Consider the following 144,179-nt stretch of genomic DNA (forward strand, 5'->3'; position numbering starts at 1 on the left):
GCAATCGATGCCCGGGGCGCAGCTGATCGTGCGCCTTCGGAAGCCTTCAGAAGTCTTCGGGAGCCTTCGGGAGCGCACGGTCAGCTGCTGTGGAGACGCGTTGCGTTTGTTATTGGTTCCTAATGAAACACCATCAAATGAAATATGTTTTCTAGCTTCCACCTCAGTAACAAACACTTCAATTTCACACTCTGTGAAATTCTTCTTTTTTGTGCCTTTTCCAGCGTGATTTGCCGTTGTTATTTGGACAATAGGTGACAAAATGCCGCGTGTTTATAGTCATTTGCATAGTTATTAATGGGAGGAGACAAGGCGGACCAAGTGGCACGTGCAGCTGCGCTCAATTTCACGTCAATTGGGATGTATAAAGGAAAGGTGCGCAGGAACAGGCGTACGCACGGTTTTATACATGTGAAAATTTCTGTGCGTACGTACTTTTCCAATTTTGTGAGTACGCCATCTTCCAGTGTGAAAGCTGCGCAGTCTTTTATACATGAGGCCCCTGGTCTCCTGGTTGAAAGTCTTGTGTTTATTTGACCCATCCACCACCTCTCCCGTCCGCCCTGAGCGGACACTCATGCAATTACTCCGACCGTCGAATAACGCCACAGGTTGGATTATATTGGAGTTAGTTGAAAACCTGGTTCGTCACATGCTGTCGCTAAAGGGTTTTTAGGGTAAATTGACTATTTTTTAACAAGCAACTCCATGATGGAAGATATTTCTGACCCCAACAATCAGCTTCATAATGTGCAAAAAAAGAAACTAAAACCCACCCAAGATGGTGATTCAACACATCTTTACTTAAAGATAAAAGAATTTGATTCATATTTCAGGAAAGAATGGACATTTCCTCAGTGACACAATCAAACACCACAATTGCTTCAAAACATAGCAATCGCCACAACTCTGACAGCTTGGTTGAAAGTCAATAAAATAAAAAAAAACATTACACAGTCAACTACCACACAGACACCCACATGGCACAATCATGTCACAAACCCAGTCTAAGTCAAAAGGCCTGGGGCAAATTTTAATCATATTTTCTCAGAGGTTGGTTTATGATCCAGAGAAATAATGACATCACATAATATATTTATATTATAAATATTTTGTAGCTTTTTGGAGCTGATTTTACCAGCAATGTGACCTGATGGTGGCAGTAGAGCAAAAGTCACAGAATCACCCGAAACATTTCATTCGCTGGTGATCATAAATATTTGCACCAATGTGCAAAGGTACACACAGTACGTGCTCATCATTCTGGATTTCATTTGTGTGTGTGTGTGTGTGTGTGTGTGTGTGTGTATGTATTGTGAATAGCTCCTCTGATTGTCCAAGTCTTAGGGCAAAGGTGAATCTATTTATACCAGAGACACAACCCAGAAATAGACCACACGACTTAGCCATTAACAAGGGAGGTGTGTTTGTGTGCATGTGTGTGTGTTCAGCAGGAAGGATCTACACTTTTTGACCTAGGCACAAGCCAGGGTCAAAGGTCACAAACTTTCTGTCTGCCTGTTTTAACACTTTGACCCCAAATGGCCTCTGTGCGCTCTAAACACACGCGCGCACACACACACACACACACACACACACGCACACACACACACACAACACACACACACACACACACACACACACACACACACGCTCACTCATATTTGCAGTTAGGTGTGTTTTTTCTTATACTGGACAAAGTTTTAAAAAAATCACCAAGCTTTTAACCTATTTAAGGAACCTGCATGGCTTGGCAGGAACAGTGGGGCAGGCTGTGAAGAAAGGCAGCATGGTTCTGGGCATTTAAAGACCAGTTAAATACTCAGGAAATCAGTTAAGTTTCAGTTAACTCGTAGGCCTGAAAGTATGAGACACACTGCTCTGCCTTGAGGCCTGGACAGGCAGAAGAGTTGACAACTGCAGCACTACTGTGCTCTCCTCATCTTCCCTATAACCGTCTTGTAAAAGAGATCTTTGATATCAATAGTGACAAATCTGGTTAAATTAAAAGCTAAATAAATTAAAAAAAAGCCCTCCACCTGTCTTTACAACCTGTCCCGTCTGGAACGGGAATCCTTGGAGAACTATAGTCAAGACTTACTAGCCGCTGACTCATCAGACAGACAAAGCAGCAAAAGAGCCAGATTTCTCTCAGAAGTTGGTGGGAACCAAAATGGAGTTAAATGTACAGTGAATATTGGACTCAGGTTCAAAATAATGCTAATGTTGCTCTGTGTCTGGTGGATGTGGGAATAAGCAACTTCTTGCTACCATGTTCACCATATCAACTTTCTAAAATGAGAATATGTCAACATCGTGTTTACAGCTTTTTCCCGCTGTGCCCAAGTGGCAATAAAAAATCTGTTAATCCTGCTTTGAATAATTGTTCATTCATGACCTTTACGTCATGCACTGTGATCAGACCATGCTGTGTGACCCGATATTCATGTGACTCACCAACTACTTCTCTTAAAGTGACAAAACCCACTGACAGCAGGTACACCCAAATATATCGAATACATAAACAATTACCATTGTATATATATACAAATACATGGAAATGTTCTATTCTATGTATAGTATATAATGTAAAATATGCTATTTCCCTTACTTGGTTTACTTAGTTTAGTTCTTTGCATACTATCTCAACAGTTACTGGTCAAGTGACTATGCAACATGCTGTGGCTACCTGCTGGTCCTTGGAGGATGAGACCAGCAGTGTTTTTGTTGACCCCCTGACCTTTGCTGCCAATATCAGGCCCAAAAAATTTCACTTATACAGGAGAAACACCAAAATGTCATTTCATTTATAGATTGCTATAGAATTATTTTTCACACAATCTTTCTTACTGATGTCTTCATGGGTTCAAGAGCTCTAAGAGAATTATATTTATATCTTCTGTCATAGTCTGCTTATTTTCTAAAAAAGATTTTATGCATAATGTGCAACCAAAGTTCACAAGGCAGGAGAGCCAGAGCAAGAGCCTGATTCCAGACTCCTGCTTAGCACATTTTGCACCACTAACCCAGAGTAAACAAGTTTAGCGCCAGGGACAACAAGTACAACAAAGTCTGCCAGCTAACTTACAAGCAACAGGAACAAAGCAAGTTAGCGCGAACATAAAAATTATAAGTACATTTATTTGTCTTATTTTTATTCTAAAATATATTTCAATAATAAGTACAAGTTTATTGCTCAGTAAGGAGAGAAATAGGACTCCATCCATCCACCATCATCATTTACCTTCATGCGTTTTGAAAGTAAATGTTTTCTTTTATACTTTTCATGCATACATTGGTTTGTACATACATAAGTCATGTGGCCCATACTGTAATTTAGTAGAATTTGAATAAATCAACCCGTTATTCTTGTCTCTGCATATTCAGATGGATAGACAAAAAGATAGAGACACAGGTAATTCCAGGCAGTTTGGGGTCCCCGGCTATTTAAAGTGAAGAGGACTTAGCTGTAGACAGATTACTGCTGAGAGGCCTATTACAGCTAAACACTGCTGTGTGTGTGTGTGTGTGTGTGTAACATGTGGTTTCTGATGACAGCCATTTAAAGGTGTCAGACTGGAGCCACAGCAAATTATAAAAGGCGCGCACACACACACACACACACACACACACACACACACACACACGCACACACACACACACACACTCCATTCCTCCCTCTCTTTCTGTCTCTTTGTCTCTGTAGTCTAAACAAGCCTCTTATCTTGCCCGTTATTAGATAATGGATGACAACAGGTCACATGACCCGCCCTAACGAGGTGGTTGCTAAGAGCAACATCTTAATGGCACTTTAAAACACTGACCATAGACTTCACATTAGAACTAAAGGCTTATATACCATGTTAATGCTCTTTAACAAGCGATACCGAGCAAGAAAATGTCTCTTCTATCTGTTTATTGTTCAGGTGATTTAAGAGCAAAGTCTCATTGAAGTTTGACTTCCATTGAACAAAAATCTTTAGCAATGAAAATATTATTATTATTATTTATTTTACTTCATTTTATTTTATTTTATTTCATTTCATTTCATTTCATTTCATTTCATTTCATTTTATTTTATTTTATCTTTTTATTTAAAAATATTTCAGAAAGACAGGAATTTGAATATTTGAGCAACTCATACTCATAAACCTAAGGAAATCCAGTATTTCTTCAAATACTGTAGTAAATAAATTAATTCTGCTTAGATTTAAGGACTACCTCTGAAATAAATGTGTTGTTTACATAATGGCAAGTCATCTAATTGAGCATCACGAAGGCAGGATATCTAAAAGAAGAAAAAACTAAATAAATGCTTTCGTGAGACAGATTTGTATCGCTATATTTTGTTTGTTTGCTAACTGGAGGTTCCACACACACTCAAAGACACAGACGCATGCCCTCTGTGCCACGGCTGGCGCCAGTGATTACGCTGTTAAGCCAAATCAGTTTCCTGTGTTTGGTTTGATGGATGCCATCATCTTCATGGATCTAAAACAGGTAAATGTGCCTCCACCACCTCCACCTCCACCCCAGCCGGACACACACATGCACACACTTAACAAAGTGTGGTCCCGAAACCCCCCTGAGAAGATTATGATATTCTCAATTTGACTAAATAGACATTGTAAATGTGCTAAAAGTGGTTTTGATTCGTTGAATTTGATTACAATTTTCTTATTTGGAGAATTTTCCACTACATTTTAAACATACATGGATGCTATTTAATTTTGTTAGTAATTGTATCATACCTATACTTATAGTAGGTCCTTTAAAGAAAGATATTTGTTGATGGTTGTCTGAGTTGATGATGGCATGCATAGCCTACACTGATTATGCTATATAAATGCAAGTCCATTACTGTAAATATAAATGAGTTTACACCACTAGTAGGCAGACAGAAACTTTTAAGGAAAACATTTTAAGTACATATTTCTGCTTGGCATGTTAGCCATCTTGGTATAGGTTTAACTGTTTCAGTTACCTGGGTACAAATACCACATATTCCCTTTAAAACTAAAAACATTTCCATACTTACAGGAAATATAAATAATAACAATGTCAAACAAAACAGTCTCAGATGTTTTCAGGTGTATCTTGCATAATAAAATACTCAAAGTACTCCTAAAAGACTTTTGGTTGCTGTAATCAATCTCCATATGAGCCATGAAGAGATCCCTTCCAAATGTGATTCAAATGTAATAAGAGAAGGGGGACAAAACCCATAATTCTCGTTCCATGCAGCTTCAGCAGTCTGAGCCAATTTGAGTGGGTATCATGGGCACACGGGTATAGTGGATTAGGTCTCCCATCTCAATGACGTCACATTAGGAAGGGATCACTTCACAGCCAGTATGGACGGGAGGTACAAGTACAGCAACCAATCATGCTTTCAACATACATACACTATGGCATGTGAGTATTAGTGTAAGATAGACAAACAAGGATATACTGTATTGCTGCAATATGTAAAAAGATGCGCTGTTTGCCCAAATACAACAACCCCGCAACAACAGACGCTTTGTGTAGACAGTTATGTTGAGTTTTCCTTCAGACTGCGTCAGAAAGATGTTGATTTAACTCTGTGACATGGAGGCAGTTGTTTGTGGTGTTCCTGGTGATAATACTGTACCTTTGCTAGTGACAGTATTTAAAGATTATTTATTTCACATTTATCCTTTGTTTGATAGTTAAGACAGACAGGAAATGTGGGGAGAAACAGTTCCCCAGAATCAAACTATGGACATCTGTTTACATTGTATGTCTTACCACAAATGGCCATGAGGATGCCCAAAAAGTGTGCAAAGGTATACTGAATTTTGCCTTTACATGACAGAATTTTTTTAAAAAGCTGTTATAAATAAACTTCTAGGTTAATAAAATGGGTTATAAAAACGACTGTGAAATTCATGAAAGGTTAAAAATGTTTAAAAGATTTAAGTGTTAAAAACAAAGTTTTTCAAAAGATTTTGTTTTGTTTACATGTTTTTCTGGTAAACCTCTTTACATTTAAGGATATCTTCCTGTCTGTAGTTTATCTGTGACCTACCTGTTGAGTCTTTTGTGATTGATTAGTCATCACTACTGAGGCCAGAAGGGGAAGCTCTGGACCTCTATGCCTCATTCTCTATGAAGCTGCCGGAGAGGAAGCTTCGTGTCAGAGTTTCATTACTGATTATTCCCCTTTTTCAGGTAAAAGAAAAGTGTTTTATACTCTTGAACTTTGACATATGTTTGCAAAGTTGTTCTGCTATGTTTCATTAATATGCTGACTGAATTTGGAGTGTTTTGTAAGTTTTATTTACATTTTATGACTGCACTGCTTAAGCTAGTTTATCTTTTGGTCTGGCGCTGTCATGGCGCCATGGCCTTACCCAGATCAGTAGCATGCTATCTGAGGTGGCTAGGGGCACCTACTTCTCTGCTGCGGCGGCCTATAGGTTATATAGAAGGTGGGTCTCTCACAACTGCAACTGTGTTTATTGCATTTAGCGCACTTTCCCAGAGCGTTTACTGTTGCTGCGGATAGGTCAATATTGTAGTTAATGGAAAGCCCGGTGCGTCTCTGAAGGGTTCCTTGTATATAATGCAGACAGCCGTGACAAAGCATCGGTATTTGACTCTGATAACACACATGGTGGGTATAGATGCATAATCTTTGATGTTGTAGCCAAATTGTCTTGACGGATCATGAGATTAGACCAACAACACCACCAAAGCACCACCTAAATGCACAAAAATGAGTCCACGCTATTGTCTAAGATGGATTATTGCAATTGAGAAAATGATTGCAACACGTGTACTAACAAGAAATAGAAAAAGAGTTCTCTTCTGTGGAATCTGCTGTCTTTAATAACGTCTATAGTTAGGGCTGGCCCAGGTTTGCTTTGGACCAGCCTCTAGTTATACTGCTGTAGGCTTAGACTGCCGGGGGACTTCTCTCTCCTCCTCTCCCTGTCCGTCTGTATGCATTCATGTCTCATAAATGCATGTTATTAATCTGGCATTTGGGGCTTTGTCAACAGAGTTTTTGTGCTTTCTCATCTTGCAGGTTGCCATAGATCATGGTTGCGCCTGGATCGTGGCTGTGCTTGTTGCCATGGTTCGGCTTGATGCCCTCTTCTACTATTATTATTATTATTAGACATATTTATTTATTATTTTCTATTATTTTTTAAATATATATTGTTATTGTTATTATCATTGTTGCTGTGCATCTCTCTCTCTCTCTATCTTTCTCTCTTTCTCTCAACCCATCCGGTTGAGGCATATCGCCCACTGCCCACCCTGAACCAGGTTCTGCTCTGCGTTTCTTCCTATTAAAGGGAGGTTTGTCTTGCCGCCGTGGCACTGCTGGCTCATGGGGAATGTTGGGTCTCTGTAAATTAGAGAGTATACGGTCTAGACCTGCTCTGTATGAAAAGTGTTATGAATTGGTGCTATATAAATAAAAACTGACTTGACTTGACTGAGTGATTCACGTATAGCTGAGACACATTTATACTGATCTTTTTGCTCTTCTTATAAATACAAAACAAACGTTCATAAGGAGGAGATACGACACTGAATTCAACACTGAATTAATTCAAGAAAAGCAGGTGAACTCCAAATGACCATTTTAGGGTTACTTATGAATAAGTAATTTGTGTTTGCGTGTGTGTGTGTGTGTGTGTGTGTGTGTGTGTGTGCGCGCGAATGTGAAGAGAGAGAGAGAGAGAGAGACAGCTGGACTGTGTCAGGACTGATGAGAGACATTCCTGTTAGTGTAGCATAACCTTCCTACTGCTCTGCTGATAATACTGGCACCTCTCTCTGACACACACTCTCACAAACACACACTCATGCACGCACGCACACACACAAACATACACACACTCACTCACACACACACACACACACACACTCATATCTCCTCCACTGCTACTACTACCATGGGAACCAGACTGTGGGCCCAACAGTGTGTTAAATTATTCCAGCACACACTAACACACACAAATACGCAGAGCTTGTGTGTTTCAGTGACCTCATTGTGGAAAGAGTTAGTTAAGATAGCATTTCTTATCCATTGTGCACACACACAAACATACTTGTGCATGCACAAAAGCACACACACAAACACACACACACAAACACACACACACCAATAAATTAGTGATATAACTTAAAGAGTAAATTCAGAGCTGCTCTGTTAGAGCACTAATAACTAATTGTGTGCGTTGTGTGTATGTGTGCGTAAGCCAACACACAATATTTTTTTTGTTTATTAATTGTGTATTACTTTGTTACAAGAGTGTAATCTCCATAATATTGAAAGGCTATTGCTGAAAAAAATGAAGACTATAAACAGTAGCAAAAATGGAGTTTGATATAATGAAAACTTAAAATATGATATATTACAACTTGGGTTTTGTTTTCCATTGGTTCTATCAGTAACTAGAATGGCACTCGGAGAGCGCAGACCTCCGCCAAGGTGTAATATAGGCCACCTACCTGTGAGCTAAAGTCAGATTGAGTAAGTAAGGCAATCTGTTCATTTTGAGAAGAAAGTGTTTGTATATTTTGTTAAATTGTATTAACTTATGTTTGTTATAATTAGGTTCCGGATGGAGAATGTTAAAGTGTTTCACCCTTAAGAAGCTGATGCATTAATAACGTAAGATGACTACGTACCTCTTTTTTTTTATTATTAATTGTGTTAAGCATGGTAATATATTGATTTCATTTGTTTATTGTGCAGAAAAATCATCAACATCCATACCTTCATTCATTATCCATCCTTCAACCTCCACCCATTATCCCCCCTGAATAAATGGTTAACTGGCTCTTGGATCCTGGTGTTTAATGTGCATCCCAGCTAGAAGTTCAATGGTCCAACATTAATACTCTCAAACAAGGCAACAATAATATAATTTAGGCGTAGATTATTAAGTCTTTTTTTCACCAGGAAAAGGTCAAATCAGTTAGTATATATTAAAAGATAATGCTGGCAATATTCTCTATTTTATTATGTTACTGTTAACAAATTCCAGATCAACAGCCCAAAATCCCCACCCGCCCAAATTCAGACTACTGTCTGAAAACAAACACACTCTTAGTTCAGCCTTTGCTGAAATTGTATCCAATGTGGATATGCTAGTGTCCTTGTGCATTTAACCCCAAATTGGTATCACTCTCGACAATGGGTAGAATACTCTGTAAAACTAATTGCATGCTTTTGCGTCCTCTGTTGAAGAATTTGGCGTCACCAATGAAGGTGTTGTATTTACAAATGACGATTTACCATTTGGAAAAGCGCATCAATAAAGAACATCCAACGAGCATGCATTTAACCACTGCAACTGAGAGAAGCAACTGGTGAAACTGTAGCCCACCTGCTACTTCCCTAGCCTATATGTTCCACAGTAATCACTAAATAGGGATTGTGTGAATACACATATATCAATATTTTCATTTACATACAATACATTACACCAGCATCAATCTGCATGACAAGCACAGTCAGATAGACGTTGTGCAGAGGACCTGGCAGAGCACTGGCGTTGCACCTGTGGGGCTCCCAGAGACTGGATGGGATTAGGAAGAATTATCACCAATTACATCAGCTGCTGCAGCTCCATTATCAGTTGGGTAATGGAGTAGAGAACTAATATTCAGGTCCAGCAGCTGCAGAAGAAAGTCATTTGTCCTCTTTTTTAACTGTTCTTTATATTGGAAATTTTATGATTTTTACATCTACCTGTGAGCATATGACTATGAACGATTCACAACATCTGAAATTGTCCAAACTGTGAAGTTATTTAGTGAATGCATATTAATGTTTTGAAAAAAATGTCTTATAATCCCATGAGCAATGGGCATGAATGCATTATCTTAAATCACAAGAAATGAGATCACAGAATATTATTCCCAGGGTACATGTTTTTTTGGCAAACCAAACCAAAAACAGCATTCAACAATATTTGTGAAAGGTCCAGACAAAAATACTTTTTTTCTGATTTAATATAGACCTTTTCATTGCCATTCTGTTGCTAGGGCAACATCTTTGGTCCCAGTTTACTTCCTGTCAGCTAATGCATTAACAAACATTACAACAGGAAATACAAAGAGGCCCATTTAGAAAACCCGTTCTCAATCTCAACTCGTCAAGTACCGCCACTTGTTAAGTGCCCCTTGGCATCGGATACCAACGCATGGAAGCACCCATTTAGCATGTTAAACAACTAGGTAGATGGAACTTTCAATTAGGAGACCGCTGTTCATGGCCTGTGTGCAAAGTAATATTGATTTTATTGTGTCACGTCAGTTAGTATCGTCAGTCCCACGAGTCAAGTGAATTGCTAATCATGTGGGTCGTTAGTCAGTGAAGCTAACGTCAACCGGGACCATTTCCTAAACCTAAATAAGTGGTTGTGTTGCCTAAGCCTACATTCCTGTGAAAACACTGAAGTTTATTTTGAGAGGACACTATACATGTAATGAGCGTATATGGACACGCCGTCCCTGGTCCGTCCAAAAGTAAGAGGGGTACCACGTTCGTCAGCACGGACCAAGCGGCGGTACGTGTTGATTTAGAATGTTTATGCTGTCAAGTTTGAAAATGTCTATAGAAGAAAATAAATTGTGATACGTCATATGATGGTGCATGGTGTGATTGAATGCGCTAGCATAATCAAAAACTATGTGGTTATGTTTAGGCAACAAAAGTACTTGCTTATGTGACCCACACAAAATATGTGGTCACATTTTCTGTTTAATTTGATATTTCATTTTGTATAATTAACATTGAGAAAATAGTCAATAAGTCAATAGACAATAGTTAAACAAGTCCTCCAAGGTTTTTGTGTGATGTAGTGTTGTTTAGATTATGTAGACCACTATAGACAGCAGAGGGCAGTGAAGGACAGCAGAGCGCAAAGGGACTGTTTAGCTCAGTGTTTGCCGTAAAAGGAGTTTTTTGGATGAAGGAGCTGTCGTAAGATTGACATTATGGCAAGACCGGCCAGACGAACGGCAGCAAGCTTTCTCTGCTTCATTATTTCCCCTGTTTAAAAGGTACATTATCTGTCTACATGCCCTGTACTGTGTGGCCTGTTACACTTAGGTTTAGGAAAAGATATAGGTATGTTTGTTATGTAAGTGCCGTTAGTTAAGTACGGAAATTACCTAACAAAACTACAGTAAAATAAGTCAATGTTGACTTGGTTTCACACGGGACGTACAGAAACGGCAGTCTCCTGGGTGAAAGGCCTGTTGTTTGTCTTTGTATTCACAACGTTATGTTTCACTTTCACTTTGCAAACGTAATAATTTTAGCCCAAACCCAACTAAGTGGTTTTGTTGCCTGAACTTAAGCAAGTGTTTTTGTTTGAATTCACACCGTCAACCACATGTTTACTGCGACCGTGGTGGAGCGTCATAGTTTGACGCGCTGGGCTACCCAGTGACTCCATGGGGTGCTGACCAAGCATCAGTATGTGACGAGTCGGGATGAGCACAGGTTGCTCAGTCAGGTCGCCTAATGATGTTATCTTTAAAGCAACTGACACGAAATAATTTTGGCATATGCAGGGAAATTCAATGTGCCATTATTCTGTAATTGCCACTTATGACCTCAGTGGCCGCTGCTAGTGATGGTGACGTAGCTTTACATCTGTGTCAAAGCAATAAAAAGTGATCCACAGTTTAGTCCACATTGACTTCTCAAGGTTCAAGGTCAAGGTTATACTATTTATTATCCCATTAGGGGAAATTTGTTCTCTTTCTGTTGTGCTGCCTGTGTGAAGAGTGAAACCTACTGTTGCATGTTACAAATTGTAAAAAGTAAGTAATTTATTCTAGTTAGCAGAGAAATGGACCATGAACACAACTAATAACTCACAAACACACCACATGATTTATGATCGTGTAATGTGTCTGAGGGTAGCACACAGAATGTAGTTATTAAGATAATTATAAGATGCATACATGAGTTATCAGATCATAAACCAAAACACATGTTTGAAACAAATACACCTAAATACCTGCTACTCCGTCAAGCCCACACTGCCACTATGTGCACTCCACAGGTTTTTACGTCAAAAAGTAACGTTTTAGAAATGTATATCTCTTTCTAAGCTCTCCGGGTAACAAGTATCACTATCACACGTGCCCCAGGCACAAATTTAACCATGATTAGCTCCAAATCCACCAAACCAGCCTGAAAAATGAATAAAATCTGAAACGACAGCAGGAAACCGGTGGATTGCCTACTGCGGGTAGGGAATGAGTCCTTACCCCAAGTGAAGGAGTTTAAGTATCTCGGGGTCTTGTTCGCGAGTGAGGGGACGATGGAACGTGAGATTGGTCGGAGAATCGGAGCAGCAGGGGCGGTATTGCATTCGCTTTACCGCACCGTTGTGACGAAAAGAGAGCTGAGCCAGAAGGCAAAGCTCTCGATCTACCGTTCAATCTTCGTTCCTACTCTCACCTATGGTCATGAGGGTTGGGTCATGACCGAAAGAACGAGGTCGCGGGTGCAAGCGGCCGAAATGGGTTTCCTCAGGAGGGTGGCTGGCGTCTCCCTTAGAGATAGGGTAAGAAGCTCAGTCATCCGTGAGGGACTCGGAGTAGAGTCCTTGCTCCTTTGCGTCGAAAGGAGCCAGTTGAGGTGGTTCGGGCATCTAGCACGGATGCCTCCTGGGCGCCTTCCTTGGGAGGTGTTCCAGGCACGACCAGCTGGGAGGAGACCACGGGGAAGACCCAGGACTAGGTGGAGAGATTATATCTCTACTCTGGCCTGGGAACGCCTCGGGATCCCCCAGTCAGAGCTGGTTAATGTGGCCCGGGAAAGGGAAGTTTGGGGTCCCCTGCTGGAGCTGTTGCCCCCGCGACCCGATCCCGGATAAGCGGTTGAAGATGGATGGATGGATGGATGGACGATTGCTGGGTCAGTCTATGGAGCAGAGCCATATAGTTGTGGTCGATGCTACGCTATGATTGGCCAGTCTGCGTTCTACAGACGGGACTTAGTGAAGGGTCAACTCCTACTGTTTTTTTGGGGGGGCTCATCATCAACAGCTGAATCATTGTTTTTAGCATTCTACAGGTTATTTGGGGCTCTGGGTGAGAGTGTTGTGCTATGATACAGGTTATATGGGGTTATGGTTGAGTGTTGGACCATGCCACATGTTTCAAAAGGCTCTGGATGACTGTGTTTACCATGCTGCAGGTTATATGAGGCTTTTCATGCCAACTGCTTTGTCTCTCTAATGGAAGGAAACTGGCACTGAGACAAATACACACTTAAACACTTTTAGCTGCCACTGGCACTGTGTTAGTGTGTGAGTGTTAGTGTGTGTGTGTGTGTGTGTGTGTGTGTGAGAGAGAAAGAGAGAGAGAGAGCAAGAAACATAAACTTGCTTACTACCTTAGCTTTTTTACTTTGGCACCAACACTTGGCACAAAGTCTTTCTACGTATTGACCCCAAATACACACACAGACACACACACAAAGACACACACACAGACACACACACACACAGTGTTCCTCCATATTAAGCCTTATTGTTAACGTGTAAATATTACGGTTGGCTGGAGGCCTCAGATTATACCATGTCCATATTTAGCTCTATCATGTTCATAACTCATACACTAACTATCAAACATTTAGCTAGGCATCAATGGAAACACTGTCTTATTAAAAAACTATTTTCCGGCTATAGGCTGGTGCCTCGGTGGGCCGCAGCATATTCATGCTATACAGTATGTCATCTAACCATCCTGTCGGTGCACCCAAGTTGCTTGCTGCTTCGTGGTGACCGCAGCAGGGCTACCCTCAGTCCAAAGTCCTCCTTTGTTCCCAAGAACTTAAGGAGTTCTCTCAGGTTGAGGGTCACACAACTGGATGCTTTTTGTGCTCCACACCATGCGGTATACAGGGAGGCAAAGTCACATCTGCTACGCCCAGTTTGTGCGTTGGCATGTTATGTTGAACGCACGGCCCCCATCAGGCGCACTGAACAGCTCTTTGTGTGCTCCGGGGATGGCGTGGCTGGATACGCCCATTCTAAGGAATGCCACAGAGTGACTGTGGCCCACGCGCTGGCATCATGGTCGACGCCGTGTCCGTTCATATGGTTCAATCTCTTGGATATGTCGGACTCATTTTCAGGGTGGCTGGAATGACGTAGGACTGGTGAAAAGGCTGGGGTGTGTGTTAGTTGTGTTGCACCTGACTCCCCTCTGAGGTTGGTGATACACCTACATGTCCCTGTGCTCCTCGGTGACCTGTGGAATGTGGCATGCAGGGTGTCTACTGTTTGTCTTTTTTGACCCCCGCAGGGTTAGACCATGGCACTGCCCAGATCAGTTGCGTACTATCAGGGTTGGCTAGGGCCCCCTACTTCTACAATATGTCGGCCTAGGTTTTAAGGAGGGCTCCAGTGACCAATCCTTAGCCGGTCTGGATCGGTGTGGTTGGGTCGATGTGGTGTCGCGGCAGGGTGTGCATCCATTGAGCTCCACCCACTGTACCCATAAAGTCCAGTACAGGGCGGAGCCTGTGGGAGTTAGAACAAAGGTTATGTAACCCTGGTTGGCCGGCTACGTTTATTCAAAGTTCAGTGGGCGAATACGTGCGTGTGATTGGAGGAGAGTATTACCCATAGAGTCCAGTAGAGGGCTCCACCTATACTTATAGAACTAGGGTTACAATAACCTTTGTTACTGGCTGTAAAACCAAAACAATAGTTGTATCCATTATTATGGTTTATTTACTTAGATAATCTTTTTGCTTATGTTGTACATGTTTAAAGGATACAAAGCATTTGAAGGTACTCCATAAATGGTAAATGGACTTGCATTTATACATTCCAACCTCAAAGCTGGCTCAAAGCGCTTTACACTACATGTCAGCATTCACCCATTCACGCATGGCAGAGGCTGCCATGCAAGGTGCCAACTTTGCCCATCAGGATCTAATCTAAATACTCATTTACACAATGATGGCTCAGCCTTCAGGAGCTGCTTTGGGATTAAGTATCTTGCTCAAGGACACTTCGACGTGTGACCGGAGGAGCCGGGGATCGCACCACCAACCTTCCGATTGGTGGACGACCTGCTCTACCCTCTGAGCCACAGCAGCCACAAAAAGGACATCACAATAAGCAAAAATACCAATGTAGGCACTGGCGGACCATTTCTGTTGCAGAGTACAAAGGGTTAACTTGATTCTACTTGATTTTCTGTTTTATTTACAATAGTTGCTCTTTACGTTATGTGGGTCTTTATTTTGTTCAAGTCTTTGTCGTCCCTTAATGTGTCGATTTTTTTTATGAGATCACAGCATATTTAACATTTTTGGCGTTAACGTTTTTGTTTGTAGAAGAATGAGACAATCTCTGTTACAATATGATACTACCCTAGAACAATTCCAAACAAATAATCACCACAATAAATAATGAGTAAAACATGTTTTTCACCTGTTTGAATATATATTATGTAACTTGTTGGCAATACTGTTAGACGCCCACACACTGGGCCATTCAGCCCCTATAGTGTAGCAGCAGGTTGTTGCAGAGTATAGCCAGGTGGTCATGCTTGGTGAGCACCACTCAAGTCCTAAGAGATATGCTATTTACATATATATGTTATTTCATGCAAAGACAGCAATATATAATTTTTTTCTATATTTGCCGACAAAATTGGCCTATGTGAATTTACCCATAGAGATCAGTGAAGTTTTGTCTCAGTACCAAGACATTTCATACTTGTAGTATACTGCTCACTCTCTCCTGCAATAATAATAATAATAATAATAATAATAATAATAATAATGCAATAATATAAACACAAATATTATTGACACATACCTAGTTCCACAGCCCTTCAGTTTGAGAGATATAGCATTCATTACCATGAGATAAAGTTGTTATCTGGAGAATGTAGCCCTGGGTAAACAAGAGACAAATAAGAGAGAGACATCAGCAGAGAGAGGCAGTGCTGACCAGATGCCTCAGTGACGATATCCAGACCTGGTTCTGGACCTTCGTTAATTCATTTACTGTGTACCACAGGCCTGTGTGTGTGTGTGTGTGTGTGTGTGTGTGTGTGTGTGTGTGTGTGTGTGTGTTGTGTCCTGGTGGGCCCCTGGCTCTGGCCCTGTGTCTCTGGCTCAAGAAACAAAAGGTTAACTGAATTTGGTGAAGATGTAACTGATATATCCCCCTTTGTCTGTATGTGTTTGTGTATGAGTGTATGTGCAGTGGTTCATAAAGCAGATCTACGAGCCATAGGTGTACTGATGACAGATGTTTAAGGTCTGACTGACTGTCTCTATGTGTCTTTGTCTGTCATGTAGCATGAAAACCAAATGAGTGTTATCACGGAAAATAGCTTCTTTTAAGGTGCATGTCAAAGGACTTCATCAGATAATTTATTTAAGAAGACAAGGACAAGGTAAATATAGAAAGAAAAGGAACTTTCTGCAGCTGATGATCATCTTCTGTACTAAGAATTAAAAAGAATGTACTAAAATAATCATTTGTCAGTTCTGGATATACAAGTGTCTCATGTTTCAAAGTGTTTGTGAAACTTTATCCTCTTTGTTCATTGACATGACTACTACAATCACATTGTGATTTGGAAAACAACACACAAGAAAAACTGTAATTGCAAGTGAGAATTTCTGTTAATCTTGCACTTAAAGGGCGGGTCCATCATCATTATTATTATTATTTTTTTTTTGAGTTGGTTATTCTGTAGCTTCCCAGTGGTGTTCCTTATATATTCAAATTTGAACATTCACATTTTGGTCAAAGGATGTATGTTTTAGCGTCAAAATACTATTTTCCCAAGCCCTTCTAAGACTTTCTCCCATGTGCCCTGACGTAGGTTTCTGCATGATGACGCTGCTACATGTACAGTATATATGCATCCTAATAGTCAGTGAATTACACACAGCAACTTAGATGGTGGTCGGCATGCCTCAGTTTGGAGAAGAAGAGTACTGGCATGGACGCTAAGCAATGTACTGCTGTGGACGCCACGTTGGGTTGTATCCGAAAGTCACACAATAACACAAACAAACTAACCGATCGAGGCAGCGGTAGACCAGCAACTCCCCTGTTCTGCAAGGTAAAATTACTATCTTGTTAATGGAATCTGGTGGCTTTGAACATAGCATAGATAACGCCTTCAGTTCCCTGTCAAAAAGGGCTGTCTGATATTCTAAATATCACTTAATCACTTAAACTGATACCTGAACTATTTGCATTTTTACTACAAGAGCACTGTGCTTTTCTCCCCTATATTATTGACTGATGGTCAATTCTGGCATCTTTTATGGGAATGTTAACTGTTAATAAAAATATGGATTAAATGATTCTTTCACCTGAAGAACATAGTTGCTGCTACCTTATTCAGCCCCGAGTAGTGTCTGCAGGTATTCCTTTCAAGCTGCGTACTGTCCCAACAACCTTTGCCAGTAAGGTAGGGCAGCCTGTTGCCCAAGAGGCAAAACTATAAAAGTTTCATGTTGAGTTTAGTTTTCAGTTAGTTAGCAATGATCAAGGTGCATTTAATTTTCTGACCCATATATGGCTGCCAGATTTGTCTGGGATTTATCCCATCCATCCATCTTCAACCGCTTATCCGGGATCGGGTCGCGGGGGCAACAGCTCCAGCAGGGGACCCCAAACTTCCCTTTCCCGGGCCACATTAACCAGCTCTGACTGGGGGATCCCGAGGCGTTCCCAAGCCAGAGTAGAGATATAATCTCTCCACCTAGTCCTGGGTCTTCCCCGTGGTCTCCTCCCAGCTGATCGTGCCTGGAACACCTCCCAAGGGAGGCGCCCAGGAGGCATCCGTGCTAGATGCCCGAACCACCTCAACTGGCTCCTTTCGACGCAAAGGAGCAAGGACTCTACTCCGAGTCCCTCACGGATGACTGAGCTTCTTACCCTATCTCTAAGGGAGACGCCAGCCACCCTCCTGAGGAAACCCATTTCGGCCGCTTGCACCCGCGACCTCGTTCTTTCAGTCATGACCCAACCCTCATGACCATAGGTGAGAGTAGGAACGAAGATTGAACGGTAGATCGAGAGCTTTGCCTTCCGGCTCAGCTCTCTTTTCGTCACAACGGTGCGGTAAAGCGAATGCAATACCGCCCCTGCTGCTCTGATTCTCCGACCAATCTCACGTTCCATCGTCCCCTCACTCGCGAACAAGACCCCGAGATACTTAAACTCCTTCACTTGGGGTAAGGACTCATTCCCTACCTGGAGTAGGCAATCCACCGGTTTCCTGCTGAGAACCATGGCCTCAGATTTAGAGGTGCTGATTCTCATCCCGACTGCGTCACACTCGGCTGCGAACCGATCCAGTGAGTGCTGGAGGTCGCAGACCGATGATGCCAACAGGACCACATCATCTGCAAAAAGCAGCGATGAGATCCTCAGCACACCGATCTGCAAACCCTCCTCCACCCGACTGCGCCTCGATATCCTGTCCATGAATATCACGAACAGGATTGGTGACAAAGCGCAGCCCTGGCGGAGGCCAACCCCCACCGGAAACGAGTCCGACTTACTGCCGAGGATCCGAACACAGCTCTCGCTTTGGGCGTACAGGGATTGGATGGCCCTGAGAAGTGCCCCCCTCACCTCATACTCCCGCAGCACCCCCCACAGTATCTCCCGGGGGACCCGGTCATATGCCTTCTCCAAGTCCACAAAACACATGTAGACTGGATGGGCATACTCCCAGGCCCCCTCCAGGATCCTTGCGAGAGTGAAGAGCTGGTCCGTTGTTCCACGGCCAGGACGGAATCCGCATTGTTCCTCTTCGATCTGAGGTTCGACTATCGGCCGAACCCTCCTTTCCAGCACCTTGGAGTAGACTTTACCAGGGAGGCTGAGCAGTGTGATACCCCTGTAATTGGCACACACTCTCTGGTCCCCCTTTTTGAAAAGGGGAACCACCACCCCGGTCTGCCACTCCTTAGGCACTGTCACCGACTTCCACGCGGTGTTGAAGAGACGTGTCATCCAAGACAGCCCCTCCCCACCCAGAGCCTTCAGCATTTCTGGGCGGATCTCATCAACCCCCGGGGCTTTGCCACTGTGGAGTTGTTTGACTACCTCAGTGACTTCCACCAGGGTAATTGATGATGGTCCCCCATCAGCTTCCAGCTCTGCCTCTACCATAGAGGGCGTATTGGTCGGATTCAGAAGTTCCTCAAAGTGCTCCTTCCACCGCCCGATTACCTCCTCAGTTGAGGTCAACAGTGTCCCATCCTTACTGTACACAGCTTGGATGGTTCCCCGTTTCCCCCTCCTAAGGTGCCGGAGGTGTGAGTTGAAGATCTCTCGGACAGGGGCCTCCTCCAGACGTTCCCAGTTCACCCTCACTACGCGTTTGGGCTTACCAGGTCTGTCCAGAGTCTTCCCCCACCCTCTGACCCAACTCACCACCAGATGGTGATCAGTTGACAGCTCCGCCCCTCTCTTCACCCGAGTGTCCAAAACATGCGGCCTCAGATCAGATGATACGATTACAAAATCGATCATCGACCTTCGGCCTAGGGTGCTCTGGTACCACGTACACTTATGAGCATCCTTATGTTCGAACATGGTGTTCGTTATGGACAATCCATGACTAGCACAGAAGTCCAACAACAAACGACCACTCGGGTTTAGATCAGGGAGGCCGTTCCTCCCAATCACGCCACTCCAGGTGTCTCCATCGTTGCCCACGTGCGCGTTGAAGTCTCCCAGGAGAACTATGGAGTCCCCTACTGGAGCCCCATACAGGACTCCATTCAGGGTCTCCAAGAAGGCCGAATACTCCGAACTGCTGTTTGGTGCATATGCACAAACAACAGTCAGAGTTTTCCCCCCCATAACCCGAAGGCGTAGGGAGGCGACCCTCTCGTCCACCGGGGTAAACTCCAACGTAGCGGCACTCAGCCGGGGATTTGTGAGTATCCCCACACCCGCCCGGCGCCTCACACCATGGGCAACTCCAGAGAAGAATAGAGTCCAACCCCTATCCAAGAGTACGGTTCCAGAACCGAGGCTGTGCGTAGAGGTAAGCCCTACCAGATCCAACTGATAGCGCTCCACCTCCCGCACAAGCTCCGGCTCCTTCCCCCACAGAGAGGTGACGTTCCACGTCCCCAGAGCCAGCCTCTGCCGCCCGGGTCCAGTCCGTCGAGGTCCCTGGCCTTCACTGCCACCCGTGTGGCAGCGCACCCGACCCAAGCAGTTCTTCCCGCAGGTGGTGAGCCCACAGGATGGAGAGGAGGGGGGTGCCACGTTCCTTTTTCGGGGTATCCCCGGCCGGGCTCCGTGGCAAGCCCGGCCACCAGACGCTCGTTGACGGGCCCTCCGTCTGGGCCTGGCTCCAGACGTGGGCCCCGGGCTTCCTCCGGGCCGGGTAACTCCTCCTCTGCCTCGTGTCGTCATTGGGTTTTTTGTGAACCATTCTTAGTCCGGCCCCTCACCTAAGACCAATTTGCCATGGGAGACCCTACCAGGAGCACGAGGCTCCAGACAACACAGCCCTCAGGGTCATAGGGACACACAAACCTCTCCACCACGTTAAGGTGATGGTTCCCGGAGAGGGAACCATCACCTAGCAATGATCAGTTAGCAATGATCAAGGTGCATTTAATTTTCTGACCCATATATGGCTGCCAGATTTGTCTGGGATTTATTGGAATATAACTTTAACCACCAATCCATTTACCTTTGACTTTGTACCTTTTGATGTGAAAAAGCCCATTGCTTGAGAGAGAGAGAGAGAGAGAGCGAGAGAGAAAATGCTATTGGATCTAATGAGAAGACATATATTTGTCCACTGAGCTTATTCAAATTGTAAACGTTAATGCGGGATGAACCGGGGTGATTTTCATACATATGTCCATGAAGTTATGCTGCATTTAGTGTCTCAAGCTGAAAATGAAAAATCTTTTGTACCACAGGATTTATTGTGTGACCGGTTCAGGTAAGTACCCCATTAAACCAGAACACTGCTGCTAACCTGCCTCCTAAACATGCTGTGTGTGTGTGTGTGTGTGTGTGTGTGTGTGTGTGTGTGTGTGTGTGTGTGTGTGTGTGTGTGTGCGTGCGTGTGCGTGTGTGTGTGCGTGTATATGTCTCAAGTTATAAAACCACTGTGGTGGCCTCAGTCATGTGTTTTTGCTTGTATGTATACTTTGTGTGTCAGGCGACTTCAAACAGAAACATAATCCTGGTATTTTCAAATCTCTCTCTGTTTCTTTAAGATGTATTTAAACTTAAGTTTTGTAGTCAGCTGTTTCATTAACACAGAATGTTTTCGAGTCAGAGGCCCCTACATAAAAACCCCTGTTTGATCAGACTTAGTTGAAGAACCCACAATAAAAAGATTCTAGTGTAGACATGTGTTTAGTGTGGAACCGTTGGTATGTTGAGGGTAGAGACACAACTCAGACTAACATTACATTTAGCTTGTTTGTTTTTTGTTGAGCTTGTTGGTTGAAGCGGGCTGGGATAACTACTAGTGGGGTAGCAACAGACTTAGTACAATATGTGAAAGGGGGGGGGTAATTGTTGCACCCTTAAACAGACACGACTCCGTCTTCCTTTTGGCAACTTTATTCTTCCCAGTTCTGTTGAAGTTATCTTTAAACGAACAATCAGAACCGCTCGCACACATCAGTAAACTAACACGTTCGCTCATCTCTACTGCGCTGACTGATGACATCATAATCTCTGTAATAACATAAATCAGATAATATATATAACATTTGCAAAATCGAAATACAATGAGGTTAGAATGTATTTCTCTTAGAGCACTTAAATCTATTCCAAGTCAATAAAATGTAAATTATAAAATATTTCTAGGTCGCAACATAATCATCCACCTCCACCAACACCCCCGCTGAAGCTCCATTTCTTTCCCTGATGTCTCAGAACTGCTAAGAGGTAAAGAGGTTTACAGGACCTGCATGGAGCCTCTGTTATGCTCCGGATATTGCCTTGTGAACTGCGTTGTGGAGATGAGAAGAGGCGCTTCAGGTTAACTGTTGTGAACCTTTTCAAAAGTAGAAGAGTTATTTGATTCCTCTACTGAAAGTTAAGATGCAAACTGTGTTTTTCTCATTCCATTTCAGATGTCCGAGTGCCTGAGATGACATAACAGGCTGTATTTCTTAAGAAAAACTTAAGAAAACAAAATTCCCATGCCAAGTGCTTGTTAACTTTTTACAGAGGAGCAATAGAAAGTATCCTGACTGGAAACAATACAAACTGGCACGGGATGTGCCCACAGCCAAGGATAGGAGGGCTCTGCAGAGGGTGATTAAAACCGCCTAGAGCATCATTGGTACCCATCTACTGAGCATCATTGATATCGATGAGGAGAGGTGCCTGCGCTGAGCCAAAAGGGTACTAAAAGACAAAACCCACCCCAACAACAGCCTGTTCACCCTGCTGCTGTCTGGCAAGAGATACAGAAGTATCTGCTGCAGGACCACCTGACTACAGAACAGCTTCTTTCCTCAGGCTGTGAGACTCCTCAACTCATCCTCCATACTCCATCATAAAAACATAGTTTATTTGTTGTTTTTTTGTGACAATTAATTAACCTTTAGACTTGGACCTCATTTCCCAGGCAGTTAAAAAATGCTCAGCCTCACAGCGTGCCTGAAGCCTGGTTGCCAGACTCATTACAGACTTGTGATGAATGATGTTATCAGGATCAGCCCAAATATACATACTGATTCCAATTGCTAACACTCACCCAACTCTATAGCAGCCATTTATGGGCCAGATATAGCCTATAGGTCACATTTGGATCTCAGGTGCCGCAACACAGCCATGTAAGTGTTCCCATAGCCAACCACAATCAGACTGAGTGGATCACATCTCTGCAGCACTATGGAGCTCCTGGTCTGTACATACACTCTATGGTTGCCTCTCATTGACTCTCACAAACCCATCAATATGAAACCATTGGCAGCCGTTTTCATTTTTAGTGAACTAACAATGGCAGAAGAGACTTAACCCTGAATTAAACTGACTACAAAATAAACATTGCGATTTCATCCCAGCTTTTTTTCTTCTTTTTTTTTGACCGTGGTAAATGGCCATGTGACAATATACATTGAGGTGTCCTGATATATAAAAAACTGGGTTTACATGTTAGGCATCTTTGACCATATATGCAGCTATACATAGATGTACCGATGTGTTACTCACCGTGAAAGTTAAAATCTTTAGGTTGTCTTACCATCTGAAACTACTGTACATCTTGTGTTAATGTTGGTAGTTGTGTTGAATTATCCTCAATGTGTCACAATTTGTTATCTTTACTTACTTTAAACTGTTTTAATAAGACCAAATTTATCCTCTTAAAATACTTAGACTAGGTTTAATCATAGTCTGGTGGATTGAAAGCCTGTGCCATACTATTTTTGTGTCACGCTTAAAGGAACAGTGTGTAGGACCTGGCGATATCTAGCAGTGAAGTTGCAGATTACAACTTGTTTAACAGCTTGAAGGATTGCTATGATGGTTGACACAAAAATGCAAATGGCCCTCTCTAGAGCCAGCTGTTGTAAGAGTAGAGTGCTTAGAGTGTGTTCGTATGTTGGATGTGAGTGCCGAAGCAAGAGAGAGTGAGCGGCGGCGTCGACTGGAGTGAGTAATGTTATTGTCGGAGATTTAACAGTGTTTGGTTTGTCTGTTCTGGGCTACTGTATTTTTAACATGGTGGTGCAACATGGAGGACTCCATGAAGACGACCCGCTCCCTATGTAGATAAACAGCTCATTCTAAGGTAACGAAAACACAATGATTCTTATTTTCAGGTGATTGTACCCTAAAGAAAACATACTTATTATTGTATTGTATTCCATTTCTGTCAATAGATCCCCCTAATTGTTACATACTGGTCCTTTAAGGGAAAAAAAAAACATTTTCTCAAACCAGTGGAGAATTAGATGTGTTATTGTCACAGTGAACAGTACACACTGGTTGTAACTGAGTATGCTATTCAGGAAGTCATTCATTTTGCTTTTGCTATGAGTCAAGTTTATTGAAGGGTTGCACTCAGGAAGATATATCCATTAAATGTTTGTTTTCTTGACCTCTTTTCCTTGATAACACATCTGCGGGATGGTCAACCCACATCATTTCATTGGAGAGTTTAGACCTACTGTAGGTGGGACACTGAAATCAGGAGTTGCATCAGGGCAGTAGTAGTAGTAATATATGCAACTGCTATCCTTTTACCAGTAGAAGTAATGGCAGTAGTTGTTGCTGTAAGAGTAGTAACTGCAGTAGTAAGAAAGGGTGGTAATGACAGCAGCAGCAGCAGCATCAGTATTCTTGCACTCAGTTGTCGAAAATCATCCGGTGGCCTTGAGGAGTTTACTCTGCCCCCTGCTGCTCAGAAAGGATACTGCACAATGACCCAACATTGTTTCTCAATTTCCCCACTGAACAGCATCTGAAGGCCTCATCGCATAAAACCAGCAGTACTTCCTTCATCTCATTACCTCCTTGAACTCTGCATGAGCCAAGTCTAAATGCCCTTTAATATTCTACCAGCACATGTAATCACATTAGTTTTACATATTCCGCATTTGGGATGCAATCAAATAAAGAACACAATGGGTTTGCAAAAGAAAAAAAAATAGTAACAAGATCATGTGGTTCTGTCTGAAACAGCTTTAATTATGCAGTGCTGGAGTGGTAAATAGTCAGTAATTAATTACCATAGCGGCAAATAAATAATACAGTATATAGAGTTGTACTATGAATAATAGTAGTATTTCTTTCCAGCTAAAAATACTGTATTACTATTTGAGCTTACTTTTAACATTTTCACTCTGTACCTAACAACATCTGATTTTAAAGAAACTCTCCTTGACTCAGGTCTGTGGGCTCGCAGCTAAAACTGCTTTTGTGTGTGTGTGTGTGTGTGTGTGTGTGTGTGTGTGTGTGTAAATGTGATCAGGAATTCATTAGTTGAGAGGAAGCTCTATGCCACAGTCTGTTTTCTGTCAGTCTGTCGCACGCAGATTTTTTCCCAAGGCCAAGAGGATATCCCTTACACACACACACACATACGCACGCACACACACGCACACACACATACACACAAACGTGAATGCTGATACAACCACACATGGAAACAGAGAACGTGAGGGAAAGAGTCAGCACACATGCAGCATAAAGTCTAACAGATAACAAAAGTGTATAGAGAGGCTTACATTTTATTACACACAAACAAGATTAGAATTCAATAAATGAGAGATACGTAATTCCAAATTATTGTAATATGGGTCTACTATAAATGACAATACTCCATGTTATTCCCAACAAAGGATGAAGAGACTATACTAGCAGATTATAACCCGGTACCAATCTAATGCGATCCAATACAACAGCTCTGCCTAACATTCTACCTTCGTGAAGGCCGCAATGGTCGGTGTTGAACTAACTCATTCAACTATGACCGAGGTTTTGTAGTTAGCGGTGGTGTACTGGACTGCATTATTACCTAATAAAGTGGCCACTGAGTGTATATTTTATAATAGATATTTGAGCTACTAATACTGCTTTTGTGAAAGTTTTGTATCTAAAAATGTCAACTCCTCAGTCCTGTTTTAAATTTGACAGTGATGCATTTACACCGTCTAATGGCTTCTGAAAGGGATTATGACCGTAAGAGGTCAGAGACATCTGAAGTCTCCATCCTTCCAATACAATTTATGTTTTACAGTTGAAATGTTGTACAAATAAAAAATTAAATAAACATGGTGTGGAATCCCATTTTTTAGTTGGACAACTATGACTAAAACTTTCAATCTAAGATTGTCCAAAAATAATTTTGACTAAACTAGCGCCAGAACACTGAACTAAAACTTGAAATTTTATTAAATTAATTACAGTACACCCCCCCAATTTTTTTTAAAATAATAATAATAATAATAATAATAATAATAATAATAATAATGATAATAATAATAATAATAATATATGGTTTCACATTAATGGCCATGAACACCGTACACCTTATACTAAATATATATATTTTCACAAATTTCAACCAGCAGCAACATGTCTACAGTGTATTTGCAAGTAGAGGGAAAGTTATGCAACCCCCTCTCCCAAAGGTGATTTACTTCTGTATACATACTGTCAATTCCTAATAATTTAACTTCGAAAATGTCATCACAATAAAGCAATAATAATGAAGAATGAAATTAAAAACACTGAGGTGCCTGTATAGGCTCATATAGACTGGGGAATAAATATAGTCACCCATGTATCACCACTGTCAGGTGTGTAACTAGCCTTGTTTTCGCTGGATGATGTTATTATCTAAAGAGGTTTTAAGTGTTTTATGTGTATGTGTGTGTGTGAGTGTGTGTGTGTGGGTGGGGGGGTGTCCTGTATGTTACATGCATACACTCACTCCTTCATTTATCTGTGTGAGGGAAAATGTCCTGGTGCCTGTGTTTTTGTGGTTGAAATGTTGAGTGTGTGTCCGTGGTCTGTCAGTCTTCCAGGCCGCTCTGCAACAGTCCTCAGCAGCTCTGCACTGGCTCCAGTCTGACACACTAGGACTGGACTGAAGGTAGGTCTCAAACCAACCAAACAGCCTGCAAACTCCAACACATGCAAGGATACGCTGTGATTATTTCTGTGGGACGAATGGACAGAAACACTATACCGCAATTTAAAAATACATAGGGATAAATGAAGAATTCAAAGTAAGAAGAGTTCCTATCATTCATTATTATAAACTATTGATGCTGTTGGGCAATTTAAACTGTTACATATTATTTTGACATCTTAATCTGCAAAGGAATTAAGATGTCTGCAGATTCCAGACAAATACACAGTAGTAGAATAAATATATTGACAATATATGTAAAAAGAAAATACAGTAAAATATACCTTGTCATTATTATCAACCTTTGCTTTTATTTCCAGCCTGTTTACTTGAAAATAAGCATTGTTAGAGTAGGAATAAAATGAAGTAGTGCTGAATATGATGTTGATATTTTGAGCTCCTGTCAGTAGCAGCAGACTGCATGCTGCGCTAATGTTCTCTAATGACTGAAACACACTATTAAGCCTCTTGATTCCTACTTCTCACCTCCAGTGGAGCATTTGGACGGAGAAGACGGAGACTTTAAGAAAGAGAGAGGAAGTGCGCGTGACGAATAACAGCTAAAAGTGGCTTAATAACTAAATAGCTCCGATTAACGTTTTAAATGGGGGCTCGTGAACGCGCTCTGGTATTGAGAATGCCGCGCCTTACGGGAGCGCGCGGATCCGTTCTATCTGTCTGAGGAGAGTCAGCGGGCGCACTGACACAGACAGTGTAGGAGACAGTGTGTGGTGAGGAGAGGATTGTTTTAATGATTGTGTATGAGGGCCACAAGCCCACGCGCTTATAACACAGGACCAGCAGACAAAAATAGGCCCAAGTTATGCGCGTGAAGGCCTTTGTAATTATAGGCTATTAAATATTATTAAGCCCCTCTAAGCTAACTATGCTTTGAAAAAAAAAAAAAAAAAAAGATTTTTAGACTATCTTTGTTTAGTTGAAGAAAATTAAACGGCGTCTGTCAACGTTAATGACAGGAGCGTCTCATCTCAAGCCAACAAGTGTTGCTGCTTATGGTGGTTGTAAAAGGATGTTGCCGATTTTATAATATAAACCATTTAATGCCTATATTTATACACAAAACACTGAAAATATACTTGAACCACAATCTGCATAATAAGGGATTTTGATGAGTAAGCAACTTAAGTTTGACTTGATAACATTTTTACCTAAATTATTTATTGTGCTGTAGGATATATATACTGTATATATCCTACAACACAATAAATAATTATATATATATATATATATATATACATATATATATATATATATGTATATATATCATATTATATTATTATATATATAATATATATATCATTTAATATATATATATATTAAATTATTTATTGTGTTGAAGGACATATACAGTATATATATCCTACAGCACAATAAATAATTTAGGTAAAAACACACAAACACACACACACACACATATATATATATATATATATATATATATATATATAGTGTGTGTGTGTGTGTGTGAGTTTTATGTGGTATCCTATAATACATAAAGGTATTATTATTATTATTATTATAACACACACACACACACACACACACATATACAAGATAGATATGAGATACAAGATCTCTTCTTCCAGGGGGAGTCCTGGTCAAGTTTTACATATAAAAATAAAAATTGTTAGATTACAATTATAGAGGAAGCTGCTTTACAAAAAACATCCATGATTATATATAATGCTCTAAAAACACAAACAAAATAAATACGATCGGTTTCTGTTTGAAAGGTATAATACGGCTATCGTTGACACTGTTCTTCTTATGATAGCCTATTTTTCTAAAACATATTAAGGCTATATAATATTCTGGCCACTTCTTTGATAATACCTTTGTTTTGTGTTTTTTTTACGCATTATGTGTGATAATTTCTTAATAATTAAACTAAAAAGGTCAATAATCATGTTTCAACCGCCGTTTGAGGACATTAAAAAACGGCATAAACAATAACCGGTAAACTGCCCAAAATGAAAAAGAAAAAGAAAGAAGTAAGGGACGAAGAGATAGAAGAAGTCAAAGAGAAAGATACATAAAGCCAATCTAGTAATTGAATGTTTTCAGTGATGAGAGATGATCATAAAGCCTTTAAATGCGCGCTGATAACTAATAATGATAATTAGAGCATTTTCGTTTGAAATATGAAAGTGACAGCAAGTTTATGTCTCGGTGTTGATTTCCACATAATTCCGTGTTGATGTTAATGGCGCCTGTGATTAAAGCGGGTTAAGTGGTTGACCTTTAGTGTGTGTGTGTGTGTGTGTGTGTGTGTGTGTGTGTGCGAGGTTTACCTTGATGATGATTGTAAAGATGATAAATGGTCGCCTGTAGTTGAAGTCCATTACGAATGGAAAAAAAAAAAATACATATCAAAGACACGTGCACGCAAGCGCGCGCAGTCATGCAGGTGAAGAACGGACGGTCTCGCGCTCACTGAGAGCAAATTAGTCGCGAGAGCAGATCACCTATAGAGCGGAAACACGCGATCCATCATCGTTGGAGTGTGTGTGTGTGTGTGTGTGTGTGTGTGTGCGCGCGCTGCAGGTTCTATTCAGCTTATTTTTTACACTTCTTCGTCTGTTCTTGAAAAGAGTTCAAGATGTCGCTGATGTAAATGAGTCGCCTATTTTGTGATTTAAGGAACTGTTTTGAAGAGACACTGAAAAGAGAACCTGTAGGAGTAAACTAGGGCTTCCCAAACTGTCAAGGGCCTCATAAATCTACATTAGACCCCAAACACCCGAGGAATGCCATCTGACAATAGTTTAGTTGTTACATAGCTAATACAGAACTACTGATTCCACTATACATCGATGTTGACCAGCAGAATGGGTTCAGAATCACAATCAGGTTAATTAACACATTTTTCAAATGTAAATTTTCACATGCAAGGAATTTGCTATGGTGTTTTTGGTGCATAACGTAGAAAAGAGAAAATTAAATAAAATATAAAATAAAAGTATTGCAAAAGTCAAGAAACATAAATATACATAGAAAATTACAATAAAAAAAATGAAAAAAAAACTTTGAAAATATGTAAAATATATCTGAATTAAAATGAATGAGTTGTGCAGTTAACTGGTATAGTTTTGTACAGAAAAGGTTCACAGTATAAAGTATATAAAATGATATAGTCCCAAAGATGTGAGTTAAGGTAACACATGTAGGTTGCAGAAGACTTTAATCATTAAAGTCTTCTGCAGCCTAAAGAAAATAAGGACAAGTAAAATAAGTAACAACATTGTTTTGTTTTCTATGAAATTAATCTGATGTGAATTTAATAGTGTGAGCTTGACACATTGGAAATATAAAGAAATGCATATAGAAAAAAACATGCACATGCTGCTGAATTTAAGATGTTGATGATGTCAAAATGTGAGTGTTGGATATCAACATTTTCTAAATGTTCACACAAAAGAAGTTTATTCAGCTGGTTTGGGTGGAGCTGAGTAATGTGAATAAATGTTACTAATAATATAAAATATGAGTAGCTCTCGGCCACTTTCATTTTGTCAAAGTAGCTCTCAGAGGAATAAAGGTTGGAGACCCCTCCGTTAATGTAACATGTAGTGTTCTGCTGGTTTACTGAATCAGAGTGTGAAATTGCACTCAACAGAACTCAACTCAGAAATAGCTCTTATTTGCCAACAACAGCTTAAAAAAGAACCTGTAAGAATTAAAGTGCAACGTGTTAAAGAGCTTTTTTGTATTTATTGCATGTTGCTCTTTTGCACTAAGATCTACCATTAAAGTTCAGCAGCTTGATGGAGTCTGGAACAAACGATAGTTTCAAGCAGTTTGATTTGCTTAGCAAACTGATACAAATATTACAGCCAATATGGCAAAATGTTGCACAAAATCTTTTCAAATTCAAACATACAGTGCACTTTAATAGACTGAGCTACCTTTTTAATTCTGCACACCACAAATAGCTCTACTCTGCACCTTTATAGACTTGTTTTACTGTATTCTACAAACAATGTGCAGCTTTATTCTGCTCTTAAGTCTATTTAAAAAAAAATATATTCCATATATTGACATTTCTTAATCCCCTGGTCTCTACTGTATATCTTCTAAATCTTATTATCCAGCACTATATCACTTTTTACACTACATTCCCATTTTTAATAGTCCCGTATCTCAGTTGTTACCCTGCACTATATTTATTTTTAACAGTTTTCTTCATCTCCTGGTATTTTTATATCTGGTATATTTTTTATACTTTGTACTTTGTACTAACTTGTGCCTTTTTACTAATATGTTTGCACTATGGAACTGTGATGCTGGAAACTTGAATTTCCCTTGGGATCACCATAAAGTTTCTATCTATCTATCTATCTATCTATCTATCTATCTATCTACTGTAAGGTGAATTTAGGTATTATAGGGGACACAGACTACAATCTGCAAACTCCACATACAGTTGGTTAATAAGATCACTGCAATAAAATTAAATAGATTTTTGTTTTAATTAGTCTTATATTAGACTGTATGCAGTCAGCTAGTGTTAATGTGTTTTATACAAACAAGACCTTGTTCTGTTTTATATAAGCGTCACACTATTACTGCACTCCCGCACTGGAGCAAAAGTGAACATAATTTTGCAGTTGAAAATTAGTTGAATGTGATCCATAAGAGAAGTATATAAAAATATGGATAACAACTGTTATCAAAGAGAGAAACATACCCAGCTGCTGATAAGAGGAAGGACTGTAGACAGGCTGCTGTGTTAATGAGTCTGATCTACAGTCGAGCTTTGGCTCCATTCTTCCTGCTGCTTTGTAACTATTTCATTTTACTAGCTACTGTAAGTAATTATTCACCCACTGTTCCGTTGTTGATTTTGAGTCATTGCTTTGACAACTCATTATGTGTGAACAATATACAGTAGCTCAACTCAATGACACAAGCCCTGACAACAATGAAAATACATCTTGACACTCAACTGGGTCATGTCGTATAGAAGGACAGGTGTGTGTTGGGTTGCCAGGTTAGTGTGCATATTATGTAATAATTAAATTCAAATATGGCCGCCATGCAGCTAACGGAGACTAGAGTAACATCTTATCTCCAGTCTAGCTCCGGTTGTGCCTGAAGTGATTGTTTCTGCATTATCATATTTGCTATGAGCTATAATTTCCAGTTGCTGTCTTAGTTTAGGCCATCAAACTGTTTTCAGCACATTAAATTATGAGTGGCTTTATTGGTATACTGTATCATCTGTCTTACAGATACACATGTTCAACCTGTGTATATGTAAGACAGATGATATTAAATGTAATACTCTGCTTCAGGAAGGATGAAATACAGTTGGGTGTATTCACTATTTTTTCCAGCAGAATGCAGGTTATTAACTTTTCAGTAGTTCACAAGTAAGAAGGCACTGTTGCATTTAGTTTTAAGCAGTATGTATATATACATTATGGTTTTATGTTATTGATTTCCTTATTTTTATAATGCCTATGTATTTATTTCATTTCACAAGGCATGTGCAATATTTTATATATCTTTTTTACTGTGTCTTTGGTGTACCACTGTACTGCGTTGTTGGCTATGTATAGTTTTACGTTGATTGCAGCTGTGTGTAGCAGTATAGAGAGGCAAAGTCCTGCCCCTTCTGGTTTACCATTATTTCAGAAAGAATATGTAATGGCGAGAGACAAATCATTTTTTTATACTGTTTGTTGCTATGAATTACACATGTAATGTTTGTCAATTTAACAGATCATTTTACAAGTCAAGAAAATTGCATTTTGTCATAAAACTGTTATCAGACTGTGAAAATATGTAATTTGAAAGACGACACACCCAAAAGTCGAATAAGTGACGTCTCTCTCGCTGAAGCTACGATGCCTGTTTTTTGCAATTGTTTCCGATGATAAAAAGAGCCGCTGGATAAAATGAATCAAAGCTATAGTTTAATTTGTACATGGTCATAGCTAAGTTACCTGGCTAACTGTAGTGTTGGTGATGTACATTGTGCAAGATGATAGATTCACACAAAACTAAACAATACCGCGACAAATCTACGACAAATGACAAACAAAATCTTATACTTCAACAGTTTCATGATAAAATGGGACTTTCTTAACTTGCAAAATTATCTTTTAAATTGGCAAACATCATATCTGTGATTCATGACACAATTCAAACAGGATCAAAACAATATTTATCTCTCGCTGTTGACTACTGTACATATTTATCCGAAATAAGGTCCCATGGGGGGACACTGGAAGGGGAGGGACTTTGTCTTTCCATTGCCCAAGCAAAATTTTACCTTTGGGACAATAAAGTATATATCATATCTTATCTTTGTCTCAGCGTATCTTGTCTCATCTTATCTTATCATAATATCAACCTCAACAGAACTGAACACAGGACTATAAATGTCTATATTACACGTTTTGTTATAATATATTCTTTACTACAGTTAGAAGTTATTGACAAACTGCAGCAAATAATTATATCTACTAACAACCTTGTATTTCATCATCAGAAATCTAATGCAAATCTCAAAAGGTACTGCAAGTCAAAACTTATTTTATGCACTTCTATATGCAAGAACTCTAGAGATCTTGTGCCTCAGTGATTGGGTTTTGAATGAACTGAACAGCACCAAAGAACAAACTACCATTGAATTAAAATAGCCTGTTCCCTGAGTTTAGTCATAAGGACCAGTGTGTAACAATTAGGGGGATGTATTGGCAGAAATAGAATATCATATTAATAAGTATGTTTTCTTTAGTGTATAATCACCTGATAAAAGAATAATAATAATTCGCCATGTTGCACCGCCATGCTTCTACAGTAGCCCAGAACGGACAAACCAAACACTGTTAACTTTTCTCGAGTCGATAATGTTACCCGCTCCGTTCGCCGCTGCTCTCTCTCTCTCTTTCTTCACCACTCATTTCCCACATACTCACTCTAGAAGCACTGGCTCGGTTCCAAATGGCTCTAGAGAGGGCCATTTGTGTTTTCGCGTCGGCCACCATAGTTCTACAACACGCTTGGCTCACGGGAGAGGCTTCAGTTGGTTGCAATCTCCTCACTTCACCGCTAGATACCCGGCAGATTCTACACACTGGACCTTTAACTCCATGACTCATACAACCTCCTACTTTACAGTAGATTCCTGTTGCTATTGGTAAATGGTAAATGGATTTGCACTTATATAGCGTTTTTCTAGTCTTCCGACCACTCAAAGCGCTTTACACCACTTCGGACCCCAGGAAGACTAGCTGGTGCCATTGGTATCAGCTAATGGGGATTCTTTTTAAATAAATAAATAAACTACATGTCAGCATTCACGCATTCACACATACATTCTGAGTAGCAGCTGCAGTAGAATTAAACTTGTGTGATGATCATTATTGTTCACCAAGTCTTGTTTCTTTTCCTCTTTGACCCAGAGGACAAACATTGCCGTGTAGAAAACTTGCTTTTGCATACTTATTGTAAAAGCAAAAGACAAAACTGGATATAGGAAAGTCTTCTGACCAGCAGATACCCGTGGTGTTACTTCATTTTCGAAACACAATTAGGTGAGGAGTCAGCGTAATGAAAATTTCTATTTTAAAAGTGTGAATGATATGCAATGAATGGCTTCATTGTGATCATGGTGACAGGCCTGTTTAAGTGAGAACATTACTGATGGTAGCCCTAGACACGTCATTGGAATTAAATTAAAATCCAAGAAATGAATACGATAATCTACCCATTGGCACCCCGTAAATATTCCAAATAATATAATAGTTTTGGAGTGATTTGATAGTCTCTAAGGGATAAAAACAATGAGGTGCACAGAAACATCCATCTGAAACAAGAAGTCAGTTTGAATCATTACTTGGTTAGGTCAAAGGCTGCCGGGTTGCACACACATGCACACAAAGACACATATATCTCTTCAGCGGTTACACAAGGATCAAACAATATACCCTAGGAAATGACGCATAGGTGGAAAGAGGAGGGTGCAGTGGAAAAACTGAAGCCGGGGTTAGGTAAGGTTGTTTCATGACAATCGCTCGTCTTTGTATCTTTGCGTACCGACTTATCAGTACTGGTGTTTTTCCTCAGCTTTCTGCAAAGTAAGATTGGATGGTAAAATACCCCGTGTCAGTTGTCAGTGTAAATCAGCCACACCAGTCTGGTGGACATGTAACAGTGAGGTCACTACTAAATTCTGAATCAAGTATTTATCAAGAACTTTCTGCTCAATGTTTATCATTCCATCATAGCACTATTATAGTCAGAGTGGAGCTTAATAACTATATTGAGAGACACTCAAATGCAAGTCAGTGCAAAAAATGCATTTACTTGCTGCTAATGTACTAATATGTACTGTGTCCCCTAGATTTTTATCACATTCATCACAATACAAAATTAGAATGCTGTCACGATGGCGTAATGACCCGTCCTTCTTTTATATGTTCCTTGGTGTCCACAAAAGTACTTGGCTAGCTGAATTGTGATGCCATTGCGCCAACTTTGGAATTACTTTTCTGTGACCCTGACATCTATTTTTTTGTAATATTTGATGGAAATGCCTTTCACATATCTTGCTATTTTCCAGCAGTTTTTACATTACATTTACATTAAACCTGCAATAACTGATTTTTTCAGGGCAGTAGAAAAAAGGTGTGACACAACATTAACATCATTACCTTTTAAGTTGAAATGGCGAACTTGCTAGCAAACAGTTGCCTAATTAGACATCCAGCAGACACAGATTAACATTATCTCTTGGAGTATTTGAGGAGAATAAGTTCAATATTCACTCTAGGAGGTCGCGTTGCTCTGGCTCTATCTATCTGGCGTGGAGAGGAGGTCGTGTTGCTCTGGCTCTATCTATCTGGCGTGGAGAGGAGGTCGTTTTGCTCTGGCTCTACTTATCTGGCATGGAGGGGAGGTCGTGTTGCTCTGGCTCTATCTCTCTGCCGTGGAGAGGAGGTCGTGTTGCTCTGGCTCTATCTATCTGGCGTGGAGAGGAGGTCGTGTTGCTCTGGCTCTACTTATCTGGCGTGGAGGGGAGGTTGTGTTACTCTGGCTCTATCTCTCTGCCGTGGAGAGGAGGTCGTGTTGCTCTGACTCTACCTATCTGGTGGGGAGAGGAGGTCATGTTGCTCTGGCTCTATCTATCTGGCGTGGAGAGGAGGTTGTGTTGCTCTGGCTCTACCTATCTGGCATGGAGAGGTGGTCGTGTTGCTCTGGCTCTATCTGTTTGGCGATGCCGGGATGTCATATGGATTGTCTATGCTGTATTTTCATTATGTTGTTACTCTGTACACACGACATCTATTGCACGTCTGTCCATCCAGGAAGGGGGATCCCTCCTCTGTTGCTCTTCCTGAGGTTTCTTCTATTTTTTTCCCTGTTAAAAGGGATTTTTTTTGTTTAAGTTTTTCCTTATCCGATGAGAGGGTCGTACTGTAAAGGACAGAGGATGTCGTATCCTGTACAGATTGTAAAGCCCCCTGAGGAAAATTTATGATTTGGGATTTTGGGCTATACAAATAAATAAAAATTGAAAAAAATTTACTTTCCTTATAGCTCTGTTTCGGTCTTCACTAACTCATGAAGAAAATGTCTCTCTCTTTAGCTGCAAAATGCCTTCGTGAACACAGTGGCATGTCTGTCTGTTGGTGTCGAGCATGTTGACAGCAAGTTTTAATGTTATTTTTACTGAAAACAGCTGCCTGCTGCGGTTGAAAATGATGCTGATGAGAGTGGTGAAATTGAATAAAAACAGAAAAGTTGTGTTCCACAAAACCAGAACAATGAGCTGGCACTATAAAGCTCTGTAGAGCTCGGGGGGGGGAACTGCAGAGTATAGGGTAATAATTATTTATAGGCTCATCACTACCAGCAAGTGGTCATGTGTTCCATTGTTAACGTAGAAATATGGATTATAGAAGCTTTAAAGTTCAGTCATGACAACGGTGTTACCAACCAGCTATAGCAACAATATCCACTCCAGAGCAACACGACCACCTCTCCACACCGAATAGATAGAGCCAGAGCCAGAGCAACATGACCACCTCTCCACGCCAGACGGTAGAGACAGAGCAACACGACCACCTCTCCACACCAAATAGATAGAGCCAGAGCCAGAGCAACACAACCACCTCTCCACGCCGAACAGATAGAGCCAGAGCCAGAGCAACACGACCACCTCTCCACGCCAGATAGGTAGAGACAAAGCAACATGACCACCTCCTTACGCCGAATGGCTAGAGTCAGAGCAACACGACCACCTCTTCACGCCGAATGGATATAGCCAGAGCCAGGGCAACATGACCTCCTCTCCACACCAAATAGATAGAGCCAGAGCAACACGACCTCCTCTCCACCATGGAACCTAGAGAGAGGACCATATTTTTGTTTTTTAATTCCCAGTTGCTTAGTAATGTCAACGTATGTTACCCATGCCAATAAGCCCCCTTGGACTGAAGTAAGTTGTAAGAGAGACTAAATCTCCTGGAGGACGGATGACCAGGTCTGTCATGGGGAATGAGGCACCACCAGCTGGAGAGGCAGAGAGACGTCACAAAACGGCTGATGGATGATTATAGACGTTTTAAAGTTCAGTCATGACGACGGTGTTACCAACAAGCTAGCAACAATATCCCCTCTCCACGGTCATAGTTGCTGATAGCTTTCCCCTGGGGTTTGTAGCTGTCAAAATTTGTTTTACATAAAAGAACCCACCCACCCCCCGCATAAAATTGAAATGTGATTGGTTATTTCTACTATCTACTAATAATAGAGGGAGTGACTGAGCTCCCTGACAGCTCGCAAGTAACTCACCAAGATAAAATCCTGGTAGGACGGGACACATGGCTAGAGTGTCCGTTGTGCTTGATTTAATGAACATAGAAAATAATGTAGTGCTGTTGGGAAGGTTCATATTGACTTTAAAATTATGTACAATGAGACATAATGCTTCACAAATTTGATTGTGATTTATCTAAAGTTGTTTCTAAAGGCCCTGACAGTTCCCCTCTGGCAATAGTAATTAGTACCTACTAGATATAACTGAAAACCAAGCATCAGTTAGTGCACTGATGGCAGTATTACAATGTAGAGCAGCCTTTGGAAATGTACACAGTAAATACTATTACGAATGTATTGCTACCGAGCACAACGCATCAGTCTAGCCCTAGCATGTGTGTGTGTGTGTGTCTGTGTCTGAAGTGAAGTTAATAAATTGTCAGTGAGCTAAGCCCCTCAGAGAGTTTTTTTTTTTTACCCATAAAGCATCTCTGCACCACTTAGCTCAGCTCACCTCTCCCTCCACCAGGGGAGGGATCAGAGAGAGAGTGAGAGAGCAACAGAGAGACAGAGTGAGAGGTACAATGTGAGACATCATTCCACAGCTGGTTAACAGATGGCTGGAGCTGACACACACATGCATGACCTTTTCTCATCTATGCGGTGTATCTAGCTATAGCAGACTACAGCTAAGACACCAGCTAACTACAAAAAAGGTTTGGTTAGAAACATGTCGGCTTACCACCGATAATCGTATCAATGTGGTCAGTTGATCAATACACTTCATCAGTACACTTTTACAACCGAGCTTATAGTTCAACTGGCTACCAGAAAAGAAAAAAAAACGCCAAATATGCGGCACTCAGCACAGAATAGACGCCTCGTCACGCTGCTGGCGTTTGTAGCACAACGCTCCCATTGCAACGGATTTTAAAAATACACCGGCCTCAGGGAACAAATGCTTTGGTGGATACAGCCCCTCACAGAAATATGTGAAATAACCACAAGCTTTTAACAGCGCATTAAGTGGTTTCCTGTGATGGTGGCGCGTAATTTAACACATTAAATGCCACCATCACAGGAAACACTTTAAGGTAGGCAACAAAACTACCTGGTTAGGTTTAGTAAAGAAAAGATCATGGTTAGGGCTAAAGCAACGTAGCCTACGTAATTTAAAATATCTCAACGCTGACAACAGCAGTCTCCTGGGTGAAAGGCCTATGTGGACTTTGATTAAAACATATTTCTGTTGGACCTGGGAAAGTGTGTGTCCACCACGACAAAGGATCCTAATTGACTTTCCATTGGCATTGTTTCCATGGTGCCATTTATGGTGGCAGCACATAATTTGAACATGCCACCACCACGTTATATGCTGTTAAAGCTACAGGTTTGGTAATCTTGAGAAACTAGCAAGAATATGCTAGATTATAAAAATGATCCAACCTATAAACCCAGTCCAGTGTTGCCAACTCTTTTCCAATGAAAGCAGCTAGCTCCAAGTTGCAATCAAGTTGGTTGTTTTTTGCACTTCCAGTTCCCTTGTCTTGAAGTCAATCAGTTTTTGTTTGTTTGTTAGATCCCTTATCACAGTCCCAAGTAGTACCAAATTAGGCAGATTTCCATGAAGCTTACTGAGCACACTCGTGCTCCCCAGAAGAGGGACCCTTTCCATTTTGGACAATCCCTGATTTTCCTTTTAGGAAGGCCAAAATGTTAAATTTTGCACATAAGATATTTGTACATTCATGTTCAGGTGTTAATCCCTTTTTTTATTTTTAGATCCCAAGTGTCCTTTTATTGAGTGCCACCCTCTGGACAAACTTTACATTTTTAAAGACTCTAAATAAAAAGATCGGTATGTTGTATTGTGTGGTGTGATGAATATTGTGGCCTTCAGTCTTGATTTCTTTTGGTGTGCTCATCTATTCCACACCATCTGAGGTACTCAGTCTATCTATTTTCTGTCAGTAGCATACAATGCAAAATACACTCCAAGGCTCAGATAAGTGCACAAAGTGTGGTGAACATGTTTTTCTGACTTCATAGCCGTGCAGTTGTAACAGTGGAAGCAGTGCAGGATTAGGAGGAATACTGTATTTCAGTTGGCTAGCTTCAGCCACGAGCAGTCCCGTCAGCTCTTTAAGTGAACCGATGCCACAACTCAATATTTCTGTGATGGAAAAGAACAATCTGGAGTGGGTCTGCAGGAAAGACATCTCCCAAGTGGAAACTAGGATTTATTCAGCTTATCCCACTTAGCACTCCTTCTGGCCTTGAGTCCTTGTGTTGTGTCAAAGTGCAGTGCTTTTCTGCTGCAGTCATTTTTAGTGTTTTCATGTATTATCATTTCTTTCACACACTTTCTCTGCTGTCCTGAAGTGTGATTTTTCTTTTGCAGTATGCTTCCATAGTGGTATTTGATTTACATTTTTGAATTTGCATTGTTTATGAAGTTGAGGCATGAAAAGATGGAAAGATATTTATTTTTTTCAAAAAGAATCCTTCATTAGACAGCATCAGCTGCTGTCTCCCTTCTTTAGTGTATTTCTACATCTCAGCCTCATCACAGGACTTTTTTTTTTCATTCACATAATGCTCAGAGCTCACCTCGTTCAATTTCCTCCTTCCTTCCTGTGTCTGTGATGAAAACATAAGCTAGCAGCTCTCTGCTGTCCTGGAGCTGCACTAGCAGCAGTAAATCTACCGGTAGACGGACACGGGGAGACAGAGAGAAAACGTGATCTAACAGCGTTCATGTCCTCGTGTGTCTTCTGAACTAATAAATCATCATTTAGAGAGTCTCCGCTCGAGCTGCGTGGCTCTGCCAGCTGCTGCTGAGTGTTGCACAACATCTGACAAGAGCTGAGACACGGGCAGCGTTGTCTTCAAGCCTGGACAACAATGTGGATAACAGCTGTCTAGAGGGGTCTGAAACAAAACACTCATTCAGTTTCTGTAATCCATTCCCTGATCTTTTTTTTTTTTTTTTTAATTAAAATTAGCAATTTATAGCAATGCTTATTTCAAGGTCAGGAAGCAAGGAAAAGGCTCGGTTGCATGTTTGATGATAGTGCCTTGCTATATGTGCATGGTCCAGATCAATGTCTGTTGTCATTAGATACACTTATTCCTGGTGCATTAAGTTTAATAACTATATACGTTGATTCATGTCGTGCTTGAATGAAATATCATCCATCTCGGCAAAGCTCCCGTCACTTTCATGTGTCTGGATAAGGCAACTCATTTGTGGAGATTCATTACATTTGTATGCTTACGTACATTTTGTCTGCCGTTATTAATACTTTTACTTAAACCTGTAGTAGGCGGTATATTTTTGGCTTCATTGGGCAAAAATTCCATAATAACCTTTCAGCATATTGTAATTCAAGTTTTCTGAGAGAAAACTAGAATTCTGCACCTCCTCATGGCTCTGTTTTCAGGCTTTAAAAAAATCTAAGAAAACTTTGACCAATCACAGGTCATTTCAGAGAGTGAGCATTCCTATTGGCTGTGCTCCGGTCATGTGAAATAGGTATTACAGTAACAGAATATTGATTCATATTTGATTGGCGCTGCCTAGTTTGACCGTTTGGTCAGAGTTTGTGAGTGATTGACAGCCGGCTCTCATAGACGGAAGCTGGATAGCAGATCCCAGATCAGCTCTTACTGCTTGTTTTCCTGCGGTCTTTGAAATCTTGCAGATGCCGCTGGGAGCACCGGAGGACACAGAGGCACATGATTTTTTTCAGATTACCTGTTTTAGGTACTACTGTCAGGATATAGCGACTATTATCATAATAACTTTTTTTAATCATATTTGCTCCAATCTCGCCTACTTCAGCTTTATGTGCATGGTGTTAATGCTTAATACTGGTGTGCTCCCAAGATTCTAGTTTGTTTTTTTGTTGTACCCAAAGCTGACAAAATAAATAAATAAATACATAATTTATGTTCTCTGCTGTCCTCTTTGGAAAGTGTTGCAAAAAAAGACTTAACAAGTCTTCCCTCAGGTCTGACTGCATCGGAAGCTGTCAAAGCTTTTATACTCTCTCTTCTCTTTGATGTTCTTTGTCTCTCTTTCACTCACTGCTTCTGTCTCTCATTTCTCCCTCTCTCTCCTTCTTCATGTAATTGAATTTCAGCAAAATTAGGAATCTCAGTGTACTCGAGTAAAATATTTTGCGTGACAAATGTGAAATTATTTGGAAAAGTGGGAAACAAAAGTTGAAAACAAAACAAAAGAAATGTCATGGTCTGGCTGTGCCAGAGGTCATTGGTCTTTTTCTTTTTGTTGTATAGTTAAGACTGTCTTATGTTCCTCCTCTGGGTTTATTAGTTCTGTTAATGTGGATTTTGGTTTGTTTTGGATTTGGGTTCTTATATATTCATACAGTCCAGTGTTTCCTGGTTTATTTTGAAATTCACTCCTCCTGTGTCTTGTCAGGTTTTACTTCCTACCTTTGTTAGTTTTTCCCGCCTTTGTTGATTGTCTGCCCCGCCCTGATTTGTTCCACCTGTGTCTAATCACCCTCTTGTATTAAAGCCTGTGTGTTCCCCTCTGTCGTTGTCTGTTCGTTTGTCGCTCCTGCCTGGTCCTCCTCAAGGCCTATGGAAAAGAGGCTGTGTCACGCGTCATCAACGCATCATATCTTCGGGGGTATAACACATGCGCAGTAAAATCTGGTCTGCCTTTGCAGAAAGTGAGCCAATCGCAATGCACGACCACAGCTTCAGTTACACTGTGCATGTGTTGTACCCCATACCCCAAGACCCGTGTCCGCCCGTGATCCAGCCTCCTTTCCATAGGCCTTGGTCTGCCTTGTCTCCCGTTTCACTCGTGCCATGTTCCTAGTGTTCCCCCTGCTCGTGTTTCTCGTGTCTTCTGGTTAGTAGTTTGTTTGTTCTCAGTTTGGTTTTTGGTGTGTTTCATTTGTACTTTGTTGTTTCCTCGGATCTGGACTCTGGTTGTGTTTTTTGTCGACTTTGTTTTGTAGCATCAGCTTTGGATATTAAAAGATCGTATTTTGTTTAATTCCCCTGCCTGCATGGTCTCTCTGCGTTTGGGTCCACCTTTAAAGCCATGACCTTGAGAAGAAAAAAAGTAAACATAGGCCAAACAAAAAACAGTCATATCAAGGTGGTGGTAGACGATGCTAATACAGTTTGGTCTCCACATTACATTCATTTGACTGATGCGTTTGTCCAAACAGACTTGCATTTCCATTTTTTTCCTCTCTACAGGAGATATATGTGCATGCATATCTACGTGAAATATGTAAATGATTCTTTAGGAAGATGTAGCATTGTCGAGGACATTTGATCTTTTCTTGGGAACTCAGGCTGACAAAGTACTTCCATAGTTTGCTGTCATTTCAGCTTATGAAGAATTAAGACACATGTTCATTACATTAGGACTGAAGCATGGCCTAGCAAAAGCAGAGGGGAAAAAAATAATAATATTTAGAATAAGGGTGATAATAATTTACAGCTTAAAATCAAGGGGTGACACGGATGGTCCTTAGAAGTAAAAATGTACACAATGGACAGATATGTACCAAATTATACATACCACTAACAGTATGGCAGTGCTGAGCCTTATTATAGTGCCTCATATCTGTCTGTGTGCTAAAGTACTAAGTGACTTGTTAAGTAGCTAAATGCCAGACAGTAACGCAAACCAACACAAGGCAGAGTTGGTGGAAGCTACATGTGCAGTATGTATCTGCACATAATGTCTCAACATCAGCAACGGTTCATTGTACCTGGATTGAGCACTTTGGCATTATTTTAGTCTTTTTTTTTTGCAAATACAGAAAGCTTATATGATTTCCAGGATAGTCTGTACTGAGCTTTTCACAGAGTACAGTATGAGTCACCTTTGTTATGTTTTGCCACATAGAAATAGATTAAAAGTTACCATTGTAGTTCCTGGAGAAAATGCAAAATTAAAAACAGCAATAAGGCACAGGAATCCTTTGGAAAGGCCTGCCAATGGTAGTAACATAATTATATTTACTGGAGGAGGGCGGTGCGGATATGTGGCGGAGAAACTAGACACATATTGCAGAAAAGGCAGAACATTACCTTTTCATCTTCAAAGGTTGGAGCGATTTGAAATAGACTTACAGAAAACAATTCAGATTTCATCGTGAATGAGATATGAACTGGGGGACAACAGGGAGAGCAGAGGCAGCAACAAGTGGGAGAAATAGGATGAAATCTTGAGAAGACGGTTTTGGCAATCAGAAAAGTGACTTTCTGGATCATCAAATGAACTTTGAGCTGAAAGTAGTTAAGATAAAAGTTCTGATAACCCATCACAACCGTTTCATCAAACTTCTCCCAAGCAATTTATGAGAGACAATATTTTCCATCTGTTAATTACATTAGTGGCCTCCATGCAGAAAACAATGAAGTGATGAAGTGCAGCTCTGACGGTGTGTTCAAAGACAATTCGCCAACAATTCACCGCTTATAGTCAGTCAAGAATGAAAGTAGGTATTTTTGATTATTTTGATCAGCATTTAAAGAATTAATTTTCATTCTTTCTCTGAATGCTTACTGTCGTACTGTACAGCAATCGTCACACACACACACACACACACACACACACACACTAATACGTCAGAGAGTGAATAGAAAATGTAATGATAGAAAATAATTAGATCAAAATCTAGCATACAATGTTAAAAATGGACAGTTTTAAGGCCATCTCACACATAGAAAGACGCACACAGTATAGCTACAGCCTATACAGTATGCATGCATTTATGCATTTACAAGTTGTTGAATTATTTTGGGAGAAACTGGGCTTCTTGTTGAATTTGAGTGAATTTGGAATGAGCTTCTGTCTTTAACTTTCTTCCTATCTTTTTCTTAATATCAAAAAACAAAAAGTTTTTGTCATAATTTCTTGCTTTTCTAAGAAATGTATATATATGGTATGCCAGGGTTTCCAACACGCACTCAGAATGTGGATCCAGCTAATGATGAGAGGATGAATACATACAGTAACATGTGATAGTTAATAAGTCCGGACAAAATCTTTTAATGTCCTCGCAAAGAGAAAAGCAATGGAAAAATGATAACAATAATCAATATTTGTTTTTTAAACAGACCCCACTGTTTTTTTGTTTTTTTTAAAATAGGCCTCTATGAAACGGTTGAGATATTACGTCATGATAAAAGTAAAATACAAACCATGTTCTATCATAATGCTAGTCATAGTTTTATATACTAACATATGTCAATTTGTTATCATGGAATTAGTAGTATTACCAGTACTAGTGTTATTTCCATGTATTTATTTTAGATATTAACCATATTTACAGTAGGCTACTTTGAAAACATCTCAGAAATGGTGAAACATCATACAGATTTTTTCATCAAATATATAATGGAATAAAATTCAATTTATGATATTAACAACAGTGAATGTTCATTATGTTAGCATCACTACTTTTACCACCAAATGACAATTCAACTGTTTCAAATTATGTCAGCGCATATATATAGATTTTTTAAAGCCTGAAAACAGAGCCATGAGGAGGAGCAGAAGTCTATTGAATTACAATATGCTGAAAGGTTATTATGGAATTTTTGACCAATGATGCAAAAAATATTCTGACTACTGCCACTTTAATGTGTAGAAGTGTTATTCAGTATGGGATCCTGCATATGCTTTTATCACTATTTATAAGTATATTGTATGCATTGCTGCACGCACTGTTTATCCATTATTGGACCTGTGTCCTTTAAGAAGAATCAAACGAACGGTCATGTACCGAGCTATGAACGAATAGAAATTGCAGACATATTGCAGTAAAAGAAAACAGTAAAATTAAATTCAAAATTGTAGTTAAACAACATATCTTTTAATTAAGGACAGTGAAAAATAGAGACATTAGTTTGGCTGAGTTTTTAACAAATTGTGTGTATATGATATACTGTGAGTTGGATTTTGTTGACTGGTCTGGTGGATGTGGAGGGGCGGTCTGAGTCAGTGGACCGGAAAGTCTGGGGTGAAAAGAGCTATTTTTCATGTCGGCTACTTACTTCTTGTAGGATGTATGATATGATTTGCAATAACTGCGGAACAATGGAGTGTAACAGACTATTTCAAATGTTTTTTTTCTGATTGTCAGGAGCTTGTCTTGTCTGAGTCTATGTTTCAGTCTTGTGCTGTTTTATTCTGTAACATTATGTTATATTATTCTGTATTTTTGTCTTTTCCTGTTTATTCTCACACTGCCATTGTCAGTGTGTTTGTGGACCCCGGGAAGAATAGCTGCTGCAAGGCTGTAGCTAACGGGGATCTTAATAAACTAAGTGGGTTACTAAGTGTGATAACTTTTGTTATCTGTATTTTAAACATATGCACAAAGAAGCATCTTCAAGTGTCTCTGTATATTGTTCTATACAGGCTGTTGTGTTTTAAGGCTTTTTTCATCATAACTTACCTTAACTACAAATCAAATGGTCAGAAACATATTTCACATCTTTACTAACACTGTTACTACTCATAATGACAATATAACATGAGAAAATGATCTTGTAATGAGAGTGCATTTATTAGAAAGCGTATGCAGTCGAAGCCGTGCCCTGCAGGAGGCTGACAGCAGGGCTGTGTAATGAGTGAGAGAGAAACAAGAGCAGCAGGCAGAGAGACAGAAAGCAGAAATGGTGTAAATCCTCCCGTGTTTGGAGGACGTGGTTTCTGTGGTTTTGATGGCTCTGTTTCAAGGGTTTTAGCTTTGATTTAGCTCACAGTGACAGAAACAGCAGTTACGATGCCAAAGGTGGGTTTAAAGCCTGTGAGAAATGGCTTTTAACCTAACCTGGAATTTTATACTAGAATATGTAATATTATTACACTACTGAGTTTGGCTTGAAAATACACAAAAGGTCAGTTTTACTAAATCTAAATCTGTGAGATGTTTTGTTCCAACTAGGACAAATAGCTGCGGTGTTTCCCACAAATCACCTGCCGGTTAGACTACATGAGAGATACTGTGACATCTTTATTCAGACGTTCTGTTGATACAGTTTGAGTTTCTGTAGCTCTCTGTTCTGCATCTGCATAGCATGTTTTCAGTCACTCGTCATGCTAACTGCCCACATTACAGACACATTATGTGACTTTTGCTGAACTGCACCAACTGTGGCCACAATTAATTGTCAATAATACATGGGACATGCTAAAACATAGAGTATCACAAATAGAGGATAGTCATCAGGTCCATTATACATCTAAATAAAGCTGAAGCCGGCTGACATTAGACACCCTATAAGCTACTGGTCAAGTAAGGCAAAACCATTGAATGTATTGAATAAAGCAAGTTTGCATTTTATTGCTTATGAATTTAACTTTTCATTTATAGGAAGAAGAAAGTGACATAGTCTTGCTTTAAACTGTGAACTAGAAACTGGACTTTTAGGTGATCTATAAGCCATATCAGGTTCATTCGCTCCCATTCATTTTCAATTGAGGAAGTTGATTCTCATTTACATATTTTTTAAATTGCTCTTGTTTCTCTTTTAACTTACCTTGCCTTTATCATCACCGAGTGTTCCCATTACCGAATGGGATTACATGGTATTTTGTGGCCTAGTACAGTAAATGTTCTATTCATGCTATAGATCTTTTTACATTTACATCATTTGACGTTTTAGCTACATTAATGTCTTGCTCTTGCCGTGTTTGATGTATCTATGCTGTGAACTTGCGTCACCTTGCTGTCTTGCCATACCCAGTCTGTCCTAATGCACTTGCGTTCATCTTACTCATTGTAGCCTTATTGCTTTTATTGTGCCAGACTGATTTGTGTTTTTTATGCATGTGTTACTTTTAATATCTGTGTACAGTAATCTTCTGAGATGTATGTTTCCGTTCCAAGTGTATATTAACATTGATGCTGTGTATGTGTGCGTCTGTGTCCATGTTTCAATTAATACCTGACAATGTAGCAGAAGGATATCCGGTATGATAACTTGATATGACTATATATATACATAATATGATATAATATAATATAAGCATTCACTGCAGTGTTTATTAATGTGAAGTGCAAGGTCCCTGTAAAATAAATACATTATTTTTTAATTTCTTAACTTTCATTTACGAAGTCAAAATATCAAATTCAATTTCAATGCTAAGACCCCTCGTCCACTTAAGAATTTATTTAGTGATTTTTTCCCCTTCATAAATACGGGCTCACGTTCACATTATTCTAGTGTATGAAATATAAAAATGGATGATCACTTGAACAGTTTTGGCTTATGCATTCCTCTGCCATGAATATGTGAAAATATCCTCTCTGTCATAGTTTAGTTCTGTGATGTTTAATGTAATCAAGAGTTGACGTTGAGCTTTGAACTTTGAAATCCACCATACTGTATTTGATCACAACACACACACACACACACACACACTGACCATCTGTTGACACACACGCTGAAGCGTTCTGTAGTATGAGGTATTCATATAAAATGGCCACCAGTCATTCCCGGCTCACGGCAGCAGGCAGCAATGTGACATCAGTTAATTCTGTTTTTTCTTTTTTCCACTCCCTCTGTAAATCCTCTGTTTTCTCTTTTTTTTATGTCTTTAATTGTGTCTATCTGTCATGTCAGTGGATATGGGTTAATATCCTCTCTGTCTTAATCCTTTCTTTTTCATTTGAGTTTTTATTGATTCTCCATCTCTGCTTCATGTGGCCGTGCTTTTCATTTGAAGTTGCATTTTTACTAGACTGCCTTCAGCGGCTGCTGGATGCTAAAAGGCTTGTGGAGTGACCTTCAATAACAACATCCATTTACTGTACCAATACATGAGATCTGATGTGAAAAAGAAGAGAACAATAAAAATGCATTTATTTCTCTTTAAGTGTGTTTAAATTATTCATTTGAAGTGAAATATTCAAACCCAAGATGTTTGTGGTAGCACCATTCCATCAAATAAAAACAATTGGTCTTGAATTGTACAGTACAGCCTATGCATGTCCAGGTGCTGAGTCCAAAAACTGTAACTGTAAAATTCAGATTTCATTGCAAAAAAAAAAAGTGAAAAATTACGTTTCAAGCCCAAATTTGCTTTTCATTAGGTTCAGACGCATCCAGTATTTTCTTAAACGCTGTAATTTTTCTAATAGATTTCAAATAGAGCATTCTAAAGTATTGTGAGTCCTTGGGAAGCAGAAAAGCCAAAATACAGCTTCACATATTTGGTATCGTTGGAAACTTTGGGTTCTCCTCTAGAATGTAAAACAAAGCCCCGTGGCTGCACGGCATGAGTTTGTAATGACTGAAGCCCCAGTTTACAAAATGGGCTCAAAGTATTCAACATAAATTGAAATTGTCATAATGAAATATTTTCTTTTGTTAAAATGTGTTAATATAATTCTATGTGTTATTTCTCTTAGTGCACTGATCTGATTTGGTGTGGAGATAAGTGTTCGAAATATGTGTTATAAAATGAATACTTATCTTTTATTTATGTACTTAATTTTCTGTCTTTTTTTTCTCATTAAATAATTTATTTTGTAAACTCCTACACATTAAAAGTTCAATGTAATTTAATGTGTAAATTTACTGATAAAAATAGAGTAGAGAAAATGACTACAACGGGCGAGGATATCACTTTTCTTTCTATTATTACATCACAATACCGATTCTTAACAAAGTCTTTGTATAAAAGCAATAATAATGTAATGTGTCTTAACAATAAAGCTATGTGTATGTATTATTATTACTATAGTAGCAGCAACAGCAATAGTTAGTAGGTAATGGATGAGTGTTGGTAGTTGGCAGTAACCCCGGTAACAGTAGGAGCAGTACCTGTAGTGTCAGCGGTGTGTGTTGGCAGGAGCACTGTGTGAACCAGCTTGCACAGTGTGTGTGTGTGTGTGTGTGTGTGTGTGTGTGTGTGTGTGTGTGTATTGCAGTGTCAGCAGCAGTGGCTGCTCATGCTGATGAAGTGCAGAGGCTCTGGGGCTCAGGAGGCCATCCATCATCTCCATCAAGCTTAAGTGAGGCTCTCTGGACGGGGACGCCACCAGACGTCGACCCGGGCCACCGGTCTGAGCTGGACTAAATAAACACCAGCCCCTTCATCATCATCACCATCCTCCTGCTCCTGAGACCCAACTTGGGTCAACAGCAGCAGCAGAGAGAGAGCTCGTGGGTTACATGGTGTCGGATGGTGATGTTCATTATTTTCTTTCTTTTTTCAGTAACACATAACATTACGTATTAATACATTCATTTTGAACATCACAAGCTCAGATAGTGATTCTACATCCTGGGAAAATGGCATTGAAGGTCTTCACATCCATGCTAACATAGGCCTACAAGAAGTAATTGGATTATCAACTACAGGCCACGTCAATACCTTATTTATTACAAACATACATTTGGAAAAAAATATGATAAAAAAACAACTAATATAGTCATATGTTTCACATTCAAACCAGTTCATTACAAAATCAATGTGTCAATGTATCATTCTGCATGTTATAACTGATAAAGTATGGTTGAGTGTTTTGATGTTCCAGCATGACACATAATTACTACCCCTCTCTGTGGTCTGGGTGAATTAGCATTATAAAACATGAATTCAACACCATTTCTATCACAGTTGTTAACAGTTTATATTATAGTCACTGGGTTCAGCTCATGTCAACTCACTGAAAAAGACAGTTCTCATAAATTGTAGAATACAAATCAAGATGACATTTTTTCATCTGTTCTTCATTCATTAAATGCTGGCACATCCCTGAAAGAGAAGCTCACTATGGAACACACACACACACACACACATAATCAAGCTATCAAGTAGTGTCTTCAGTGTATAAATAGTATACTGGAGCTTCTTCTTTTTTAGTGAGCAATGAGTTGACTTACTTTTCTTAATGGTGCTCAACTGATCAGTTGACAGAAAGGTTATTTATACCATTTTTGGAAATGGCTTAATTATGTAAATAATTTAAGTAGTAATTGAATCTTTTTGTGCTGTTGGACACCATCTGATAACGGTAGATTACTAAAAAGTCCAGATGAAAAATGAGCCCCAAATCACATGAACAACAAAATAAAAAATAATTAAAAAAAATAAAATGCTTAAAATATGTTATCAGTATTATTTCTGACACAGCCAATACAAATTTCACTTTATCAAACTTTTACTTCTGTCGGAGAATGTGTGTGTATGTGTGTACATGTGTGTGTATGGATAGGTCATGTATCTCTGCCCTCTGCTCTTTTTTCATTTGCAGTACATAAAACACCACCACCCAGGAATAGGTCATTCACACACACAGACCCACGCACCCACACACACTCATACACACACACACACTCACACACTCACGCACACACGCACGCACGCACGCACGCGCACACACACACACACACACACACACACACACACACACACACACACACACACACACACGCATACAGTGTCAAAGGTCATATTGTGTCTGAAGAGGATTTACTCTTTCGACTGTTTGATCTCAAACATGCACCCGCTTACCCACGCACACACACACACACACACACACTCACACACACACACACACACACACACACACACGCACACACGCACACACGCGCACACACACACACACACACACACACACACACACTGAAACAGAATTACAAGAAGCAGTGTGGCCTGTATCACGTCTGCTGTTGAATGACCTGGACCAGACTAATACCTTCTGTCATTCTGTTAGTGTCCTTTTATTAAAAAGGGGATCTGATTGGGTCTGATGATGTAGATAGATTACACCATAAACTTTAAATTTACATGTGTTCTCAGATTTTCAGTGTACTTACATTTAAACCTAAGTAATCCATTGGTATGGTACCAACCATGTCATGTTAGCATGTCGGGAAAGAGGTCAAATAACGCTCCAAATGTAAGCTAAATTTTAGCGAGGAAAAACTGCCATGGCCATTTTCAAAGGGGTCCCTTGACCTTTGACCTCAAGATATCTGAATGAAAATGGGTTCTATGGGAACTCACGAGTCTCCCCTTTACGGACATGCCCACTTTATGATAATCACATGCAGTTTTTTGAATGCAGTGTTATTTCCGCCTATTCTAAAATGATGTGTTTGAATATTTCTGCATACTGGGGTCCCTAAACAGTCTTGAATTTACATAAATTGGGTATCATTGTAAAGCTGAGACTCTTGTGGATCCAATGAGCCCAACTGTATACATATGTGATGATGTTAGTCCCCCATAGTAGCCCCATCATTGTAGTGAGACCATTTTTTAAAACTTGACCTCACTGTATAAAAATGACCCGTGGTGACCTCCAGGATAATCACAGCCTCATGAAATGTTACAGTTTGGTAGGTGTTACGGTATTTAGCATTAGCTATTAGCTACAGTAACCCTAAATGACTACAGAGCTTCGTGCTGACAATAATTTTATTCCATGTCTGTGTTCTAACTATTGCCTGCCTGTGGACTACAGATGAAAATTAGCCTTTCTGACTAACTCTGGCATATTTTCAGAAACATGATCAATATGAACCATCCCTGTCAAATAAAGTAATAAACTAAACCAAACTAATTGTTCCCCCAGCATCAGTTTCGAGACATGCTTCTCATTTAATCTTTAAATGTCTGTAATTATTTTCCTATCCATTTATTTGATTTTCCAAACAGCTTTACTGTGAGCTCAATCACGCTGCTGGAGAGAAACCACATCTCCGCATCACTTTCATCTAGTGAGGAAAAAGGAGCAGCTCTACCACTGAACTTTAATGTTCATCACTTAATGAAATAAATCAAATGAGCGGTGCATGATTACTGTCTTATCTTTTCAGATCCTCGAGCTGTAGAAAGGTGGTGGTTGAAACACGTCAGTAAAATCAAGCCCAGGTTTAATGAGTCAAATATTTGGTACAATTCCTCAGTACATTGTGTGTCAGTCATAAAATGTAGTAGTACTGTTACCACAAAGAAAAAACACAAACACAACAGAAAGTGGATTTCCTTCATGATTGAAAACAATGAAGTTATAGTTGTAAATCAGAGTGCATCATCAGCAATAATGAATCTTCAATACCATTCATGTTCAGCCAGTCAGATTAGATTTACAATCTAATGAAGAGGCTCTTATAACAGAATCTACTTGGATAGAAAACAAATCAAAACATAAATAAATGCTGGTTGCATTGCAACTCGCTATCTAAGTTATGATAGAAACCTTTAATTAAAACAAAAAAGCTTCTCTGTCATCCTGTCGGTTCCTATGGTTACATTCGGTGACCGTGGTGACGCGTCACTGTTAGCTGCGGCTACATGCTGGCTGCTGGGACTTGAAGCTATTAGCACACAGTGACTATCATGCTGCAGGTCATCATTGTTATAAACTGATTTTACAGCTGAAAATATGTCACGTATCTGAAGGTTTGAAGTCATCAATATGTCCAGACTTAAGTTTTCTTCCATTTCTCCACTTTGGCTTTTACACACTTACACAGTAATGTCAGACGCCACATCTTCTCTCCTCCAGATGTAATAATCCATTAAAAACAACTCGCATATATTCCTGCACTGACAAATGTAATCCATCATTTCAAATTGCACATATATATTTGACCTATTACTGTACACACTGCTAATTATAGTGTTAAATAAGAATATTTTCATTTTCAGTTCTGGAAGAATGACACCACTTTTGCCAGCGTTACGGCTGCAGTGGTCGTGGTGTTTTACAGTCATTATAATGCTACATGTCTAATTTAAATTGATGGATTATGCTATTATGTCATGGCAGCAATAGCTGTGTTGAAAACAATGGAAGCCTTTGACTTCAGGGACTAAAGCTAAAGCTGTGGTAATTAGGGTGGTAAATATGTGTGCATTGTGCAAAAATATTAAATTATAGCAGTATTATTTTGAAAAACACAAGAACTACATGAATCTCATACAATTTACTGCACGTCCACAGACTTCAGTCAGTGGTGTTGTCCTTCTGTAACAATTCAAGAGTCAGAATGATGAAAATTCTTAATTTTACTTCACTTAACGTCGTCTTTCTCTACACTTGACTTCAGCCATTTCGTCGACTTCCTAAATACTGCAGTATTTACCGTCCTCATAAAGCAGAATAACATAGAAGCTGCTGCATGTCACCTTCAAAAGCACTGCGATTATACATTTCCCTAATGTCACGAATAAACAAAACTGTTTTAATACATTCAATTTCAATCCTAATCTGGACAAAAGCTTGCACAGAATATTAGCCAGTTGTTTCCCACAACACTGAAAATACTATGTGTGTATTTTACTTTGCTTTTACCTCTATCAGACCATCAGATTTATTAGGAAACAAACAAATTAATTTGTTTTTTAGGATTTACATATATATGTTAAATAATTTAACATTTGTCAGTTTTCTTCTACTTGGAATTTTCTCTCAGGTACAAACAAAATTCACAAGTGGACCAGACCCGTCGTACGAGTCATGTACAGAAAAAAATGCTTGTTTGACTTAAGAATTCTAATGTGTAGTTTAAATATGCGCCTGAAATCAACTCAAATAAAATGCACAACTAAACCAAACTTGATGCTAAATTCATATTCTGTCCATTATATTATTATCATCATCATCATCATCATCATCGCCTGCCAATTTACTGAGATTTTTATTGGCATATTTCTGACCACAGAACTTGAAGCTCTGCGGTATGAAATTCTTCTTTTTACTCTTTCTTAACATTTTTGTGAATGAAACGTCCCCACAAACAAAGTGAAACAACAGGTAGCCTTATATGGCAATTTTAAGGGTATTGATTCTGCCAAATCTCATCACGAGCCCACACCTCCTCATGAACAGGTGACATTCATCAGACTGAGCCATTTGTGCAGTTTAGTGACTCTGACTTGGAACACATACAAGCGAACCTCAAAGAAAAAAAGTAAGTGAGATTAAGGATAAGAATATGAAAGTGTTGTGTTGTTCATTTTACTCATAAAATGGAAAAAAGAAAAAAAAAAAAAACATTCATTATGAGCCACAGAAAAAAAAAGTTGAATCTTGACACTTGGACATTCTGGTTGTTACCACTGGACAACGCATCAAGGTCAACTGATTAGCAGAATAGCTCCAATGTAACCTGTGTCATCAGTTACACTGGTAAATGCTACTGGTGATATTAGTGAGTGGTCTCGTGTTCGCCTTGTATTAACGTCTCGTGTGTCGCTTCACAATAACGGTCACCGGTGTTTGTCCCACTGGTGACCACGAAGCAGCTGTCCAATAAGAAATCAGCAGGACTGTCCCGGCATCTGTGACCGGCCGAGGGCGTCAGTGTTCCTCCTCCTCCTCCTCCCTCCACCAATCAGTAGTCACCATCCATCAGTGCAGTATCAGAGCTCGTCTTCACTATAAAAACCTTCTTCTTTGCGGCGACTTGGTTTGAAAGACATTTCAGATGTTTCAAACCTTTGATTAAAATCTAATAACATTACTAATATTTGGTAGCACAGTCTCTCTCACAGTGCAGTGGTGAATTTCATTCGAACCTCTCTAATAAGATTTACTGGTTGTCATGAAAATTGTAAAAAATCCATTTCCACAATGTTCCATACTTCCCAGACACGTACAGGAACCCAATCACCAGTTCCTGTTCTTCAGTGCATGTACGAGGATCTGGACCGGACCGCTGCGTAGTGTGGAGCTACGCAGCCACGTGGCCAATCAGGTATATGTTGTCATAGAGGTGGCCTACAAAGTCATCCGAGACATTATGTGCCGCTCGGCGAGTGTTCCTGATAAACTCCCTCTTGGACATTTTGTTTTTGACGTGGGGGCTGGTGAGGTCGATGGACAGCAGGATCAGACTGTAGCACAGCACATACACGGCATCTGCAGAGAGATGAGATGAGAGAGGCTGTGATCAAACAGGACTGGGTTTTGTATTCCACGAGCTTGCACACAAAGCTCAGCTGTGTGTGGTACTGATGTAGTGTAGTGTTCAAACTGAGAAGTCAAAGCTCCACTAGAGTCCTGAAGTGTCACTGGTCAGAGAGAGAGAGACAACCCTGCTTTCAAGCATGTTTCATACCAACCCTGTGTCCTATTAAATTATGTTCCCATACAACTAAAACGGCATCCTCAATTACGTTTGGAGGGAAACATATTTTCTCCCGGATTATGGTCGCAGTAAAACACGCGGTTAGCGTTATAAATTGAAACAAAACAAAAAATGCAACAAAAGTACTTGGTTAGGTTTAGTAAAAACACATCCTCATTTGGCTTAAAATGACTGTTTGTCACTTAATTTAAGTTACAGACTTAAATGAAAATAAGTGAACGTTGACTTTTAGTTTCACACGGGACATGAACCTCCTGGGTGAAAGTGTTTGTTTGACCCATACACCACCCCGACCTCCTCCCTACGCAGACTATCATTAGAAACACATTTTTGATACGTCAAAAACAAACGTAATCCGCGACAAAATACGATTCCCTCGAAACATAATGCAGTTTTGTTGTCTGGTAACATTACTGTTAGCAGACAGGGACCTCAGCTTCACACTACAGAACCTCAAATTCAACCACTTAAACCAAAATATTACTGCAAGAGGAACCAGCATAAAGGAAGAGAAAGGGGGCAGTAAAAAAAAACTGTGCTGTACATAAGACTTATTATTTCTAATTCTATCTATGGACACATAAATGTATACGGTGCCACTAATAAACTGTTCTCAAGGTGGATGGCGGGGCAGAAAAAGCAATGAAATGAAAGGGCTGATTTCAGAAAGGCAGCCAGACATCTCATTTCTAGCCCTGGGCTCGAAACCATTACACTAATCTTACTAATCATATGAAAAGGTCCAAGGAGTTAACAGTGACAGAGTCAGGGATTTGGTTCTGTATGGTCTGCTGACATTAACAAAGCCCTCGGTTGGTAACGGTCCATTGACGATACTGAAGCCGGGGATTACTTGAAAATAAAACCATGACGGTTTCCCCCTCATGTTGCGGTCGGGCCAGTGGGTCACAAGTGTAGTAGCTTCAAAATCACTTCCAGGGTCAGGGTAGATTGGACGTTTCTGAATATTTCGATGACCCTGTGACCTCTCTTGCAGAATCACCATCAAATCTAAAATCTAATCACTCTGCCTTGAAATTGACTGAATGTGTTTATTAAAGCCTCTTTCATTTGGGACAATCCATGAGCTTTCCTCTAGCACCACCTTCAGGTGAAATAGTCACTGTACACAACTGTGAGCACAGTTTGTGTACACCGTTGGGTACAAAGGGATCATTTTAGCTTTACCACAGATATATCGTGTCTGCACATACTGTATGTTGGCCGATAAATAACAAGAAATTGCAGGATAGAAAATCTAGAACGCATTTATTTTTCAATTCTAAAATGTAAAATGCAAATATCTTGGTCACAATTATTTAATAATCAAATTTAGCTGATCCATATTTTTTCATTCATAATTATATACTTTTTTTGGATAAAAATAAATGTTGTCCAATATGTCTTAATCCATTTTTAATGGATAATATTTGTATCAATTAATGTTTACATGATGATTGAATAATTGTACTGGCATGAATTGTACTGTGTACATTTAGAAGATTAATCCTCCCTTGACCTGGGAAATGTCCATTAGTGCACAACATCTTTCAGAATCTGATTACAATGACACTTACTAAACATGCTCCCTAGATCACAATCCATCTGGTTAATACATGACATTTCCTTTTGTGCTACTCTTTGGCTACCTTACCAAGACTTTCGAATGCCAATCTTCTGTGTTTACAATCAATCTATCATTTTGTCATCCTGATTTTCCATATTGTAATTTTGGGGAGTTTTTCTTATCTGAATCGAGGGTTTAAGGACAGAGGGTGTTGTATGCTGTACTGATTGTAAAGCCCACTTGAGGCAAATCTGTGATTTTTGATTAGCGATTTAAATTGAATTGGCTTGCCTTGACTGAACTTAAATGATCATCAATTATTAACAATCGCAAGAAAGTATCCTTAGTTTTTACACTGAATATTTAGTCAGGACTGGCTGGGCTTTACACCAGCATACATTTAGTGTAAAGACAACTTCTGTTGTTTGTTAACAAGCAAAAGTATTTTCAAAAGTCTGCCAAAGACCCATTGTTACATCTATTGTGTAAGTATTTAATTACTACCAATAAGCCTAGGATCACAACTTGTGTGTGTGTGTGTGTGTGTGTGTGTGTGTGTGTGTGTGTGTGTGTGTGTGTGTGTGTGTGTGTGTGTGTGTGCGTGCGTGTGTGTGTAAGTACTAACCAGGACTGAGGCCCAGGTCTCGGACAAGGCCAGGGTTACAGGCACAAAACCTGTGGCTGAACTTGGTGATGAGGGTTTCTAGATACTCTCCTCTCTCCTCCGGTGCGTGGATGTGTCTGAAGAAATCCCGCAGAGCGTTGGGGAGGAACTGATTACTGAAGTTATGGAGGGTCACCAACTCGTCCAGGACGTCCCGCCTGCACACACACACATAGACAGACACAAATACAGACTAAATGGCATGATAGAAGCAACATATTTTTTTTTTATTTGTACACAGGTAATGTCAGCTGCTGAATTATGATATTTGGAATTCTAATTTCAAAAGGAAAAAGGGCACCAATAAATGTATATTTAATATCATATTAGACACATTAAATAAACACCACTCCAGGGTGTAATAATAATCTAAAAAAAATACATCTAATAATTTCAGGCTTTCTTAAGGCAATACAGAAGTATCGCACAATAGCGCTGTTGTCACGGAAGTATCAGATGTAAACTTCAGGTGACTTTTCAGGTGTGTTTCTGTGTGTTTCTGTGTTAACCTCTCATCCAGGTAAACCCTCAGATTCTTCCAGTTGAGCCGTCTCGTGTAGAAGATGAACTTAGCCAGCTCTGTCGCATGATCCACTAGTATACCTTTAGACATGAAGTAACTGATACCCTACACACACACACACACACACACACACACACATACACACATACCGAACGCGCACACAGAAAGAGAGACAATAATATCTTGTGAGTCTTAATCCATCCAGACACACATACTTTGATGTTGAAGTGATGACAGATTAGTGAAACAACAGAGGCTCAGAATAATGACATCATTAAGGACACCACCGTGCGCACACATGCACACACGCACGCACGCACACTGCAGAAGCTGTGAGGTCTTTTGGACTACAGATCATGTGTTACCTCCTGTGCGTTAGCATTGAATGTCAGGCAGCCTTCATCTAGTTGTAGGTATAGTCTTCTATATGAGAAACCAGCAGGTAGTCTTCTGTTGTAGATGGAGCAGTGTCCCCAAGTGGACTTACACAGCCTGATGGATCGACACACACACGTGGGTTATAGAATAGAAACAAATAAAAAAAGAACACAATAATAGAACTTTGCTGCATACATATGGTGAAAAAAGGCTTGTCTGATAAGTTGACAGAAAACAATTGACAAAGACAACAGTCGACAGAAACAACTGTGTAGTCAGCACTTCAATACCATGAACTTCCTGTCTCCTCTTAGTCTATCTGTCATCATTTATTTTGTATGGCAGTATAGCAGATCACACAATACAGCTGTTGATTTCAAGAAGCATTCATGAACCTCAACCAAATCACCACCTTATTACTTTAATCGCCACAAAAAAGATGACAGGAATTAGAGTTGAACCTCCTTACCCCTGCCATAGATATTCGTCACTTCCCAGGTCCTGCCACACACAGCCGGCCAGGCACAGATCGGTAGCATTCAGGTACGACAGGATGGTGATGCCTAATTCAGGCGGCAACATCTCCAAATCTATAAAACCATGCTGTTCCTTACCTACAGTCAGCGAGACAAAGAGGGAGAACAAATTCAATATTTAGACTTCAATTTAATCTCATATACTGTTACTGTTACTATGGTAGTTTTGAAGCCTTTTGTTGCATTCTTCCCCACTTCCTCCCTGACTTGTTGGCCACTTTCCATTGTGTAGAACATCACAATCACAGTCATTCATTGCTGGTAGATGAAGGTTCCATCGGCCCAATCCTAAAGCCGTCTACACATGATCACCGGTAAAATCCAGTGGCATTGTTTTCCTAAGGAGAGAGCGGTGCCGCCGGACTAGGCGGAATCGCTACCCTTGGCGTGGCACACTGCTCGACATTGCCACCGAGCGCTGTGCTCAGGGTTCAAATTATTTAAACTTTGACTTCAACCTCCGCTGACCTTTCAAAGCGCAACCGTTGAGAACAGCTGCAACTGTTGTTGTTGTTGTTGTTGCCTAGAAACAGTGAATGAGATTCCTTGCGCTCTTTTTAGGGAGATATTTTACCTGCTGCCTCTGCAAGGTTCTGCGCCCTACCTGCGGTGGGTGAAGAGCAGATCTCTTATGGTGTGAAGGCATCTTAAGATGATTTAGGAGTTAGCAGTGTCGAGCTTCTCACAAATAAAGGTTTTTCTCTTTTAAAGGTGCAGTGTGTAGGATTTGGCGGCATCTAACGGTGAGTTTACAACAAACTGAAACTTTTCCCTTGTGCCAAGCATGTAGGAGAACTACGGTGGCCGACGCGAAAATGTGAAAGCGCGAATGTCGCTCTTGAGAGCCGGTGTTTGGTTTGTCCGTTCTGGGCTTCTGTAGGAACATGGCGGCCGGCTCCGTGAAGAGGACCCGCTCCCTATGTAGGTATAAACAGCTCAGTCTAAGCAAACGAAAACAAAACGATTTTTAATTTCAGGTGATAGTCCACTAAAGAAGACATACTAATTCATATTATATTCCATTTCTGCCAATAGATCCCCCTAAATGTTTCTTCTACTAGGAAAGAGAGGTCTTTGTGCAAAATGCACTGAGGTGCCAAGAACACATCTAGGACACTGTAAATAAGACACTCAGAGCAAATGATGTTAAATTTGCTTTGGAGAAGAAAATATATTTCACTGATACTTGTATCCTGAAGACCTGACTAGAAAGAACAAGCACTCAAAAAGACAGACGGAGTCTGCTTTGTTGACTCATGTCTTCCGTTTAACACATTGCAAAGATCAGACAGCCCTCCACTAACTGCCTCTAAATTCCTATTAAATATGTGGCTGGACACATTGCAAAAAGTACAGGTGATGGCTGGTCACTCATGTCTGTCAACCTTTTTTTTTTTTTATATGTGGATTTTTTTTCTACATTTATATACAACGATATATATTTTTGTGTGAATTGAAAAATATTTTTGTGGGGAGAGTCATTTATATATAAATCACCAAAAATGAATCCTTCTGTGTGCATTCATTAATATTGAGACTGGACTGACCCCACAGTGCTTTAGTGGAGATGTTGAGTTTGGTTCACATTTAATCTATTTTATCAACCATAGCAAGAGAATTAATATTGCTTGTACTAATTTTGCAATACATGAGGCTCAGGTCCCTTTAAAAGTTTTTCCAAGTCTAATCCTAATGTAATAGCAGCACTAAACTCACCACAATGAAATCAAATGAAGTCAGCAAAAATGCATGAATCATGTTGGATTATCTATCTGTCATGAATCAATTGAAGTGATAAACCAATCCCTGTTATTTCTGACTATGCTGACTGTTTGCACACACCATCAGAAATAATGGAAAGAGACAGGCAACCAAAGAACATTGAACAACCCGAGAACACATTCAAAACACATAATAAAAGCGAGCAGTATGGTTACAAAGTACTGATGAAGAGAGTTAGGAGTGTGCTTAGCGTGTGTTTGTGTGTTCATACCTCCAATGCGTGTTCTTAACAGATGGTAGATGTCGGGGCCATAACACTGCTGAGGAGCTCTTTTCTGGGGACCTCCATCTCTCCCTAGGAACAAACAAAAATCAGGATCATTTTTCTACTTGTTTTATTCATTCACTGTCATTACTTGCTTACTGCTATTTAGCATGACAGGGATTTGGGACATTATACAAGTATGCATTTTTGTTTAAAGGTCCCATATCGTGCTCATTTTCATGTTCATACTTGTATTTTGTGTTTTTACTAGAACATGTTTACATGCTGTAATGTTAAAAAAAACTTTATTTTCCTCATACTGTCTGCCTGAATATACCTGTATTCATGCTCTGTCTGAAATGCTCCGTTTTAGTGCATTTCAACGGAATTGCAAAGGAATTGCATTGCTAGGCAACAGTTGGGTCCATGTTTACTTCCTGTCAGCTGATGTTATTTATCTACACTGCAACAGGAAATAAACTGGGACACATTTAGAATGTTTATGTTTAAAACCGTGTAATGATCTATATATTGTGTATTTGTGACATCACAAATGGGCAGAAAACCTAACGGCTTGTTTCAAATGCACAATTTCTGAACACGGGCTGTGTGTATTTCTCCGTATATTGAGCGTTTTGATAGTTTAACAGTATCTATATAGCACTTAAACCTGCTTTATAATATAAAAGACATAAAAATTTCACTTTTTACAATATGGGACCTTTAAGACTGACCAGGCACACTTGAGTTATTGTCATCATTTAACTCAATACATAAAATATGAAGCTTTATTTATTATAAATTTTGGAAGCATGTGGAAACCAAACAAGTGAAGTAGATATAACAAACAACTACTGATGAAAACTACTTGTTACTACTAGTTTGTGGCGGTACTGAGTTCCCCAGACTTTAGTTGTTCAGTCAGAAGACTGAAAAACAGTTCCCATCCACATAATAATATAAAATAAAATGCCTTCTTAATAATAATAATGAACAAATGCCTCTTCAATAATGAACAAATGCCTCTATATTAACAAACAATTAAGGAAACTGAAATATTGGTTTGTGTTTTTCCTTTTACCCTCCTTTAAAGTTTTCCCAAATAAAATACACTAAAAGAAATGGGTATAAAGGGTTTCATTGAAAATCAACAAATGAATAGAATACAAAAATACAGCCTGCAGGCGTTAGGCTATTGTAAGGCAAGCCAGATCGTTGCACAAATAGTACCTAAACGTCCCAGTGCAGGTAACCCAATTGGTTGGCACTTAACTTGTTTTCCCAACTAGGAGAGTCAACACTCTCAACAAACAAAACACAAAGATCACAGAATCCCAAAAGGGCCCAAAACAGACCAGAGTTTCTGATAAAGCTGATAACACATGTTGCATTTAGTGAAGGAGAGATCAGAATGACACTGGGTGTGCAGTTTCCCTCCTCTTTTAAGCCCTACAGAAAGGGCGTCGTTACACCCTGATTGGCCAAGAGGGGAATGCACCAAGCTGCTCTCAACTATCATTTAAGAGCCAGTCCCCACACCCTGCGCAACAGGTGAACTGAATAACCCTCTAATCACTCAGCAACTCAACCAAAAAAACACCAGGGAAAAGGGAAACAACAGCAAGCACCAGAGAATTGGCAGCTGCCACAAGTTGTTATATGGATTATAGAGTGATAGATAAACATCCAGTGTATTTTTATCCACTTCATTAATAGGATTACTCTCACTTTTGGCAGTAAACCGAGGCTTATATTGGACTTGTTGTTATTTTCAGTTCATTTTGTTACTTTCTTTGATTCTGCAATGGGTGGAAACTGCACAGCTTGTGTTGGATTTATTTCATTGTCTATCCAAAAACATCACTCTTAAACAGTGTTGGTCCTTTTCATTGTCTTAGATCATCCATAAAAATACAAAATGACTTCTGACTCTGATTTGTTTGTCCCATAGACTGTACATAAGAAGTGGACGTAGTCACCGTGACGTCACCCACTGGTTTGTGAACTACAGTTTTGAAACCTCGAGTTTGGCCATCGGCATTTTGTTTTTTTGCAACTACAAAAGGTCAACTGTTGAAATAATAACCTGTTTAATTATAATGATCAAACATATTCAGGTGGACTGATTTTAGTTGGTTCTTGCTGTGCTGATATTGAGTTGAAATTTTATTTATAAGGATGGAACCGGAACCCTTATAAATAAACCTAATAAATCAAAACAAACTCATATTTTGTCTGAGATGTCAACCATTTGTGATAGCAGCAGTCACATACAAACTACAATTTATACACTCCTCAGTAATATTAATGTTAAGAAATGTTAGGATTACCTTGCTCTCGTCTTCCTCTTTCGTCAGCCAGTCGGTCCGCAAGCTCTTCCTGAAGCTGCTGCTGTTGTCTGGGAGGCAGCCTCCACAGTGCTTGACCCATCTATATGGCAGCACAGTAACACAGTACAAGCCACTTAGATGATAATATAATATACAGTAATAATAGGTTGTATTACAGCTGACCCACCTGTATGGTAATAAGTGGCAGACTGTGCCTACACACTTTTCCCAACGTAATTTTTCTCATTTATACCTCACAGGAAAATTACTGCTCATGATCACAGGGTATACTGTCATGCAGTAATCTGGTCATACTTATGATGATTTTAATTATTATCCCATTTATGTATTGTGCATTAAAAAAATATTTCTAGTTGCATTCATTTGACTAAACTAGTTGCGGTTTTCCAAAAGAAAACATCTAATCCGTGTGTCTGTTAGTGAGTGAGTAGTTAGGCAGGAAAACAAGTAATATAATAATGACAGATCATATCATTCAACACAGGATACACCAAGGTTCACTTGTTACTATGATCTTCTATTACTGACAAGTTGATAAAGAGGTCAAATCCACAATGACAGTATGAAACATTTCAAAGAAAATATATTGTCTTGTATCACATTATTCACACCACTTGTGATTTAACCAATTCACCATTGGTTTTATACAAAATCTGCCCAACAATTAATAATAATAATAATAATAATAATAATAATAATGCTAATAATAATATATTGGACTTATATAGCGCCTTTCAAGAAACCCAAGGACAACAATCGTAAGTTCTACTGCTTGAGATGGGAAAAATATAATGTATCTCCTGTTATTATCATTTCTTCTGGTCGATTTGTTATATTGTAAAGCACTGCTTGTGTTTCATATTAAAGCTTATTGTGCTGCCGAGAAACCACTTAAAAAGGGTCAGGCAAAACCTGACTGTTCCATTTAAGTATCAATTATTACATAGAAAGTCCTAGCACTGTACACATCGGTCTATGGATTCAATCGTGCATGATAGTCTTTGTCTTCGTCAATAAAATACAGCTACCATTCATTAAAGTCAGATTACATTTATACAGTTATTTTAAAATTCCAGCATTATGGTCTAGAACTGCATATTATCTTCATTATATGATGAAAAAAGGGATAGATGAATAAATAAATTAAGTAATACAAATAGCACCCTGGCTTAAGTGCTTGATCTCTCAATGATTCTGTGCTCTTAAGGCTGACATGGCTTAGGGTGTATTAAATGTGTTAATGATAAAGAGAGAGAGAGAGAGAGAGAGAGAGAGAGAGATCTATATATTGTAATTTGCTTAATGAATTGTACATATGTGTATATATATATATATATGTTTTAGTTTTTATTTTGTTCTTTTTTTTATTATTATTATTATTGAATTGACGCTTTGGCTATATTGTTCACTTAACAGTCATGCAAATAAAACATATTGAATTGAATTGAGATGTAAGTTCACATTTTGTTACTAATTGACTGTTTTGGGTGTGAATTTGTAACAGGTGACTGACCTGTGGCAGTAATACAAGTTTATGATCCTATATTCAGTCTCTCTTCCTGTACTAAACAACACTGCACAGTGCTTACAACTATTTAGCAGACAGCTCTGAAGTGTAACTGAAAGAACAGACACCTGCGTACGAGATTATGTACCAACCACTGGCAGTCAGTATACATTTACCCTGCTGCCACATGACTGCCAGCATCTACTCATCATTGCATTGTGACAACTCTGTGCTGATGAACTTCACAATGTAAACAAACAGCCTTCTTCTTCTTATTACTCTCCTTCTTTTTTATATCACACTGCCCAGTCTCCCTCTCCCTCTCCCTCTCCGCCTGTCTACCGTCAGCTGTGTTGCATAAACAAATCCATCACACTGTTGTAAACATCAACGTTGGAAGTTCGAGAGCAAGCAAGCTAGTTTGACCTGAAGTCCCGCCTTCCCTTCAATATCATTGGTCGCACATATCACGGCAGCATTCGAAGCAGAACGTCATTGGTTAAGTCAGCTGTCACTCACAATCTCTTCTTACAAATCCCCGAGTTAGCTTACCGAGCTAGTTTAAGTTGACGAAGACAGAGCAGACTCAACCTGGTTGACTTTGCTGTCATATTAAAGGACATTTGTCTCATTTCTTTTACAAGTATGGTGCAGTATTTTCCAAAGAGAACTACCTACCTGAGGTTATGATTCCTCTGACGAACCCACCTGCACACAAGTACAGCAGGAGATGCAGCTATCAGACGTGTCAAGTTGTCATTTCATTTAGCCAAGCAGAAATATAAATAGAGCAGTTGCTCCTTCTGTTGAGTAAGGAAGAAGCTTTCATACCGTGGTGGGTCTCTATCACTCTAACATCATCATCTGTTCTCACTCCTCCTCCTCCTCCTCCTCCTGCTGTCAGCTCAGCCCCTCCTCCTGCTCTCACCAGTCATCACACAAACACATGAACTCAAAGAAAACTAACAATTTTACAATAATGAGTCAGAACGCAGTCGCTTTATATGATAACACGCGCTGCGCTGCCTGTGACACATTCATAAACTAAACTCAACGAAAAAAGCTTAAAGCAGTAGTGATGTGTGGGTCCCGAACGAGCCGGTTTAAAGAGCCGGCTCTTTTAAGTGAACAATAAGAGGCGGCTCCCGTCCGAGAGCCGTTTTTTTCTTTTTTTTCTTTACTTAATTCAAGGCAGTATGATAGGACGATCTTCTCCGTGCCACGGGCACTCCATAAACACCATGCACTGACTATTTCTTTTTTTTTTGGAATTTGCGGCAGACTAGACGCATCAGAGGCGTATTGCTGCCCTCCACAGGTCATTTGTAGATCGCCATTGGTTGGATTAAATCCTCATGTAGAGTCTTGTGCGACGAAGATAGTCGATTACAGTCTTTGTTGTTTCACTGTTCTCCGTGCTGAGTATTGTTTTTAACGAGTGTTCTGTGACGCCAGTTTTTGACAGTTCTGCCTGCATGAGGCTTCTCATGCACTGACTGTGACTGAATGTTGTGTTGATGACGTCCTTGTGACCAGTCATGTGATGACAGATGAGGATCATACCATTAAGCAGGGAGGGGCGGGGGCTGCGTGGCACACTGATGGTCTACAGGTACAGAGCAGGAGGGAGAGGAGGAGAGAAAGAGAGAGAGGACTGCGGTGCGCAAATAGCAGACAAGATGAGTGACAGTCGGAAACAAAGCAGCACGTAAAATTATGGTATTCTGGAAATTATAAGGTTTAGTATAATTATATTGAATAATTTAAGTGATATATGTGCACACATACTAATCATACGTCAGAACAGTGCTAAATTTGGCTGAATTATAAAAGGCAGAAGTGGTAAAACGAAGAGCCGTTTGGGAGCCGAAAGAGCCGGCTCTTCTTGGTGAGTTGAGCCAAATGATCTGACTCACTAAAAAGAGCCGGAATTCCCATCACTAGTACGGGGCACGTCGTGACGTCATCACGTTACAATACGCGGAAAGACTGGCGCGCAACAGCCAATCCCGTTTCGTGTTGTTGAACACCCGGTAGAAACAAACTAACTTCAGCTAACTTTACCAAAAGTAGCAGCTAGCGTTAGCTATAAAGACATCATATTGGAGCCGTAACACTTTAATGTGCATACTCGAACACGACATTGAATTTGTATGTAAAGTAACTACGGTTGTAGTGTCGTCTACTTATGTTGCCATGACACAGGCTGACTGGACCCAAGGCCTATGGAAAGGAGGCTGCATCACGCGTCATCAACGCGTCATATCTCCGGTGGTATTGCACATGCGCAATAGAATCTGGCCTGCACTCGTCGAAATTGAACCAATCATAACGCAGTCTATGTTACACTACGCATGCGCTATACCCCTATACCAAGACCCGTGTCCCAGCCTCCTTTCATAGGCCTTGACTAGACCTTTTAGCCGTTGAGGTTGGCGCTTCACTGTCTCTCCTACAGATAGAGATGCAGTCTACTGGTGATGTCCAGGGTGGTCTTCGCAAACTGGAAACTCTCCTGCGGGTGATAAAGTACCCAGGACATGTCGACTACAATAGGTAACAACACAACACACATCTGCCTAACTGAAGCTCAGCAGCCCTGATGGGGCCGTGATTGTATGTGGAAAGATGATTAGTTAACTGTTGCTCGATCCGTGTTTGCGTTATTAGATTTGTAAATATGTAAAATAATCTCTAAATGCGTATTGAGAATCTGCAAATCCGTGTGTGCGTAATCGTGTAATGTGTAGACAAATCTGTAAATGCGTCCATAGATATAATTGGCTGAAAAGTCGTAAGTATTTTGCTCCAAGATCTGGAAATACTGATAAATCATCAATTACAACTCTTTTTACAAGTGACTTGCTACACTTCTGCCGTGCCAGAGATCTGCAAGTGCGTGTGGGGATTTGTCTGTAGGCTACAGTCTGTTACTGTGCCTCAGTAGCAATACGACCTACATACCACCAGTGGAAATGTTCCTCTGTGTCCTCATGTGCTCCTTATGGCATTTGTAAAATAAATTGTGAAAGTGTTTAAGGGCTTAGGACATTATGATAGAAGTATATGATGGCCATTTCCATGCTCTATTATGTTTCATAAATTGTTGTAGCAATTTTTGGGTTGATACCATTTGTTACACAGATTTGGTGCTACATTTAACCATTTTTAACTCTTGAGAATTGATAGAAATTATGAATAATCCCTCCAAAATACCACATTAAGACACCAAAACTTTGAGGAACACTGTAGAAAAAGCCATGCTGTGATTTAGTATCAAAAACTTTCGACATTTTGAGATTTCTGTAAGAATTGTATTGTATTTACCTAGAGAAGCCATCCATCTTCTGAATGATCTTGGTCTCTAGTTTGTGGCTGTAAAGTTTCATGAGGCTGTGATTATCCTAGAGGTCACCATAGGTCATTTTTATACAGTGAGGTCAAGTTTCAAAAACGTGGTTTCACTACAATGAAATGGTTACTATGGGGACTAACATCATCACACATGAATACAGTTGCCCCTTTGCTAAGCCTCGCCCCCTTGAGCTGCGACAACTACACTATTTTTAGCAGTGTGCAGCGTGGACATTACATATCAATTTCTCCCTTTCCTCGTTTGCAGTTTTTCTCACAATCTCGCGTGTTGTTCTTTGTTTCTCCACCAGCCTTTCCAAAGGAGATGCCTCTGCTTCTCTACCAATTGTGAGCTTCGCTCTCACTTCCTTCTCTCCACCTTTTGCTAAGCAACTAATGGAGGCTGGACTGGAGCTGAGTGGCAAAACTGACCTCCGATTCACTGACACTCTTTATAAGGTAATACATACACATATTCTAAGTGCTGTGTTTTCACAGATGCAGCGTTACGAAATGCTGTCAAGTATCTCAATTCATATTCTACCCCACCCTCTATAGAGCACAATGACTACTAACCACTAGTGTACAGTGGATTTTCACTTTACGCTCACAATTATTCTACTAGCCTGTAGTGGTCTGTTCAACTGTGAGTGTGTGTGTTTTGTGTTTGTAGGTACTGCGAGATGTCTTCCACTATAAGCCCGTACTGACCAAGCAGCAGTTCCTCCAGTGGGGTTTCTCTCAAAGGAAAATCTCTGTCATCTGTGACATCATTAACTTGGTCCTACAGAAACACAACCAACTGAAGAAGGTACAGAACCTTTTAATGGTTTATTTTTATTTACTCGTGTGTCTGTGTGTCTTAAAGGTACAGTGTAAATGGACCTATATAGCTTTATATAGCACCTTTCTAGTCTTCTGACCACTCAAAGCGCTTTACACTACATGTCAGCATTCACCCATTCACACACACATTCATACACTGATGGCAGAGGCTGCCATGCAAGGTGCCAACCTAAGAATACAGCTTTGCAGAGAGAGGGTGTTTGTTCTGAGCCCTGTTTCAGAAAGTGGGATGAGTGAACATTTTGAGTTAGTTCAGCCTGAGATGAGGGAAACTGTGGGTTTTCCATGGTAACAGTTATCATGGTAATTGACTCTGTGAAGCTAACCTGCTCGCTGGCAGGTTTTCTTTAACAAACCCAGAGTTTCTCTCTGTCTCCTCCCTCTTACAGAGCCAGACACGCTGCTTTATTTCCCCATTATCATTCAGTCCGCATCAAAGTGCGTATCGAAGCGCATTAATTAGCAGAGGTTCACGTCAGAATTTAAAGATATTAGTTTGTTACTAAGGACTATCTAAAGTTACCGCTTTTGCACAGTCAGTCATTTCTTTGAACATTCAAATATTCTACAGCATCAAGTCACCCTCAGCCCCGAATAAAACCTCTGCTTGTCCTTCTTTGATAACACTGTGACTGAGACAGCTGTCAATCTGTTATAGCAGCTCCACTAAAACGTTTATTACACATAATGTGTCATTTCAGCTTAAGTACTAAAATCAGTATGAAGCTCAGACAGGCAGGGTCAATGAATAATGATCTCTATCAATAATGTGAATGGCACTGATGGAACATAATTCCTATAATATTGTAGATTATATGTTAATATCTGTGTGAGCAGGATGGTGGTGCAGAATGGAGTTTTTTTAAATAGGCTGCGAATTGTCTGAATGGGTTTTAACAGCATTTCACTGACTGTGTTTAAATTGACTCCATCTGTTGAAGTAGCTGAAATAAAGTCACTGAATGCTGTTGAGCCAAGATCCAAATAGAGATCTACTATTTAACATCTACTCTATTTAACCTTTAAATCACCAAACACATTATTACTGGATCAGAGTGTGAGCTCACAGTCATGTCTCTATGTTTAGATATATTATTTTAAATCTTCAACTATATTTTTCATCTTCAGTTGCCGATGTCGGAACAGACTTCAGCATAACACTCTCTATCCCGTCAGATTAAAGCTGAACAAATGTCTTTAAAATGTAATGTAGGCTACAGCCTAATACACAGTCAGATTCATCACTTCATCATCCATTAAGGAAACGGAAGTCTGATGAATTAATGGACAACACTGAATAAAATTGGATTATATTATTGACACTTTTTTCCCAGCTCGGACTCCGTCTCTTTTTTAAAGATACTGTCAGCATATACATGTACTAATATCTCTAGGTCCACTGGATTAAAATGGAGGCTCTGGCTTTTATCTACCTGTTGCCATGGTGAATCGTAGTATCAGAGCTCTATTGATGATGGCTTGTTATGTTCAGGTTCAACCTACTCAGAGCTGATTGAACTGACTCTGATCAGCTGTTCTCAGTTTCCCTCTACAGGATTAGTCAACTCAGAGTTCAGGTTTAGACTCAGAGTTTGTTAAACCTGCTCTCTGAAATGGGGCCCTGATGTTATTCATGTAAGCAATACATCCAGACATGTTCCATTTTCGGATTTGTACAACACAATTCAACAAATGAGACCCCTGGATTAATGGAACATACTGTCTTTACAAAAGAGACCTTTTAAAAAGACGGACCTGGCAAGGTGTTTCCAGTCGGCCATCAGGGCGTCCTGCCACTAAAATGACAGAACTTCAATGACAATACAGTTATAAATTGGGGCTTAAATAGAGCAATTGCCCTAAGTTGAATGACAAGTGTGGTCCAGCCAAGTTGATGATGATAATCATCAGGGTAATGAAAGTTTCCTTTCCAAAGGCTACAGTGGCAGATGGCCTGCGTGTTCCAGTCACCATACTAAGGGACAGCCATACACAGCCATAATTAAATCCCCTAGATTTAGAAGAAATCTTGTGACCGCTACTATCTGTGCCGTGACAGCAATGAAGTTTGGAGGGAATAACAAAAACAGTAGACAGATGTCATTCAACAAACAGCGATTTTGTAACGTATGTAGGGCTGCAATTAACGATTATTTTCATTGTTGATTAATCTGTCAGTTATTTTCTTGATTAATCAATTAGTTGTTTGGTCTATAAAATCTCAGAAAATGGTGAAAATGTCGATCAGTGTTTCCCAAAGCCCAAGATGAGTCCTCACATGTCTTGTTTTGTTCACAACTCAAATATATTTTATTTATATTTCATAGAGGAGTAAAGAAACCAGAAGATATTCACATCTAAGAAGCTGGAATCAGAAGATTTTGACATTTTAAACTTCAAACAAAAATGACTCAAACCGATTAATCGATGACCAAAATAGGTGGCGATTCATTTTATACTGTAAGGGATGACTTATCGATTAATCAGTTAAGTGTTGCAGCTCTAAAAGTATCCAATATAATTGTTTTTATTTGTGTTGTAGCCGAGAGTCAGATGTCCTGCCTCACACAAGGATGACCGAGGAGAAGCTCATCCAACACTGACTGATGCAGACACTGTAAGTATAATGTAATATGCTGTACCACCACTAAAAGTACACAGCACTGTATAGTATAGCATACCACAGCATACCACTCAATGATCTAGATAAGAGATCTCCATATTCTACTAGAAAAACAACTTTCTTTAGAATACTGATACCTAGCTAAAAAGCCAATATTACTTAAACACAAAACAAATCAGTTATATATATTATGAATGGATCCATTCATGGGTAGTTTTGTGTTTGCAAATGCAATCAGCTGTTCCCTCAGTATGGCAAAAGATGTGAGGGCCTTGAATGTGCTCATCAGAGGGTGTGTTTTGATAACTGGAAGCCACTCATACTTTTTTACTTTTATTGAACAGCAGCACATGGTCACAGGTACATTAAACCTACCTTGATGCCACAGAAATATACAGGAGCATTAACAAGGATGTCAAGCGGTAAATGAGTAGCAGGTAGGGGTTGCTATTTACAAACAGGTGTGATGTGACGGACAGGTTAATGATTAGACATGTGCATCATCAGAAATTTGTCTTTAGTTCAATGTCATTGTGTTTTTATGTGTTTCAGGTGTCCGAGAGGCCATTTGTTGAGAGGCACATAGAAAATCCCTCCACTTTTCACACAAATTCTTCCCATGCGGAAGCATTCTCCTCCCATAATGTAACCTGTACCTCTCATAATGAAGTGTACACCTCCAATTCTCCTGGAAATGCGATCAGAGAGCTGGCAGGACGGGAGGAGGACAAGGAGAACAGTCTTTACGTAAGCATTTACCAAACCATTATAAAGACGAAGCAAAACCTTGTTTGAGACGTTAGTTAATGTAGTAAAACTTTAGTTTGCTGATAGATGGAGCCAATGCGATTTACATAAAAACGAGCTGTGGTCTTTTTTTACTTCTGATACAATGGATATGGGATGTCATTGTAAAACTATGAATATTTATTTAAAGGTCCCATATTGTAAAAAAGTGGAATTTTCTTGTCTTTTACATTATGAAGCAGGTTTAAGTGCTATATAAATACTGTTAAACTATCAAAACGCTCAATATACGAAGAAATACACACAGCCCTTATTCAGAAATTGTGCGTTTGAAACAAGCCGTTAGGATTTCTGTCTATTTGTGATGTCACAAATGTACAACATTTAGACCATTACACGTTTTGAAATATAAACGTTGTACGTAAATGTGTCCCAGTTTATTTCCTGTTGTAGTGTATGTTACTAACATCAGCTGACAGGAAGTAAACATGGACCCTGGTTGCCTAGCAATGCAATCCTGTTGCAATCCTGTTGAAATGCACTCAGACAGAGGGTTGGGGAAAATAAAGTTTTTTTTTAACATTACAGCATGTAAAAATGTTCTAGTAGAAACACAAAATACAAGTATGAACCTGAAAATGAGCACGATATGGGACCTTTAAAATGCCTTTGTTTGAAACAACATGTGCTACAGCATTGCAGCTTTCACCATGACAACAAGGTGACCTTTAGAAAAGCGGTGTGAGTTCTGTATTGGAACGTTTAAAGGCCTACAGTTCTGAGGACCACTGGACCAACCCCAGATCTTTCCGGAGGACTTTGAACATGTGCCAATATAAAATGATAATGTAACTGTCTTTACTGTCTTTCAGTCCTCAGAGGTGGAGGGACGGCTATCAGCACTGGAAGCTCAACTAGGGAGTCTTCAGTCTGGGATGGACAGGCTCAGTATCCTGGAGAAACGGCTGGAGGAACTTGATAAACAGAGAAACACTGACAAGGTTGAGAAGACATTCTTTACTCTACTTCTTTAATATCTTATTAATTTATTTTATATGTTTCCTTTAGTGGACAGACGGCAAAGAATATTTATTATAAAATGGTAGCTCAAATCAAGCAATCTGATTGGTTGTATCACGGCTATGACATCTAATTTCTTTGCACTTTTAGTATCGCTCCACGTCTGAGAAAAACACATTCGACCAATGTGTTGATATGGTTGCTTAGCGACAGGGTCACGGGAGGATGATTTCTGCCAACATGGAACAGGTTACACACACATAGTAACCAAATTAGCTACCAAAAGTGGAGCAACATCCTCGCCATACCAAGCAACACAACTCGCCTAACAAAAAGAGGCAAGCCTAGTGCAAGCAGTTATTAAAGTCATCCTACTGACGCTGGACAATTTCTCAGCGGTTGCACAATAAATGGCAGTATACAAATAATGTAAATAAAGAGCCAAATAATGAAATCAATATAACGCTAGCCTGTGATGAAAAAAGAAATATGCTAACTGCTAGTGTGGGCTACTTTCCATAGCAACCGCCGTTCCATAGCAACTGCCTCAGTATGTGAAGGCAGCCAGGAGGGCCTATTTTATTGTGATTATTATTATTTATTAATAAATTAAAATGGAATGCGTCTATAACTTTCATATTGCCATACTTGATGACCATTTTATAAAAGCAATAGCTCACTTCAGGCCGTGATATGTTGTGATGATATCCCAGCTAAGGGGTGTTGTGCGGCCCGACGCCAACATACAACGGCCAGTCGTGAGTTAAAACATTACAACTGCAGCCACCTTTTCTATTTATCATGTTCTGTTCCAGATTGAAGGAGAAGTCATCACTGTATCCAGAGAGAGCTGGGAAAATCTGATGAGCAGAGTGCTGTTATTGGAAACTAAACTAGATCTGAGCAATATACAGGTAGTGTAAATGCTGTGATATTTCATCTCCATATAGAATGTAATCACTGAATGTCTTGTTTTTTTTCTCTTTCTGCCTGTTAATGTGTGGATCCAATCAAACATGTTCATGCATCTTCACATGACAATGTTGGGGATGAAACAAATTGCTAACCAAAGTTAGAGCACTGTATTGTAAATACTATGAGGTGAAAACCTTTCATCTGAGGAAAGGTAAAAGCAATTTATTATGTAAGGATATTGTATGCTGCCAACAATGAATGTGTCGTTACCTCATAGTTTGGGGGCTGGAGTGTCATAGAGTTTGTCGTAGATTTTTCACAGATTTCTTTGGAGGGTTTGAAGACAGAATTACTGGATTTTATCAAGAAAAAAAGAAAAGAACTTCTGTTGTACACTACAGAGTCGGACCAGGATCAATACTTTAATAAAGTGACTGTACATTCCACTCCAAAAAGTGGATTTAGTGTCAAGTTAGCTTCACGTTGATGTATTAGGAATGTGGCCGTGAACTTGCAGCACTTAAGAAACAAACCACTAATCCAGTTAGCGGTGACAGTAAGGTAAGCATGTGTGTGTGAATAGACTGGTAAATCAAGAACTTCAGCCTCATGCTCCATCTTACCCTCAGTCAAGAACGGGAATGATGGAAGGAAGGTCCCTGCACTTACCAGGCTATCCAGCAGTAAAGTCTGTTCATAGTTGGAAACTCTTCAATAAGTTAAACTATAGTATTGGTCATCTTTAATGGGTGGTTAAACTTTTTAAAATGACCGGTCCCTTTGCCTTTTCTCCTCTCTATCTTAGTTAAGTGTCCCGCCGCCATGTCCGTCATCTGCCTCCTCCCGTTCTTCCACCTCCATGTCTGATGCTTCAAAGGTGAGACAGAGCAATGGACTCACCTTGCTGTCACATCTAACCTTTTCCAGCTTTTCAATGATTAGGGTCATTATTGTGTAAATGACATCATCGTAATTGGTTGTATTATTCCTTTAATTATTGTGCTGTGTTATAAACATTTCGGTGGATTGTTTTCCCGCATCGTGCATTGAAATAAGACAGTCACAGTATTTACACGGGGTGGGCAAATTAGAGAGCACCTTCCAGTTTCCTCCATTTCAGAAAAATGCAAAAACATCTTAATTTTCCGTTGAGACTCTTTAAAAAGCTGTAGATATGTTGATATGTTGTTGAGGTTGTAGATTTCAGTGTTGTACTGAGTTGCAAGTGTTGTTTACAGTGTTATTTTGTCCACTTTGTGTAGGTTGCCTCTATTCCAAATAGAGTTGGGTTGATTTTTGTTTTTTCCGGTCCCACTGCATGCAGCTGGTGCCCTTCTTTATTATTTTCGCCCCTACCCCTCAGACAGCCTGAGTCCACCACTGTACTATTACAATTAAGAATGTTTCAAATGTCATGACTGGACTATATCATAGTGTTGTACTATAGGATTACAAATTTGACTGAACCATGTAAACAATATATAAAAAATCTACATTCCATGGTGCTGCAGTTAGTCTCTTCAGTCCACATTGCCCAATATTTGTTTGGGAAAAAAAAAAAATACTTTCTTGTCTGTCCATTTTCTTTATCCAGGAGGACCTCAAGGACAGGCTGGAGAGGATCACCAACATGTAAGTTCTCAATTAAATAATAATACTAATATACTAAAATAAACTCCTCATTTCTACAGCTCTCAGGAATAACCACTGAAGTGGAGTTCAGAATTTACCACATCATGGATGTGAGATTGCTCCCTGAATTTGACAAATTTGACATCAAGGGCTAAATCTGGCTAACTTTATTATCTGTTCTAGTGTCAGACTGTTTGGGCCCTCCAACATAACAAAACAAAGTTAGCTCAGTTTAAGATCTAATTCCTTTCATGCAGAGGATTTTTAGTCTTTGAGCTTTTTACTACATCCAGTCTGGCTTGATAATAGCAGTGACAGTTGCCCCTCCAAACTTTAATTCTCAGATCTTATAAAGGAGGTGGAGGATTTGTTAGATAGAACATAATCGGGACAAAGTTAATTTTATAATTTGTGTGTGTTTGTGTATGTCTGAAATTTATAGGCTGAAGAGCACCTCCAGTCTGCTGAAGAACACTGAATCCTAAACAACACACTGCAAATAAATTATGACAAATGACCATCATCTTAGCTTGGGTTTAATGTAATATTACACTACAATTTTGGAGCACTTTTCTATCTTTTTGGCAATGTTAATGTTCCTTATTAATAGGAGTGTCACGATTTCAATCAAAATAAGCTTTAAAATTTGACCTTCAAAATAAAAGCAGGATCGGTGATTCTCACTGTATTTTCTTTCTCTAATCCACAATTAAAAGTACTTTATTAATTCATGGACCTGTGCAAGACACTGCGTTTTCCACAACAATGTCCTGCAAATATTTCAGAATAAAAGCCCTTCGTTAACAAATGAATGAATTCTGCCCTTGCTTTGTAACTTTTCTAACAAGCTACCTGTACATTAGACAAGCCGAGAAACTCCTGTAGGTGCTTTTAACTCAAGTCTCAAATAAAATGACTGTCCAGGGATGAAGGCCTCGGCTGATGAAAGTGCAGTAGATGATTTCCACTGTGTTAGCCCTTCACAAATAAATGCTATTCTTAAAACTGCAGGTGCTTGTTTGAATTGTTTTTCATTTAATGCAGTTTTGTTTTGTTTTTTACAACGATTAACACTCATTTCTCAACACTGAGTTCACTTTTTCAAAGCTCTTCACATAGTCAATTTGGAAAAAAAAGTGGATCACTTTTCAATGCTTTGGCAATGAACGCATCTTTCAAAACTCATGAACTGTTTTCTCACTTAAAACAAAGCCTCCAAAACTACACAGAGCACCTTTTGTAGACACCTGGTAAGCAAAGTAACTTCATTGACCACAAGTGAAGTCTTTTTGTGTCCAATGGCGTCACGTGACAAACACGGAAGTTGCAGTACTGCCGTTTGGCATCTACGAAAGGTGGGATCAACGACCAGCGCTCTTCCTGGGGGGCTTGTGTCTGAGCGTTCTCTGATGCAACCTATGGGGGCTTGGGCCGAAAGGGCTGTTTCAAAGGCGTGCGTTACGCTCGGGGCTGCAGCTAGGCACTGCCGGAGAGGCGATGCGTAATGCCCCAGAGACGAGCCTTAAAAAGCCGCTGCTTTAGGGGGAGAGGGCCTGCAAACATGACTTTGGGGTACGACTACACTCGCACCAACAGAGGGATGGATAGAGGAGACGCTGAGCACCGCCCACACGAGGCATAAAAACTCATGGAGTCATCATGACACATTTCCTAACAGACATTCTAAAACCTCAATAGCAGTTTTAAATGTAAAAAAAACAGCCCTAGTGGCTCGGTCCGATCCACTTTCCCATTTACAGAGCCAGGGCTGTGGATGAACACCAGATTTAACTTCAGCAGAACAGACAGCCAGCAGACCGCGAGGAGATATTTGCAGAATTTGACAAAGACAGACTCCACCTTTAACTTTTCAACATCAGTGCCTACCCTAACCATCTCGCAAGTGTTTCCCCAACTCACGGACTACCTTCTCGACACTACCATTGTAAAGAGTGTACTAATGCTTTTATTAGAAATCATCTTGAACATATTGCTACTCCCATATGTAAATATAGGTGGTTATATTTAAATAGAACACAATGGAACACTATATTTATGTTACCTCATGAATATATAATTCCAAAAGAAATCAAGGAGTTTCTATTTAAGATTGTACACAGGTACTACCCTGCTAAAGATAATATTTTGCAAGTTCTTTGTAACTGCTAACAATAGATGCACTTTTTGCAATTGTGAAGGGGAAACTATTGAACATGTGTTTGTAGATTGTTTTCATGCAACTTCTTTTTGGTTTGATTTACAGAAGAATCTCTCAAAACATTTCGAAAAAGATATCATCCTAACAAAGATTGAGATATTACTCACTGAGATGAGATTTACATAATTGATTTGATTATTATTTTAGCAAAATATTATATACATAAAATTATATGGCTTAAAAGAATACCCTCCTTTTTTATTTTTAAAGATACTGATTTAAAAAAATGTTTGACTATGATTGATAACTTAAAACTCAAACATTCTAAATTGACTAAAACTATTAAATTGTTTAGACATTTCAAATTTATTCCAATTATTTAGCAGAATGTTTTTTTTTTATTATTTTGTTTTGTTTTTATTCATCTTTTCCTTTCCTTACAGTGTATTTGTTGTATAATTTATTTTTTATACTGTAAAATATTTTTGCAGAATTGTAATGAAAATCTGAACATGCGATTATATTGTATTGAACTCTTGAAATAAAGTATTAAAAAAAAATAACTTGCGCGGGAGATTTCTTCCGGTTTCGTGGTGACGTCATGGGGCGTGTCGTAGTGTTGTGGCGCGGCTGACTCTACTTTCAGCAAACATCTCAGCAGCACTCAGTCTCGAGAGAAGCAGAAAAACTTCCGAGTACGTACAGTATTTTGAAGACTATGGAGGAAACCCAGCAGCCGGGTCCGGCTCAACTAAACGGGTAACTAGTTTCAACTTGTTGTCAAACTTTGTCTCGATATGAGCCAGAGGTCTAATGTTAAAGTTAACCTGTACCCTGTTGATGAGACGAGCAGACGGAACACACGCTGGTGGAACGTTGTCTCTCCGCATGCTGTGTCGCTCCAGCGTTCCACTCCAACCTGAGAGACTCTGGAACGTCACAATGTATCGTTCTGTCACCGTGTTAGTTCCATTTATCATGTAACGTTAACGTTACTCTCTCCTGCTCAGCCCCTCCATGCCTTAACCCACTTTAAACTAGACCAGTGGTTCTCAAACTGTGGTACGAGCTCTATGTAGTGGTACGCGGAGGAATCTCTAAAACATTTTTTTTTTTTTAAATTACTAAGAAATAGGGCTGACCCATAAATCTAATTTCCATCGTCATCATATGAACATGCGCGATGAACATATCGCAAAAGGCTGTCTGGAACTCGATGAATCAGAACAATCATTACATTTAGGGATGGTTAACACTTCATCCTCTCCTCTGCTGCTCTGTGTCGGAGCTCTCCACTCACATCAACACACAGTCAGTGAGTCTGTGAACAGCTGATCAGAGAGGCCGCGGTGGTGACGGCTACCCAGCCAACATATTTGTATGTGGGGCCCATGTGGGTAGTAAATGGGCTGAAAAATGGGCCCTATATGGGATTGTCCATGGGTTCCATAATTACCACATGCCAATTGCCCTTGTGGGTTTCATGCATACTGGGTGTTATATGGGCCCAATCTGGGCAACATAAACCAAAACCCATCTCGGCCCCAGGTTTAAGTTCTATGAGGGAACTACATGGGGACTTCATGGCCTGAAATACGGGCTGTAAGTGGGTTTGTCCACAGTTTCCATGTTGGCCCCCTGCACTAATTTCCCAGTAGTGACCCAACTAGAACCCACACAGGTAGCCCACATGGACCAACTTAGTTGACCCAAGTGGGCGCCATTTGTGGTGCCCATTCTGAGCCCGTGCACTAATTTCCCATTAGTGACCCACCTAGAACCCACTTGGGTAGCCCACATGGGGAGCCCATGTGGGACCTACTTAGTTGATCCCAGGTACCCCCAGCATAACCCATGTGGGGCCCACATAACCATGTTGGCTGGGTACAACTACTCGTTTACTGTAAGTTCATTAAAACTTTGCAAGTGTAAAGCCAAGATACTTATCATCTGTGAACAGCTGATCAGAGAGGCCGCGGTGTTCAACAAGCATAAACATGATGAAACGGTCAAACATGGAGGAAAGCGTATGGAAGTTTTCTTGGACAAAATTACGTAAACAAACAGGAGGGAAGTTGCGAATGTCACGTGGCCCATAAATCTGATCTGCAAATGCGCAAATACCATTCCACGTGTAGAAATGGATGCATAAATGCGTATATAACTCTTTACGTGTAAACCTATAACAATTTTTATGTGGAATTAAAATACGTATTTACAGAGTAAGTTATGTGTATTTGCAAATCGCCCTGTATTTTTGTGGATGTGACCTTACACAACACAAATGCAAAAATACATGTTTGTGGGTGGTGAAATATTTGCAGATCATGGTACATGTTGTGAATTGTTTTCTGTGGATTACAACTATTATCTACAGATCTGCAGCGGTACCAATTGGACAAAATTCTGTAAACAAACAGGAGGAAAGTTACAAATGTCATGTGGCCCATAAATCCACAGGAAGCGATCTGCAAATGCGCAAATATCATTCCACGTGTAGAAATAGATGCACAAATGCGTATATATCACTTTACATGTAAACCTTAAAATACATATTTACAGAGTAAGTTATGTGTATTTGCAAATCGCCCCTGTATTTCTGTGGATGTGACTTTACACAACACAAATACAAAAATATGTTTGTGGGTAGTGAAATATTTGCAGATCATAGTACATATTTGTGAATTGTTTTCTTTGGATTACAACTATTATTTACAGATCTGCTGCGGTATGAATCGGACAAAATTCCGTAAACAAACAGGAGAAAAGTGACAAATGTCATGTGGCCCATAAATGCACAGGAAGCGATCTGCAAATGTGCAAATATCATTCCACGTGTAGAAATAGATGCACAAATGTGTATATATCACTTTACATGTAAACCTTAAAATACATATTTACAGAGTAAGTTACGTGTAATGCGCTGCAGACTCGTGCAGACTACAAAGCCTCCTTATTATTAATTTATTACCTTCATAAAATATCGAAGCAACGTAAGACTGAAACTAAAGCTTGCAGTAGGCTGTGTAGTCTCACTGTTTAGGTTAGTTTGTCACATATCTTACTTGTAAACTCATCAGCTGGCTGAAACCAAAGCAGCCCCTCTTCCCTCTATCAGCCCTAATGTTACCTGCAGCAGAGGGAGGAGGACAGAGGATTCAATTCTATTCAATTTATTTTTAATCAGCGTCAAATCATTACAGAAGTTATCTCGAGACTCTTATCTCGAGGACAGGAGGAAGGACTGATACTGACTGATGTCTGTGTTCTTCAGTCTTTATAAACTTCACTTAGTATTGTCATGTCTGGAATATGATTTATTTTATTAACATTTTAGATTTGTTTCCAGTGAGATATTAAGGAGTTTATATGGTGACTTTGCTGTTGTAAACATTACTGTTGCTGCTCTAGAAACAACATTTAGCCCAGTTATATTTTAAATACAGTATATGTATAGCTATTATGCACACTTCAATATTTGTTTATTTACCGCAAGTCATATCGTCATTGCAATATTGAACAGTGTTATCGCACATCGCAGATGTTCCTCATATCGTGCAGGCCTAGTGTGAGAGGCTGCCCCTAGCGTAGTATGAGAGTTATGTGGAAGAGTTTAAGTGCCAGTTCTAGTGCTACCCCTTTGACAAAAGCCAACAATAAGTAATATTCTTATTAGGAATAAATTTGCCTCTTGTGTGAACTGTGCATTGCTGAATAGGGTAGGCCTACACTACCATATTTTAACATCGGTCATAATGGTGGTATTTGGCGAGCCAAATATTTTCTGAGGTGGTACTTGGTGAAAAAAGTTTGAGAACCACTGAACTAGATTGTTGCACTGCATGATGACATTTTAAGATTTATTTCCTGGTGGAGTCTTTCAGTTTCACCCCCCGGTTAGCTCAGTTCCCAGACCTCACTTAGCCGCTGTTGGGCTGACAAGGGACCAGCTATATATTAACGTTACTGTTTAATATGCAATGACAACTAACGTTAGTTAATTGATCCTTCAATCCCACAAGGTCGGTCACAAACGTCAGAGAAAACAGTGAACATTACTTCTCTAGCAGCAGCTGCTCACACTAAGTTACATAAACTGTGTGTCAGCTTAATGTTGCTGGGTAACTTGTTCAACCTGTTATACACCAATCAGCCGTAACATGAAGACCACTGACAAGTGAAGTGAATAACATGGATTATCTCGTTACAATGGCACCTGGCAATGGGGGGGGATATATTAGACAGCAAGTGAACATTTTGAACTTTGAACTTTGTGTTGGAAGCAGAAAAAATGGGCATGCGTAAGGATGTGAGCGACTTTGAGAAGGGCCACATTGTGATGGCTAGACGACTGGGTCAGAGCATCTCCAGAACTGCAGCTCTTGTGGGATGTTCCCGGTCTGCAGTGGTCAGGACCTACCAAAAGTTGTCCAAGGAAGGAAAACCGGTGAACCGGCGACAGGGTCAGACCCGAGGCTCATTGATGCACGTGGGGAGCGAAGGCTGGCCCGTGTTGTCCGATCCAATAGAAGAGCTACTAGAGCTCAAATTGATGAAAAAGTTGATGCTGGTTCCGATAGAAAGGTGTCAGAACACACAGTGAGGAGCAGTTTGTAGCGTATGGGGACCGGTCAGGGTGCCCAGCGCCTACAATGGGCACGTGAGTGAGCTTCAGAACTGGACCACGGAGCAATAGAAGAAGGTGGCCTCACGTGGATGGCCACATTCGAGGTGTTGACTCGGCCTCTAAATTCTCCAAATCTCAATCCAATCGAGCGTCTGTGGGATGTGCTGGACAAACAAGTCCGGTCCACGGAGACCCCACCTCAAAACTTACAGGACTTAAAGGATCTGCTACTGACAGCTTGGTGCCAGATACCACAGCATACCTTCAGAGGTCTAGTGGAGTCCATGCCTCGACAGGTCAGGGCTGTTTTGGCGGCAAAACGGGGACCTATTCAATATTAGACAGGTGGTCATAATGTTATGGCTGATCGGTGTATAGTATAGTAAAAACTCCATGTTATGGTTCCATAAGTCTATGTAGAATAGAAGAAGCAGTAAATCCAATAACAAGAGGTGTGTCTCATTCATGTTTTGTATTGATTTGCAGTCACTGGGTCAAATTACATGGAAGCTATTAGAAAAAACATTGTTTTCTATTAATTACTTTATGTAAAACACAGTTTTGTTGGTCATTTAAACATTAATATATTGTTGGTCCTTTGGTCAGCCCCCAGCGGTTAAGCAAGGGCTGGAAGTTGAGTTAACATGGGGTGATACTGAATAAGAAAAATGTCTGTAGAATATCCAACTTAAAACTAATGTCACCCGGTTACTTTCTAGTGGTGGAAGAAGAATTTGGCTCTTTTACTTCAGTGTGAGTAGCAGTATCACTGTTTAAAAATACACAGGTATAAACAGGTACAGATAATCTGATCATTTATATTCAAAATAATTGATAGTGGCAGCATTAACCACAAACGTTGTTGTTCTCCATCCTTTATATTAGTTCATATCATAACCCTGATAACCTGCGTCATCTGTTTACCAATGTGAATATTGACAGGCAATATAAACTATATGCTATTATTATGTTTTTGTGTTAAATATTGAGTTTGTTATTATTTACTCACTGGCCATTTTAACATGACCCACAAGTTTCGGCTTAGGTAAATTGAATTGTACTGAATTTGCTTAAAGGTCAAACCTATTTGTCTTGATCGGGGTTTTAGTCTGTTACACATATGAACATTGTTTTTATTAATCTTTATCTAATTACTCTGAAAAACAGCAGATATAGTTGCCAACATTCATTGTTTATTGACATTAATTGTAATATGTCAACATTGCAGGCACCTATGTGTATGCATGTAGAAAGAAAGAAAAAAGAGGTCTGTTCTTATTTTATCACTTGGATCACATCACTGTCTCTGTATATGTGTGGAATCAGCAGATCTTCCTCTGCATCCCTGTAATGAGTAGCTGACTCTGCACCTGCCAGCAGTACAGCAGTATGTATGCTGTTGCTTTAACTCCAGTCTGCCATTTTGCCTTTTAGGGTGTGGATATGAATAGTCAACATAGCTCTTCATGTTAGATAATATAGGGCATATTTCACATTGCATTTTAGGGTGTGGATTAGGAATGTCACGAGAACCGGTACTTCGGTACCAAGTCGATGCCAAAGTTCTAGTACTCTTTTTCTACAGTACCGAAGGTACCGTTCGATGCCTGTAATGGTCATCGGTAGTGATGTGACAGTGAGGAAAATTTTCCCACCGGTTAATAAACTTGTGACAACACCGGTGTTACCGATTACACCGGACATTTTATAAGAAAAGATTACGGTCAATATGTGCAGATCGCTGACTCTGATCTGTACCGTCGGCTGGCGGTGTGTCTGGCCTCTCCGGTAGCGCTTTTGCTGCGGGGCTCCGCTGCGGGGGTCTACCTGGCGCCGCTGCTCCGTGCACACCGGCTATGGTAGCTCCATCCACCTCACGGCGATTACCTCATTAACGTTATAATTCCCTTATAGGATTGGGATCGTGAAATATTGCCAAATAGGTGCGTTTGCTTTTCGCTTTGACAACAAATCCTCCGTCATCTCTCGGTCTGTCAAACTCTCGTCCCGTGTGTGACAACTGCTACTCTGAGTTTACGGACCAGATGCGTTCATGCTCAGTATGTAGCGTCCGTCATCTGACTATCGATTGATAACATGCCGCTGATACACCAAAATGAACTAAATGGGTCAATTCTTTTTATTAATTACTTAAAGGCTACATGCCTCTGTTTTTTTGTAATGTTCAAATGTTTTTAATAAAAGAGTACGTGTTGAATTACAGTATAGGGGATTTATTGTTGTTTTTTTTTTTTTTTATTATTGGTATCGAGAATCGTGGAAATTCACTGGTATTGGTATCGACTACTAGATTTCTGGTATCATGACATCCCTAGTGTGGATATGGATAGTCAAAATAGCTCTTCATGTTAGGACATATAGGGCGTTTTCATATTAGGTACGATTGATCCGTACTGTGCCTGAGTACGACGCCCCCCCCCCCCCATTGACATGAAACTGTTTTATACAGTATGTATACAGATTTCGGAGGAGACCGGTGGCGTTGAAAAAAGCCTGCTCTTTCACAACTACTCGCTTGCTGGCTCACGTTGAATAGCGGTCCACTTCCGTGTCTCGGTACGGTTGGCTTTCACACCCTGATGCGAACCGTGACCGAGTCCACATGAACTGTACTCAAGAACACCTTTTCAAGCAGACTCGAGTACAGATCGGCGAACCGTGCCCGAGTACGGTTCGGAGCGTTCACACTAATCAATCGAACTGGACTTTGGGGACAAGTGTACTTGGATCCGGGCCCGGGTCCCCTAATGTGAAAGCACCCTTAATTTCAACAGGACCAAATTGGTGATTCTTTGTTGGGTCAAACTAGAAGACAACCCCATCTGGAGATGAGCTGAGTCGTGGAGCGTCAGTGTGGAAAGTAGCTGACCCTCTTGATCTGGCAGTACTCCTGAATGGCATCTGCTTCCATTTCAATCTGCAGAAGAACTTTGCCCCCCCCTAGTTGCACCCTCTGTTTAGTGAGGCATGTTTTTAACTGTACACATAGGCCTAAATCTAGACAGATTTTAGGGAGTGAGTACAGAAAACAAAGAGAGATAGGACCAGAGGCCTGTACTATGAAGCAGGATTTGGGGTTAGCGAGGTAATTTCAGGGTTAAACCTTCAGGGTTTTCCGTCCCACGACGGTGGCTTGCTTCTTACCGGGGTAGATCACCATGGTAACTGATGCTGAACACCTAACCTTCTCCGCAGCAGGTTATGTTCCAGATAAGAGATCAACTCGTATAAAAGCACCGCCTACTGACCAATCAGAGCTCGGTGCGGTGATCGTATGGTAATATTACACAAATACGAAGACGTTTAAGTCATAATCCAGACTAAAAACAACACAGTTTAAACTGACAGATGCAGGAAGGACAGCTAGATTTTTGCTGTGGTGTTTACCTCTTTAAATTATGTTTTTATATTTATTTTTTTAGTTGCTCTCAACTCTGTTTCACACCGCCGGGCGCAGCTGAAATAGGCTGAAATAGTCACACACCCCACGTCATTTCTAAATGGCATAATGAAATGTAATCTATTTATCCATTATATTCTGAAAGCTGTTTATATATCACTGCCCCATCTAGACAACTAAATCTGACTTTTGAGTGTTCCGTTTAATGAATAAATCTGTTAATTTACGCATTCACACATCGGAATTTTTTTTCTTTTGCCAGCTGTCCTTCCTGCATTTGGCAGCTTCAACTGTGTTAATTTTAGTCTGATTATGTGTTTAACTTCATTGTATTTGTTTAATATTACAGTTTGCTCTCGGTTTGTAAAATGTGCCGCTCTGCTGACAGTAGACTTGTCCATGTCGGTGATTGGTCACATGTGGCAAACCCCGCCCCGTTCATGTGAACGCGCTCGTAGCCAGATTGAGAAACCCTGGGTTGATTTACCGAGTTGATAACCCCCGTCGTAGGACCGCTTAGCGGGATCTCGTTTGTTAGGGTTAGTTAAACCAGATCACAAGAAGATACCCTGGGTATGTTGAACTGGCTTCCTAGTACATGCCTCTGGGCTGATTATTAGATTAGCCAGGCAACACAATTTGGAGATAATTATCGGTTTTGTCACCATCTTTATGTAAAGGAAGGACAGGATGTGGGGATTATTGGCCAAATTGAAGATATGAGTTATGGATTCTGCAATCGGTCACACTGAGAGGTTTAGGAAAAACAGCATCCAAATGATCTGATTTCCTAGTATCAGTAGTAAGAGGATGGGTACGTCCCTGAGACTAAAAGAGGACATAGCTAGAAGCTTTGTGGAGAAGTATTACCCTGTAGTTCACTCTGTGGTTTGAGGTTATTATGATTCAACTCACTGTTCTCAAAAAAATGCTCAGAGGCAACAAATAGCTATCCGTTTACTTTTACTTTTACTTCCGGGTCATTTATCTGCCGTCGTCATTCTTCAATTCAAAAGGAATTTTCTTGTTTTTGATTCAGAATCCCAAAACTTGGTTTAAAATGATAAAAAACACGGTATTTCCGTATTTTCATTTTTTGGTTCAAACGAAAAAACAAACTATCAAAAGGTACATAGACCAGCGGGAACTACTGCTCAGTTATTAAGTGTGATTTCAATAAATGGAAAGCCTCTCAAGTCAAAACCTCCTTAAAGGTTTTGTGATCTAACTTTAAATTCTCTCTCTGTCTTCTTGTGTGTTTCTCAGTAGCGGCCCAACTAAGAAGAGGGAAGACTACCTGGAATGGCCAGACTACTTTATGGCTGTAGCCTTTCTGTCGGCCCAAAGGAGCAAAGACCCAAGCTCACAGGTGTGTGTTTGACATTGTACATTTAATTACAATTTATTAGGGGGTGTGTTGATTCACTCAGCTCACGATACGATACACGATATTGGGTTCACGATCTCGATACGATATTATAACAATAATTTTAACAAAACTAAAATTATGAAAATATATGACTGAAAAAGTAGCCTTTTATTCAAAAGACACAAAATGCAAAACAATGCTGTCGTTTGCCCTATAAATGAATTTTTTATGGTATCAGTCCTTCCTCCTGTCCTTTGTCCTCCTGTCCTCTGCTGACGGGCTGGTAGTGGGGGGGGGGGCTGCTTTGTCTCTGCCAGCTGATCAGTTTACCAGTAAGAAACATGACAAACTAACCTAAACAGTTAGACTACACAACCTACTGCCAGCTTAGTCATTTAAAGTCATTCACAACTCAACTAAATAACTTACAAGTGTTTACAGTTAGCTGTTAGCCACCGAGCTAACGCGCTCTGCTTGTGTAAACAGCAGCGGAGGATGAGAGACAGCGGACAGAGCAGATTGAAACATTGCTTTCCTACATTTTTAACTGTTTCATCTAGGGGTGGGCGATATATCGAATATACTCGATGTATCGCGGCTTGTCCCACGCGGGGTATATAACAAGACTATATCGTGAACATCGACTACAAATTGTCGTGTAATGTTTTTAAGCCATCGCGCCGGCATGAGACTCGCTTTGGCATTTCCTTCTGTCCCTCTTCTCTACCTCCGGCTCCCTCTCACAGACACAGATAACACACGTCACAGACTCCGCCTCCATCCAAACCGCTCTCCTGGGCGAGTGTGCGGAGAGAGGGAGCCCGGAGAAAAGCGAAAGAACTGAAGCAGCAAAGCGAGTATGGTAACGAGAACACGACCAAAGCAACCAGAACCAGCCCACAGGCAAATGACTCTGACTTCCTCGCTTTCCAAAGCAATCTCATATGACAAAAAAGTGCAAATTGCAAAGAAATCACCGCTGTAAACTAAATTGCAACATTAGCGTAGTTGAAAAGCCCGAAAAGACTCATTAAGACACTTGATCCAAAATATGAACGTCCAGCTTACAGAACCAAAGCTGTGAGCCTGAATAAATGGACCAGACTGCAGTTTTGGCCACACAGTAGGCTACACCTCGAGATTGGTGAGTCCTTCTACACTGTTGGGAAAATAATATTTTTTATTATCAGCAATGTTAGAACAGCTTACTGGTAAACATAACAATAAGTTACTTTACACTTATTACACGCCATTAAAAACAGTGTGTGTGTGTGTGTGTGTGTGTTATGTATTTATCAAAATATATAAAGCATGTATTGCCAGAAAACTACTTGGTTAAAGTGAATACTGTTGGATACTGTTTTGTTAAATTTGACTTATGATTTCCCCTTTTTGCATGCAAGATTAAAATAGTTCCAACAGAAACCACTAATGAATATAAAAAAGAAGGTTTTAATGCAGACATACTGTGTGCTGCAGGGACTAAAAGAATCATCATATTGGTGTGATTGTATGCATCAAAGGGTTAAATCAAGCATTTATGAAGTGCTTAGAGGATATTTGAAAAGATCGCAATATATATCGTGTATCGCGATATTGCCTAAAAATATTGCAATATTATTTGTAGGCCACATCGCCCAGCCCTAGTTTCATCGTGTTTATGCTTGTTGAACAGGTGTAATAACGTATCTTGGCTTTACACTTGTAAAGTTTTATTGCACTTACAGCAAGGAGCGGAGCGTCAACTCGTCTCCCCCACCGCAGCCTCTCTGATCAGCTGTTCACTGGCTGCCCTGTGTGTGTGTTGATGTGTGTTTAGCTCCGACAAGGCCTATTAAAGAAGGCTGTGTCACGGGCGGACATGGCTCACGGGGTATGACACATGCGAAGTGTAACTGAAGATATGACTTGTACTCAGCCTCCTTCTATAGGCCTTACAGAGCAGCAGGAAGAGATCACAGCTGCCCGGAGCCCGTATGTACGTGGTACCTATTATGCTCTGATATCGCGATTCAGTTTTTCGTCTCGACGATGGAGGTGAATTGTTTTATGCTGCTCGAAACACTGAGAGTGCATCGAAAAATTATTCAACAGCAAGGTGTTTTTCTATGCACCAATTTATTTTGGAAATGTCCTTTTTTTTAAGTTATGCAAAGGAAAACACAAAATTCGGGGTGCCACTTAAAATAGTATACGGTAATGTTTGTGACCTTTTTACATATAATCAACTCTGTTGCAGCTATACCTCAGATCTGGAAAAGGAAGCTATCATTATGTACAAAACATTAAGGATACAGCATGGATGAGTAAGAGAAAAATAAATATATCAGCTATACATGCATCTTAAAAACATGTCTGCTGCTCCAGTAGCTATTCAGTCAAAATGGGAAGATTTGTTAGACAAATGTATCCCATAGGAGAAAGTATTTGCATGTATTTACACAACTTCTTTCGATGTCTCCAATAGAATTTTACAACTAAAACTAATCTACAAACACTTGCCTACTAAGAAAATGCTAAAAATAAAAATGGGGCATCCAACAATGTGACTTCTGTAGATTGTGTGAGGAGGAAGAGGAGTCACCATTTATTTTGGTATTGTAAGGAAGTTACATTATTTTGGATTAAAGTTGAAAAGTGGATCTCAGTTTCTATAGTTGTCCTTTATCCATAATGTTTGGTGATTTAAGGGATTATAAAGAAGTAAAAGACCTGAACATCATTATTATCATTATGATGGGGAAAGCATATATATATATATATCTATATATATATATATATATTTATATATATATATATTTAAAGCTACAAAAACACAGCAATTAAACACTGAATGTTTCAAAATGTTTTGAAACATCAGTGGGTTCTTGAGAAAGATGTTAATAGGAATAAAGAACAGAATATATTTTTTGAACGTGGGTGGGATACTTTGAGTCAGGGTGAAGATTGGAGTTTATAATTTAAATTAATAAATAAATAATGTCGATAAAGGTCAACTAAAGGGATGTAAATATGTCCTTTTTTGGGCTGTATAATAGAATAGATAATTGTGGATATGTATATGAATGCATGTGTAAATATAGATATATATGTATCTATATATGAGGTTGGTTGTATGTATATGAATATGAACATACCTCTTGACACTGCACTATTACAGCGGGTAGTACCGTCGATGATGCATATCGTTACGTTTTTATATCGCGATATTTCGTGGCACGATATTTCGTCACACCCCTACAATTTATGTTAAATATATAAAACTATGACTACGATTAAACTTCAGAATTTGTTATTCATCACCTTTAAAATATTTCTGATAAATCACCAGTTCATCTAGTAAATTATAAACTTCATCCACAATAAATCATTAAATTAATTTATGTAACTTATACTGAACAAGGGGCTATGTAAACATCATGAAACCAAATATAACTGTCAAATGACATCCTTTTAAACACTGCTTTGTTTCATCAAACATTACTAAAGGACCATGAAAGTAAGACAGACATGAAGTCTGCTATTGGCGATGTACAACTTGGTGGCGCTATGTGTAGCTCTCGGCCACTTTCATTTTGTCAAATTAGCTCTCAGAGGAAAAAAGGTTGGAGACCCCTGGTCTTGAGTGTGTGTGAAAGTGCTACTGAAGTTAGTGGACTGTTGTGTTTAATCTTGGATTATTTCCTGATACACTGGACTATTTGGTATTTAAAAAGATGTCAACAGGGTCTGAAATTAAGTTTTTTCCTCACCTGCCGCTTTAGAATTGTAAACACTGGGTTAGTGGTAGCAGACAGTAGAAATATGGAATCTATCATGTAACCTAATCCCTGACTATTTTTATATTGTTTAAAAAAATATTTTTTAATATAAGGAAAACCATGGTGGCAGATGACCTAATTTAATTCCCAGCTAGAATTAACCGTGGAAGCTCTCTCCCTCTCTGCAGGTGGGGGCGTGTGTAGTGAACCAGGAGAATAAGATAGTTGGCATCGGTTACAACGGGATGCCCAATGGCTGCGATGATGACCTGCTGCCCTGGGCCCGTAGTGCTGACGACCGACTCGACACTAAATACCCTTATGGTAAGAATGCTCGTACACACACACGCACACACTTCTCGCTTTAATTTTGGATAATCATTTTGGTTTCATTATTTTTTTGGAATCAAACAATTTGGTTGAAGAAAATGTGCACGTATAACACCAACACAAAGTACTGGTTTTATCCACCACAGCACAGAACTCCATGGTATTCATCTTAGATTGTGTGGGAGGATTTTTGGAAGGACTGTAATTCATTATTTTTCCTCACTATGCTGCTGAGATCTCTTCATGCCTGTAGAGGGTGGTAGAGGATAAATAATGAAGAAATGTCACTCTTAACTCCATTCATCAGATGCTCTTGCATTTTTCTTTATCTTTCTCCATTATCTTCTGTCTTTCTCTCTTCCCTTCTCCCTTTGTGCTCAGTTTAGGTTGGGATAGAGGGCAAATAAGTAATCTACATCTGTCTCCACTCATAATGAGCACCTTGACTAAATTGACCAAGTAGTATTTAGACTGAGACTTGTACCTCCACCCCAATACAATGGAGGTGAATTGTTTTATGCTGCTCGAAACACTGAGAGTGCATCGGAAAAATTATTCAACAGCAAGGTGTTTTTCTATGCACCAATTTATTTTGGAAATGTCCTTTTTTTAAGTTATGCAAAGGAAAACACAAAATTCGGGGTGCCACTTAAAATAGTATACGGTAATGTTTGTGACCTTTTTACATATAATCAACTCTGTTGCAGCTATACCTCAGATCTGGAAAAGGAAGCTATCATTATGTACAAAACATTAAGGATACAGCATGGATGAGTAAGAGAAAAATAAATATATCAGCTATACATGCATCTTAAAAACATGTCTGCTGCTCCAGTAGCTATTCAGTCAAAATGGGAAGATATGTTAGACAAATGTATCCCATAGGAGAAAGTATTTGCATGTATTTACACAACTTCTTTCGATGTCTCCAATAGAATTTTAAAACTAAAACTAATCTACAAACACTTGCCTACTAAGAAAATGCTAAAAATAAAAATGGGGCATCCAACAATGTAACTTCTGTAGATTGTGAGAGGAGGAAGAGGATTCACCATTTATTTTGGTATTGTAAGGAAGTTACATTATTTTGGATTAAAGTTGAAAAGTGGATCTCAGTTTCTATAGTTGTCCTTTATCCATAATGTTTGGTGATTTAAGGGATTATAAAGAAGTAAAAGACCTGAACATCATTATTATCATTATGATGGGGAAAGCATATATATATATATATATATATATATTTATATATATATATTTAAAGCTACAAAAACACAGCAATTAAACACTGAATGTTTCAAAATGTTTTTGAAACATCAGTGGGTTCTTGAGAAAGATGTTAATAGGAATAAAGAACAGAATATATTTTTTGAACGTGGGTGGGATACTTTGAGTCAGGGTGAAGATTGGAGTTTATAATTTAAATTAATAAATAAATAATGTCGATAAAGGTCAACTAAAGGGATGTAAATATGTCCTTTTTTGGGCTGTATAATAGAATAGATAATTGTGGATATGTATATGAATGCATGTGTAAATATAGATATATGTATCTATATATGAGGTTGGTTGTATGTATATGAATATGAACATACCTCTTGACACTGCACTATTGCAGCGGGTAGTACCGTTTTTTTATATGTTGCTGTCTTTATGTCCCTTTACAAGTATGTGTATGTATTCCTTTAACCTTAAACAAAATAAAATAAAAAAATTCGGATGCCAGGCAACTATTAAAAATCTAAAAATATAATGGAATATATACTGTATGTATGCAGTAAGGCTCTCAGGCATTCTGTATTACTTTCAACTAATTTCTGTTATGATTTGACGCCGTATAAAAATAAATTGGGGCTGAACATGTTTTTGTTATCTCTGCTGAAAACATGGTTTAGTCTTCCCTCTTTTGTTTGGGGACATGACCTCTTTTAAATGTGCATGTGGCAAGATTTCTGCTCATGGTCAAAACTTTCTGCACATTCAAAACATTTCCCACACATTCTCTGAGAGGTCCAGAAAGTCGTAATTTAATGAGGATAAAGTCCTAATATTTGAAGAAAAAAAATCTCCTATGTCTTATGGTTTGCTGTGCAGAGAACCGGAGTAATAATAATAATAATAATGGCAATCTGTTAAGTTTATTTATTATGATTACATATTGTAATGATTATTTTGGACGGCGAAGCGTTTAAGGAGACAAGGAAGTGTTTCTGGTCTGTTCCATCTTAGCAGGCAGGTTCTGGTATATTATGCCCTTCTGTCTCCAAAGGTTTGCTTATGGCTTTTTTTTTTGCAATACAACCTTAAACTTAAAACAAGAAAACTCCCAATGTCTAGTATTGACCCGGTACCATCTCAATGCTCCGTCCCACAGTGTGCCACGCAGAGCTGAATGCCATCATGAACAAGAACAGCGCCGATGTGAAAGGCTGCACTATCTATGTGGCTTTGTTCCCCTGCAACGAGTGTGCCAAGCTCATCATCCAGTCCGGTGGGTGTTTAACACACACACACACACACACACACCTCCAGTCAGCTGTGACTATTGGTAGACTCATACTGATTTTTAAGGCCTTTTATGATATTTTATATCATTGATATTCATTTTTAAGTTTTAACTGCTTAAGGTTGGTGTGTCCATATTTTGTTTCAACGTCCAACGTATACAAATGTTTCTCGGCAAAGCCCCTTCAATTCAAAATATAATATTATCACTGTTTTCCTAGTATAGATTTTGCTCCCAATAGTGATCGGATCCGTTGCCGGCCGGCTAATGTTCAGTCACCCAAACTCCGTGGGAATTATTTTCACATACTGTATATTTCAAGAGTGACTATTTAAAGTTGCTATTTGCTCCAGACTCACCTGCACCTACAGATGCAAAATAAAAATATAAAAATGAACTGTTTCAACTAGGGCTGGGCGATATGACGATATATATTGTCAAAACAATATAAAAATGCCTATCGTTTATATTTTTCCTATATTGAAATGTTGCTGGATTTTATCACTGTTATGGTCAGTGTTAAAAGGAAAATTAATACAATTTTAATTTGAGATATATTCAGAGATTTATTTTGAAGTCCCAAGGAAGAAAGCAGCTTTTATCATCAGGCTATTTACATCACGCTGTACGGTGTGTGGCTTTGTGTGTAATGTAGATATGCAGGTTATGGGTTATTTGTAGCACCCATAGACTGTATATAAGAAGTGGATGTAGTCACCATGATGTCACCCATTGGTTTGTGGACTGCTGTTTTGAGGCCTCGAGTTCGGTATTCTGGTTGTCGCCATCTTGGTTTTTTACTCGTCGCCATCTTAGTTTTTTTGCAACCAGAAGTGTCCGGAGAAGGTGGAACTAAGTACAACCAAACTCCCATGAACTGAAAACACACTTTGTTCGAAGATGAAAACACAGACAATGCCGTGGTAGCGACCTGTCAATCACAAGGTAGCCCCGCCCTAAAGCATCCCCTGCTTTATGGTCTATTTGACTCTAAATGGGACCATAATTTACTAAATGAACATCATGATGTATTGAAGAAGACTTGAAACTAGCGATTGAGACCATAAACTCATGTTTACAATGTTTACTGAGGTAATAAATCAAGTGAGAAGTAGGCTCATTTTCTCATAGACTTCTATACAATCAGACTTCTTTCAGAGGAGTCGCCCCCTGCTGGCTATTAGAAAGAATGCAAGTTGAAGTGTTTTCACGTTGGCTTCACTTTTCAGAGCTGGAGGTTGCCGCCTAGTAGCACCGGTAGATGGTCAATGTGCACCGTTGGAATGAAGCCTCGAGTAATGAACATATTTCCAAAGCAATGCATCAGACACCCTGAATGCTTCATTTGGACTTCACAAGTCTAAATCCCCACTAGTGGCTTAAGATGACGAAAAAGGGGAAAGAAAGTGTGAAATTTTGCCAGAAAATTCTGCGTCTCTCCATAATCCCTCCTTCCCTCCCTCCCTTCCTCTGTCCAGGTATTAAGGAAGTGGTTTATTCTTTCTGATAAATACCACGACATACCAGAGATGACTGCTTCCAGAAAGCTGCTCAGTATGGCACCGTATAAATTACAGGTGAGTGACAAGTTTGCTCTGGCACACAAGAACAAGTGGAAGTGTTGTTTGTGTTTTATTATTACACAAGGTCAAGGGATACATACACACACACACACACACACACACACACAACACGCGCGTATGTATATATGTGTATATATATATATATATATATATATATATATAGTACACGTGTGTGTGTGTGTGTGTGTGTGTGTGGTGTGCGCGATGTGCGTGTGCATGCACGCGCGTGGTGTTGTGTATATATAGATGAAGGTATGACTTGATAAGATAATGAAGAAGTAACTTTCATCTTCATCCATGTTTTTATGTGCTGTTTTCCAATGTGTGTCCTCATACCTGTGTCCCTGACTACTGCGTGTGTTGTTTTTTTTTCCCTCTGTGTGCTCTGGCAGGCAGTTCAAGCCCAAGAGGACTGAGATTGTCATTGATTTTAATTCCATTAACCACCCTGGAATGCTGAGCAGCGCGACCAAGTGAAAATGCAAACAGCTCACCTTGAGGAGCTGCTGAATGAGGCGAGAAGTGGTGTGGTGAATCAGATCTCCTCATGGCTGTCTGCACAGGGGAAAAAACAGAATCTGTTGGGGTTTTTTTTTCCTCTTTTAAAACAACGTTCCAGATTAGTGTAGAGGCACCTTTGACATTCAGTTCGTTTGACCTTTCACATTCACACTGGAAGCTTCCCAGTAAATCAGGGTTTTTTGCAATGTGGTTCATCCGATCTGTTTGTAGCCACGTGTTTTACTTTTTATTGTATTTTATTTTTAACTGGACGCTCTTTGAAAATTGAAATGGTCATCTAATGGTGTACTTCAGCTTTAACTACGGCTCCCGTAAAGCTTTGACAGCACACCTATGACCTGTGGTAGTTCTGGTTCTTCAAGGCTAACAAGATAATTGCTTTTAAATTACAAAATAAACACCAATTTTGCCAGATTAATGGATTTGTGAATGCGGCCCAATTATTCCATTATTAGCGCTGCCCTTCTCTTATCTTTACACACTACACACTGTATGTAATATATATATATATATATATATATATATATATATATATATATTTATATCTATATACTGCTATATGTATACTCATTCCCTGTAGGGGATATGGTGTTTTAATGACCATTTTAAAATTGTTTTCTGAAAGATGTTGCTGTCTTCAGTTGGTGAGTCAAAGTTTCTGTTTTCTATTTTTCAACTGTACCAACACAAGGCAGCAGACAAACACCATTTCTTGTTTTAGATATTTTTCATGGTACCAGAAGGCTTTTAAAAACGTGTTGTATCTGTGGATCATAATACCACATTGTTTTCCAAGACTACCTGCTGTTAAGATCAGAAGTTTATTATTTTGCTGTTATTCTGTCCAACAAGCTGGTACAACGAGCATATGAAAGCTAATCATTTCTACATAATGTATCTGTGTGTTGATGTACGTGTGTGCTTCACATAAGTGACCTGAGGCCTGTACTACGAAGCTGGATTTGGGGTTAGCGAGGTAACTTCAGGGTTTTCAGTCCTACGAAGGTGGATCACTTCTTACCGGGGTAGATCTCCATGGTAACTGATGCTGAACACCTGACCTGCTCCGCAGCAGGTTATGTTCCAGATAAGAGATCAACTCGTTTGAAAGCACCTCCTACTGACCAATCGGAGCTCGGTGCGCGGATCGTATGATAATATTATAATAATACGAAGAAGTTAAAGTCATAATCCAGACTAAAAACAACACAGTTTACACTGACAAATGCAGGAAGGACATCTGGATTTCTGCTGGGGGTGTTTACCGCTTTGATTATATTTTTATATTTATTTTTTTTACTAGCTCTCAAGTCTGTTTCACACCGCCAGAGACGAGGACGCAGCTGAGAGAAGGCTGAAATAGTCATACACGCCGCATCTTTGTTAATGGGCATAATGAAGTGTAATCCATTCACCCATAACTCATCTAAAAGCTATTTATATCTAGACGACTATATCTGACTTTTGAGTGTTCCGTTAAATTAATAAGTCTGTTAATTTACGCATACACACATCAGGAGTTTTTTCTTTGCCAGCTTTCCTTCCTGCATTTGGCAGCTTCAACTGTTTTAATTTTAGTCTGATTATGAGTTTAACTTCTTCGTATTTGTCTAATATTATAGTTTACTCTTCCTTTGTAAAATATTACGCACTGCCTGTCTGTTTGCAACTCTGTAGACTTGTCCATGTCTGTGATTGGTCTTATGCTGCAAACCCCGCCCCGTTCATGTGAACGGGCTCACAGCCAGATGGAGAAACCCTGGGTCGATTTACCAAGTTGATAACCAGCGGCGTAGGACCGCCTAGAGGGATCTCGTTTGTTAGGGTTAGTTAAGCCAGATAAGGAGAAGATACCCTGGGTATGTTGAACTCGCTTCGTAGTACAGGCCTCAGAAAACACTTCTCAATTATGTGTCTTCATACCATCATTCCATCAACCGTGTGAGCTGTCGGTACAGTTGGAAGTCAATAAAACGTCTGAGCTGCATGAGCTAGTGTCCACTGTGTTTATTATTCTTGAAAAGTCATCATGCTAGACAGTGTTATAGGACAGTAGGTCCTTCTTCATTGGTTTGTTAGTGTAGTGACCTTTTGACCTCTTCCATGGTGGTGGCTGATTGAGAGTACTGTAGTTTAACACTGACTGGCTTTGAGCAGCAAAGAAAACAGGAAATGAGGAATGTCCAAAAAAATGAAGTTATAAAGTTGAACTCAAAATGGGTTTATTCCAGATTATTTAAATGTATCAAAAAACATGAAATCAAAACAGAAGGCAGCAGCTACAAAACCCAGATGTTTAAAGCTGTGTCTCCAATCAGCGGCACCTGGCCTTCTCTTGGCCAGGCATTTATACCCCATTAGCACACTCCAAGCCTGTAGAGGGAGGCACAGCACACTGGCAAACAAATGAGAAATTGGCTCCTACACACCGGCCCCTAATTGTATGGCGTGTAACAAATACGATTACTAAAATAATGGTGGATTGAGCCAATGATTTACATCTAAAATCTTATTTTCCACCATATTATTTATATGATATATCAACACAAAAACTGTAAAAAAGTATTTAACTGAAAATATATACTACTAGGGATAAGAGTCTTCAAGCAGCAAACAGACCTTTGTGATGGATCGTTCAAGAACACTGTTCTTGGTCTTGATTTTCACTGAACGAACTAGGCCTTTAGCATCTGGCATCATTTCCATTACTCTTCCCAGCATCCATGACCTTCTGGGTGCAGTTGAGTCAACAATCATGACGACATCACCTGTTTGAATGTTTTTTTTTCTTACTTGCCCATTTTTGTCTCTCTTGCATTAATGGCAAATATTCTTGGGTCCACCTCTTCCAAAATAAGTCAGCCATGTATTGAGCTTGTCTCCATTGGCGCTTGAGGTACATGTCAGACTTTTGAAAGAGCCCTGGTGGCAGAATGGGCTTAGATCTTAAAAGCAGGATATGGTTGGGTGTGAGTGCCTCCAGATCTTGTGGGTCAGCTGACATGGCGGTGATGGGCCGACTGTTGAGAATCGCCTCTGCCTCACATAGGATGGTACATAGGCCCTCATCATCGAGCATTTGCTGGTGTAAAACTGACAAGAGAACTTTTCTCACCATTCTAATTAGTCTTTCCCACACTCCACCATGATGTGATGCTGCTGGAGGGTTGAAAGACCACTTGATACCATCTTTCAGCAAGGAATTTCTGAGTTTGTCCTGGTTTAGACTCATGAGGGCTTTACAGAGTTCTTTTTCTGCACCAATTTAGATAAGTGCCATTGTCTTAGCGGATGTGCGATACTTGACCTCTTCGGCATATGAACCTCCTAATGGCATGAATGCAGGAGTCTGTATCTAAGGAACATGCCATTTCTAGATGCACTGCTCTGCTGGCCATACAAGTAAAGATTACACCATACCGTTTGACAAGGCTTCTGGCTCTTTTTGTTTCGATCGGTCCAAAGTAATCCATTCCTGTGTTTCGTGAATGGTGGAAGATCAGGCAGTAGTCGTTCTTGGGGCAAATCTGCCATCTTTTGCACTCTTGTCTTTCCTGCTAAATGTCTGCACACAACACACTTGGTGATCACCTTGCTTGCTGCTGAGTTTGCACTTGTTATCCAGTACTTCTTACGAAGCTCAGAAAGAATGTGATTTCTTCCACTGTGGCCTGTGCGTTCGTGTATATGACGTAGTATCAGGGAAGAGATTGGGTGACTTTTGTGCAGATCATGGGATGTTTTACCTGCTCCAGGCATGACTGAACGGTTGAGTCGTCCACCAACTCTTAGTATGCCATCTTCCAACACTGGATCCAACTTGAATATGCAGCTTTTTCTTTGTACACTTGATGGCGCCATTTGCAACTTCATCAATTCTTCAGAAAATGTTTGACTCTGGCTAATTCCAATGATAACTTTTTCAGCCTTTTCTATGTCGTCTACAGTGATGTTCTGACCACCCAATGTGGATTTGAATACTTGCATTTTGGAAGCAACTTTTTTGTTTTGGGAACGTGTGTTCACACCAATTTCATCGAGTTTCATTTCTTTTCTTTTTCTTGCAAGCATCCTCAGAACAATCTCTGAACTTCAGTACCATGCCACTGCCTTCTTGAGTCTCAGCCAGTCTGAGAAGTATGATAGCAGCTGGTCTGTAGGGTTTTGTTTGTCTAAGACATTGGTTTCCATATGTGAAGACTTTTCTTTTGACATCTTGGTCATCCACCAGATTCTGCTGGAATCAGTGCAGTTAGACCGGCCATTCATCTTCGGATTACTTGAGAAACGTTGGACCTTGTATCCATCGCTTGCATTCAACAAATTTCTTAGCATTTAATCCTCTGGACGTATCGTCAGCTGGGTTTGACTTTGTGTCTACAAACCTCCATTGTGATACACTGGTGTTCTCCCAGATCACAGCTACACGATTGGCAACAAAGGTGTGGAACCGTGTGTGTTCATTGGAGATGTATCTCAGTACGGTCTGACTATCAGTCCAAAAGAATGAGTCATCAAGTTCCAGTTGTAGTTCTGACTTTAGCATTTTGTCCACCTTCACTGACAGCACTGCAGCTGTGAGCTCCATCCTAGGAATTTGTGATCTGCTTCAAGGGAGCCACCCTTCCTTTTCCCATCATAAATGAAACAGAAACTTCACCTCTGCTGTTCTTCATCCGCAGGTAGCTCACAGTGCCATATCCATATTCGCTGGAGTCTGAAAAGTGATGCAATTTGACGCTTGTTGGTTTTTCAAAGTCTTTTGGCTTGATGCAGCGAGGCACACATCAGCCAGTCTTTTCAGACTGGATGTCCACTCTGTCCACTTTTTAGACGTTGCTTGTGGAATTTTCTCATCCCATCCGTACTTCTGTTTGCACAGCTCTTGGAGCATACTCTTCACAGGGAGAGTGAGGGGAACCAAAAATCCAAATGGATCATACACTGAGCTTACCACAGACAGCATTCCTCTTCGAGTGTGTGGTCTTTCTTTCACTGTGATCTTGAACATGAATGCCATAATTTTCAACACTCCACTGTAGACCTAGTGCCCTTTCCATGGGGCAGTTTGTCTTTGTCCAGATCCAATGTTTTCATTTCTTTGGCTTTGTCTTCCTCCGGAATAGCAGAGGAGCACAGTGCGCTGTTACTCACCCACGTTGTGAGGTGAAATCCTCCCATGTGACAGACAGTTGACAGGTCTTTAACCAGTTGCAAAGCATCTTGTTCAGAGGGCGGTAGACTTTAGACAATCATCGACATATAAGCTGTTTCTAATGGTGTCTATTACCTCTGGGTGAAAGCAAGTCTTGTTGTCCTCTGCTGTTCTTTTCAATGCAAAGCTTGCACAGCTGGGTGAAAGATGTAGCACCAAACAGGTGAACAAGCATGCGATGTTCGACTGGACTTTGATTGACATCACCATTAGGCCACCATAGAAAATCTTAGAAAGTCTATGTCTTTTGTTGATACCCTGACTTGGTGGAACATGGAGCGAATATCTGCCATTACAACCACTGGCTCCTGCCTGAATCTTTGAAGCACTCCGACTAGGCTGTTTGTCAAATCAGGGCCTTGTAGCAGCTCAGAGTTGAGGGACTTTCCTTTGTAGGATGCACTGAAATCGGAGACGACTCTTAAGGGTTGCTTCCTGGGGTGATATACTCCATGATGTGGAATATACCAAACTCTGCCATCTGTCTTTTCCAGCTGCTCTGATGGTACTACTTCAGCGTATCCCTTCTCAATTACATCAGTTACAAAGTCAGTGTATTCCTTCTTGAAATGGTCATTTCTTGGAAATTTCCTTTACAGCCCTAGGAGGCGTTATTCTGCAACTGAGCGGTTATATGGCATGATCAAGTCACTTCTCCTGAAAGGCAGTCCAGATTATAGTGTCCACCTTTCAGTATTACACTATCATTTGCACATTTCATGAACTTCCTGTCTTCCACTGACATCTCAGCCTGTCCTCAGATGCTTTCTCACTAAAGTCTTGGTTTTATTGACTGATCAAGAGCTCTTCTATCTTGGTGACTGAGATTCTATTACATTGCACTTTTGGATGGCTTGTTGTGTCTGTTTCATCATGACCTCTAAGAGGACCATTGACAGTCCACCCCAGACGTGTTCTCACAGCAAATGGTCCAATTTTGTTTGGCTGTTAATTACCTCCCATGGTTCCATTACTTTTGGGGCATTTGTTCCGATCAGCAACTCCACTTTGGCATCAATGACAGGAATGTGCACATTGCTCAGGTATGGGCCATATGGAAAGATCTTCCTCTCTTATCATGTTATCTTGGTCACAGGCATTTCCTTCTGTGTGTACATTTCAGGTAAAAACAATGAAATCAGAGTTATCCAATCCAGAGATCTCAAGACCTGTGACGAGGTGAGATGATACACATTTCTCTTGGCCCATAGTACGTAACAATAATGCTCATCTTTCTGCCTTTGATGTTCAAGTTTGACATTAACCGCTCTGTGCAAAAACTAGCTGTACTGCCAGGGTCGAGGAAGGCATACACCTTAATAATATTGTCACTTTTGCTGCTTTTGATCTGGACAGGGACATGGAAAGTGCACAGGTCATTCTTACCGGCCCCAATATGGCTATACGATTGAAAAGGTGGACAGGTTGACTGCGTGGTAGCTCCATCTGCTGGACCTTGCTCTGTCCCTGGGATTCTCATCTTCTCCTTGTCTGTATGTGTAGAACTCCTGGATGTGGGTTTGTTACACACATCACATTTTAGGCGCCTTCTGCAATCTTTGCTCGTGTCCTTTTGTGAGACATTCAAAACACATTCCATTTGTTCTCCAAAAGTCTATCTTGTCTTTGTTTGACCTTTTCTTGAAGTCAAGGCAAAATGCAAGTGTGTGCTCACCATTGCAGAATGTACAGTGGGCTGGTTGAGCTGATGGGTCAATACTCGTGCAAAACTTCCAGTTGATTTGGGCCTGGACTGAGCTTTGAATTTATCCTTGGCTTTGACTTGATTTCCATCCTGGGAGATTTCCAAAGATTGGGTCAGAGTGAATTCGAACTTGCTTATCGAGGAAACTCTACAAGAATCCACCAATCTCACTCTGTGGCTTTCCTGATCTTGTTAAGCACAGGCAACTGATCTCCATGTTCCATGGACTTTGTATGGCAGCTTGAGTACTACAGCCTTAAGGTTTGATGCCAATCCAGCTCGTCCATGTATGACATATCCTGCATTGAATTACAGCAGCCTCTGAGAAACAGTGAGTATGCTTGTAAAGCCTTTGGATCTTCAGCTCTGATTGATGGCCAAGTAAGAGCTTGTTCTATGTAGGCACTTGCAATTCTATATTCATTACCATAATTGGCTTTTAACAGACTTTTGGCCTTTTGGAAACCCCTATTAGGATCCATATATCGACAACTCTTAACTAAGGCTTGAGCTGGGCCTCTTGTGTATTGTTCAAGGAAGTACAGTCTTTCTTCACTACTCTCTACTTTAGACTCAATGACTTGTTCAAATGACTTAGCGAATGGACTGGTACCTCAAAATGTCTCCGTCAAAGATGGCAATGGTCTCTTTTTGGCAGTAATGCAGTTTGTTGTTGCTTATTAAGACTTGTGAGGTCATTTTGATTTTGAAGGATTGTGTAGAGTTGATCAGGCCTTACACTACCCTGAGGGGCTGATTGCGTTTGCCCTGCCATCTGGAATGGCTAGTTGCAGTCAGGTGGCTACTTATGGCATTCTGCATTTGAGATGTGCTTTGAGTTGGCTGTGTTAGTGTTACAGGTGTAGTAGAGTGAAGCAGAGTTTCAGTCTTTGGTTTCACACTTGAAGTTTGTGCTGCTGTTGGTAGAACAATCTCTTTAAAGTCCATTTCTGTTCCATATTTCTCCATCATTCCATTAGAGTATTCATTTCATACCATCCGTAGATGTATCAGGATTTTCCTTGGGCCATTTCCAGGACTGAAATCTTGGCTGATGTTGCTGCCAGTGATGTATGAAGCTCCAGTATCTCCTTCTTCCTCCTTAGTTCCTCCATTTGATGATTCAACTGTTCCTCTTTTAACTCCAGATCATGCTTTTCCTTGAGCACCGCTGCCTTTGCCATAAGAGCTGCCCTCTCAGCCTCTGAATTCGTGCACTTGTGGAGCGGGTCACATCTTCATTGACATATGAGTTGAAGCTGCAGAAGCACCACATTTAAGGTCATCGCTTCCATCCACAGCAGGTTGTAGTTTGGGGTTTGGTGCTTCATTTGCATTCATGCTGATCAGCCAATTGGAAAGAGAAGCAAGGAATGTAGAAATAATTTCCCATTTGGGCTGGAACCATGATTTAGTATCTTTCACACATTCATCTTCACTCAACATCTGTTGATATTGTCTGTGAGCATCTTTAAACTGTTTCCAAAGTTTCATCATACATGGCAGCATTTGCTTTAACTTCATGAACAATAGTGACATCTTTCATCAGTCCTTTGAGGATATTCATGCGCTGAGTGAGTTGAGTTGCTTTCTTTTTCCTGCTTTTGTTCATTGAATCCTCTTCTGAATCAATGGGGGCAGACTCAACAGGCATTTTAGTAGCCATTTCTTCAGCCATTTTCCAAAAATGAACTTAAAGGGCCAATTTAGGCAAAGCAATATACTGCCATAATTAAGTTTAACCAATTAAGTTCCAAATTTCAAACAAACATTTGCAGTAATCCAAGTTCAATTCATCTTAAAGTGTTTAAGTTCACAAGGGTATCTCAGCTCATTCATGTGCCACTGTCCATCTTGCATCACAGCATGTAATGTTCATTTCATTCATCTATAGAGTTTAGTTGCACATGTCCATATCACGCAGGCAGTAAAGTCCATTGTTGAGTAGCAATAGCAAGACTATTTCTTACATACGACTCTCCTTTGTTCTTAGTGCTTCAAGATGGCTGCCTGATACCTTTGTTCCTCTTTGCTGCCATGTGGCTGGAAACAAAAAGTCCATTGCTGGTGGAATCCATGAAGTCCTTCCATGAAGTCTTTGTACTCCAAAAAGACAGCTTTAAAACCTTTAATGTAGTGACCTTTTGACCTCTTCCATGGAGGTGGCTGATTGAGAGTACTGTAGTTTAACACTGACTGGCTTTGAGCAGCAAAGAAAACAGGAAATGAGGAATGTCCAAAAAATGAAGTTAAAGTTGAACTCAAAATGGGTTTATTCCAGATTCTTTAAATGTATCAAAAAACATGAAATCAAAACAGAAGGCAGCAGCTACAAAACCCAGACATTTAAAGCTGTGTCTCCAATCAGCGGCACCTGGCCTTCTCTTGGCCAGGCCTTTATACCCCATTAGCACACTCCAAGCCTGTAGAGGGAGGCAAAGCATACTGGCAAACAAATGAAAAATGGGTTCCTACAGTTAGCTTTTAGACTGCTGAACATATTTTTATGAAACTTAGAAGTTAAGACATGGGCTAGAGAATAAGTAGGCAGTTTTTGATGTAAAATGGATTACATCAGCCTGTGGAGATCGCTACAGCGTGGAGTAAACCAGTGTTGCGTCTTCATTTTCACGGAGACTTGGTTGACTGAAAAGATACCAGACTCTGGAATTGAGCTAGCGGAGCTAACACTCCAGAGAGCGGACAGAGTGGCGTCAACATCGGGTAAGCTCCGCGGAGGAGGCCTGGCTATCTACACAAACAGCTCGTGGTGCTGTGATGCTAGGATGATTTCCAAATCCTGTTCTCCTGATGTCGAGTTGATGACTGTGAAATGCAGACCTTTTTATTTACCACGTGAACTGACAGCAATATTCATCACTGCAGTGTATGTTCCCCAAATGCAGATGTAAAGCAGGCGATGGGAGAACTTTACAACACTCTAAGTCAGCTACAGACAGCCCATCCTGATGCATTTCATATCGTTGCTGGGGACTTTAACAAGGCTAACCTTAAGTCTGTTCTACCTCATTTCCACCAGCATGTTACATGTGCAACAAGAGGGGAAAATACACTGGATCATTTGTACACAAACATCAAGAATGCATACACTGCAGCCCCTTTACCTCACATTGGCAGCTCTGACCACCTGACTAGGCATTTCCATCTTACAGGGCTGCTTTGAGTGTACACAATGGAGCATCTTCAAGGAGGCAGCAACATCTGGGGACTGTATAGACCTGGAGGAATATACGGAGACTGTGCTGGGATTTATTAACAAATGCATTGATGATGTGACTGTTACAAAAACTGTCAAGCTGTGTCCCACTGATAAGTCTTGGCTAACTGGGAGGTTCACTCCTTACTGAGGCTTCGTGATGCTGCATTCAGATCTGGTGACACTGAAGCGTACAATATAGCAAGGAACAACCTAAAACGAGGAATCAGAGAGGCAAAAAGGGCATATGGGAAAAAGTTGTCCAGCAATTTCACCGACACCAAGGACACAAGTCGCTTATGGCAGGGATTCCATTCAGCTACAGGCTACAAGCCTACTGTACGGGCAACGGACAATGACCCCTCCCTACCAGATAACCTCAACACCTTTTTCTCTCGGTTCGAGATTACAGACAACAACAGAGCAGCACAAAGGCGGGCACTGCCTCCCACCAACCAGGCACTACAGCTGACCGTAGACAGCGTAAAGAGGGTATTCTCCAACATCAACCCTCGAAAAGCTGCTGGTCCAGATCACATCCCAGGTTGTGTGCTGAGGGAATGTGCAGAACAGCTGAAGGATGTCTTCACGGACATATTCAACATCTCCCTCAGCCAAGCCAGAGTGCCCATCTGTCTCAAAAGCGCCACCATAATACCTCTGCCCAAGACGCCGAATCCAGCCTCCATGAATGACTACCGCCCTGTAGCCTTGACCCCTATAGTCATGAAATGCTTGGAGCAGCTTGTCATGAATCACATCAAGTCATGCCTCCCAACAAGTTTGGACCCGTGCAGTTTGCATACAGAGCGAACCGTTCTATAGAGCAGGGGTTCTCAACCTTTTGCAACTGAAGGCCCACTTGTGATTGTCAAAACATTTCCGAGGACCACCTTCCCAAATAAATGAGTAAAAAACCTAACATGTTTATACAACAAATAATAAACTGGGCTGTAGATATGTGTTATGCCACTGTCAGCTGTAATGACCAAAATACATATTCTGCTTACCCTCAGTGAGACACTTGGGCTTGCCTCTGGGAAATAATGAGATCAAGTCGTGGTGGGATGGGTGAGAGGCTGACACGCTGAGTAGCATTCAAAGTTGCTTTCAGTTTGTTCCTTGCCTTTGATTTTGTTACAGTCACAATGGAAAACCCTGACTCACATAAATAGGTGGTGGTGAAAGGCAACAGAAATTTGATTGCCCGTTTTGACAGAGAGGGATATTGACTGGCAGCCAGTATCCAGAATGAAGCAAGGTCTACTTGTGTGAGCTGAAGCTTCAGGCTGCTGTCTGCTGATAGTTCCATCAGTTCATTTTTCCAACACAGTGGAGAGAGCTATGTCTTCTGAAGCAGGATCCACAGAGAAAGGGTCCAAAATCCAAAGGTTTCCATCTCGTGCATCTTCTGGGAAGTAGTCTGTAAACTTTCCTGACAACTGAGTCAAATGCTGGGTTATAACACTGGATATGTTGACATGAGGAGTGGCTTCCAAAGTTTCACTTAGGAGTGAAAACACGTCAAATCGTCGCTCCTTGACTCTTCTGTTCCACAGAATAAGTTTTTTCTTGAAGCCCTCAATTTTGTCTGAAACCAAAAACACTGTGCTGTTTCTGCCTTGCATTGATATATTGAGCTGATCAAATATAGTACTATAATACTGGTCAAATATATCTGATAAGTAGGCCAGTTTTGCACAAAAGTTACCATCAGTGTAATGCTCAGCAAGAGGGGAGTGCTGCTCTTCCAGAAACTTTATAGACTGCACATATGTACATATTACATTTATTTAATGCACACACTACATTTATTTATTGACGGACTGTACACACTATGTTCACCCATTCACTCTGTATCTTTTATATCTCTATTATTGTTTTATAATTTTTGTATACCTTTACCTCTCCTGTGTTTCACTCTGTTTGCTGATGTTGCTGCTTTGACATCGGAATTTCCCTCCGGGGATTAATAAAGGTTCATCTTATCTTATCTTATCTTATAAACAAAGCAAGCATGCAGCAACGTCAAATAGAAAAGGCTGCAAGTAAAAATTGCATGCTGGTCACCAACCTGGTCACACCTTGCTGTGGGCTGGCGTTCCATTCCTCAACCAGGATGCAATTTGGTTTTGCGTAATTTAACCTATTGCGCGGGCCTTATCCAGATTAGACAAAGGTGGCATGCAAAGGCTTGGAGCAGACATCAAATGATCACTTTAGTAGGGCGCGGCACCCAGCAGGCTCCAGGCAAATCAGGCACATGATTGGCAGCACCTGGAGCTCAAAACAAGAGTCAATACCAACAGGAGAATACTCTGTTTAGCAGACATTCACAGACATCGCGCCCCCTTCTGACACAAAATGATTATTTGCCAATCAGCCGACAATTAAACAAGTTGCGCTGCTTTCAAATTTCATGACATCAGCGACGTGGCAACATCAGGTGATGTTAGCAGACCAGCAAGCCTACACCAGATTTGACAATGACCGCAGAAAATAGCCAGACCAATAAAAAGCAAAAAAATAAACTATTTTAATGAGGAATGGGTGATGACAACTGTGTGTGTGTCTCATTTGCGGTGCAAGCGTGTCAGTCGGTAAAATGTGGCCTAATGCTAATTTGATTCCCTGAGTGTACAGATAGAATTAACTGTGGAACCTTTCCCTCTCTGCAGGTGGGGGCGTGTATAGTGAACCAGGAAAATAACATAGTTGGCATCGGTTACAATGGGATGCCCAATGGCTGTGATGATGACAAGCTACCCTGGGGACGTGAAGGGGACGACGAACTCAAAAAAAAATACTTTTTTGGTAATAATGCTTGTACACACACACACACACACACACACTTCTTGCTTTAATTTTGGATACTCATTTTGGTTTCATTATTTTTTGGAATCAAACTGTTTGGTTGAAGAAAATGTGCACGTATAATAACAACAACAACAAAGTACTGGTTTTATCCACCACAGCACAGAACTCCATGGTATTCATCTCAGATTGTGTGGGAGGATTTTTGGAAAGACTGTAATTCATAATTTGTCCTCACTTCCTCACTATGCTGCTGAGATCTCTTCATGCCTGTAGAGGGTGGTAGAGGATAAATAATGAAGAAATGTCACTCTTTCTCCATTCATCGGATGCTCTTGCATTTTTCTTTATCTTTCTCCATTATCTTCTGTCTTTCTCTCTTCCCTTCTCCCTTTGTGCTCAGTTTAGGGTGGGATAGAGGGCAAATAAGTAATCTACATCTGTCTCCACTCATAATGAGCACCTTGACTAAATTGACCAAGTAGTATTTAGACTGAGACTTGTACCTCCACCCCAATACAATGGAGGTGAATTGTTTGTGGAGCTCGAAACACTGAGAATGCATCGGAAAAAAAAATTCAACAGCAAGGTTTTTTTTGTCCTTTTTTTAGTTATGCAAAGGAAAACACAAAATTCGGGGTGCCACTTAAAATAGTATACGGTAATGTTTGTGACCTTTTTACATATAATCAACTCTGTTGCAGCTATACCTCAGATCTGGAAAATGAAGCTATCATTATGTACAAAACAAATGGCACATTGCACCTACGTTAAGGATACAACATGGATGAGTAAGAGAAAAATAAACAAGAAAATATATGAGTTATACATGCATCTTAAAAACATGTCTGCTGCTCCAGTAGCTATTCAGTCAAAATGGGAAGATTTGTTAGACAAATGTATCCCATAGGAGAAAGTATTTGCATGTATTTACACAACTTCTTTCGATGTCTCCATTCGAATTTTAAAACTAAAACGAATCTACAAATACTTGCCTACTAAGAAAATGCAAAAGAAAAATGGGGCATCCAACAATGTGACTTCTGTAGATTCTGTGAGGAGGAAGAGGAGTCACCATTTATTTTGGTATTGTAAGGAAGTTGCATTATTTTGGATTAAAGTTGAAAAGTGGATCTCAGTTTCTATAGTTGTCCTTTATCCATAATGTTTGGTGATTTAAGGGATGATGAAGAAGGAAAAGACCTGAACATCATTATTATCATTATGATGGGGAATTATGATATATATATTTAAAGCTACAAAAAGACAGCAATTAAACACTGAATGTTTCAAAATATTTTTGAAACATCAGTGGGTTCTTGAGAAAGATGCTAATAGGAATAAAGAACAGATTATAATTTTTTGAACTTTGGTGGGATACTTTGAGTCAGGGTGAAGAATGGAGTTAAACAAAAATTAATAAATAAATAATGTTGATTAAGGTCAACTAAAGGGATGTAAATATGTATTTTTTTTGGCTGTATAATAGAATAGATAATTGTGGATATGTATATGAATGCATGTGTAAATATATTTTGTATATGAGGTTGGTTGTATGCATACGAATATGAACATACCTCTTGACACTGCACTATTACAGTGGATAGCACCTTTCTTTTTCTTTTTTATGTTTTTTATATGTTGTTGCTGCGGTCTTTATGTCCTTTTACAAGAATAAAATAAAAAAACTGGGGTGCCTGGCAACTATTCAAAATATAATGGAATATATTCTGTATGTATGCAGTAAGGCTCTCAGGCATTCTGTATTGCTTTCAACTAATTTTTGTTATGATTTAACGCCGTATACAAATAAATTGGGCTGAACATGTTTTAGTTATCTCTGCTGAAGACATGATTTAGTCTTCCCTCTTTTGTTTGGGGACATGACCTCTTTTAAATGTGCATGTGGCAAGATTTCTGCTCATGGTCAAAACTTTCTGCACATTCAAAACATTTCCCACACATTCTCTGAGAGGTCCAGAAAGTCGTAATTTAATGAGGATAAAGTCGTAATATTTGAGGAAAAATTTCCACTTGTCCTACAGTTTGCTGTGCAGAGTTGAGCTATGGCTTCTGCTGGGGTACGGCAACACCACTTAGACAAACCACACACAGAAATGCAGTAAACCGTAATACTAGAACCGGTAGTAATAATAATAATAATGGCAATCTGTTAAGTTTATTTATTATGATTACATATTGTAATGATTATTTCGGACAGCGAAGCGTTTAAGGAGACAAGGAAGTGTTTCTGGTCTGTTCCATCTTAGGAGGCAGGTTCTGGTATATTATGCTCTTCTGTCTCCAAAGGTTTGCTTAAGGCTTTTTTTTTTGCAATACAACCTTAAACTTAAAACAAGAAAACTCCCAATGTCTAGTATTGACCCGGTACCATCTCAATGCTTTGTCCCACAGTGTGCCACGCAGAGCTGAATGCCATCATGAACAAGAACGGCGCCGATGTGAAAGGCTGCACTATCTATGTGGCTTTGTTCCCCTGCAACGAGTGTGCCAAGCTCATCATCCAGTCTGGTGGGTGTTTACCCCACACACACACACACACACACACACACACACACACACACACACACACACACACACACACACGCACACACACGCACACACACACACACACACACACACACACACACACACACACACACCTCCAGTCAGCTGTGACTATTGGTAGACTCACTGATTTTTGAAGGCCTTTTATGATATTTTATGTTCTTGATATTAATTTTTTTTGTGCTTTAACTTGTTTCAACGTCCAATGTCTAAATGTGTTTCTTGGCAAAGCCCCTTCAATTCAAAATATCAAAATATTTTTGAATAATATTATCACTGTTTTCCTAGTATAGATTTTGCTCCCAGTAATGACCGGATCCATTGCCGGCCGGCTAATGTTCAGTCACCCAAACTCAGTCTCTCAGCCTTTCCGCAAATATAATGTATATTTCAAGAGTGACTATTTAAAGTTGCAGACTCACCTACTGATGCAAAATGAATAAACTGTTTCAACTAGAGCTGGGCGATATGACGATATATATATATATCGTCAAATAATATAAAAATGCCCATTGTTTATATCTTTCCTATATTGAAATGTTGCAGGATTTTATTACTGTTATGGTCAGTGTTAAAAGGAAATTAATAAAATTTTAATTTCAGAGATTTATTTTGAAGTCACAAGGAAGAAAGCAGTTTTTATCATCAGGCTATTTACATCACGCTGTACGGTGTGTGGCTTTGTGTGTAATGTAGATATGCAGGTTATGGGTTATTTGTAGCACCCATAGACTGTATATAAGAAGTGGATGTAGTCACCATGATGTCACCCATTGGTTTGTGGACTGCTGTTTTGAGGCCTCGAGTTCGGTATTCTGGTTGTTGCCATCTTGGTTTTTTACTCGTCGCCATATTAGTTTTTTGCAACCAAAAATGTCCAGAGGAGGTGGAGCTAAGTACAACCAAACTCCCATGAACTGAAAACACACTTTGTTCGAAGATGAAAACATGGACAATGCCGTGGTAGCGGCCTGTCAATCACAAGACAGCCTAAAGCATTCCCTGCTTTATGGTCTATTTGACTCTAAATGGTACCATAATTTACTAAATGAACATCATGCTGTATTAAAGAAAACTTGAAATTAGCGATTGAGACCATAAACTCATGTTTACAATGTTTACTGAGGTAATAAATCAAGTGAGAAGTAGGCTCATTTTCTCATAGACTTCTATACAATCAAACTTCTTTCAGAGGAGTCGCCCCCTGCTGGCTATTAGAAAGAATGCAAGTTGAAGTGTTTTCACGTTGGCTTCACTTTTCAGAGCTGGAGGTTGCCGCCTGGTAGCACCAGTAGATGGTCAATGTGTACTGTTTGGAATGAAGCCTCGAGTAATGAACATATTTCCAAAACAATGCATCAGACACCCTAAATGCTTCATTTGGACTTCACAAGTCTAAATCCCCACTAGTGGCTTAAGATGACGAAAAGGGGAAAGAAAGTGTGAAATTTTGCCAGAAAATTCTGCGTCTCTCCATAATCTCTCCTTCCTTCCCTCCCTCCCTTCCTCTGTCCAGGTATTAAGGAAGTGGTCTATCTTTCTGATAAGTACAAGAAAGAACCAAACATGATTGCTTCCAGAATGCTGCTCGATCTGGCAGGCATAGAATACAAGTGAGTAACAAGTTTGCTCTGGCACACAAGAACAAGTGGAAGTGTTGTTTGTGTTTTACACAAGGTCAAGGGATACATACATACACACACACACACACACACACACACACACACACACACACACACATATATATATATAAAGGAACTTAATAACAATACCACCAGCTGAAAGCAACAAGAGGAGAGAAAGTGGACGTGTTGCTTCCTTGCCTTAACAGAAAATTTCACCCTGATACTCGGGCACTGTTTTTTTGTGATGGTGTTGTAATTAACCTCCTTTGTGGCACCAACATCCTTCGCCAACTTCTTAGCATCACATTGCAAATTGTGTGCAAAAAATCTGTGCTGTGTTGGAATAGATTTAGTCATCATTGAGGTTTGAGGTGAAAATCTTTGTGTACTTCCATTGTAACTACTACTGAAAATAATTTGATATCCTCCACATTTGACCAGTTATTCATAACAAAAATACACCAGACAACTATAGTGGGCTGATGGGAACTTCTCATGGACACAACACAGCTCAAGTACTCAAGTAGATGGTGAATGCAACGGGAGCTATGACACAAACCTGCCTGACTCCTGTCCTGATTTGGAGAGGATTTGATCCACCACAGTGAACAGTTGCAGTCATGACATGCAGGAGGCGGGCGGCAATGACACATTTTTTGAGGGTGCTTTAAGTGCTCCAAGGCATGCCAGAGGCTTCCTGGTGGATTAAATTAAAGGTCAGATCTGGTCAGGTCTCTCAAGATGAGAAATAGTTCCTAGTGCCTCTGCTGCAATTGTCTGTCTCTGACAATGTCATGTCTGGCAAGAAGACCACACATAGACAGGAAAACATGGAGGCGTGGTGGAAACAGACTAAAGGTGAAGAAAGAGTGAATAGTAAGGACCTTTTTAGAATGAGCCAGAAGGCTGATTTTAATACGTATAAACAGCAGAGCAACTTGTTACTTTGCCACACAGTTTACTGACTAAGGGAAGTACTAATATTTTAGAATTAAAGGTTGATATTGTTATTGTGCTAATAATCAGTATACCTTGATTTTCTTCAAATTGGCTGGTTAACTCATTCCACGGGGATAAGACAAAAACTCACGTGCATGCGCACACACTACACACAGCAGAAGAGTTAGTATGTCTGAGAATATCTAGTGAATGTACAGTGGAAGTTTGTGCAGAAATAACTGCTGCAGCTCCTCCAGACCAACAGAGGTTTCCCGTGTCGTGTGAAGTAACGGGGCTCCGGAGCGAGTAACCTTATCGTCTCCGACCAAAACTCCAGTGTCTTCCCTGTTCCCTCCGACCACGGTCGGGAGGCTGAGGCAGGAAAAGCCAAACTAGGATCAGCATCGGTTCATGGAGAGACCTTCGTCTGGTCAGCTAACATTACTGCCAAGCAGCTGAAATATAGAGTGATATTGTGGTTTTAGCTGACGTGTGTCGCCTCACTGTTTTGACCGATGCTCGTTCATGTCTATGTAGAGCGAGCACAAGCACGAGCAACAGGACGCTGACTTGATGAAAGTATGACTTGATAAGATAATGAAGAAGTGACTTTCATCCTCATCCATGTTTTTATGTGCTGTTTTCCAATGTGTGTCCTCATACCTGTGTCCCTGACTAATGCGTGTGTTGTTTTTTTTTCCCTCTGTGTGCTCTGGCAGGCAGTTCAAGCCCAAGAGGACTGAGATTGTCATTAGATTTTAATTCCATTAACCACCCTGGAATGCTGAGCAGCGCGACCAAGTGAAAATGCAAACGGCTCACCTTGGGGAGCTGCTGAATGAGGCGAGAAGTAGAGGGAGGATGACAAGATTGAAAGGGACTTTGATGCCTCTTTTCTGTATGTCTTCTTGCCCCCCTGCTTTGTCCAAAGGAAAACTGAAGGATACCTCGACTTTGGCATCTTTTGATATTTTGATTAACCGGATATTCAAGATAGTTTAATTTGACGCTTCGCCCCTTTGTGGATGGCTGTGGCAGAAGGTCTTTCAATGCTGCTTTCACACTTCTTTTCTTTTAGAACTCCCTTTGGGTTTGGGCATACACCGGGACTCTGAACACACTTTTCTTGAGTGTTTGATTTTAAAATCTTTTGTGTGGTGAATCAGATCTCCTCATGGCTGTCTGCACAGGGGAAAAACCTGGATCTGTTGGTTTTTTTTTTTTTTTTTCCCTCCTTTCAAACAACGTTCCAGATTAGTGTAGAGGCACCTTGACATTCAGTTCGTTTGACCTTTCACATTCACACTGGAAGCTTCCCAGTAAATCAGTTTTTTTTGCAATGTGGTTCATCCGATCTGTTTGTAGCCACTGTGTTTTACTTTTTATTGTATTTTATTTTTTCATTTGACGCTCTTTGAAAATTGAAATGGTCATCTAATGGTGTACTACAGCTTTAACTACGGCTCCCGTAAAGCTTTGACAGCACACCTATGACCTGTGGTAGCTCTGGTTCTTCAAGGCTAACAAGATAATTGCTTTTAAATTACAAAATAACACCAATTTGCCAGATTAATGGAGCTGCTTTGTGAATGCGGCCCAATTATTCCATTATTAGCGCTGCCCTTCTCTTATCTTCACACACTACACACTGTATGTAATATATATATATATATATATATATATATACTGCTATATGTACACTCATTCCCTGTAGGGGATATGTTGTTTTAATGACCATTTTAAAATTGTTTTCTGAAAGATGTTGCTGTCTTCAGTTGGTGAGTCAAAGTTTCTGTTTTCTTTTTTCAACTGTACCAACACGAGGCAGCAGACAAACACCATTTCTTATTTTATATATCTTTCATGGTGCCAAATGGCTTTTAAAAACATGTTGTATCTGTGGATCGTAATACCACATTGTTTTCCAAGACTACCTGCTGTTAAGATCAGAAGTTTATTATTTTGCTGTTATTCTGTCCAACATGCTGGTACAACGAGCATATGAAAGCTAATCATTTCTACATAATGTGTCTGTGTTTTGATGTACATGTGTGCTTCACATAAGTGACCTGAGGCCTGTACTACGAAGCAGGATTTGGCGTTAGCGAGGTAACTTCAGGGTTAACCCTTCAGGGTTTTCCGTCCTACGAAGGTGGATCACTTCTTACCGGGGTAGATCGCCATGGTAACTGATGCTGAACACCTAACTTACTCCGCAGCAGGTTATGTTCCAGATAAGAGATCAACTCATTTGAAAGCACCGCCTACTGACCAATCGGAGCTCGGTGCGCGGATCGTATGATAATATTATAATAATACGAAGAAGTTAAAGTCATAATCCAGACTAAAAACAACACAGTTTACACTGACAAATGCAGGAAGGACATCTGGATTTATGCTGGGGGTGTTTACCGCCTTGAAGTATATTTTTATATTTACTTTTCTTTTACTAGCTCTCAAGTCTGTTTCACACCGCTGGAGACGAGGACGCAGCTGAGAGAAGGCTGAAATAGTCATACACGCCGCGTCCTTGTTAATGGGCATAATTAAGTGTAATCCATTCATTCATAACTCATCTAAAAGCTATTTATATCTAGACAACTATATCTGACTTTTGAGTATTCCGTTAAATTAATAAATCTGTTAATTTACGCATTCACACATAAGGAGTTTTTTTTTTTGCCAGCTGTCCTTCCTACATTTGGCAGCTTCAACTGTTTTGATTTTAGTCTGGATTAAGTGTTCAACTTCTTCATATTTGTCTAATATAGTTTGCTCTTCCTTTGTAAAATGTGCCGCTCTGCCTGTCTGTCCGCTCCGTTCATGTGAACGCGCTCACAGCCAGATTGAGAAACCCTGGGTTGATTTACAGAGTTGATAACCACCTTCGTAGGACCGCTTAGCTGGATCTCGTTTGTTAGGGTTAGTTAAGCCAGATAAGGAGAAGATACCCTGGGTATGTGGAACTCGCTTCATAGTACAGGCCTCAGGAAATGGTTCTCAATTGTGTCTTCATACCTTCATATATTCCTTCCACTGTGTCAGCTGTCAGTGCAGTTGAAAGTCAATAAAATGTCTAGTGTCCACTGTGTTTATTATTCTTGAAAAGTCATCATGCTAGACAGTGTTATAGGACACTAGGTCCTTCTTCATTGGTTTGTTAGCTTTTAGACTGCTGAACATACTTTTATGAAACTTAGAAGTTAAGACATGGGCTAAAGAATAAATTAGCAGTTTTTGATGTGGGTAGTGCAATCATGTTCCAACCATTTGGCCTTTTCCATGGCCATTTAAAGGGGACATATACTCATTTTATATACATACTAGAACATGTTTACATGCTTTAATGTTAAAAAAAAAAAATGTTTTCTCCTCCTGTCTGTCTGAATATACCTGTATTCATCGTCTGTCTGAAACACGCCTGTCTCTTTAAAACACCCTCCTGAAATCCCAGTCTGCTCTGATCGGCTAGAGAAAAAAATATTGTGCACCTTTACTAAGGTAGTTCTCCAGCTGTGGGCGGTATATTCTAATGAGCATACATGTGACATACAGTAGGAAGGGGAGCCAAATCTGAATGACTTGATGAATCACATGATTTCTGATCCAGGCAGCCCACAAAAAACTGACTGGGTCGTCTTATTTCATAGTTTGTGGGTTGGTAGGAACTCCAGATACCCAGATGGATGTACACAAGTACTGACAAAGTGAGTTTTTGAAGAGATGCTGCTCCCTATGTAGATACGAAGGGCTCATTCTGAGCTAACAAAAAGCCAACGATTCTTAGTTTCAGGTAATGAAAAGATAGTTATGAATATTATATTCCATTTCTGTTCTGATCCCCCCCCCCCCCCCCCCCCCCGAAATGTTACACACTGTTCCTTTTAAAGGTTGATCAGTTTAACAGAATAACAATTTACATTAGTCACAGACAGGATTTTACAATTATCACAGTTATTTTATCTTTGGTAAAACAATAATCATGAGGTAAACAGCAGAAATAGCAATGTTGGCTTGCATGCATATGATTGACCAACCCTGTGCCTTGCTGGACAACGTCGTGTTGAGTTGAAGCAAAAGTTGGGCCTGGCTCAACATCTACCCGACCTCCACTGTGCCGACGGACTGGCCACGTTCAAATGAACAAGACCACAACTACTGTTGGTCTAATATATTAGGCAACATATTTGCTCCCAGCCCCCCAGGAGGAGTGCCGAGCTTTGAAGCAAATCCTCATATTGGCTAAACCGTGTAATTACAACTTCTGGGTCCATCACGTGATGCCATTGGACCCAAAAAGGTCTTTTAGTCCCTGGAACTACTTTTCCAGGAACTAAAAGATTCCTTCAGCCCACTGTTGCCTGCGTTTCCACTGTGGTTACCTGTGAAGATTAGGCAAATTAGTCCACTGATGTATGAAAAAGTAACATGACGTGAGACGAGGGCTGCTGGTGGTCACAGCAGTAAACACAATCTGCAGCCTGCAGTTCAGTGTGTCCACTTGTTAACTCTAAAAACTTGTCTCACTGCGCTGACATTTACTGCTGCATATACTGATACACATTGGATGTGATGAATGAAATGAGCGTCTGTCTCCACAGTAAATAATCTGTGTGTTTGATGGTTATATATTTGTGCTTTAGAACGTAACCGCCATGAAGCAATCAGAAAATAAGTTTTGTTTATCTCTTTCACAGCACCACCGCGATGTCTGTCTCTTCTAATGTAACCGCTCACCCTCACGATCTCTTGCTCTTTTTATTATTTCTTTTTCCGGTCGTCACAGAAGCGTAGCACTCACCTTCTGGTCCCTCCCCAGGTTAACACCGTTACCTCTGCAAGCAGCGTTGCCGTTGTTTGCACTGTTAGCACTGTTGGCATCATTAGCCAGTTGTCGGCATGTTGGGAGCCGTGTGGAGGCAATGCCTCAATCATAGATATGCTCTGAATTTCTTATTAGGCATCTATAAGTGATATGACCTTTTTGACATGAACACTAATAGATGGAAATGTAGAAGTGTGTGTGTGTGTGTGTGTGTGTGTGTGAGAGAGAGAGAGGCAAACTGTAAAGCGATTTTCAGTCTGAACGTACGTTTAACACAGATGAAAGCCCAGTGCTGTTTTCTGCCACAATGTGAATGCAGCAAGTTTCCATAAAGTGTTAAACATCTGGATCTTGACCTTAGATCTAGGCCATTCCCTCACTCACCTGTTATTCTCCATGCTGTACTTTTGAATAAAATACAAATGCCAGGTTTGTGTTTTTTCAATTGCATTTGTTCAAATATTCCATCGGCAAGCTGCTGTTTGACATTCTGCTAGAATAAAGATATTCATGTGAACATTCTGGGCCTCTGGTCACAGATATGTCATTGTTTTTCCTATATTGACTATCATGCATAGAGGAAGGAACTGTCTCAGTAAATGCATCCAGCAGCCCATTTCACTGTCGGATTGATTTGCTGCTCATTTCTGTAGCAAGTGTTCACCAATATATTGGAATCATTACTCTGTACCCAAATACAGACCCTGACAACTCTTCCCATGGTCTGTGTGTGTGCTCAGCTGGTGTGTTTACTTGTCTTCAACTTGATTTTAAAAAGATAGATTTGCTTTTAAAAACACATTTTACAACAAATATGTAGGCTTCAGTATGTACTATGTGGCTATACTGGCTACTGTGCATCATATTTTACTAAAATTTACAATTTACTTTTAATTAATCAGATAATTAATTTACTTTACAAATATTCAGAGGTGCACGACAGAGCACCGCGACAACTTGCGGAGCCTTCGCGCACCACGCGAAAGCCATGATGACGGAATTTTTTCTTTATATCTCCATCATATATGTATTAGTGCAACAAATATAAATGTAAATGTGAGCAGCCTTGCAATGGCCTGTTTGACTTTAGGACTAGGCATTTTAGACATTGTGGCAAAGGTGTTATGACAAACTTTGTTTTCCCAAACTTTTCATCCAGAATAATATTAATAAATAGTTTTACAAACCTGAATTAGTTGTAAGAGGATAGTGGAAGCTGGTGGTTAGAGATAACATCACCAACAATGTAATCTCTGCTCAACAGCAGGAAAATAGAAAGGATCGGGTGTTTTTTGGCTCTTTTTATAAAGGTTGTTTTTAACTATTTGAATGTCAAGGGATAGGAAAAGAACACAAATTGTTAATTGTTTTGATATTTTATTCCCTGGCATGAACATTCCAGGGACTCATTGTTTCCAGGAAACGAACAACTTGGCCCAACACCTGGTTTGGTGGCTGTCTGTTCCTTAATGCTTGCACAGATCGCTGAACAAAAGTTCACAGTGGGGGTGGTTGAGAGTTTGGGCATGTATTGAAATACCTTGGGGTGTGGAGTATGTGGAAAGCCAGAAATCTGGGAACCCCCACTGATATAATATGTTCATTTTGTGCAACGAGGCAGTAAAATATTACTAATGAACTAATCCGCCACCAGCTTGAGATTCCAACCTCCTGTTGAAAACCACAGTCGGATGAGACACATAAAGCACTTTCTGCATCGCTGGACTGGGCTGCATTTTGGTTTTGGCCACTAAACAAAGAACGAGAGGCAGATAGTACACAAACACGGGGAGCGGGTACAATCAAATCACATGCTATATTAGCCAAGCCACTACCAAGGGAAGAACAGAGCAGAAGTGACAAAGCACTCTCGGGGGGGAGAAGCAGGGGCAGACTGAGGAAAAGATGGACGATGGAGGAGGAAAAGAATGCGTGAGAGGGAGTCTTCATCAGCTAAATAAATGAGTACACCAAGTCACAGCCTTGCTCACAATTACATAACATACTCAGCATGTAGAAACCCACAGCAGACGTGCATGAAAAAGCACAAGCAAAGGAAATAATCTAAAAACAAACAGGAATGGAGCACAAAAAAGCTTCAGCCACCTCCATTCTTTCCGTGTGTTCTTGTAATTTCTTAAAGACCGAAAATAGGTCAGATTCTCTTGCTGCCACATCAAGGCTGATGATTTAGAGTTTAATTTTCTTTTCCAAATAATGCATTTAGCTAATTACGTATAACTAAGGGCTTGCTTCAGACTTTACAGATCACTCTGGTTTGAGAAGTCCTGTGGACAACACCAGATCTCATTTATTCAGCTGGTGAGGCAAATAATGATAGCAATAATGGCCCAGATAGAAAAGCACTATAAGTGCCATGCATTTACGTTTTGTATAATAATAATAATAGCTTTACTTTTATAGCACTTTTCAAAAACAAAGTACAAAGTGCTTCACAAAGACATACAAAGCAGGAGAAATTAAGAGATAGTAATAAATAAAAGTAGAGATTCAAGATTCAAGATGTTTATTGTCACACCGGTTATACAAGTACCACGATTGTGTGAAATGCTTTTTGCTGGGAAGTGCCATTAAAAAAAGTAAGTTATACAGTATACAATAAATAAAAGGAAATAATAACAGCAAGACAAAGGCATATTAAGAACATATATATATATATAAACTCAGAAAAAAAGTTTGGAAATTTGTGTTTGGTGGATTATTTCTCTGTTGTTACAATGCTAATTTGCATTGTATTTTACATCGTTGGAGAGCCTGTTTATTTACCCTCTCAATGATGTCCAATTTGTAAGGATCATGCTTTTGTGGGATGCGCAGCACAGCTGATTATGTGGGTAGCGCCCAAGTGAAATTTGCCAAAATGCTCCGTCAATGGTAAACAGTGTATTCTCCTGTTGGTGTTGACTCTTGTTTTGAGTTGTTTGGTGGATTGGATGATTGAACTCTCTATCAGTAACAAGGAACAAACAAGACATATTGGCAATTTTACACTTTATTCATTTAATACACCGTCAGGAGCCTCAGTAGCGGTGGAAGATCCATACGCAGCCACAACAGCCTGGCACCTCCTCCTCATGCTGGTCACCAACCTGGTCACACATTGCTGTGGGATGGCGTTCTATTCCTCAATCAGGATTCGTTGCAGGTCAGCCAGCGTGGTTGGCGTGGTTGGTATGTTTTGCTGTTGATAGTCTGAACCATATGGGCTTTTTACTTGGTGGTCTGTACTTTTGTTTTACTCTTTCATGGATTCAAACCAGCAACCCCCTGCTCCCTCCCCCCTCCCCAGGCTACTGCCGTCCTCAATGCAGTCGGAGAAGCCATGAAGGAGAAGGGAGAGAGGGAGCAAAGTTCCGCATAAATGATCTAATGTGAATCAGAGCCTGAGTGAAAGAAAATCCTTGTTGACATAACCTAAATGACTAGTCAGTGTGATGTAGCTGAGATAAGGCTACTGCTGAGAGCAGAGGAGTCTTACCCCGCTCTCTCATCCTGAAGAAGTGTGTTGAAACAAAGTTCAAGCAAAAACGAGAGGAGGAGACAGTTCCGAGACAGAAAAGAAAGAAAGAAAGCAGAGTTAAAGAAGTCTTTACCTTCTCACCATTTGGGCCGCATGAGAGCTCAACTTCTTAAATTACTTCTGCTTCAACCAGATATTATTATAAAAGTCCAGTCAGAAACATTCAACATGCAAATGTAGGTGACTGTGGCTTCAGAGCAGCTTTCCTGTGTGTGTCTGAAATATAAGTTTAGGCATTCAACTGTGCCTGGTTCACCATAGACACATTCATTTTAAATTTTTTTTCATTTAGCCTTTGTATTCCTTGCGGAACATAGGCCATTGATGAATAGTTTCCACCCTTGTCTGTCTTGGGCCATCTTCTGTGTCTTCCTCTCCCCCGTTTGCCTTGTGGGTTCCATGGCAGTACCTGCTCGGTTATTGCCGTTTTGCTTCTTAGAGTGTGTCCAATCCAGCTCCACTTTCTCCTTTTGAGCTGTACTTCTACTGTCTCTTGTTTGGTGCGTTCCCACAGGTTGATGTTGCTGATGGTGTTTGGCCAGTAGATCCCAAGGATGCGTCTTAGACAGCGTTTAGTGAATGTCTGCAGCTTGTTGATGATATTAGTGGTGGTCTTCCAGGTTTCTGATCCATACAGCTGTTTTAACGTTGGAGTTGAAGATTTTGAGCTTGGTCTTTAGTGAAATGTTTTTGGATTTCCAGATTTGGTTCAGTATGTTGAATGCTGTTCTTGCTTTTACGATTCTTGATTTTATGTCCTCCTCTGTTCCACCATCCACAGCTGTAACACTCCCTCGATATGTGAATTTGTTGACCTCTTCCAGTGGCTGGTCCCCGACTGTTATAGGATTCAAATTCAAATAAGCTTTATTGGCATGAATGTTCAGGTTACATTATTGCCAAAGCGAAATTACACATTAATGAATAATTACATTGCACAAGAAATAATCACATTTCATGCTTTTGTTGTTGATCTGCATGATTTTGGTTTTTGGTCCATTTATTTTGAGTCCAAGCTAAGCTGCAGTCTTTTCTAGCAGATGGGACTTGTTTTGCATTTGTTGTCATCCTCAAAGTCGAGGTCTTCAAGATGTTCTGTCAGACTCCACTGGATGCCAGTCTTTTTATTGTTGGTTGTTTGTTTTATGATCCAGTCGATGCATAAGAGGAAGAGGAAATGGGAAAGCAAGCAGCCCTGTCTCACTCCAGTGAGCACTTGTCTTGTGCGCATCCCTGGTGGAGCACTTGGCACTGCATGTCCTTGTACAGTATGTGTTCTTGATAATGTTGATGTATTTTGGGTAAACTGGGATTCCATAGTGTGCCATGAGGTTCCATAGCAGCTCATGGTCTACGCTGTTGAATGCTTTTTCAAAGTCAATGAAATTGACATAAACAGGTGTGTGCCATTCTATGGATTGCTCAATGATGATCCTGAGGGTAGCAAGTTGGTCACTGCATGATCTTCAGTTCTTCTTAATGTTGCTGATATGATGTCAATATACAGTCAATAGATCACTTTCACTGTCTGTTGTTGCTGTGAGCCGCGCAGCTTGCATCAAAATTAGGCGAGACCTCGAACCTCAGCTGAGATGCAGCTGAGATGCAGCTGAGATGCAGCTGAGATGCAGCTGAGCCGCGTGTGAGTGTGGCTGCTCTAACCTGTTAACATGGATGCTGAAATAAAAAACAACAGGTAACACAGCCGCCAAGCGCTCCTAACGTTCCCAGTGTGGCCAAGGCTTTGGTGGTGGGGAGTGAGGTGCAGGGACTGGGCTGCGGGGTGTGCTAACTAGTTATTGTCTCATTTGTGGCCTGATAAACAGTAAATTAATCAAATTCAGTGGTAGCAAACACACAAACAGGCTACTAGTTCACCAGTCACCAAAACAGGAAAAGCAAGCGTTTTATTTTTAACCAATGTAATGACACATAAATGGTACGCTTCCTGTGACTGGTTCAAATGGTGTTCATACTGCTCCAGAGTTCACTTTAAGGCGATCCGAGACCTTCCCTTCGAGGTGGACTACAGAGAGCGGTGTTCACACAAACCCGAAGGAACAGCACCAAGGGGATTAAAGCATGATTTATGCTTGCCGCATCCACGAGGGTCGCGAGTGTCCGCACGGCCAACGTGATGTCACACCATCAGGCATGGCCCTTCGTGGGGTTCCGTGCAGCAGGTTTTTTCCTGTCCGTGCACATCAAAACTTTTGTAACTACTCGGACGCAGATGGGCGGCGAAAACTGAGAACTTTGAGGAGCTTTGAGAATGTTGATTTGCCGCGAGGACAAAGCTGTATGGAACTGTGATGCCACATTCATCATTGCTAGCAGCTTTTCAGAGCGGATTGCAAAAGAAACACAGATGTACAACACAGTAAAAAAAACAAACAATAGTTTCAAGGATTTTTATTCTTTACCGTAGAAACACTGTACATAAATTACTTTCTCTGAGACTAATATTGATGTACGGATAAGTGGAATTTCTCAACCTTCAAAATAAAAAAGATCAACCCATAAAACATTGTCAACTCGTCTCTGGAAAAAAAGGATTGGTAGCATATGATGTTAACACTCTGTGTAAAGTTCCTGTTCTTTCCTTTAAAATGATTAAAGATGCCTTCCCAACCTTGTAAACACACATACACACAAAGAAAACTCCTCTATAAGAGTACAGAGACCCACAATCAATGAGAAAAACATCCACATCGATTTTTGATCTATTACCGTTACTCATTAAAGTCACTGATGGCGATGCACTGTCCCTTTAAGGAGAAACAAGCAAAAAAGAGGAGAGAAGCAACGATTAGTTACTACTCACAGCAACCCTGCCCCCCCAAAGCCATGACAACATGTTTCTATTGCAAGCAATACTACTACCTTTCGACCAATAAAATCACAAGGTCTATGCATTATGAGGCTGAGTCACATTTTGCAGAAGTGAAAGACTCCCGGGCTGACAGGGGACCAGTGTTTTACAGGACCGGTGAGCCCACTCGGTCCACAAAGTATCAGCAACAGCCGTGGCAATGTGGTCGCCTCCCGTTTCCTCACAGACCACCGTCGATTGTAGTCTGAAACTGTACAAATTTATAGACCTTGTAAAAGCACAGGGGATGAGAAGGAGTGGTTTTTAGAACTGACCAAACAGATAATAGATAAGAAGGAAACAAAAAACACAAATCAAAGTTTCGTTTAGTTCAGATCATGGTCCATTCCGGTGGTGGTGGTAGTGGTGGTGGTGGTGGTGTAATAGTAATAGTGGTATAGGTAATAGTATGTAAACTTTTTTTTGTTCATTTTTTATATCCCCTTTTTGTCTGAAGCAAATGCAAGTTTATATATAAAAACAAAAAACAAAAAATCCAAACAGAAAATAAGTCTTTTTTTTCCCTCCTTCGTACAAATTGTAGTCCTTTTTTTTTGTGCCCGTCTCTCTTAGAGAGAGTCCACAATAGTTCAGTTCCAGTTCCTTCAGCCATGGAAACAATAGATTCTATAGACATGGCTCACAGAGGTCTATAACCCAGAGCGGACGGGTCACACCTGGACCCACACAGATATGATACCTGCAACATCTGCGAGGGATCCACAGACATTTGTGTTATATTGACTGCTCTGACAGTTTACAACTGTCTAAATGCTTGGAGGCTCATCTAGTCGTGATGGCTGCGGAAAATGCTCAGTCGGCTATTTGAACGAGTCTCTACATCCCACTGTTTCACAGCTAGTAGCGCACGATTATAGCACTCAGGTTAGCCCCGCCTACCAGAGAGAGGGGGAGGGGCATGCGTGCAGGCTGTTTAAAGGCAGACGACAGGGCCAAAGAAAGAAAAGATAGATAGAAAAAGAAAGAGAGAGAAAAGGCATTGGTCAAAAGACTGAACTTCGTTGCAGGCTCATGAAGACTGTTTTTAAACTGTAGTTTCATGTTTCAGGTCGTTCGCGTTGAAGAGATCACTACAAATCCTACTTTACCGTCCTTGGAATAAAACTAATTTGCAAACGCGGGGTCTCTTCAGTGGCTACTTTGAGTCTCAAGACAGTTGAGTCTGTGACATCCATTTTTGTGTTAAAACTGATCTTTTTGTTAGTCTTTGACAGTCCCGGGGGGTAGAACTTAGACGTTTTGTTGATGCCGTGTTACCTCCTCCCTATCTCACTCTGCCGTAGGAACTGCATGTTGTTGGCGCTGTCGGCTAGCTCGGGGTACTGCTCTATGGACAAGACGTAGTAGCCGTCGTAACCCAAAACCTTCCCGCTGCTTAGCAGCTGCCTTTTCTCTCCTTCCGTCCACAGCCGAACTCCTTCCTCCCCGTCTCTCACCCGCTGCTGTTCGCGGGCCCAGGCGTCCGACAGCGCCCTCTGCCTCGCGTGCTCCAGGATTCGCGCTTTCTCCTCGTCCAGCGTCGTCCCGTAACGCACGTGGAGCGCCAGGGCGCCGTACTGCAACTCCACGTCGGCGAAGCGCCGCGTCCTGCTGTTCAACACCGTCGTGGACTGGGACACCGTGACGTTGACGCCGTTTTCCAGCGATTTCCTGCCTGAGGTGAGCCGGAGCGCGCTGAGGTCGTTCTCGGGCAGGCTGGTCTTGATGAAGTAGTGCGTGTCTCGTCCCTCCACCGTGTAATGCAGGTCTTCAAGGTAAAAGGCGTTGTTTAAGACCGCGGCCACTTTGATGCAGTCCTCATTGGCGATGTTGAGAGCGTTGGTCACCACGCGGCCTTGGATCACGGCGAGCATGACGCCCTTGCCGATCAGAGACTTGACGGTGGCAAACCACAGCCAGGGTCTGGCGTGGTCTGAATGCCGCCGGCTGAGCTGGATCTCCGGCATGCGCTCGAAGGACAGGAAGGCCCGAGACTGACGAGTCACCTCCTGCTGGACACCTGAGATAGTCTGTGGACGAGAGAAAGACCAGAGTGTTTGACTTTATGTTCTGCTTTCTCTTTAAGACATCATTAACATATAATAAGTACAGTAGACAAACAATGCATTAAAAAAACACTGCATGATAATACAGACAATAAGTTCTGTGGCCTGGTAGCTTACTGGGGAAAACCACTGCCCTAACAAGACAGTAGGAAGTGGCAAAGAGTAGATACACTGAAAAAGAACAGTGATTACATGGTTGTCATGGTAAAGTGTAAATATTCATTTGTACTCATAACTACGACAACTGTAATTAATGAATTTTAGACCGTGGTTCTTTTCAATACGACTTTTGTCATACGATCATGCCAGGACGCTCGGGGCGTCAAAGCGTCCTCGAGCGAGATACCGAACCCCAAATTGCTCCTGAAGGCCGTGCCATCGGGGGGTGAATGAGTACTTATAGTTCAGCCAGGTTGGCTCCATGTATAGCAGCCTCTGACATCAGTGTATGAATGTGTGTGTGTGAACGGCTGAATGCGGACATGTAGTGTAAAGCGTTTTGAGTGGTCGAAAGACTAGAAAGGAGCTATATGAATACAAGTCTATTTACCATTCCTAGATCGGATCTTGCTCTTTGGCCTGGCTCGCATTGAGTTCATATCTCAGTGAGGTGTGTGTATAGCATGTAGCCAACAATCCGGACAATTTATCAGACGTACGCGTCGCATCATCTCCCCCCTCGCCCACACACGGGAGTTCCTCTCTCGAGTGAGAGCAAAGGGAAGAGGAGGAAACCCGGGGCTGGAGTCGTGTTAGGTCACTGCTGATGAAAACCCAACATTTCCTGAATTTGCTGCTTCAAAATAAAAGCTACTGACGGAAGTAATGGGGGACTTTTATTGTGAAGAATTGACAGGACATTAAATACGTTTGTCACCGAATACAGTGCTTACAGGGATGACGTATTTTTGTAGGCCAACCAGTAAGTTAGCATCGCCCTGGTTCCCTTGACAAAAAGCCAATGGGATTGTTCCAATGGGTTTTGGATTATTGCAGAAAATCAGCTCTGTGGCAAACAAATGTTCACGAGACTTGCAGGTTTTGCTCAGCAAGATAATCTTCACAGATGAACACCACTTCTGTAATTTTTATAGCATGAATGCATTCACAAAAGCAACTACACCACGGTCGCATGAATGTGAGTATACACAACAAGTAAAGGAGGACGAGACGGCGTGATGAAGTTTAGTATTCTCATTTAAGCACTTGTTAGCGTCTTTTTAAGACACATAAAGGCTTCAAAATTCACGAGTGGGATATTTACTGACGTATTTTATATCATAGAACAAAACGTTAAAATCTCTTCAGCTTATTGTGTTAACCACAGACCTCCATAGACAGGCATCTAGCTTAAAACCCATTCAAAGAAACCCATTGACTTACAGACGAGGGAACAGGAAGTGCTAAAATGCTAACTCATTTCCGGGTTTTAGGACTGATTCCTGTAGCGCTCTATTAGCGGAGCTTTCTACTAATACTGCAGGGAGGAAGAGTAAGCAGCATAAATAACAGCAGACTTTTACTGTGAATAATTTTATGGGAAATTAAATGTTTCCCGATTGGGCGTATCTAACATCACAAAAGTCACATTGAAAAGTGCAACCAAGGCCTTAGAGACTGTTTTCGAATCATATTCAGAACGTAGCTTGTACTTCTGCTGTTGCTCTGTATTATTTCAATAATATCTGTACGTGTATGTTATTGTTATGTCATATGTGTGTATTACATTTTGATTCTCCCTCCCAGGGACTGGGAGAGAAAATGAGATGTCTGGCTGTATCTATCAGTTTTCTGTATGTCATTATTATTATTGCATTTTGCACTCTGCGAAATAAACCAGAATAAACTAGAAAGGAGCAGTTGCAGAATGGCACTGCACTAAAGAACTAACAAGATATAAACACACACAACAAAAGAAGCAAAAGAGGAACTCAACTGCAAATTGTTTGGTGCCAATACATAAAAGTGTGTGTGTGTGTGTGTGTGCACATGTACATGTGTGGCCTTGGCCGATCAACACCCCTGTAGCTTCTGAATTTCCCGGTGAGAAAGGCCATTACTGCTCCCAAACTGCACCAATAAGTCCAGTACATTCGCACTTCAAAGAACACTGCCAGTCGGTCCAAGTCTCTCTCCTTTCCCTCCTCATTTTCTGTCGTTTTTTTCCTCCCAGTTCCTTTCTGAATCTGCCACATCTATTTTAGTCTCTGTCTTCATTAAGCAGTGTTCATGTTGGCGTCTTTATTTCACTGAATTTCAGCACAGTCTCTCACTCTTTGTGCGCAAGTGTGATAACCTGTCCTGTATAAATAGCAACCATAACTGAGTGAGTGTAAAGAAAAGAGGAAGGAGCAGTAGAATGCAGCTTTGAGCCAAGAAGGATTGGTTTCGATGGATGACTCTTTATTGTCCTCTCTCCTCGTTATTCTCACTCCATTTCTTCCAACAGTTTCCTCTCTTTCCCCTCCATTTCCTCATTTTCTTTTCTCTATGAAGTCAGGTTGTATCTTGATTTTCTCACCCTTTTTCACTCCCTTCTTTTCAACTGCTTCATTTCCTTCTCAATTTTCAGTTTGTAGTTTTCATCTCGATTTTATGAATGTGTTTCGCTCCATGACTTTCTTCTCCATTTCATCTTATTTTCTTCTTTTATTGTGTTTTTATTTTGCATGTATGAAAACTTTTCTTTCCTAAAGGTCATTGTGTCTGATCAGTGTAAATGCAAGTCCATTTACCATTTACCATAATAATACAGCCATGAGCAGTGATGTCACAACAGGTAACAACAAAACACCTGCCGTCACATCACTGATCAATGCTTGAAGGTTTGTGGTTAAATGTGGATTTGCCCATCAGATATGACGACAGAGTACAGTCTGCTGTTAATACAACACACATCTGCATCTGTGATTCTTTCAACCTTTCTATCTAAGAGTACTTAGGATACATACAGGCAGGTCATCCCACAGCTGACTCTTCTTCATCTCCAGCGACGGCTGCGTTAGGTCAAACTTGGGAATGGGGAATCCGGGGATGGCGTTGTGGAGATGGAAGCCAAATGTGACCAACCAGATGTTGACATCTACAGAGATAGAGAGAGCAGTGGATGAAGGAAAAGAGAAAAATAAAAGAAGTGGACGAGTGCTTTCAAGTCGTGTTGCTTTAATGATTTGCACTCAATAGAGGCACCAGCTGAACATACTTCTTATAATAACTTTAACAAACATCTCATGCAGCTCATTACTAAAAAAAGTAATGTTGCAGCTTCCAATTACTACAATCCAAAATAATTTATATCTGACCCAACTTTTATGCTGGATTACTTCATGTCTCCCAAGATAAGTTTACTTTCCATCTGGCAGATGGAACATTTTAATTATTTCACCATACTGTTGGGCAATGTTGCAAAAACATTAATGCCAATTATTACTTATTACTACCAAACTATTCTCGAAGGAAACAGGCAGACTTACAAATAATTAGTTTTCATCAGTATAGCATGTGTGATAGAATTCCTACCCCCACTTCATTATTCAGGCTGATGAAATACAACATGAAACAATATAGTTCCACTATACTGTCTGTTGGCAAACTGCATCCAGTGCAGTAATAAAGTGACGCAACAAAACATTTGAATATTGTTAAAATTTCTTCATGATTTATCGAACCTTTAGACAATGAATAATCTACAAATAAATGAAAGAATCACCCTGTATTTCTTAAAAGTATTCTGCTGAAACAAGTTTTGGTTGCCAAATGTACATTTACTGTATTTATGTAGTATTAACCGTAGTGATTAGAAGGGGATCTAGAATAGAACTTTGAAGGACGTCGATACTTATTTATTACACAGCTTTGTTGAATACTCAATTCTGATTGGCCAATCACAGCATTCTGCTGTCTGTTATTTCTTTATAACAGACCGTTGCTATGGGAGCAGGTATGATGTCGGACTCTTGAGGACCATTTTTTTGTGTCAAAGTATTGATTTCTTAAGTAAGTAGCGGTGTAAGAAGCAGGATAATGTACAGCTAGTGGGTCATTGTTATGAAATAAACCCACACAGTCCTGCATCGCCCAGTCGGGGTTTATTTTACAACAATGACCGGCTCGCTGTACATTATCCCTTACATAGACCACTTCACAGTTGTAAATGTAAACATTCCAAATGTGTTCCAAGTTTATTTCCTGTTGCAGCACGATGAACCTATAAAAGAAGGAAGGGTTATTACGTCATCGTGGCACCATCCTAATTTTGCAAGTACCTGTATAAAGGTCCAGATTTATACAAGTTTATACAATTTGACGATTAGTACCACCTCCTGACAATACTAGGAAACATTATTATTATTATTATTATTAATATTACTAAATATCATTAACAGTTTGATGGTTGGTTAGATATTGATAACAAAGATGCTCTATTACAATCAAATATATATAGAATACTACGGGCTTAGCACTAATGTGAGTTCAGTGACCTTATGACCCTTCCTTCTTTTGTAGGTTCCTTGTTGTAGGAAGTAAACATTGACCCAAGCTGTTGCCTAGCAATGCAGTTCCATTGAAACAGCTTATAGCAGTGGTTCTCAAACTTTTTACATCACGTACCACCTCAGAAAATATTTGGCTCTACAAGTACCACCATTAAGACCGATGTTAAAATACAGTAGCGCAGGCCTACCCTAGTCAGCAATGCACAGTTCACGCAGGAGGCAAATTTATTCGTAATAATAATATTACTTATTGTTGACTTTTGTCAGCCACAGCCACGCTGTACAAAGTGGTAGAACTGGCACTTAAACTCTTCTATAAAACCATAATAATAGTTCCCGTTTGGAGCCACGACTGCAGTGTTTTTGAACCCTTCATCATTTTAGCTACCTCAGCTTACTATCTTGTCATCACAGTTTAGCTTCTCACTAATCGTGGATGTTTTGCACGCACTACTACCCGACTACGTAGCTGCTACGTGGCGGGGTAGTAGTGCGTGCATGTGTTTTTTTGTTTCAAAATAAAAATATTACAGCAAAGCCAAAACTTATTTTAAATCCCATTTCAATGATCTCTTGGTAAAGGTATTTTCATTTGTAGTAGTATTTTGATAAATGTTTTTAAATTCATTTTATTTCATTTTTTTAAAAGATATTTCAGAGATTCCTCAGCATACCACTAGAGGGAGCACACGTACCACCAGTGGCACACGTACCATAGTTTGAGAAACACTGGCTTACAGCACTTGGTTTGGAACCAGAAAAAAAAGTCCTACTTCAGTGTCTCCTGATGGACCATCTAGACCCCCAAACGTACTGGCTTCTTCTTTAATGCTTTTATACTGTAAATGTTTTCTCGTTACCTGTGACATATTCTTTGACTTGATGAATCTTGCTGACGGGGTTGTTGCCTCGGAACATGTAGAGGTTGAAGGGCTGAGGGTCTTTACCGACACGTGTCCATGTGCTGATGTCAGGAGTGGTCCACCTTCGTTAAAAAAAAAAACAGATGAGACCACGACAAAGCTGGAAGAGCATCCTGTTGTAAGAGAATGAACCTCTCATGTTTGGACTGGAAACGAGTGAATACCTTCCGGCAGGGATGTCGTAGTCTCTGTCTCCGAAATGCAGCAGTCGTGTCAGAGGATCGTACAGGCCTCCGTGGAACCCGATCACCAGCACGAAGTCTGGGTTGGAATCAAAGTAAACCTCCCCATACGCCGTGTACTGCACCTAAACACACACACACACATAGATTATGATCTGATTAATAGAATTTGATAAACGAAATAGAATCAAGCACTTTCTTCCTTTGCAAGGAAACAACACACACACACACACACACACACACACACCTACCTGTTTAAGCAATAGTCCATTGTTGCTAAAGACAGCCAGTGGGGTCCCAGTGTTGTCACATGCGATATAAAACTCCTCTCCACTGCTGATCTCCATAGCAAACACATGGCCCTGTGCAACAATAAACATCACAATTAAACACATTATGAATATAATAATTATAATAATAATAATGATGAGTTTTGTTATTGCTGTTGTATTCTAACTCCATAATCCGCCATAAATAATGATGCCATTATTATTATTATGAATTATTGTAGGTGTGGGTGACCATATTCATCCCAATAAAACACTGTTACAGGTTCCCTAACCTGTGAAGCAGTTAAAGTGTTTTTATGTGATGAAGTGGTGCTGCTACAGAGAGAACCATCACCTCCTCTCTAATTGAGATGCTGTACATTCACCATGTTTTCCCTATGGTCACTGGAGGGAAACCTGCTCCACACAGACTGTCATAAATCAAAAGTGACTCATAAATAGCAGCGAGTGGGAGCACTGTGCAGAGAAAGCTAGACTCCTCCACATTCAATGTTTGAGTCTCTCTCTAGCTGGAGATGCTGGAGAAAATTTGAGTTTGGAAAAGAAATCACAAAATTTGACGTACTTTCCTTGTCAAGTTTGACAAAAATACAGTATATTAGCAATGATATCGCCATGTTTAGAAGGACTTCTCCAGCGTATAGCTACCTGCAGATCGTAGTAAAAGGATGTGATCTCGGAGCTGGAGTGGTTATAGACGTGGGTGATCCTGGTGGGGTAGTTCAAGTCGGCGTAGAAGAACTGCAAGTGTTGGCCCAGACTGTTTCTAGATGCCACACGCCGACCCAAACCGTCGTAACGGTACTGGATGGTCCAGCTGGCCGCTTTACTGTAGACACGAACTAGAAGACCTGAATTACAGGATAAAAAGGAAGAATAAGGATGTGGAGACAACAACAAGTTAAATGTTGCTGTTGAAAGCTACTAAACTATGTGTATAATCTAAAGATGCAGGCTTTGGTGGCCCCCAGTGGTAGTATACATTTCAGTGGCATTGTTAAGGCTCTTTCACACCAGCATTTTAAACAGCAAAGTTAATTCATTGTGGACCATGATTGTAACAGACTAGCGCTAGCATGTTCCCAGCTAGTAGTTCACCAACCAGCCCTGCTAGTAGTCACTACGTCACCAAGCTTCTAGCGTGGCCTAATTCATAAGGATGAATGTGTAACAGAGTTTTCTTGGTGATTCCACTTGCTAGCATTATAACCAGTCATATTTGGTTTTGTATATGTATTGTGGATTCCTATTGGTTGGCAGGCTTCTCCTTAGCATATACATTCTGGCTTTGATGTCAGCTCGGTGCCAGTATGAGAGGATTGTGCCCACACCTAGAGATTGCTGTGCCTACATGACTGACTAATGGGTTTCCATGTTTGTTGATCGGGCAATAAAGTCCAGCCCAGAGATCGAAGTGAGTGTCGGTCCTTGTTTCACACAACACAACAAACGCAGACTGAAGACGAATTACAATGGTTCCACACAGATGAACTTTGCTGTGTCACTTTCTGGTGTGACTGGGCCTTTACACTGCTATGCTGGGCCACCAACATAATAATTCCCACCTTTGGAGTTGTATTCAAATATCTCGGCTCCTCTCTGTCTCAGGAAACCGTCTTCGTCCAGCCTGTACTGAACATCTCCCAGACGAGTGATACGATCTCTCAGGTCGTAGCGTAGAGGGGTTAACCGACCGCTGTTGCCAGGGTTCAGCAAATGCAGGTTCCCATTCAGGTCATAATTATACCTGGAAGGCCGGACAATTACACTATTAACATATCAACATCATCAAATGATGGTGCTTGTTTCAGTTTAATGTCATCATCCTACCTCCACATCATTTTCTCATTAAGGGAGACCGTCTGCAGCTGTCCATCGACGTCGTACTCGTAACCGTATTTGGTCGTGTTGGCGAACGGTCCAATCTTGATCTCCCGCTTGGTGACTCGTCCCATGTTGTCGTACTGAATGGTGATCCAGTACATCAGAGACCTGAAGATCTCGTACTGGATCTCCTTGATGCGGCCGTGCTGGTCGAAGTGTTTGGTGTAAGTCATCACTGCTGTGGAGATGATCTGAGACAGGGGAAGACAAGTTCAGAGGACTAACAGTTTACAAACAGCTGGAGAGACTACACATGACTGACCAGACAAGACAATGGGCATTAACACTAAACAGGAGCCATTCAGGGAGGTTTTCATCCTGCTTTGTAGACACAAACACACCGGTTGTATTTGAGGAATTCAAGCATATAGCTCAGGGCCTTTTTAATCAAGCATCTCAGAATCACTCCTAAGACACCAGCTTTGAATGCTATCAGCAAATTGAATGGGCATTATCAGAGATTATCAGCCTCATAGATATAGTTTAGAAGGGGCATGCTACACATTTTAGTAGCTTCAGAAGGCCGTTATCAATTATTCACATGGTTGATCGCCGATATGAATGAAAGAACACGACACCGACCTTTAGTAGTAATCATGACTGTAGCAAAGGAGGATTTAAAGAGTGACATGGGGTGACGGTTGGGGGCGATGGATGGGTCAAACAAACATAACTTTTACCCCGGGACACCGCTGTTTGTGTCCTGTTCGACACCAAAATTAGACGTCGACTTAGTTTACCGTACTTTTGTTATGTAACACACGTACTTCACAAGTTAAGTAGGTTCAAGTGTTCTTGAGCGGGTCAGTGTTCGCATTCCAAAACACATTATGTTTGCAGAGTAAACTCATCTTCTTCAACCGCTTATCCAGAGTCGGGTCGCGAGGGCAACAACAGCACCAGCAGGGGACCCCAAACTTCCCTTTCCCGGGCCACATTAACCAGCTCTGAATGGGGGATCCCGAGGCGTTCCCAGGCTAGTGTGGAGATATAATCTCTCCACCTAGTCCTGGGTCTTCCCCCGTGGCCTCCTCCCAGCTGGTCGTGTCTGGAACCACCTCAGTTGGCTCCTTTCAACGCAAAGAAGCAGCGGCTCTACTCCGAGTCCCTCAGGGATGACTGAGCTTCTCACCCTATCTCTAAGGGAGGCGCCAGCCACCCTCCTGAGAAAACCAATTTCGGCCATTTGTACCCGCGATCTAGTTCTTTCGGTCATCACCCAGCCCTCATGACTGAGTAGGAGAGTAGGAACGAAGATTGACCGGTAGATCGAGAGCTTTGCCTTCCGGCTCAGCTCTCTTTTTGTCACAACAGTGCGGTAAAGCGAATGCAATACCGCTGCTCCGATTCTCCGGCCAAACTCACGTTCCATGCAGAGTAAACAATCTGAATAAAAACGATATGTATATTTATTGGTCACTGTCCTTGAGGGGATACATTTTACTTGTAATTTGCAAGTAAACTTAATGCTGTCAATTACATAACTCTGTCATATCATCAGTAATGTAGAAACTGTTGTGATATGATCTATAGCCATATCTCCTATACCCCAATGAGAGGCCCCTTGATGCCAGGTGCAGCTGTGAAAAAATTCAGTTTGGAAGGACGGGGGAGGGTGAAACAGTAAAGTCAGACAATTAAGGTTGGAGGGCTGTGAGTGATGCCAAAGTCTACACTTAAATTGTCAGATTGAGGATGTTTCACTGACTAATATCAAAGTATCACCTCAACGTCTGATCCACCTTGTCAAGATTTACGATGTACTTTTTCTTACTTATCCATCATTTAAGGACAATTTAAATGGATGCAGTAAATCCTGTCTTACCTGATTGATATCGTAATAGATGACTCCAAACTTCCCAAACTGCTCCACCTTCCCAGATATATCATCGAACTGATAGAGATCGATCGGCAGCGGCGTCTCGTTGATCACAGCCTGCATGCTGGTGACTCTGAAGCTGTTGTCGTAGGTGTAGTCAAAGCGCGCGTTCACCATCCCGTCCTCGCTGAAGCGGAATATTTGCCGGTCGACCAGCGGGCCGATCTGCCGGTACCGGATGGAGCAGATGAAGCCTTCGCTCTGCAGGTTGACGGTCTTGAGCACACCGGCGGTCTCGTCATACGTGAAACTAACCCGTGTTGAGTCATAGAGGATCTCTGCCAGCTTGTTCTGATGAGAGAAATAAAACAGACCACCTGACTCTGTTTCTTCATGGTCAGGGCTGTATCCATGATCTCTCCCTGTCATGACTTTCAAGTACACGATGCAAAAATAGATCTTCTTTCCATTTATTCCCTATATATATATATATATATATATATACAGTATATGATTATCCTGCTCAGGATCTTGGGGAAAAATAAATCTTATTCAAATGAATTCCCAATATAACTATTCATATGTGGGTTGACAGAAAATAACGATTAACGAACAAATGAAATAATTAATTAATCTAATACTCCAATGTTGCTATAAATATTACAATATATAAACATAAATTTACAGACAAGTCTTAATAATGATTATTTTTATTATTATTAACTATGTTAACTCTGTAAAAACAGAAAATTGCATACCTGTCTGCGATATTTGTACAGTATACGGCGGCCAGTGCCTAGATGGGCGACTCTGAGGAGCTGGAGAGAAAGAGAGAGAGAGAAAGCAATTCAGTTTTAAAGGGGACATATCATCCTCATTTTCAGATTTTTAGTTTGGGTTTCTCCTCAAACAACGTTTACACACTTTAATGTATAAAAAACACATTATTGTTCTCATCCTGTTTGTCTGAATCTGAAACGCTCCGTTTTAGCGTCTGTCTCTTTAAGACCCCCTCCTGAAAAAGCCCTGATTGGCTTGCGAGAAAAATATGGTGCACCTTTGCAAAGGTAGATCTCCAGCAGTAGGCGGTATATATTCTGAGCCTGCATATGACATAGGAAGGGGAGCCACATCTGATTGGCTGGTTGAATCACATGTTTTCTGATCTAGACAGCCCACAATAGACTGACTGGGTCGTCTTTATTTCCCAGTTTGTGGGTTGGTAGGCACTCCAGATACCCAGATGGATGTGACAAAGTGAGTTTTTCATGATATAAGCCCTTTAATATTATTAAAATGATGATCAGATGAAGGGGTCGCTGATCATACTGATTCATCATGAGTAAGCCAACCTGGTGGGACTCACAGTCACAAAACAATTTACTGTAGAACTGCATTGTCTACTTAAAATATAATGGGTGACACTTCTAACTCAAGTGTATGGTGTGAAAGCTGTTATGTATGTAAAAAAGGAAAATAACAGAAAGAAGGAAAACTAAAAATCCTATCATGTAATATGAATTTCAGTTTTAGTACACACACACACACACACACACACACACACCTGTCCGTCTTCAGAGTAGTCCACAGTAACAGAGGCGTTGCTCTCTGGGGGGTTGTAGATGTTCCTGTAGTATCCTATGGATCTGATAGTCTGCATGGTGTGTCGAGCCACGCTGGGCATGGTGACGGCTGACAGACGGTCCCCTGAGTCATAGTCAAAGATGTACTGGTGCTGGCTGTGCAGCAGCAAGACCATGGACTGTTAAGAGACGGGACAGAACAAACAAGAGCAGAAGCACAATGAGACACTTAACATTTAAACAATGTTGTGGAACATCCTAGATCAGTGGTTCTCAAACTTTTTACACCACGTACCAAAATATCTGACTCTCCAAGTACCACCATTATGACCAGGGGTGGGCAATTAGTTCTCCTCGGGGGGCCACATGAGAAACCCAGATTGTTGCCGGGGGACAAACAAATTCTTTCAGACGTAACCTCTATTTTATCACTATTATTAATTTATAGAAAACGTAATGCGCACTTATTTGGAAGATTTTACCGTTTGTTTTTATGGCCCTTAATGAGCTTCTTTATTAAGGCCTTTAACCCTTCAGGTGTCAGGCAGATCTCTTAGGTAATGAAAAAACTGAAATGAAGCATTGCATTAGGTTGAAGTAACGCTGGCATCAGCTACTTTATCCACTGCTTGGCTACCAGCTGAATAGGCCTTTTTCACAGCAGAAAAAACTTGACTGCTGGAGGTAGTGTGTGTGAAAGAAAGGATGTGGAGTTTTAGGGTGGTGGGTGTGAAAGACTTCAGACTTTCATGCAGATCTTAGTTTGCGTCCCGAAAAAAAAGATACTATACTTTACATATGACATACTCTGGAGTTTTGCAAAATCATCCAATATTACAATTTTTTCCCTGACAATACAGTTGGTTTATTAACCTCTTCCACTCCTTGAGGGCGCCAGTGCTCTCGGCCGACTTCACTTTTTTTTCAGAGGCTGTACCAGGCTCTAACTAGCAAATTTTGGCGAGGAAAAACTGGCATGGCGATTTTAAAAGGGGTCCCTTGACCTCTAACCTCAAGATATGTGCATGAAAATGTGTTCTATGGGTACCCACGAGTCTCCCCTTTACAGACATGCCCACTTTATAATAATCACATGCAGTTTTGGGCAAAAACCATGCAGTTTTTTGCATGCAGAACACACCTATTCTAAAATGGTGTATTTAAATATTTCTGCATACTGGAGTCCCTTAACAGTCTTGGAATTGATCCTTCACTAATTAACTAACTGGTTAAAGATATGCTAACACACTCTTCTAATGGTAGACCCTTCAAAACGCAGAGCCTTTTCCACCAAATGTTATTGTATAATCAATTTCTATAAACGGTCAATTCCTTGAAACAAGTGCGTCCGACTGAACTAGCTGTTACGAGGTCATCAACACTTTTGCTAACGTTTATTTTTTAAAGTGCTCAAGTGATCAAGTGACCTGTTGAGAAACACTGGACTTGGTATAGTTCAGCTTTCTACATAATAGATTGTTATTCAAAAATAATAATCTGTATTTGACTGAATATCACTCATTTGTTGCTGCTCTGTGTGCCTGAGTCTGGTCCTTGTGATTGTGCAGTTTGTGCAGTTTGTGGAGCTGGACCACATGTGGGGATGTTATCCAACAGTCACACATAACAAGCACAATGAAAGCAAGGACAGTTATGAAACGATTTAAAAAAAAAAAAAGCAGCAAGTGAATAGGCTACGGCCTGTACATTTTCAACCAAGCTCCACAGGGGGAAAAAAAGCCAACTATGTCCTAAAATAAGCAGACATGGCAGCACAGGTCAAGGAAACAGCTTTCACAGTAAAACTTGGCATAACATGTTTGCTGGATTCATGTGACACCAGTTTCCTCCAGTTGTCCAAAACAAAGACAAAACCGTCACTTTCACAAATCCTCTGGGACCCTCCTGCACTGGGATTAGTAGTGGACAATAATCTGAGATGTATAGAGAATGCAGATGTAATCTATAAGAAGGGACAGCAGAAACTCTGCTTTGTCAGGGAGATAACTCTTTTAATCTCGTGGGGGTGTGCTCCTTGCCTCGGGCGGGCAGTAAAGATTACCTTGACCTCCGACTGAACAGGTCCAAGGAGGAGTGAGTCTGTTCACCTGCTAAACTATAGCTCATGAGGAAGTGATAGTGTGCTTTTTTTTGCACTTTCATTGATCTGATTTGATGTATAATTGTGCATTAGTTTTTTTATGTCTTTTATACACCATGATATTGGGTTTGTGTTGCCAGGAAGCAGCTTGAGGCCAACTATAATTCTTGTAGAGTGGACCGAGTCATGACCAAGACCAAGGTCCACATTCCCATAAAAAACACCCACAGAAAACAAATGAAGATTTATGTATTGCCATATATACTGTATATGTGTGTAAGTATAAGTGTCCCATGAGAAATAATTGATAAAATAATCAAAAGGTATCGAATTTTCATCTCTGACAATTTTCCTTTGCTTTCTATGAGCAAACCAATATAAACGTCTTTTACCAACCAAATTAGAAATGAGTCAAGTTATTGGTTGTTAGGTTTACATCCAACCACAGTAATGATGTTAACAGATAAATCAGACGATGCACAGGCTGCAGCTGTGCTCTTGACTGGTCTTAAATTAAAAACCGTGAGTCCTCTTTGTCTCTGAGACAACACTGAATAAAAACTACGGTCGATTCCAAGACCGACCTTCAAAAAGTGCTCTCCTGATCTTGAGTACTACAACACTGCCACCCACTCTAAGGTGCTCGTGGTTTTCATCAAAAATTATAGTATGTTGCATCCATACAGATTCAGTTATGATGTTGTATGTGTGCCTCTGTGCATGATGGATTCTGAATTTTTGACACTCTGTTTCCCAAAGAGGCTTCCAGTAAGTATTTTCAGCAAGGGGGAGAAAATGACAGATGGAAGAAGAAGGTGATTGAAAAACAAGTGCAAGAGAAGGCGAGAGTGTGCACGGAGTTACACGTGGAGTAATAGAATATGGCTCGTTTATTCACCAGGAGGGAATGATCTTGCCTCTTTCTATTTGTCTCCTCTTCACACCCCTTGTTTTTGTCTCTTGTTTTGTTCCTTCCCTTACTCCTCCTCCCTTCATTTCTTGTCTGCTTCTTTCTCTCATCTTTATACAAGTCCCTTCTCCATTTGTAAGTTTCTCCTGTTTTATTAATTAGTGACTAAGGCCTTGCTTCCATTTTCAAAACTGTCATGCAGAAAAAAAACAAAAACAACAAGAGAAAGTAAAAATGTTTCTTTTTCTTGGAATGCTTCCTTGTAGTTTGTTAGTGAAGCTGATTCTTAAAGGGGGACTACACTCATTTTAAAATTCATGTTCATGTTATTCCTATGGTCCAACAACAAACATTTTTTTTTAGCTCCACCTTCACAGACAGATCTGATTTAAAGTTGTTTATGAATAAAACACACTGCATGGGTAAGTTCTACGTTACTACTTGTTAAATGCATCTTATTGTTCTGCTGCAAATTTAATTTCTATTTGAATTTAAATTATGAATTAACTAAATAATATATTATTGTAATTTAATGTACTGTTTATTTTGCAAAATGCATTAAGACTACTGCAACTATATTTACTATAATAAACCTGCTTACTCACTCTGTACTTCCTCTCTCCTTATGTCTCTCATACTATATCACTCCTGTTCCCTTACTATCATTCTTGTCTCTCCTCATCCACAGTGTTATTTCTCTCTCTGTCTCAGTCTCTCCCTCTCTCTGTAACACGCTTTAACTAAGCTCCCACCGTCCCTCGGGTCTTGTTTCCACAGTAGTACCGCTGTCTTTGCAGACTGCCTTAAATAACCCTCTCTGTCTCCATCTCTCTCTATCATTCCTTTCTTTCTACCATGCACAAATGAGGCCTGTTGCTGTTTAGCGTTGGGCTCTGCCCGTCTGTCTTCCCGAGCAGACAAACACAAACTAGGGTCTAATTTATACCTCCTGTCTCCTCCTCCTCCTCCTCCTCGTACTATTTAGTTTTTTACGGCCCAACTCTTGTACCACAGGGAATCCCCTCTCTAGTCCTGTTTACGAGATAATGTGTTTTTTTTAAGTCACTTCTTTTAAGTATGTCTTTTCCTTCAGTCACCTCTCCTTTCCTCAGGTGTCTCCTCCTCTTTGACAAACAATTTGAGAGCATTATTCTTTTAGAGAATATTTATTACTCCACTCTTCATAACAAACTAAAGCCCCTTTCTCACTGGACAAAAGAAACCCACAAACACTCACTAACAATTGGGCTTTTTTCTTCAGTGGGAAAGTTTACAATCGGCATTCATTCAGAGGACAAATAACTTTGCAGTAGTCACGTGTATTTATCCTCTCCAGCTCCGATCGGCAGTGGTGGAAACATGACACCCGGGTGGACACGCCCTCTTTTCTGGCACAATGCTCTACATGCATTGAAGTGAATATATAACAAATCAAATCAATTATTATAATATATTAACGTCCAAAAATGATGCGGTCCTCAAAGCCACCAGACTCCAGTCAGACAGCAGTCATTTTACCTCGCCGATCGCTGCAAAGCACACTTCATTCAAACTCGACAGAAACAAAATGAAACTCATCAAAACCATCTTTGGTCTTTCCAGCGTTCAAACATCAACCAACTCTTGTTTGAGAGTGAACGAGAGACTGAATATGTAACAGATATAAATAAAGTAGTAAACACCGTAAAAGTTTTACTGTTTATGAACCCTGTATTACGGTGCCGGCTAGCCGCGACCGTCACGTCGAACATGACACATCGGGAAAAAAAACCCTGAAAAGCCAGGGCAATGGCACAGCATACTCGCGATGGGAAAGGAGTCTATCGACTATTTTTAGTGGGTTTTAAAAAAAACTGCATATACACGCTAATTTCAGTGAGGAAAAGGGTAGAAGAAAGTCATCCGTTTTTAAATGTGTCTGGGAGCACTATGGTCAGTGAGAAAATCTCTGTTATAGATCCAGAATTGCCAAGATGTAAGTTAACAGATGCTACTTTGCCTTTTTCACATTTTCATTACCATTCAATGTCACTGTAAGTCTGCCGCCTTGAAAGCACACTGAGAGCTTATTGACTTGATTTTTAATGTGTCCTCAACCTGTACTGAAATGTAGTGGAAGG

The 144,179-nt window shown here is 40.3% G+C and overlaps 4 protein-coding genes across 13 annotated transcripts in view; 2 read left to right on the top strand and 2 right to left on the bottom strand.

Moving 5' to 3' along the window:
* Positions 1 to 52,321: 52,321 nt before the first annotated feature.
* On the bottom strand, positions 52,322 to 66,514 carry fbxo8 (F-box protein 8). 2 transcript variants are annotated; one of them, XM_037765018.1, is made up of 9 exons: positions 65,905 to 66,514; positions 65,752 to 65,781; positions 63,546 to 63,645; positions 61,222 to 61,305; positions 59,162 to 59,306; positions 58,680 to 58,806; positions 58,301 to 58,419; positions 57,753 to 57,949; positions 52,322 to 55,331 (listed from the first exon to the last, which is right to left on the bottom strand). In XM_037765018.1, the coding sequence occupies exons 3-9, from the start codon at positions 63,643 to 63,645 to the stop codon at positions 55,144 to 55,146; spliced, it is 960 nt and encodes a 319-aa protein (XP_037620946.1). In that variant the 5' UTR covers positions 65,752 to 65,781; positions 65,905 to 66,514; the 3' UTR covers positions 52,322 to 55,143. The 2 variants fall into 2 exon arrangements, with proteins under 2 accessions (XP_037620946.1, XP_037620945.1); XM_037765017.1 differs by having other exon boundaries at positions 65,752 to 66,514.
* Positions 66,515 to 67,101: 587 nt separating this feature from the next.
* On the top strand, positions 67,102 to 77,220 carry cep44 (centrosomal protein 44). The gene is made up of 11 exons (XM_037764928.1): positions 67,102 to 67,224; positions 67,532 to 67,629; positions 68,739 to 68,886; positions 69,101 to 69,238; positions 71,816 to 71,890; positions 72,449 to 72,643; positions 73,516 to 73,644; positions 74,479 to 74,577; positions 75,384 to 75,455; positions 76,173 to 76,210; positions 76,653 to 77,220. Exons 1-11 carry the CDS (start codon positions 67,195 to 67,197, stop codon positions 76,693 to 76,695), a joined length of 1,065 nt encoding a protein of 354 aa, XP_037620856.1. The 5' UTR covers positions 67,102 to 67,194; the 3' UTR covers positions 76,696 to 77,220.
* Positions 77,221 to 78,826: 1,606 nt separating this feature from the next.
* On the top strand, positions 78,827 to 96,526 carry dctd (dCMP deaminase). Its single transcript, XM_037764929.1, is given in 7 exon segments — positions 78,827 to 79,127; positions 87,683 to 87,785; positions 91,735 to 91,870; positions 94,248 to 94,364; positions 95,858 to 95,877; positions 95,879 to 95,967; positions 96,355 to 96,526. Coding segments are annotated over 7 exon segments (591 nt in total). The 5' UTR covers positions 78,827 to 79,086; the 3' UTR covers positions 96,440 to 96,526.
* Positions 96,527 to 125,328: 28,802 nt separating this feature from the next.
* Positions 125,329 to 144,179, bottom strand: part of LOC119485982 (teneurin-3) — a 387,301-nt gene continuing 368,450 nt past the window's right edge. For all 9 annotated transcript variants that reach the window (XM_037765855.1, XM_037765854.1, XM_037765852.1 and 6 more), the window contains 11 exons: positions 139,030 to 139,227; positions 138,224 to 138,283; positions 137,472 to 137,816; positions 135,593 to 135,837; positions 135,328 to 135,509; positions 134,411 to 134,613; positions 133,724 to 133,834; positions 133,455 to 133,597; positions 133,228 to 133,352; positions 130,823 to 130,953; positions 125,329 to 127,835 (listed from right to left, as the gene is read on the bottom strand). In XM_037765855.1, the coding sequence (XP_037621783.1) occupies positions 127,080 to 127,835; positions 130,823 to 130,953; positions 133,228 to 133,352; positions 133,455 to 133,597; positions 133,724 to 133,834; positions 134,411 to 134,613; positions 135,328 to 135,509; positions 135,593 to 135,837; positions 137,472 to 137,816; positions 138,224 to 138,283; positions 139,030 to 139,227 (2,499 nt within the window). In that variant the 3' untranslated portion in view covers positions 125,329 to 127,079. The remainder of the gene's footprint in view (positions 127,836 to 130,822; positions 130,954 to 133,227; positions 133,353 to 133,454; positions 133,598 to 133,723; positions 133,835 to 134,410; positions 134,614 to 135,327; positions 135,510 to 135,592; positions 135,838 to 137,471; positions 137,817 to 138,223; positions 138,284 to 139,029; positions 139,228 to 144,179) is intronic.

This window comes from Sebastes umbrosus, chromosome 3 (genome assembly GCF_015220745.1).
Source record: "Sebastes umbrosus isolate fSebUmb1 chromosome 3, fSebUmb1.pri, whole genome shotgun sequence".
NCBI classification, from domain to species: Eukaryota; Metazoa; Chordata; class Actinopteri; order Perciformes; family Sebastidae; genus Sebastes; species Sebastes umbrosus.

What these genes read in the sequence shown, in the direction of transcription:
- fbxo8 (XM_037765018.1), bottom strand. Translation starts at nt 63,645, where the DNA reads ATGGGTCAAGCACTGTGGAGGCTGCCTCCCAGACAACAGCAGCAGCTT. An exon ending in AAGAGGAAGACGAGAGCAAG is followed by an intron (nt 61,306 to 63,545) that starts GTAATCCTAACA and finishes GTTTGTTCCTAG; the next exon opens with GGAGAGATGGAGGTCCCCAG. An exon ending in AGACCTGGGCCTCAGTCCTG is followed by an intron (nt 55,332 to 57,752) that starts GTTAGTACTTAC and finishes ATCTCTCTGCAG; the next exon opens with ATGCCGTGTATGTGCTGTGC.
- cep44 (XM_037764928.1), top strand. Translation starts at nt 67,195, where the DNA reads ATGTGCATACTCGAACACGACATTGAATTT. An exon ending in TCGAACACGACATTGAATTT is followed by an intron (nt 67,225 to 67,531) that starts GTATGTAAAGTA and finishes TCTCTCCTACAG; the next exon opens with ATAGAGATGCAGTCTACTGG. An exon ending in TCACTGACACTCTTTATAAG is followed by an intron (nt 68,887 to 69,100) that starts GTAATACATACA and finishes TTGTGTTTGTAG; the next exon opens with GTACTGCGAGATGTCTTCCA.